This window comes from Mesoplodon bidens (genome assembly GCF_964165515.1).
Source record: "Mesoplodon bidens genome assembly, chromosome: 8".
Lineage (NCBI taxonomy): Eukaryota > Metazoa > Chordata > Mammalia > Artiodactyla > Ziphiidae > Mesoplodon > Mesoplodon bidens.
In genome coordinates, this window is record NC_138165.1 from 69,250,382 (window position 1) to 69,357,906 (window position 107,525).

At 40.5% G+C, this 107,525-nt stretch overlaps 2 protein-coding genes across 2 annotated transcripts in view; both read left to right on the forward strand.

Moving 5' to 3' along the window:
* INPP1 (inositol polyphosphate-1-phosphatase) overlaps positions 1-3,368 on the forward strand; it is a 33,992-nt gene extending 30,624 nt beyond the window's left edge. The window contains exons 5-6 of the mRNA XM_081243261.1: positions 512-686; positions 2,606-3,368. Of these exons, the coding sequence (XP_081099387.1) occupies positions 512-686; positions 2,606-3,173 (743 nt within the window). The 3' untranslated portion in view covers positions 3,174-3,368. The remainder of the gene's footprint in view (positions 1-511; positions 687-2,605) is intronic.
* Positions 3,369-33,286: 29,918 nt separating this feature from the next.
* Positions 33,287-103,633, forward strand: MFSD6 (major facilitator superfamily domain containing 6). Its single transcript, XM_081242319.1, has 7 exons — positions 33,287-33,559; positions 53,707-55,318; positions 80,384-80,481; positions 95,826-95,987; positions 96,912-97,010; positions 98,331-98,611; positions 100,468-103,633. Exons 2-7 carry the CDS (start codon positions 53,760-53,762, stop codon positions 100,669-100,671), a joined length of 2,403 nt encoding a protein of 800 aa, XP_081098445.1. The 5' UTR covers positions 33,287-33,559; positions 53,707-53,759; the 3' UTR covers positions 100,672-103,633.
* The last annotated feature ends 3,892 nt before the right edge of the window (positions 103,634-107,525 follow it).

A 107,525-nucleotide genomic window follows, 5' to 3' on the forward strand; every position in this document is an offset into this window, starting at 1 on the left:
TCAAAAAATAATTCAATATAAGTGGCACCCAAAGGTAAAAACTGATGGGTTACTATCTTAGTCAAGTTTGGGCTGCTATAACAAGATACCATGGACTAGGTAGCTTTTAAACAACAAATTTATTTCTCACAGTTCCAGAGGCTGGGAAGTCCAATATCGAGGTGCCAGCATGATTAGGTGAGGTCCTTCTTCCTGATTCATAATTGGTACCTTTTCACTGTGTCCTCACATTCTGGAAGAGACTAAAGATCTCTCTGGAGCCTCTTTTGTAAGACACTAATTCCATTCATAAGGGTTCCACACTGAGGACTTAAGTACCTCCCAAAGGCCCCACTTACTAATACCATCAACTTTTGGGGGTAAGAATTTTGGGGGGACATAAACATTCAGACAATAGCAGTTACCAAATTAGAAGAGAGAAACGATATAGTACAGGGTTTGCAGATGTATTCATCATCGTCTTCTAAATAATCATTTCAAATAATCCTAACAAATTGGCTTCATTTTTCAGATTCAACTTATCAGTATATAAAAGGTTCTGCTGACATTAAATCCAACCAAGGAATCTTCCCCAGTGGACTTCAGTGTGTCACTATTTTAATTGGTGTCTATGACATACAGACAGGAGTGCCCCTGATGGGAGTCATCAACCAACCTTTTGTATCACAAGACCTAAACACCCTCAGGTAAAAGACGAAAATTTGGGGTATATTATGGTTTTTGGAATTTACAACCTCAGCTTTGCTTATTGTCAAGATGATCTCTCCGCGTGACATTCCCATGACTCAGTAGATTTGGTATTCCTACTAAAAATCTGCATGTTTGAATTAACATTCTTTTTACTCTCAGCCCTGGGTCTCGCAGCAAAATGTGACAACGATCTAATGAAAAGCTGAGTAGGTACGGCCAGGGTTAGGACCTGGCTCTGGGGTGCTCTCCCGGTAGGGCTGCCAGCATCACTTCCTTTTCTGCCTCCTCCCTCTTCAGGCTCCCCTGGACTCCTGTGCAGGGCACAGTTGCTCTGATCCATGGCCCATGCTTTCAGGGCTCCAGGGCATGGCAGAAGCCAAGAAGAAGCAGCTTTTCTCCTGTGATGTCAGTTTTGTATTGAAATAGATAATATTTTTTTCTACTTGTATAGAACTGCATATTTTTTTTGATAAATTTATTTGTTTATTATTATTCTTTTTTTGGCTGCGTTGGGTCTTCGTTGCTAGGCGCGGGCTTTCTCTGGTTGCAGTGAGCGGGCTTCTCATTGCGGTGGCTTCTCTTGTTGCGGAGCATGGGCTCTAGGCGCACGGGCTCTAGGTGCACAGGATTCGGTAGTTGCAGCACGCGGGCTCAGTAGTTGTGGCACGTGGGCTCAGTAGTTGTGGCGTGCAGGCTCAGTAGTTGTGGCGCACAGGCTTAGTTGCTCCGTGGCATATGTGATCTTCCTGGACCAGGGTTCAAACCCGTGTCCCCTGCACTGGCAGGCGGATTCTTAACCACTGTGCCACCCGGGAAGTCCTAGAACTACATATTTGTATTAAACTTTGACTTGCTTTAAGCAACTAAGAATTGTTTGTTCTTTAATAGTTATAAACTACACCTATGGAATTTTGATAGTTTTCTTCTAACCCTGCCTTCTTCCAAACTGAAAGTGTTTGTTGTCTTTAAAGGGTCGTTAAGAAGTTAAAAATAAGTGGGACTGGATGCTGGCATAATCATGACCTAGAAATGGTTGACAAAGTAGCTAGTGGCATAGATCCTAGAGTGAGACTTCCTGGGTTTGAATGCAGATTCTATCACTGATTTACATTCTTTCACTTACATTCTCTAAGCCTCAGTTTCCATCTCTGTAAATAAACTATCCAGCATATATAGTAAGTTAAACATTGAGAGATGATAGGTGCTATTTTTGTTGTTGCCAAAAATACTGAGTCCATCTTTCATGGTGTCAAAACCAAAGTGGAGCTTGTGAATTAAAGAATGAAAAGGCGTTACCAACTGAAGAAGAACTTAAGGATTGTGAAAGATTTGCAGATTGAAAAGATTATCTGTTCATCTTTCCCCCCATTAAACTTCAAATGCCAAAAGTGGCAATGAAACTTTGCGGGATTTCTGGCCTCCAGGACAGAGCAAATATTTTAGCATTGTCCTAGATGGGTGTGATAATACAGAGAAACTGAAAGCATTCCTAACCTGCAACAGCACAGGCAGCAACACGCACAGGGAGTAACTTTTTTTTTTTTTTTTTTTTTGTGGTACGCGGGCCTCTCACTGTTGTGGCCTCTCCCGTTGCGGAACACAGGCTCCGGACGCGCAGGCTCAGCGGCCGTGGCTCACGGGCCCAGCCGCTCCGCGGCATGTGGGACCTTCCTGGACCGGGGCATGAACCCATGTCCCCTGCATCGACAGGTGGACTCTCAACCACTGCGCCACCAGGGAAGCCCGGGAGTAACTTTTAGAAATGAATTAGCTACTTGGTATCCATTTCTAAGCTTAAGGACGTTGAGACCCATTATGTTATATATTTTTCATGTCATCAAGTTGGGAAGCCATATGAGCAATGAAAATCGAATGGGATAACCTACGGCCACAACCTGAATGTTCTCTTCCACAGGTGGAAAGGACAGTGCTACTGGGGCCTTTCTTACATGGGGACCAACATCCATTCATTTCTGCCTCCCGTCTCTACAAGAAACAGCAGTGAGACGCAGAGCCAAGTGACTCAAAACCCCAGCTCTGAGGCGGAATGCTCCCACTCGTTCTCCGCTGTCATTAGTACAAGTGAAAAGGAGACCGTCAAGGCCGCACTGTCACGTGTGTGTGGCGAGCGCGTATTCCGGGCGGCCGGGGCTGGTTACAAGAGCCTCTGTGTTGTCCTCGGCCTTGTTGACATTTACATCTTCTCAGAAGATACCACGTTCAAGTGGGACTCTTGTGCTGCTCACGCCATCCTCAGGGCCATGGGTGGGGGAATGGTGGACTTAAAAGAGTGCTTGGAAAGAAACCCCAGCTCGGGGCTTGACTTGCCACAGTTGGTGTACCACGTGGGAAACAGAGGCGCCGCTGGAGTGGACCAGTGGGCCAACAAGGGGGGACTAATCGCTTACAGATCAAAGAAGCGGCTGGAGACATTCCTGAGCCTCCTCCTCCGACACCTTGCCCCTGTGGATGCACATACATAGACGGGCTCCATCCTCACGGACTCGAAACCCAACTGTGAACCTAGTTTCCACCTCTCTGTCTTTTGAAGACAGCTTTGTCCTGTTGACAGTCAAAGTTCACCTTCTCTTTTGAGGAAGTGTGTTCATAATGTTAATGTCAATAAATGACTGATATTCGTGCCGCAGTTAAATGTGCGAGATTCTTTTTTTTTTCTTGCGGTACGCGGGCCTCGCACTGTTGTGGCCTCTCCTGTTGCGGAGCACAGGCTCCGGATGCGCAGGCTCAGCGGCCATGGCTCACGGGCCCAGCCGCTCCGCGGCATGTGGGATCTTCCCAGACTGGGACACGAACCCTCATCCCCTGCATCGGCAGGCGGACTCTCAACCACTGCGCCACCAGGGAAACCCCTGTGCGAGATTCTTAATAGTGGATTTTGTGCTATTAATGTTGCTTGAAACACTTCAATAAAATATTGAAGACAGGAAAAATTCCTGCTCAATTAGTAAACCACTTCTAAATATCTAAGGGATAAGTTAATGTCACTGAAGTATTAGGGAGAGCAAAGAGGGGGTTGAGCTTAGTTTTGTTTCCCTTCTGGAGGAAAAATCTGCAGCTTTAGCCTTTGGCAAAACATTTAGAACTGTGAATTTAGCCATGTTCGTGTACTTTCAACAGTATTATGTTTCTTAGAAGAATTAAAGCCTGGAGCACTGTGGTCTCCTTCCTACTCACCGTCTGATACTCACACACACATTCTAATATTCTCTCTCAAATTCATAATCTCATGTGCCATCTCATTCAAATTCTAATCCTGTCCCTAATAATTCTCTCTAATACTCTCACATACACACTCCATTTCTGTTGGTAAGACAGAAGGGGATAGGGTAAGAGGTTTCTGTAATTTTTGCATATTTACTGCACTTCAAAAACCAGAGGTAGAGTTAAATATATACAGTCCTTGGACTACTAGAATCCCATGTTGAAGGTCCTCTGAGGTGGGTGGGACCACTTTTCCCATCCTGTTTAGCAGCCCTGGTGAGGAGGTAGCGCCACCATCTGGAGGGATTAAACTCTCACCTCTGCCTTCTTTCGGCCTTGCGCCCTCTGGGGGCCAAAGGATATGTTCTGGAGCATCCTGTTTTTCTACAATTACAAACAAATGAAAGTAAATCAAACTTTTTAATCGTATTTCATTGCACACAGCAGATTCAATGACTTATTTAGTGACAGGGTTATAGTTTTTAAAGTCCTCACGTGCTTTGTGATTGTGGGTCCCCAAGCAGTTCATTCCTACCACTAACAGTCTAATTTTAAAGGTTGATTTTTAAGTCAAAGTGAGTTCACTCTTCACAAAACACATTAAAAATCAAAACCCAGAAACTAGTCCTGCTGCCCGATAGTCATCAGAATGGAGAAATAGAATATGGTTCAAGAAAAAGCATTTGTTGTCCACACAAACATCTTTAGAATGTAACTGATCAATAACATGCAGTGAAAAGTCATCTTCAATGTGATCTGAACAAGAAGTTTGTCAATTTATTGGGGTGAAAATTGGATAGAACAGAGAATCCAATATATTCTGTGAACATCTATTATACACATCCATTGTCAATCTTTGCCGGAAAGCTAAGGCCCTTCCTTAAGCATGTGTGTGCTGATTGGTCTGCACTGTTTTTCTTGCATAAACCACACCCATGGGAGTATGATCTCTGTTTCTGATTTCTTTAGAGGAAGAATTTTTAAATATTTGCCATGTAATCTGAGAACATAATCGTTCTGGATTTAAATTTTTTCTCTCCATTTCTACAATTGTCTCATACTCAGTAAATTTTTAAGACTCATCATTAGTTTCTGAAGTCTTCAGTTCTCTGTTTTAAAACTCATTTTACATTGTATTTAATCTGTTATTAAAAGTACAATTGGAATATACAGTTTTGGAAAGAAGCCAACCACTCCAAGTAAACATACACCTCAGTTCATGGGAATGGGAGTTGGGATTGTGATGGAGGGGTGTTCCAGAGAGTAGCCTGTTGGTCATGAAGATCAAGTGTCTTGTACATCAGCCAGTGTGTTTTGCAGGAGACTGGCAGAGAGGTGAATCTGCCAGGTCGCTTAGATGGAGGTGATAAAAAGAGAGCCCCCCCCCACCGGCACATCAGTAAGAGCAGTCTCTGGGAAGCCAAGTCAACGTTGGTTCCTCTCTTGCTCCTACAATCCACATCCAATCACTCAGGAAGCCCTCTTGGCTCCACCTTTGAAATATATCCAGAATTCAACCATTCCTCATCACTCTGCTACCCTTACCCTGTGTCAAGCCCTCTTTATGTCTCACCTGGATTATTGCAATAAACTAACTTGCCTCCATACCGTCTATTCACAACACAGAAGCCAGAGTGATCCTTTTCCAACATCTATCAAATCATGTCTCTGTTCAAAACCCTCCAATGTGTAAAGCAATTATACTCCAATAAAGATGTTAAAAAAGAAAAAACCCTCCAATAGTTTTTCTTTTTGTTTTTAACATCTTTATTGGAGTAAAACTGCTTTACAATGGTGTGTTAGTTTCTGCTGTATAACAAAGTGAATCAGCTATAGGTATACATATATCCCCATATCCCCTCCCTCTTGCATCTCCCTCCCACTCTCCCTATCCCACGCCTCTAGGTGGACATAAAGCACCAAGCTGATCTCCCTTTGCTTTGTGGCTGCTTCCCACTAGCTATCTATTTTACATTTGTTAGTGTATATAAGTCCATGCCACTCTCTCACTTCGTCCCAGCTTACCCTTCCCCTTCCCTGTGTCCTCAGGTCCATTCTCTATGTCTGTGTCTTTATTCCTGTCCTGCCCCTAGGTTCTTCAGAACCATTTTCTTTTTTTTTTTAGATTCCATATATATGTGTTAGCATAAGGTATTTGTTTTCCTCTTTCTGACTTACTTCACTCTGTATGACAGTCTCTAGGTCCATCCACCTCACTACAAATAACTCAATTTTGTTTTTTTATGGCTGAGTAATATTCCATTGTATATATGTGCCATATCTTCTTTACCAATTCATCTGTCAATGGACACTTAGGTTGCTTCTGTGTCCTGGCTATTGTAAATAGCACTGCAGTGAACATTGTGGTACATGTCTCTCTTTGAGTTATGGTTTTCTCAGTTCTATGGTAGTTCTATTTTTAGTTTTTAAAGGAACCTCCTCCAATGGTTTTTCAACTCTCTCAGGGTAAAAGCCAAAGTCCTTGCACAGCCTATGTGAGATAATAGAAAAAAAAAAAGAAAAAAATATATATGGATTTGGCACAGAGCTCCTAAAGCCCTTGTAATCTCCTAAGCGATAAGAGCGCTAGGAGCATCTTTTGTTCTAATGGGTAGCCTCCTGGATGGCTTCTGGGTGGGGACGTCACCAGAAGGATCAAGCTGTAATCAGGAGCTTGGAATTTTCGGCCCTGATTCCCCCACCTCCCTGCCCCCAACTTTTCTGGAGAGGCTAGAGGGACTAGAAATGCAGTTAATAATTGATCATGCCTATGTGAGGAAGCCTCCATAAAATCCCAATAGTGGGAGGTTTGGAGAGCTTCCAGGTGGGTGAACACATCCACCTACTAGGAGGGTGATGCACCACAACTCCACGGGGACAGAAGCTCCTGAGCTCAGTACCCTCCCAGACATTGCCCTATGTATCGCTTCATCTGGCTGTTCTCTTGTATCCTTTATCATATCCTTTAATAAACTGGTAAACTATGAGCTTCCCTGAGTTCTGTGAGCCACTCTAGCAAATTAATCAAACCTGAAAAGGGGCTGTGCGAACCTCTGATTTATGGTCAACTGGTCAGAGCACTGGTGACAACCTGACGTGTGACTGGCATCTGCAGTGGAGCAGCAGTCTTGTGGGACTGAGCCACTAACTCAGGTAGACAGTGTCAGAACTGAGTTTCTAGGTCCTATCTATGTTACTAATTTACATTTTGTTTTCTTTCTCATATTTCCCATGTTATAACTGCTGATTTATTCCTCCTCTCATGCAATCATATAGTACTGTATCTTCACTGATTTAAAATCTGTTAAAAATAACATGACTATGGAAAAATTCTGATCCACCATTTTGTTTCAATAGTCCAAAGTGAACCATAAGTGAAACTTGACACATACCTTACTACCAAGGAAAGAGTAAGAATTGGTATTAGGGAAAGAGCATGCGTTTTGGATTAACACACCTGGGTTCAATGCCACCTACAATGTGATCTTAAGTTAGGTACTAAGCCATGTAACCTCTTTGAATCCCAGTTTCTTCATCTGGTAAATGACTTATGTCATCTCTCAGGACTACTGTAAGAAGGAAATGAAATAGTGTGTGTAAAACATCTCTTACATAGTAGATGCTCAATGAAACATAGCTACTAATACTTTTATTATTCATGTATAACGTAGTCAACCTAAACATTATCGGGGAACAAAACCATGACAAAATAAGTTAAAAGAGAGACTTCACTTTATTCAGTCAGTCATTCAGACAATTTGTTAATAGGCTTAATTCTTATACTGTAATATAATAACATAATATCATGTAACAGCTAACATATACTGAGCACGGTACTCCAAGCACTGTGTTAGATACTTACTTGCATTAATTTATTTAATGAGTAAAATTTGTGTATTCCCAGCTGCCATGGCATAACACTGTCTTTTCCTCCTGACTACATGTTTTGCTTGCATTAAAAAAAATCTAAATTAATTAATAAAATAATTTTTCAAGATCTGTTTTTTAAAACATTTTCTACAGATTCCTTTTACCTGATACTCTGTACGCCAGCCACGTGCTTCCACTTACCATCACCTCAGTCTCAATCCAACTGTTCCTAAAGATTGGGACCCATGTTGAGTAGGGTCCTGCCTTTTAATGCCCTTTGTTTGTTGCCAATCTTTTGTCCTGGCTTCTGACTCCCTAGTTATAGGCTCCCTGCATGAGATTTTGACGTGCCAAGGGATAAGTATTCTATAAAGGGCTTTCTGCTATGTTATAATGATGGGAATATGAAAAAACAGAACTTTGCACCTGTGTGTAAAGTCCATAAGATAGCCCTTCTGTCTGGAGGAAGTGCAGCCAGGATAACTTTGCAGTAATACTTTGTATCAGTAGCATTAGGTTTAACCCTGATTGGCAAAATGCCAAAATAACAATGGCTTAAATAAGATAAAAGCTGTTTGGTGTGCAGTCCAGAGCTGAAAGGAGGCTCGACCCCAAAGGCCTCAAGGAGTCACACTCCCTCCATCTCGCTGCTCCCCCAGCCCCAGACCACGGCCCTTCTTCTCAGGTCTAGGACAACAGGATCTGCATTTTGGGCAGCAAGATAGAGGAGAAGGCAAAAGGAGAAGGGAAGGGTAGGTGATTTTTCACATCATTGACCAGAACCTAGTCACATGACTACACGTATAGTCTCCATTTTGGGCAACCGTGTACGCAGCTGAAGAACAGGCATTTTATCACCCTGGAAGATGGGAAACAGGTATTAGAGGATATCTAGCAATCTCTATCGCCCAGTCCAAATGAGCTGTCCAGGCTTCTGCCATCATCTGACCTCTGATCACACATCTCTTGTTCTATTTACTAAGGTCTCATGACATTTATAGCCAGATTTTTCCAACCCTTAGCTACACTCACTTATCTACTTACGATGTACTTATCTACTTCATCCCCCAAAGAATGAAAAGTGCCATAAATACATACATTCATCAAGATGATAAAGAAAGGGAACTTTCTGCCAGTAAAAGCACGGATGAAAATATAAGACAAACATAAACACAGTTATTCTTGTCTTAAGACCTGTGAGAAATCTCTGGGATTCTTGATCCTGGCACTTTGCCTAGAAGCCTACAGCCCCCTCTTATCAGACCACACCTTCTGCCTCTGTTGAGTGCTCAGCATGCAGACAAGCTTTGTCAGGTCTCTGCTTTCAACTTTCAGTACGTTGCTTAGCCATCCACTGAAAGAGTCTGCTCAGCCCAGTACACAGCAGCTGCTCGTAACCCCTCTTCCCGTATCCATAGCCCAGAGCATGTTACCGTCATCAGCCTTAAACACAGCTACCGGACAAGAGCAGCCCTGCCCACTCCACACATTTGCACACATCTGCTGTTTTCCCAAAAGGGGGAAAAAGCAAACAAAATTTTCCAACAGTTTCCTTCTTGTCCCCCAGTTTTGTTTTTCTTCGTATTTTTATTTTTTCTGTAAGTGCTAAATGCAAAGACAGAGTAGAAACAGTAAGTTATAACCTTTCACATCCATAGTTAACACTTTAATTGTACCTGGCTTGGTACTTAGGTTGTAACACACGTTCATAAAGCAAGCCTAAAGAACTGTGAATGTCCCCTCCGTGGCAGGGGACTCAATTAAAGGCTGGTATGTACACAAAAAGATCTTTGAAACTCGACCAGGGGAAGTAGCTGTTTTTAGCATTGACATCTTTCTTAAAATGTTTTATATTCTGACTCTGTACAAAATGCCTGCAATTCTAAATATGATCTTTCTTTTCTAAGCTGTATTTTCAATGCTCCTGATCCTGAAGGAGCCATGATCATATAGGATTAAGAGCTTTCTTAATTTCTAACCTATTAAAAAGAAAAAGAGAAAAGAACCATTCTTAGGCTGGCTTCATGGGCTTGTGACTTCTGCAGGTGCGGAAGCCTTCTCACTCAGAAGGGCACCATGCTTGGTTCTGCTATTGACATCTTGAAATTCTCAAAAATTTTATCTTTGAACTTGTAAGTTAAGTTGAAAGGACAGTGAAGCACACGTGTGAACAGAGGTGCGACGCACAACATGTATTCACCCTCTTTCCCTGCAGCGCCATTCCACTCACATAGTGTTCACGGTGCCCAGTGAGCACAGAATTCCTGTGGACTCATGATGTATGGGGGTTCAATGAGACGTAAAGCAAGCACAAGGTAAGTGTATTACATTTATGACTAACTGGGAGGGGGATGACAGCCCCCAAGAACCAGGATTTCCTTGGAATGCCAATAGATGACAATGGCATTCAAAGAAACATAAAGGTCCAACGAAATCTATTAGGCCCTTTCTTATTTGTGTTTGTTTGGCTTTTTTCCTGTATAATTACAGCAAATCGCATAGGCTGAAAATGATGGCATGGAAAGAAAGGGAAAGATAGGGCCACCCATAGTTCCTTCTCTTCCTGTCCTTCCTTGCCAGAAAGCTGAAGGTAAAGAGGATTGGCAGGATGTGTGCATGTCGAGAAGTGAAATATAAGTGTTAGCAATACTGTAAGCTAACACTTATATATGGAAGCTTAAAAAAAAAATCGTTCTGATGAACCTAGGAGCAGGATAGGAATAAAGATGCAGACGTAGAGAATGGACTTGAGGACACGGGGACGGGGAAGGGTAAGCTGGGACGAAGTGAGAGAGTAGCATTGACATATATACACTGCCAAATGTGAAGTAGATAGCTAGTGGGAAGCAGCTGCACAGCACAGGGAGATCAGCTTGGTGCTTTGTGACCACCTAGAGGGGTGGGATAGGGAGGGTGGAAGGGAGGCTCAAGAGGGAGGGAATATGGGGATATATGTATACATATAGCTGATTCACTTTGTTATACAGCAGAAATTAACACAACATTGTAAAGCAATTATACTCCAATAAGGATGTTAAAAAAAAAGAACACCTGTGACTAACCTGTAAGAAATCCTACTTAAAATCCTGTTTGACTACTTCATAGACAGTTATTTTAATATTTCATTTATGTATCTAGAATTATAGGGGCAAAAAGGCATTCCACGTACATTTTCCTTAGAACTGAAGGAGAGAATGTGTTTAGCAGAGAACCGTGGCAAAAGCTGTAAACCATGGCGAACACTGTAAAGCAATTATACTCCAATAAAGATGTTTAAAAAAAAACCCAGTTGAGTTACTTTTGTGCACTCTTTCTACTCTTCTGGTAAGAGTAAGATATGTATCTGTGTATGAGCTATAAAAAATGAATTGTGTAATTTGGTGATTCCACATATGAGTTAAATACTCTTATACTTACACTGAAACCTGGCATTGTGCAATATAAATATGAATGGTAAAATTCACAGTAATAATTTAAATTAAAATTTTTTCTTTATCCAGAATGACATTAAATAGCAAATAAACAATATCACAACAGGTTGAGAGAGAGAGAAGGAAGGAACATCTTTTTACTTTAGTATCTTTTTTTTTTTTTTTTTTTCGGTACGCAGGCCTCTCACTGTTGTGGCCTCTCCCCTTGTGGAGCACAGGCTCCGGACGCACAGGCTCAGCGGCCATGGCTCACGGGCCCAGCCGCTCCACGGCACGCGGGATCCTCCCGGACCGGGGCACGAACCCGTGTCCCCGGCATCGGCAGGCGGACTCCCAACCACTGCGCCACCAGGGAAGCCCTACTTTAGTATCTTTAATGGAAGCCTTTCTCCTGTTTTCTGTACAGGGGGCTACATATTTTCATCTTGCCCAGGTGCTACCAACTATGTAGCCAGCCCTGCATTGGTCCCATTTCTACTCCTAACCTCACTGTCTTTTGTTCTCTCTGAATTTTTGTCATGTTTGCTGGTCAAGGTCAAACCCAGCCCACTGGTGAACTAGGTCTACCCCCATCTGGGAGTTGAAGGGTCTTTCCAGTTATTTGGAAACTAAGGTGATAAGAGAACCAGAGTGTGTTTTACGTACATTTCTCACCTGGTAAGTAAGCTGGCCTTTTATGCTATAACATTCTAAGCACATTACAGCATATTCGAACATTTGCTGTAAACTTCTCAACACTCTCCACCAGCTGTCTCTAGCAGATTTGTGCAGGCACATAGGTAACAGTGAAGGAAAATTGTAGCAAAGTTCTTGTCTTTGCTAACCATTTCCAATGGGTCGCCTTTAAGCTACATCATCATGTTTTAAATATGCCATTTTTCTTAGGCAACTCATTCCTTTTACTGTGTTTTAAATTATCTCCTCATTACATGCTTCTTAAAAGAACTAGAAAATATGAAAAAGTAAAAAGAAGGAAAAAACAACGTCCAGACAAGACTACTGTTGACATCTTAGTCAACTTTCCTAGAGTTGTTTTCCTTCTGTGCATAAAAGAATGAAAACATGAGCCACAGAGCGGGAGAGATATTTGTAATATATATCAAGCAAAGGACCTGTATCCCAAGGATATAAAGGACTCCTATAAATCAGCAAGAAAAAGACAGAAAGCCCAATTTAAAAAATGGCCACAAGACCCCTTTACAAAAGAGAGTATTTAGGGCTTCCCTGGTGGCGCAGAGGTTGAGAGTCCACCTGCCGATGCAGGGGACACGGGTTCGTGCCCCGGTCTGGGAGGATCCCACATGCCGCGGAGCGGCTGGGCCCGTGAGCCATGGCCGCGGAGCCTGCACATCTGGAGCCTGTGCTCGGCAGCGGGAGAGGCCACAACAGTGAGAGGCCCGCGTAGAGCAAGAAAAAAAAAAAAAAAGTATTTAAATGGCCAATAAGCATGTGAAAAATTGTAAACATAACTAATCATCAGGAAAATGCATTACAACACCATAGAGCCACTACACGCGCCAGAATAACTAAAACTTAATAATCAGTGTTAAGTATTAGTGAGAATTTGGAACAACGAAATCTCTTACATATACTCATTGGTGGGAGTATAATTTGTATGACTACTTTAGAAAATATTTGGCAATACTTAATAAAGCTAAACATATACTTATTCTATGACCCTTTTCTAGGTACATACCCAACAGAAAGGCATGCAAATATACATCAAAAGACATGTGCAAGAATATCCATATCAACAGTATTCATAATAGCCAAGACCTGAAAACTAAGCAAATTCTCAACTACAGTAGAATGAGTCAATATTTTATGGTACAAAGAAATGGAATGAAACAACATGTATTAATCTCACATACATAATATTGAATGAAAGAAGCAACACCCAAAAAGTATATACTATATGATAACATTTATATAATATTCAAAACCAAGCAGAACTCATGGAATGTGCCATCAAGATCCCCCTTCAGGAATGGTCTTAGGAAGTGCCTCAGCTGAAGAGGACTGCCTGGACTGAGATTATATCTCTAACTGTTGGGCTGGGTATAAAGGCCCTCACCCCAATTTCGGAGCACTCTGTAGAGCTATGCCAGCTTCAGAGCTCTCTGCAGAGTTAGCTGAAGACTTTGTTGAGATTACAGTTTAGCCCAACTTCTACCTCTGCCCAATCATGTTTCCTTCCCTCGCCTCCTTTTCCTCTCTACCCCCCCCAACCCCTTTTCTTCTCTTCCCTCCCACAAGTATTGGTTCCAACTTATGGATATCTCAGAGTCTGCTTCCCTGGGAACCTAATCTTCGAAAAGAGGGTAACAGCTACCTTTGGGAATGTCCTTCATTAGCATGATCCTGCATAAACAGTCCAAACTTATGCTGTTCAAGGGTCAACTGTGACATATACTCTTGAAATATGCTGTAAATAGATTTTCTTCTCTGTTGAGACTGCCAGATTCTTAATATCATGGCCTGTTCTTTCTATGATCTGTATCATTCCATTTCAATAAGGACTTTACCAGAACTTTGAGTGCCTAATAAATATTACTTGAATAATTGCTAAATTATTGATCTTTAATTACTTACATATCATCAATGATAAAAATAATAACCTGGTATTTAAGGATATAAACATCATCCCTATTTTATTTTGGCAATATTAATTTACTAGAGACTCAACTTTGAATCTAGTTGAGTGAAGATAGATAGAATTATGGTTCTTTTTACATTCTCTGTGTGCCGTGTAATAACATTTTAAAAATAGGTTACATAGAAGAATATTGATATTACAAACAAATTTTCAACAATACCAACACACAGGAAAAGCACAGGGCTTTTGGCTTTAAAGGGAAACATTTACTGCATACTATTTAAAAGGAAGAAGAAGATGAAAACACTTGAGATGTACAGATTACATGCAATTACAAAAATTTTTAGCTAAAGAGGCCTTAAAGATAACCAATTCTCAGTTCATTAATTTTATAAAAGAGACTCTCATATCTAGAAAGTTTCAGTAATCTACACACAGTGAGGGAACTCAGTGCCCTCAGGACTCAGGGTCCCACAGTAAACAGTTGTGATGTTTATAATAATAAACAGTATTTGGTTTTAAATAATCAAAAATATTTTAATTGTTTCATACTTTTATTTTGAGATATATTTAAAAATACCATACAGCAAGTTTTAAATTCTATTTGTACAAGTTGCTGAGTACACAAATATTTGCTTTCTTGTTTATTTAACTTAAATCTATAATTACAAATATGTTGTTTTACCTACACAGCTCTCCTGAATTAAATGAGTCTATCATCATATAGAAAAATATCCAGTATAAAAAATATCCAGTATTTACACTTTGTGTAAATCAACTCATTAGTAAATTCCCAGACAACAAAATGGTAAGATGGATCCTGCCATGGCTTGTGGAGGGCAGAACACTGAATGAAGTGGAAACCAAGGCATTACACTGAATCAAGGGGAAATGATGACACTTTGGATACCACAGTGGTAGCTTCTCCCGAAAGGCATAATGACCATAAATACATTTTAGTTGATTCCCAAGATAACACTTTAAAAAGGATACAGAAGAATTAGAAAATATTCAGAGGAAGTGACCAGGATAGTGAAGACTTTCTTGTCTGAATGGAGTCATTTTTTTCCCCATCCTACATTGCTGGTATTTTAAGTGATATTTGGGAAATACTGAATTCTGTATATTAATTTTGTACCTTGTCATATTACATAAACCTGTTATTAATTCTAATAATTCTTCAGTTTGATTCTCCCAAACTTTCCAGGTATACAATCAAATGGCATAAACATTATGATTTTATTTCTTCCTTTCTAACATGTATAACCAACCTTTTATTTTCTTATTGCATTGATTATAAGTTCTGGAAGAATGCTTCAGCAAGCATGTGGAAGATGGGTGTAAGTGGGTGTACTTTTCGGGCTCCTTAACATGCATGGGTTTTCCTTAGTAATGAGAGTTTATTATAAAAATAAACAGTAACTTTACATAGCAAGGGAGGGAAATTTACTAATTTGCTATACAATATCTTGCATCCTTTGGTAGCATCCAATAAAGGGGAACTCCTACTAGGCAGAGTTTTAAGGCAAGAATACTCTGAGTTACTGACTGCCTTTCAGTCCAGTACTGCAGAGCTGTGTTTGGCTTATGAATAAGATGTGGTCCGGGAGGGAAGGGGTGATTTCACTCACTGACACACAACATGAGCTGCAACCTCCATGCCTCCCCAGCTTTGCTGAGTGATAATTGACATACAATAAGCTGCACATATTTAAAGTGTATAATTTGATAAGTTTTTATAAACTACTCTTGAAACCATCACGACAATCAAGGTAATAAACATATCCATCATCTGCCAAAATTTCCTTACACTCCTTTATAATTATCCCGTCTCTCCTCTTCCTTCCCCAGCCACCTCCATTCCCACGCAGCCAGCCATCTGCTTTCAGTTCCTATGAATCTGTTTGCATTTTTAAGAGTTTTGTAAATGGAATTATACTGGACTCTTTTTTTGCAGGAGGGTGTCTGGCTTCTTTCACTCAAGATAATTATTTTTGATATTCATCCATGTGTGTTTATATATTCGTTAATGTATGTATTAGTAGTTTGTTTCTTTTAATTGCTGAGTAGTATTGCATTGGATGCAAAAACCACAATTTGTTTATCCATTCACAATTCGATGGACATTTAGGTTGTTTCCAGTTCTTGGCTATTACAAATAAAGCTGCTGTGTATACTCATGTATAAGACTTTATGTGAACATGCACCTTAATTTCTCTTGGTGAAATACCTAGGAGTGGAATAGCTGGGGGTAAGTTTATGATTGACTTTTTAAGAAACTGCCAAATTATTTTCCAAAGTATTATAATGATTTTATAATCCCACCAGCTTTGTATGAGGTTCCAGTTGCTCCACATTCTCTACAACAGTTGGTATGCTCGTTTTTGTTTTTGTTTGTTGTTGTTGTTACTTACTTGTTTACCTATTCAACTACATGTGTACTGGTGTTTTTTATTTGCATTTCTCTAATGCAGGATTTTTCAACCTTATTACTAATGACATTTTGGACCAAATAATTCTTTATGTGTGGGGCTGTTCTATTCTTTGTAGGAAGTTTATGTGCATCCCTGGCCTCTACTCACTACATGCCAGTAGTACTCTCCACCGCAGTTGTGGCAATCAAAAATGTCTCCAGATATTACCAAATGTCTCTGGGGTATAGGAGCAAAATTGCACCCAGTTGAAAACATTGCTATAATGACTAATGATGCTGGCCATCTTTTCATGGGCTTATTTGCCATTGATATACTTTCTTTGGTAAAGTGTCTTTTGAAATCTTTTGTCCATTTTTTAAAAATAAATTTATTTATGTTATTTATTTATTATTTGGCTGAGTTGGATCTTCATTGCTGAGCGCAGGCTTTCTCTAGTTGCAGCGAGCAGGGGCTACTCTTCGTTGTGGTGCGTGGGCTTCTCATTGCGGTGTCTTCTCTTGTTGTGGAGCACGTGTTCTAGGCACGTGGGCTTCAGTAGTTGTGTCGTGTGGGCTCAGTAGTTGTGGCGCATGTGCTCAGTAGTTGTGGCACATGGGCTTAGTTGCTCCACGGCATGTGGGATCTTCCCGGACCAGGGCTCAAACCTGTGTCCCCTGCATTGGCAGGCGGATTCTTAACTACTGGTCCACCAGTGAATTCCATTTTGTCCATTTTTTTTTTTTTTTTTTTTTTTTTTTTTTTTTTGCGGTATGCGGGCCTCTCACTGTTGTGGCCTCTCCCGTTGCGGAGCACAGGCTCCGGATGCGCAGGCCCAGCGGCCATGGCTCACGGGCCCAGCCGCTCCGCGGCATATGGGATCCTCCCAGACCGGGGCACGAACCCGTATCCCCTGCATCGGCAGGCGGACTCTCAACCACTGCGCCACCAGGGAGGCCCCATTTTGTCCATTTTTAAATTGGGTTGTTTGTCTTATTTTGAGTTGTGAGGGTTCTTATATATTCTAGATACAAGTCATTTGTTGGATATATGTTTGAAAATAATTTCTCTCATTCTATGCCTTGCCTTTACATTTGTATAGTATTGTGTTTTGAAGAGCAAAAGTTCCTAATTTTTTTTTTTTTTTTTTTTTTTTTTCTTTTTGCGGTATGCGGGCCTCTCACTGTTGTGGCCTCTCCCGTTGCGGAGCACAGGCTCCGGATGCGCAGGCCCAGCGGCCATGGCTCACGGGCCCAGCCACTCCGCGGCATATGGGATCCTCCCAGACCGGGGCACGAACCCGTATCCCCTGCATCGGCAGGCGGACTCTCAACCACTGCGCCACCAGGGAGGCCCTAAAAGTTCCTAATTTTGATGAAGTCCAATTTATTGATTATTTTCTTTTATAGTCTGTATTTTTTATATTCTGTTTAAGAAAACTTGCCAAATTAAATGTAACTAAAGTTTTCTCCTGTTTTCTTCTGGAAGTTTTATAGTTTTATCTATTATATTTAGGTCTATGACTAACTTTGAGTTAATTTTTGTGTGTGGTATGAGGTAAGGTCAAGGTCCACTTTTTATTTATTTATTTTATAAATTTATTTATTTATTTATTTAGGGCTGCGTTGGGTCTTCGTTGCTGCACGTGGGCTTTCTCTAGTTGCGGCAAGCGGGGGCTGCTCTTCCATGTGGAGCGAGGGCTCTAGGCGCGTGGGCTTCAGTAGTTGTGGCATGTGGGCTCAGTAGTTGTGGCTCACAGCCTTTAGAGCGCAGGCTCAGTAGTTATGGCACACAGGCTTAGTTGCTCCGCGGCATGTGGGATCTTCCCAGACCAGGGCTCAAACCCATGTCCCCTTCATTGGCAAGCAGATTCTCAACCACTGTGCCACCAGGGAAGCCCCAAGTTTCACTTTTTAAATATGGAGATCCAGTTGTTCCAGCACCTATGTTGAAAAGATTATTCTTTCTCTACTGATTTGCCTTGGTAGCTTTGTTGAAAATCAGTTGTATAGGTGTGTGAGTTTATTTCTGGACTCTCCATTCTGTTCAGTTGGTCTCTATATCTGTCTTTATACCAATACCACAGTGTCTTGATTACCATAGGCTTATATAAGTGTTGCAATTGGATGGTGTACACCCTTTTGTTCTTTTTCAACGTTGGTCTGCATGCTAGATCCTTTGCATTTCTATGTAAGTTTTAGAATCTGTTTGTCAATTCCTACAAAAAACCTCCTGAGATTTTTTGACTGGGATTGTGTTTAATCTGTAGATTAGGGGAGAATTGACATTTTAACAATACTGAGCCTTGTAGTCCAGTATTATGGTGGATCACTTCCATTTATTTAGGCTTTCTTTAATATCTCTCAGTAATGTTTTGTAATTTTTAACATGAAAGAGTTTTTTAACTAAAAGTTTTTAATAGGTCAAAAATAAGTATTTTATATTTTTGATGTCATGTAAATGGTAATGTCTTATAAATTTGAATTGCTTGCTTTTCACTGCTTGTTCAGAGAAATACAGTTGATTTTTAAATTGATTTCTGTATCCTGCAAACTTGATAGTTCACTTATTAGTTCTATTTTTTCTAGCAGCTTTTATCATAAATTGTTTAGAATTTTCCACATAGACAACCATGTAATCTGTGAATAAAGGCAGTTTTACTTTGTTCCTTTTCCAATCTGGATGCTTTTTATTTATTTATTTATTTGCCTTATTGCATTAAATAGAACTTCTAGTACAATGTTGAATAGACATTGGATTTTGTCAAATATTTGTTCTGTAGCTATTGAGATAATCATGTTTCCTTTTTATTATGTTGGTATAATGAATTATATTGGTTAAATTTTAAGTATTGAACCAACCTTACCTTTCTGACATAAATTCCAGTGGGTCATAGTGTACTACAGTTTTTAATATATTGCTGGATTCAGTTTGCTAAAATTTCATTAAGAATTTTTGCACCCATGTTAGGGATATTGGTCTGTAGTTTTCTTTTCTTTTAATATCTTTGTCTGGTTTTGGGATCAGAGTAATGCTGGCCTCATAAATTGAGCTGGGAAGAGTTCCCTCCTCTTCAGTCTCTGGAAGTGTTTGTATAGAAGTGGTGTTATTGAATGTTTGGTAGAACTTACCAATGAAGACACCTAGGTCTAGAGTTTTCACTGTGGAAAAGTCTTAAACTACAAATTCAGTTTCTTTAATAGATACTTGGCTATTCATGTTATCTATTTCTATTGAAGTAGCTTCCATAGTTTATGTTCAAAGGAATTTGTGTATTTCATCAAAGTTGACAAATTATTAGCATATAATTATTCATAACATTTTCTTCTTATCCTTTTAATAGGATTGGTAGTGATTCTCTCTCTCTCTGTCTCTCTTTTTCCCTCCTTCCCTCCTGCCCTCTCTCTCTCTCTTTGTACTGGTAATTTGTATATTCTCTCTTTCTCTCTCTCTCTCTTTTTTTTTTTTTTTTTTTTTTCTGGCTGGGCCACCCACCTTGTGGGGTCTTAGTTCCCTGACCAGGGATTGAACCCAGGCCACAGCAGTGAAAGCGCCAAGTCCTAACCACTGGACTGCCAGGGAACTCCTATATTCTCTCTTTATAACCTGCTCAATCTGGCTAGAAGTTTAACAATTTTATTGATCTTTTCAAAGAACCAACCTTTAATTTTATCGATTTGGCAAAGGTTTTTAGATATGACATCAAAAATATAACCTATAAAATAAAAAAGTTGATAAGTTTGATTTTATGAAAATGAAACATCTTTGCCCTGCAAAAACGCGTTGTTAAGAGAATGAAAGACAAGCCATGAACCTGGAGTAACATTTGCAATTCACATATCTTGTAGGCAACTTGTATCCAGAATATATAAGGAACCCTCAAAAGCCAACAATAAGAATACAAACAACCCAATAAAAATGGGCAAAGGATCTAAACAGACACTTTACCAAAGAAGAGATACATGTCAAATAAGCATATATAAAGATGCTAAATATTTTTAGTTATTAGGGAAAGGCAAATGAAAACCACAATGATCTACCACTGAATACAGTACCTTTAGAGGGGCTGAAATTAAAACACAGTAAATAGCAAGTGTTGACAAAGTGTTGCCATATATTGCTGGTGGGAATGCAAAATGTTATAGCTACACTGAAAACAGTTTGGCTGTTTCTTATAAAGTTAAACATACATTTACCATGTGCCCCAGCAATCCCACGGTATTTACACAAGTAAATTAAAAATTTTGCCACTCGAAACCTGTATACAAATGTTTATAGAAGCTTTATTAATAATAACCAATAACCAGAAATAACCCAGACACCTTTCAATCAGTGAATGGATAAAAAATTGTGCTATGTCCCTACAATGGAATACTGTTCAGCAATAAAAAGGAATGAACTATTGATTCATACAACAATGTCAGTGGACCTTACATAGATATTGCTAAGTGAAAGAAGTCAGATCTAAGAGGCTATATTTTGTATGATTCCATTTTTATGACATTCTGGAAAAGGCAAACTATAGGTACAGATAACTGATAAGTAGTTGCCAGGAGTTGGGGATGGTGAGAGTTAACTACAAAGGGGCATAGCACAAGAGAATTTTTTAGGTGATAGAACAGGTCTTCATGTTACTGTGATGGTAGAAACATGACTATGAATTTTTTAAAACCCACAGAACAATATATGAAATCCACTGTTTTTTATTGTGTGCAAATTAAAAACAGACAGGATATAGGAGGGGGACTCAAGATAAAATGCAGAGTTTTGGCAAATGACTCTAATTGCATTACAAATTACTGCATTACACATCAGTGACCACATTAAAGGGTTGGGTAAGAAAGGAGCTTGACCTAAGTAGCTTTGGAAAACAGTGTTTTCACTGGATAGAGTAGGGCTAAAAAAAAAATTTCCAAAACACTGCAGTCCAGTTGGTAAATTTATTTCTCGTAGGGGCATTAGTGAGCAACTCTGAAACTACTTTGAGATGTATACTGAGTTTGAACAAATAAGTAAATATATTGTAGACAATGAAAATCAGATTTCTCACTGGTAGAAAAAAGTTATAAATAAGCAAAGGGGGAATGCTAGAATGCATCCCATGATGCTGGATTGGAGTTGGAGGTATCAGTATGAATTCACATTTTATTTTATTTTTAAGCATATATACAGTTAGATAGGTACAGAAATATAGATATGTGTGTTTATTTTATTTTATTATTTTATTTTTGGGGGCTGTGCCACTCAGCTTGTGGGATCCTAGTTTCCTGACCAGGGATTGAACCCGGGCCCATGGCATTGAAAGCACCAAGTCCTAACCACTGACTTCCAGGGAATTCCTTAGATATATATGTTTAAATGGGTTAGTATACATACATACATTTCCTATTCTGTCCACTGATAGGGCCTAGAAGCAGTGATATCCTAATTATAATGAATGCAGTCACGTGGTTTCTCAATACCATCATCCAATGAAAAGAACCAGAGCTCCTTGGAGAAGGAGTTGATCCTAGTGTTGGGGCAGGCAATATATAAGATACACCTGGAGCAACCTGTGATGCCAAAGCTCCTAAATGAATAAATAAATAAAGCATGTCAAAGAGACACTGAAATTTTTTTTAATGTGGTATATACATACAATGAAACGTTATTCAGCCTTAAAAAAATTCTGACACATGCTACAACATGGATGAACCCTGAAGACATCATGCTAAGTGAACTAAGCCAGACACAAAAGGACAAATACTGTATGATTCCACTTATATGAGGTATATAGAGTAGTTGCATTCATGGAGAAAGTAGAATGATGGTTCCCAGGGGCTGCGGGGAGGGGAAAGATGGGAGTTATTGTTTAATGTGTACGTAGTTTGGGAAGATAAAATTGTCCTAGAGGTGGATGGTGGTGATGGTTGTACAAAAAGTGTGAATGTACTCATGCTATGGAATTATACAATTAAAACGGCTAAAATCGTAAATTGTATATTTTTTACCACAATTAAAAAAAGAGTTTATGAAGCAACTAATGAGAGAATTGATTTTAGCAGATATGTTGGCAAAGTTCATGGCAAAATTATCCTGTTTATACATTTTAAATTCTTCTGAAATTAATAAATTATACACAAATTCCACCCTGAAAGAAAAAAAACACAGAAGTCAACCTGAAAGAACACTCAATGGCAAAATATAGAACAATTTGAGAAAGAAAATAAATAATAATATTGACTTTTAAGTGAAAGAAAAAAATTAGTATCTGTGAGTCAATACTGTTATAAATAAATGATCAAATAAGTAAATAAGTGGGGAAGAAGGGAGAACTTTTCTGTACAAAAGAATTCCAATTAATAAATGTAGAAGTGATAAGGAAAATAAAAAATCTCCATTAGAACATCACAGTAATAACAGCTGCTAGCAATGAATGCTAAAGTGAATGAATCAAGGTTTAAGGGAAAATGGCATATTTGCATAGCATAAAAGTGTCTCTTCCCAAATATTGTTGCTTATAAAGGGAAGACAGTGACTTTACAGTGGAGAAACCTAGTAGACACCACCTTTCTCAGGGGATCAAGATTAACATGGCAGGTAATGGGATATATGATGTGTGTGCCTCCTGATATGATCTGAGAAGGGCACATCAACTCAGTGACATTCTTCCCCCAGTATATGACCTCCTTCTAACCATGAGAAAGTATAAGTAAAACTAAATTAAGAGTCATTCTACAAAGTACCTGACCAGTATTAAGGGCACAAAAAACAGAGGAATTGTCACAGATTGGAGGAGACGAAGGAGACATAACTGTTATATGGAATCCTGGATTAGATCCTGGAACAGAAAAAGGATGTTGGTAGAAAGACTGGTGAGGTCCAAATAGGATCTGTATTGGGGTTTAGTAAGGGTATTGGAAGCAATGCCAACTTCTCCATTTTGATCATTGTACTATAGTTACATAGGATCTCTCCTCTATCTTTGCAACGTCTCTGTAAGTATTAAATTATTTCAAAATAAAAGACTAAAAGGAGACAGAGGGAAAAGACTGAAAATACCAAATGAAGGTAAGGAGATGAAATCAGAAAACTGCCAGTAGGAGTATAAATTCTCACAACCACTTTGAGGAACTGTTTGCTATTCATTAATTAGAGTGAGAACCTACATATCCTATGATTTAGCAGTTACACTCCTACGCATATACCATAAAAATTCGTATATATACGTATCAAAAAACAAGTACAAGAATGTTCATAACGGCATTATTCATAATTGCCAAAGAATGTAAATAATCCAAATGTCCATCAACAGAATGGAAAAAAATAATGTGGTATCTTTGTATATTGGAAATAAAATAGCTACACACAGCAATGTAGTTTTGAGCAAAAGAAATCAAACACAAAAGATTACATGCTGAACCATATCTTTTCAGTGCCTAAGATTTTTAGTTAGGCATGTTTAAAGCGGCATTGATTTTCCACAGTCATCAGAAATATTATTAATGAATAATATTAGAGTTGTTTTGTCTGACTTCCTAGTGGAATATGGCAGGTACAAGAGGGATCAGTGAGGAAGAGGAGTGAGGCCTATTATAATCATTGGTCAGTCAAGCATATAGCTCAGTAACAATGTTTAACTATTTTTATTAGAAGGGCTTTGAATATAATAAGTAGAATTGGCGTCAATTAAAAAAAAAAAACATGGACATAATACACTACCAAACGTAAAATACATAGCTAGTGGGAAGCAGCCGCATAGCACAGGGAGATCAGCTCAGTGCTTTGTGACCACCTAGAGGGGTGGGATAGGGAGGGTGGGAGGGAGGGAGACGCAAGAGGGAGGAGATATGGGAACATATGTATATGTATAACTGATTCACTTTGTTATAAAGCAGAAACTAACACACCATTGTAAAGCAATTATACTCCAATGAAGATGTAAAAAAAAAAAAAAAAACAGATCTTCGTTTAAGACCTTAAAAAAAAAAAGATTACATGCTGTTTGATTCCATTTATACAAAGTTTAAAAACTGGCAAAACTTATCTGTGGGGTTAGAAATTAGAATGATGGCTCCCTTTGGGGAGAAGGGAGAGGTAGTCATTTGTAAGGGTCACAACGGGACCTTTTGGGGTGCTGGTAGTATTCAATTTCTTGCTATTGGTGGTGATTACACAAGTTTTAATCATATTTATTATAACTCATTGAATTTTACCCTTGTGACTTATGCACTTTTCTGTACATGTCATACTCTAAGAAAAAGTTTGAAAATTAAAATATATATTTATATATATATATATATATATATATATATATTGGCCACGCTGCACGGCTTGCGGGATATCAGTTCCCTGAACAGGGAGTGAACCCGGGCCATGGCAGTGAAAGCCCGGAATCCAAACCACTAGGCCACCAGGGAACTCCCCCAAAATAAGTATATTTTTAAAAATCACATAACTGAGATCCATTTTAGGTGCTTTGATTTGTATTGGATCGATGTGCAAGGCTGGAAACAGGAAAGTCATTATGGAGATTGTTGTGTTAGAGCCTTAGAGTACTGTGCGTAGAGATGGATAAGATGAAACATATTAATGAAATACCAAGGAGATAAAGTTGGCAAGACTTAGCATTTGACTGAAGGTAGTTAAAGGTTGGAACTTTACGCAATAGGCCAGAAATTATGAAAGTGATATTTTTGAAAACTTAATCTGTGTACCACTCATAGCATATGCTATCTTTTTTTTTTTTTTTTTTGCTATCTTCTATTATAATCAATCTATTTATAGCCAGGTCTTTGCTAGTGAATCACAAGCCTCTTGATGGAAGGGACTGGATTTTATACTTCCTTTTATCTCCAGGGTTTAACTCTCTGCTCCACTACAGTAGGTTTATTATCATTTAAGTTATCATAATTAGAAGACCAAAAAACAATATATGATGTGTAACTGGATTGGAATGGACAAGAAAACATCTTAGGAAATACATGAAGGAAATTATATTAAAACATCTATTGTTAATTTTTAAAACTCTTATCAAATCGTATATAGAAGGCTACTTTAGTAACCTAATGAAGAATGATCTATCTCAAAGCAATAGCCAGCCTCATACTCAGTGGTAAAGCATGAAAGACACTCATAGTAAAGAAGGTAGTAAGAGACGGGGACATCTACTGATCATCATGAATATTTATCATTGTTTTTTCAGTGTAATAAAATTTTAAAAGTAGGTATAAATATTAGAAAGGAGACCACAGTATCATTATTTGTAGGTTGGTATGATCGTCCATCTCTGGAAAACTCAAGAGAATTAAGCAAAAAGATATCAGAATAAAAGATTTCTGGACTTTCCTGGTGGTGCAGTGGTTAAGAATCCACCTGCCAATGCAGGGGACATGGGTTCGAGCCCTGGTCCGGGAAGATCCCTCATGCCGCAGAGCAGCTAAGCCCGTGCACCACAACTACTGAGCCTGAGCCCTAGAGCTGGCGAGAGCCACAACTACTGAAGCCTGTGCACCTAGAGCCTGTTCTCTGCGATGAAGAGTAGTCCCCACTCTCCACAACTAGAGAAAGCCCGCGTGCAGCAACAAAGACCCAACACAGCCAAAAATAAATGGATAAATTTATTTTTAAAAAAATTTCTGTAGGTTAACCTTCTTTCCTCCTATTTACACTTTAAGTCATTTTTTAAGTCCAGTATCAGTCCCACTTTCTCCATGAAGCCAGTGCCAAGGAAAGAAAGGGGATGGTAGGGGGAACTAAAAAGAACCAACCTCATTAATGTTGCCACCACTGAGTTTATCCACTTACTATCATTGATTTATTCAACAAATATTTATCACATCTTCCTCCCTTCCATTTCCTCCCATGTGAGGTAATCACTGTCAAGAGCTTGATGTTTATACTTCTCCACCTACTATCATCGATTTATTCAACAAATATTTATCACCTCTTCCTCCCTTCCATTTCCTTCCATGTGAGGTAATCACTGTCAAGAGCTTGATGTTTATTCTTCTCCACCTTTCTCTATGCTCATTCAAGCATATTCCCATAGTCAGGTTGTGTGACACAGTTACAATGGCCTGTCAGGGCTGCTAGCTGCATCTATTATCTGTTCTCTCCTTCTTTCATAATAATAGAATTTTTATCTGTGCACATGGCTACCAGTGAAAGACTATATTTGTCAGCCTTCCTTTCAGCTGGATGCGACCATGCAACCAAGTTCTGCCACTGGAATTGAAATATGTGTTAATATGTACAATTTATTAATCTGAACATCTGGTGATGTCTTAAAAGGAAAGAACATGCCTTCCCCTTTACTTTTTCTCTTTCCTAATGACTGGAATGTGAACACAATGGGAAGAGTTGGAGCAGCCATGCTGGACCTTGAGATGGAAGCTTTATGTTGAAAACGACAGAAAAATAAGATCAAAAGAACACAAATCCCCTGGTCCCCAACACCACTGAGACACCTATTTACGTGAACTTTTATATGAGGGAGAAACATTTATCTTGTTTAAACCACTGTATGTGGACTGTTACATGCTAACTGATACAAATAATACAAAATAATACAAATAATACAAATCTTGAATAAGACAAGTTCCTTTTTTTTCAATTTAATTTTTATTTTATATTGGAGTATAGTTGATTTACCATGTTGTGTTAGTTTCAGGTGTACACCAAAGTGATTCAGTTATACATATACATATATCCATTTTTTTCAGATTCTTTTCCCATATAAGTTATTACAGAATATTGAGTAGAGTTCACTGTGCTATACAGTAGGTCCTTGCTGATTATCTATTTTGTGTATAGTAGTGTGTATATGTTAATCCCAAACTCCTAATGTATCCCTCCCCCTAACGTTTCCCCTTTGGTAACCATATGTTTGTTTTCGAAGCCTGTGAGGCTGTTTCTGTTTTGTAAATAAATTCATTTGTATCATCTTTTTAGATTCCACATATAAGCAATATCATATGATATTTGTCTTTCTCTGTCTGACTTACTTCACTTAGTATGATAGTCTCTAGGTCCATCCATACTGCTGCAAATGGCACTTTTTCATTGTTTTTTATGGCTGAGAAATATTCCATTGTATAAATGTACCACACCTTCTTTATCCATTCCTCTGTCGATGGACATCTAAGTTGCTTCCATGTCTTGGCTATTGTAAATAGTGCTGCAATGAACACTGGGGTGCATATATCTTTTTGAATTATGGCTTTCTCCAGATATATGCCCAGGAGTGGGATTGCTGGACCATATGGTAGTTCTGTTTTTAGTTTTTTAAGGAACCTCCATACTGTTCTCCATAGTGGCTATATGTTCCTTTCTTTAAGGAGCTCACAGTCCAGCACGGAAGACAAATCATTATAACAGTATTTGATATGTGCCGTGATAGAGAAGGCACCAGGTACGTGAGGCCATTGAGGGGTAGCAAGCCTAGTCTGTGGAGGACATATGTTTTATCTGGGATCTGAAGGAGGGGTAGAGTGTTATCCATTCACTCCTGCTTGAAAAAACACTTCGTAGGCTTCAGTGACAACACCCTCCTGAGTTCCCTCCTACATCTATGGCTGATCCTTCTTGGTTCCTCTTCCTATGCCAGCTGGTAAATGTTGGCCTTTCTCAGCATTCTCTCAGTATATTCTGTCTTGTGGTGACCCCTTCATTCCCATGATTGTAAATAGCACCTCACTGTTGATGACTGCCAAGTCCAGCCCTCTCTTCTGAGTTTTGGACTCATAGACTTAATTGACTACTTCACAGCTCCACTGGCAAGTCTCACAGGCACCTCCAACTTATTATGCCAGAATGTGAACTCTTCCTTTCTCCCCTCCAACCTGCTCCTCCCACGGTCTTCTCCCTCTCACTGAAGTTTGTCACAATCCACCCAGTTGCTCGAGCCAGAAACTTGTGAGTCATTCTTACACCTGCTTTCCCTTGCCTCCCACACACAATACATCACCGAGTGTGCTGATGCACTTCCAAAAACGCTGTCTCAAATCCATCCACTTCTTCTATCCCCACTGCTCACCACTCTAGTCCCAGCCACTGCTAGTCTCTCTCCTCAACACTGGTTACTTTCCAACTGAGCCTCACTTCCACTTCTGCCCTCTCCATACCATTCTCCACACAGCAGCCACAGTGACCTTTTACAGGCACAGGTCAGATCTCCTAAACATTCTTCAATGGATCTCACTGAATGTAAGTTAAAATTCAAAATGCTTCACAGGGTACCCAGGCTGCTGCCTGACCTGGCTTTTGCCTCTTTCTCCCACCTCATCTCTTGACATTTCCCCTTAGGCCACTACTCACTCTGCTCCAGCCACCAAAGCTTAGCTCTTTGCTGCCTCAAGGCAGCTCCTTCTGTGGGGAAAGGTCTTTCCAGAACTCTTTTCCTGGTCATCTCCTACTTATGCCTCAGGTCCAGTTTACTGTGACTTCCTCAAAGGGGCCTTCCCTGTCTTCCAATGTAAAGTACATTCTTCATCTTTCTCTTGCCTAACACTTTGTCTTCTTCCCTGTGGAAGAGTGCTAGTTGACTCCCGGAATCCATTCTCCCTTTCTTTTGTAGCAATGGAATTTAGCTTGGTCTTTGGCCACTTGGCTAAAGACTACGCTTCCCTCCTTTGCACTCAGATGTGGGCACGGGACTGTTTCAGCCAAGGCGATATGTATGGACACGATGTGTGCAAATGTGAGGGCTTCCATTTAAGGGACAGGGCTTATACTCTCCCTGGCCCATGTGCTGGAAATGGTGAGAACTGAACCAGTCACCCTGGACCAGACATGGAATCCATGTGTTGTGCAGATGGTGAGGTCACACCATCAGCCTTGGACTGCCTACCTGTGGACTGTTATATGAGAAAAAAAATTCTAATTCTATTTGACTACTGGACTTTTGAATCTCTTTGTTACGGTAAAGGGGGCCTTGGTTTTTTGTTTTTTGTTTTGTTTTGGCGGTACCACACAGCTTGCGGGATCTCTAGTTCCCCGACCAGGGTTCCTGGGCCCTGGCAGTGAAAGTGCCAAGTCCTAACCAATGGATCACCAGGGAATTCCTTTGGATGGGTTTTAAGTAGAGAATTAAGGTCTGCTGGTAGCACATCCAGGAGGCACAACACAATGTGAAAGGTGCCCCAGGATGTTGTGCAGCCCTGTGGGACTGCAAAGAAATCACACTGTCAGATGTTCTTAAGGGTTACTTCGGTTGCAATAGGGAAAATTGATTGGATGAGAAAACGCATTGAGGCAGAGAGGCCAGAGAAGTGATTGTCATAAGGCAGAGGAGAGAGAACCTCTTGGATTAGCAGCACAGAATACAGAGAAGAGGTCAAATTCCAGGAATATTGGGAAAGGAGGACTCCGCAGGGCTTGGTGATTACTGGGTGTGGTAGGCAAAATCGTTGCCCTCTAGAGATGTCCATGTCCTAATCCCAGGAACCTGTGACTATATTACCTTACATGGCAAAATGACTTTGCAGATATGATTAAGTTAGGGCTCTTGAGAGGAGGAGATTATCCTGGACCATCAAGTGTAATCACAAGGGATCTTAGAAGAGGGAGGCAGAAGGGTCAGAGTCAGAAAAGGCAACGTGGTTGCTGAAGCAGAGGTTAGAGTGAGGTACTATGAAGATGGAGAAAGGGGCCATGAGCCAAGCAGCCTCTAGAAGCTGGAAAAGTCCAAAACGTGGATTCTCCTCTAAAGCCTACAGATGGAATGCAGCCCTGCAGACACATTGATTGTAGCCTGGTAAAACTCATTTCGGACTTCTGACTTACAGACACGTAAGATAGTAAATTTGTCATGTTTTAATTCACTACATTTGTGGTAACATTATAACAGCATAGAAAACTAATAAGCTGGGTGTGGGCGTAAGGGTGGAGGGAGCGGTGAGTATAGGACCTTGTACAACTAGGAGGATGACGTTTGGGAACCCAGAAGTAAAAGCCGGGGTGGGGGGGGCGGAAGATGGGTGCCTGTGAAACAACCTACTGGAATTAGCCATACAGATCTGGCACTCAGGGGAGAAGCTGTCCCAGAGAGAGGGGTTTGGGGACATCCTCAAATATTCCATGATTAAAGCCAAGGGAGGGGGTAAGAGCAATCACAGAAAAAGGGAAGAAAGCCCTAGAACAAAACCAAAATGGAGTATCCAAAGGGGAGTGGCTTGAGAGGAAGAACAAAACCCAAGTCTGTGGGTCACAGAAGTCTGAGGAAGGGAGAGTTTCAAGGTGGGGGACACTCAGTAGTGTCTAGTGTTGCTGAGAAAAGTAGATGATACCATTTGCCTAAAATAAAATCCCCAATCTGCCATATGTGAATATACATGTTTGTAAGAGTTTGCATGAGCTAGGAAGAGGGATTGGTTAAGAGCCAGGGCCCTGAAGCTAGACTACCTAGGTTCAAACGCAGATTCTATCACTTACAAGTGGTGTGAGCTTGGTAAATTTACTTCACGTTTATATGCACCAATTTCCTCATTTGTAAAATGGGGTGATAGTACCTACATGTACGTGACTGTTGTGAGGCTTAAATTAATAAATACATAAAAAGGGCTTTGAACAGTACCTGGCACAGGTAAGTCCTGTATAAGTGTTAGCTGTTTGTCCTCATTATTACCTACTGTAATATGTTTGCTTTATTTAAGAATAATCAATTCTGCCAAAGGAAATAAGAGAAACAAACATTATAAGAGAAGAAATGAAATTAAATGAAAGCAAGTAGTTTGTGAGACAAAGTAAGTAGTGCATATATGAGCTGAACATAGAGAGGAAGGGTTGGAAGGTCCAAATAGGCAGCAAATATTCTTGATACAGTAAATATTCAGGAGGCATATTAGCACTCAATATTTAGGCAGGCTTCAAATGACCACCCACTGGTGACAGCTACACAGTCTCCATTTGTTCTCTGCCTGAGAAATGCAGATAAAATCCACAGCTGCTCATCGGGCTAATTGGTGAGCTGGAACTGGCCAGCCATCCTTGCTCCTGTGTCTCTCAACAGAGAAAGTGTGTGCTGGCTCTGGCCCCAGGTACCCTCTGACTGCCAGTATCAACCTCAACTCTGGTCCTTGTAATCACACCATCAGCACCAGAAGGCTGACTCAGGAGAGGGAGGCACAGATTCTACACATGTTTCATAAAATATACCACCTGCTTGTACCCTAGCCTAAGTGTGTTAATCTACTCTATCTCCTGACTTCTTACTCTGCATTTTAAATTGATTCAATTAGCCACGTGATTTCAACACCCTATTTTTGTCTTTGAGCCTTTCTGTACAATGACCTCTGGGATAGCTTGCCTCCTGGTATACTTGGAAGCTAACTTCCCACACCACACCCACTAGTTACCTCACAGCGGGTAGGGAGATGTGGGAGGAGTGGCAGTCACTTTTTCTTCATGCATATTTGCATCTTCTCCTTAGTTATACTGAAAAGGGAAGGGGCTACCAGGAAAAAATAATCCTCCCTAATAAGGCCAATTAAAACAACATTTTCTGCTGTGATGACCCTGGAGGCTACCCTGTCCTATTTGAAACCAGCTTTAACCTCTAGGATGATTTGGCTTCACTTTTCAACATGGAGCCATTTCTGAGCAGCTGTAGGTTAAGAACAAACCCCCCGCCCCCTCCTGCCCTCCTTCTGTATACAGGAGAGAACCTGAATCATATTAGACCTGGAGTCTGTTCACTTTTCTTTTTCCTTCTTTTTCAAAAGGTTGCTTCTTTAATATCTGGACAGATAAGAATGTCTCCAGGCCACACCAGACCAAAATCTGTCAATCTCAGAGTCCAACAACCACTTTAATCTCTTTCATATGAAACTTGAGCACTCACTGCTTTTCATTGGTTTGCTTTTATCAGTATTGCAAGTGGATTTATCATGAGGCTAATGGAGCATAAACTTCAGGGTCCCTTTGTAGGTTCCAGGAGGGGCCACAGTGACTTTGTAATTTTGTTTTATTCTTCCTAAAGAGGGACCTCAAATCCTAAAGCTTCAGGGCCTATAAAATTCTCATCGGTATGATTTCGTGGTTAAGAGCTTCAACGCTGGAGATAAAAGACTTCTCACCCTTTTACTATTTAGTCATTTTAGGTTAGTCACATTAAATTTCAGCCTTGGTTTCCTCAGTTGTAAAATGGGGATAATAGTACTTATACGTTTAGGATTACGGTAAAGCTTAAATAGTACTTAAACAGTGTTTCATGTATGAGAAATGTTCCTCGATGCTAGCTGCCATTATTATTGTTGTTATTCCCAGAACAAGATGATAAGCTCCCTGAGGACAGGATCTGGCACCCCAAAGGCCCATCACAGGCACCCAAAAAATACTTGCTGAAGGAATGATACCTTTTACAGCCAACCCCACTCTCCCCACCCTCTCTGCGTGTCTAACCAGAAATACAACTACAATTGCGTTACGGATGCGACACACATGGTTACCTCTTCAGCAAGCTGCCAGATACTCCGTAGCACTTTCTCAGTTTGAAAGCGTGCTTTAGTCTCAGCCCTTACCCGGTGAGTCCTGAAACCCTGGTTGTTTGCCTCCTGTCTCTTGCCAAGCTCCTCTCTCCCGGGTCAATTGAGGACAGTCGGCCGCAGCCACCGCAGGCCGAGAGGCGCTGAGGCAACGCATTAATAGTGTTAGCATTCTGCTTGGCACTGAATAAATGCCCTATAAACGATACCTATTATTGTTGCTGCTACTGTTGTTATTATTATTATTATTATTATTATTATTATTATTATTATTATTACAATTCCCAACCAGCCGGCCATCTACTCTCCGCCCCCTCCCCCGGGAGCTAGGCCTGCATCTTTTGCCTGGGGTCGGGGTGGGGGGCTCTTAGCCGGGAGCCGGGGTGCGGGGACCTGGGGATAGACCCTCGCGTCTGCTCTCCCCCTTCGCGGCGCGCCTCCCCGGCAGGGCTGGGGCGGCGGGTCCCCCGGGGCCTCCAGGGCTGGCGGGAGGCCGGGAGGAGCAGCCGCCGACGCATCCGCCGCCGCCGCAGGAGGCGGAGCGCCGCACCTGGCGGCGGGTCCTCGGCGCTCAGCCCTGAAACGGGTCCAGCCGGTAGCGAGCGGCGGAGGCCGGGCCGGAGGAGGAGGAGAGAAGGTCGCGCCGACCGGTGCGCTCGGCTCGCCGCTCCCGGTTCCCCCACCGGCCCGCATCCCTCCGCTGCGCCCCGCCCCGCCCCGCCGCAGCCTCCGAGGAACCAGTGACCCGTCCGAGATGGTGAGCGCCGTCGCGACAGCCGCCGCCCCGGCGCCCGGAGCCGCCGCCCCGTGCCCGGGGGAGATGGCTCCCCGCGCCCCGCGCAGCTGAGCTCCCGCCGCCGCCGCCGCCCGCCGCAGGTGAGTGGGAGCCCGGCGCGCGGGGGAAAGGGGCGCGCTCGGCGGGGCGGCGGGGTAGCCCCACCCTGGGCTCCCCTGCAGGGGCCGGGCTCGGCCGGAGGGCGAGGAGCCCCCTGCGGCGCGCACACCTGCAGTCGCGGAAAGGCTTCCGAGGAGGGGCCCGGCGCCAGGGCGTGGGGGGGTGTCTCCGCTCCCAGTCCCGCTCGCCCGCTACTGCCTCCCTCCCCTTGGATCGGTTGTCATCTTTTGGGGCGCTGAGGGTAGCTACAGCCTGCACCCCCGGTGCGCCCGGCGCGGGCAGCACTTCCGCAAACGTAACTGCAGTCGGGAAAACAAAGGCGCTGCCCAAGGAAGCCGTCGCCGGGCGCCGGCAGCAGCCAGGGTGCCGGGTGAGGGCTGCGCCCCAGCGTCCAGGCCCTTGTCGGCCAGGCCGCACTCGCGCCCTTGCCATAACCGTCTTCGGGAGGAAGAGGGAGGCGAGAACACCAGGCAGTCCGAGTGCAGGGACGTAGCCCCTTGGTTGGCAAGAGGAGGAAATTGACAGCGTCCGCTTACCCAGGTGAATAAATACGCAAAAAAATACCTCTTTCCTTGCCTGCTATCATCCTGGGAGAAATTCCCCGCCTCCGTGCTGCTTTACTTCAGCCTGGCCTAACATGTCCCTAGAGCCATTTTGAGATAACAGTCGGGGTTTTTAGTCCTTTTGGGTCCTTTGTGTCCCCTACACGGCTCCCTGTAAATTTAAGTAGGATGGTGAAAAATTCCAAATGCGACTTTCGCCTTCATTTATCCCATCTGCACGTGGACAGGCAGGTGGATTCATTACCCTTAAGGCCAGCACACGGTGCGTTTCGCCTCTCCCACATACATTCGCAACCACAGACATTTCCTTTCATCCGAAAATCTTTAATAATTAAACATTTTACAGAGCTACTGGGACAGATAAAATCTTGCCTATTACTAGTAGAAAAGAACCTTGAAGAGTTGAGGTTTTAATCCCAACTGGTGTCTAAATATTTTTATGCTGTTGGGCATGTCACATCTTCCTGAGCCTCAGTTTTCTCACCTGTAAAAGGAGATGGTTGGATAGTACAGTGGTCAAGCTTCCCCCTAATTGTTCTAGGAGTTTAGGATTTTCTGGAAATCTAACCTCTTCAAAGTAAATGAATGTAAAGGGTGGGTGGATGTACAGTTGACCAACGACATGTGATAAAAGCAGATGTGTTTTTGGTAGGCCTCTGGTGTCTGCAGAGCATCTCTTCCCCAAGACGTGGCCGCTAGTCTGCTAAAGGTGTATGCATCATTGATGGCCTTGTTAAGTAAAAGGAGAGGATAGGAAGTCGCCTCACTGGGAAGTTCGGCTTTTGACACTTAAAGCTGATGGTCATCAGCAGACATATTTTCAGTTATTTTGTGGTAGTCAGATGGCTTGTGTTTACCACAAGTTGTAAGTAAAACTTAAGATTGCTTTTAGGAGGAAGCTGGGACATTGCTGCTGAGCCCAGGGCAAGACACCCTGGGGGAGTAGGAGGAGAAAGGATCATATTTCAATAATGCATTAAAGCTACTAAGCATGTTTACAGTAATTTATTTCTAAGGTACTTTCTGTATCTGTATGAATAAGGTAAATGTAAAAACATGAAGGCAAACCAAAACACAAAGATAAAACGAAACAGCAGGGTTTGCAGGTATTTGGTGATATGAGGTATTGGATCACCAAGTCTAGCATACATAGTTTCTGGATTATTAACAGTAATAAGGCACTTTTTGAGCACTTAGTATGTTCAAGACACCATCTTAAACATTTAATTTCTATATCTCTGTAAGATAAGTCTTGTCGCATTTTATGGATGATGAAAAGGAAGCTCGAATGGTTAAGGAACTTAACACAAACCACATAATCAGTAAGAGGTGGAGTTAGGTTTGACCCCGTGTCTCTGGCTCCAAAGCCCAGGAAATTTCCACACGGTGTCCCTCCCTATTCAGGACCCATTAAGTCTCACCACCTACACAGGTGCCTTCCTTTGCTTCTTGCCTTTGAAAATTAATTTCATTTCAACATACATACATTACATATGTTAACATTTATCTAAGATAATCTATAGAGTGCATATATATTTATGCATGTATGTTTACCCATTTGTTCTCACTATTTTTAGGTTGAAGGCAAGTGTAAAAATGAATATAACCAGATATATTTAGTATTAGGCTGACAGGTTTTTTGTTTGACTTCTTTTGATATTCAGTAAATCTTGATTTAGCAGTCTCATTGTAGGGAAAGGGAGAAATGCAATAGATGTAAATGTATTTGTTAGCTGCTTTGGCACATTGTCTTGGGAAAAAATCATGATACGGTAAGTGAAAAAAGGAAGAGATTTATATACAAACCATCATACAAGCACACATATACCTTGTTGTCTCCAAACTGTTGACAGTGGCTTCCTGAAGGAAGTGGGTTCAGATGGTAAAGAGAAGAGGGTACTTTTACTTTTTACCTTATAAAGTTATGTTTGGGCTTAAAAAGCTTTTTTTTTTTTTGCAACAAGCATTTGTTCTTTTATTATAGAAACTAAAAAGAGAAACAAAAGGAATAGAATTGATTCACTTAATAAAAATCAAAAATAAGAAAATAATTGAATGTGCCTAAACTCTATAATGTTAGAGAAGTGAAATATGAGACTCAGGAGACCAAAGAGGAAGGTGGTATTCTGGGAATTGCATGTGTAGGAGCAAAGGCTGATGAGTCTTGGATGACTAAGTTTTACCTTTTCTAACAGTATCTATAGGGTGTTCTGTAGCACCCCCAATTTCCCTCCCCAATAAGGATGCTTTGGTGCACATACCCCAAGTTACCTGCTGGATAGGGTGATAAGAATTTCTTCCTGCTCTTGCTAGTGGTGGCTGTCTTTGGAAGCATAATTGTTCTTTATTTAGAAGGTAGGAGTAGGAGAAATAAATTTACCTGCTGTGTCATTTCCTGAAATTACGGCATTCTGGATAACTTCAGGTGTAATTATTTTTAGTAACATAATTTCAGGAGCAGGAAGTTGTCAAGTTAATCAGGTCTGATGCATATATAAACATATATATGTATAGATACATATACATATGCATATATGTACATAATCTTGTCTGATGTGTATATATACATACCGATGTATATATACAAATCCCACAATTCTGTTTTATGTAATACTAATAAAAATCATTGCTTAGAATCCTTAAAAATTAATACATTTCCCTGCTCAGACTTAGAAATCCAGAATCAAATACATTCAGACTTTTCAGAATCAAGAAAACACATTCTTCCTTGTGTTTTGTACCCAAAGGAAAAGTGAATAAGGTTGGTTCATTATAAACGTAATAGGCAATAACGAGAAAAACATAATTGTAAAATTATTTTGCAGAAGAGATATTCTGACAATTTTAGGTGTCATCCAACGTTTCATTTAAGGTTCTAATTATGTTTTGGGCTGAGGGAAATCTCAGTCTTTTGATTTAGGAAAATTTGTTGCTTAGTAGGTTCTCTTTAAACCCAGAAATCAAGTGCAAAATCCTACCCTAGTACAAAGCCAGTTTTGGTAAAACCTTTTCCTCAAAGCAAAATGAATGTGTCATTTCCCAGGGCACAGCATTTTGGATTCCTGGGAAATGCAGACGTGCACATCTGCTGTGAATTCTGTGTGGGGCAAAGAAAACACCCTTAATGTCTCCATCAGGAACATTCCATTTGGATATGATTCCTCCACATTTAATTACCCAACATTAGCTGTCTTTGGCCATTTATTCTACTTTACTGGCATTTTGATGGGTGAGAATGCCTGTGTCAGCCTGATTTGTTGTCCTAAATCCTGAATGACATGTTATCCAGTACTTAGCCCTATTGTTGGGTTTCAGTAACTTTGCTTTGTAGCTGGTTTTCCTTCTCTGTATTTATAAGACACTTATTTACTACTTTAAAAAATGGCATTGTTTAAATTAAGTTACTTGGCTGGGTAGCTTTTGGAAACTATCAGAGCCATTTGCTAAGATATTGATTTGTTTGGCGCTGAGCCCAATAGAAAACTAAACCAAACCAAAACAAATAAAAAATGTGGAACACCTAAACTTTGAACCTATATATTAATATGTGTCTGCTATAGCTATTGCAACTCTGGTTGCTAGTTTGTGGCTCTAAATAGCACGCAAACACACACACACACACACACACACACACACACCCCTACCCCAGCACCGACAAAAAATACCCCAAATGTTGTGTATTAAAAGTAGCTTTCATCTGCTTTTGTCCACTGTAATGTGAATATGGCTGAGCCATAGATGTGCTGATGATTGTGTTGAAGAGATGTTAAGGTTTGGAAATGTGAATGACTGGCCTGTATTACCTTGTGACCTGGTGGTCCTGCTGTATTTAGGAATGGGGGAGAATGGGGCAAAGATGGGAAGAAATCTAGGCTCTTACAAAAACCGTATTCCAGAGATATAAAAGAGGATTGAGTAAAGGATGGCTGAGACATCTTTTTTGACATTTGTTCTGGCCTGTGTTTGAGTACGGGAGACAAATTCAGGGAATGACGTGCAAGTAGAAAACAGGGAAGTCCAGCTTTGAATGACTCTGAGGAAATGTTTTGATGTGAGACCAAGAGTGGAACTTGGGGGAGAGGGAGACGGGACGTTATGAGTTAGCAGTGGCCGAGGGAGCTCTGATGTGGATTTGTTGGGGATAAAAGGGGAACTGGAAAGAGGAACTGGTGATGTCTCAACAAACCTGATTTGTGGGTTAGTTTTGCCCGGTGAAAGTGCGCGAGAAGCCTAGGCTAGTAGTAACTCCCCGCGTGGTTCTGTAGAGAGACCTGGGTGCCCCCCACTCCACTTTCCCCGCGTGGCCACTGTGGGGTGAAGAGCGGAAATGGAGCAGCAGAGTCCAGGACTCCCAGGGGAACTCTGAGCCCCAGAACAGAGGAGGAGTGAGTCCCTGTGAGCCATGTGGCGAATTCTTCTCTTATAACTGCTCTGGGCTTTTTTAGGACCAAGGTTAAGTTAGAACACACTTGGCCCAACGTAAATAAGGCCTTTCTCAACAGAGCCAAGCCCCAAAGCCCCACACTGAACACTTAAAGCAGAACCATACAGAGCGATGTGGACACTATCTATGACTTTTAAAGAAGTGCACTGATATGATCCACCATAGCCATGCTTCTGTAGCGATTGTGGGGTGCCTTCTTTCTTCTATTTCAAAATGCTTTCTGTGGAATTGTGTTTAACTAATGAACAGGTGGACGCCACACTCACCTTTATGAGGGAGTTTGAATAAAAGAGTATCAAAGGGGTAAAAATGATACACTTTAAAATTTTATTTCCCATTAATGAGGTTCCCTGTGTTTTGAAGGTGTAATATCTCTAAGAGTATCTCAAAGCTCTTGTAACTGGCCCTTTCGCTTGTTCCTACCAGTAAGCAGGATCAGCACAAGGATAGACGGACTTCAACTGAGCAACTCCAGGTGACCTTTCAGGAACTACTGGGTCAAGGGTGTCCCAGTTATCACTCAGATACCTTGTATTTCAAATAATGCCTTTAAGATATGTATTTTATTTATTTATTTTATTATTTTTTCAAAAGCATTTATTTTTTGGCTGCGTTGGGTCTTCGTTGCTGCGCACGGGCTTTCTCTAGTTGCGGCGAGCAGGGCCTACTTTTTTTTTTTTTTTTTTTCTTTTTTTGCTGTACGTGGGCCTCTCCTTGTTGTGGCCTCTCCCGTTGCGGAGCACAGGCTCCAGACGCGCAGGCCCAGCGGCCATGGCTCACGGGCCCAGCCGCTCCGCGGTATGTGGGATCCTCCCGGACCAGGGCACGAACCCGTGTCCCCTGCATCGGCAGGTGGACTCTCAACCACTGCGCCACCAGGGAAGCCCAGGGCCTACTCTTCATTGTGGTGCGCGGGCTTCTCATTGCAGTGGCTTTTCTTCGTTGTGGCACGTGGGCTCTAGGTGCGCGGGCTCAGTAGTTGTGGCCCACGGGCTTAGTTGCTCCGCAGCATGTGTGATCTTCCCGGACCAGGGCTCGATCCTGTGTTCCCTGCATTGGCAGGCAGATTCTTAACCACTGTGCCACCAAGGAAGTCCCAAATATATATTTTAAAAGTGATATATGCTCATTGGAGAAAAATCCAGTCAAGTCTAAGAAAAAATTAAAGTAACTCCTAATTTTACTTCTGAGAGATAACCCCTAGTAATATTTTGGTATTGTTTTCATATCTTTTTCTAAAGTATATTTTGTATGAAGTATATAGATTTACAAATATAAACTCTTACAATACATACAGGTTTGTGTCTTGCTTTTTTTCACTTAATGCAGTGCACAGATCATGAGCATTTCCCCATATTCCATTAATTCTATTTAAGTTCTGTTAATTAACTTCAGTTTTTCCATCCTGTGGATGTAAGTTTCTGTTTGTCTCTCATGTGGACATACCATAATTTATTTAACTGTTTCTATTACTGGTTGCTCACTTTGTTTCAGTTTTGATCATTATGATAAACATCCACCCGCTTAAACCCTTGCCTTCTAGAAAGACTATACTTCTACTCTCAGTTAATGAGTGACTATTGATCTTCATCTTTACCAGCCTTGAATATTTTCATTTTCAAAAATATTAGTATGGCATGTTTATTGAAGTATCTCGTTTCTTTAATGGGCGAGGTAATACATCTTTTTCTGAAAGAAACTGATAGCACTTGGTACCCCTCAATTTATCAGAGTCCTAACAGCATAAGAAACAAGATAATTTTAGATTACATATGCTGGAATGTGCTTAGGATATAAATGATTATTTTAGACTATAGTGTGCTTAGGGGATATAAAGAAAAGTCATTGACAGTAGCTACATGTCTATAGAAGAATGTATCCTAAACTTTGAGGTCTGTATTTTCATCTAGATTGTAAACTCGTAAAAGCTATGTCTGAGAAAGAAACACCTATACATTTCTGTTTAGAATGCCTTGTCTTATAGATAGACTGTATACTCTTCAAGCCTCTTAAGTTTTTCAGTGTCTAATAGTGCCAGAATAGCCACATAATAATACCAGTCTTTTATTGAATAAGCATTTATCAAGCACCCATTATAAATATAGCATTATTTTACATACATAATACGTGTACTGGTGCTCTAACCCAGTGTTACAGTACCAATACCTGGAGCTGTATTTTTATTTCTCATTATAATTCTTATTTTTCCACAGTCTACTTTTCCTGTGTTCCTAGTATTTTTAGGTTTTGGACCCATAGTCCTATACTAGTTGTATTTGCCCAAGTCCTTTTCTGAAAGGATTTGAAAAAAAAAATTGAATATGTGTCTGTGTGTATAGAACAAGCATTCACATAACTAGGTTTAAAAATAAACCAAAAAGCATTTTAATAGAATTTAAATTTCTTTTTTACTCATATATATTCTGTATAAATTGCTTCTCAAGTATAGCTCGCAATAATTTATAGAGGAAAATCTGAAACTTTAAGTAAATAACATAGCTTTCAATATCAATCTTTAAAAAAGTTTGTTTTATACTTCAAAAAGATAAGAAAAGAAAAAGAAAAGCTAAGATTTTTCTGTGTTAGCTTCTTGGCAAAGAAACAAAAATTGTGTTTATAATCATTAAAATAGTAAATAATTTGATAATAGAGACAGTTTTCAAATGACAAGAGTTGACTTGCTGTGGCTTCTGCTTTCACTGTGGCCTGTGCCCATGCTGACCAGGTTCCAGCCTTCCCTCTTTCTCTCCTCTTCTAACGTGGTACCTGTTCTATTACCCAGAAGGTGTTTGAAGACACCGTTGCAATGCTGGCATAGTTCTCAGGCTCCCACATGAAAATAATTGCACTTGTAGGGTTCCCAATCTAAGAAACTGCATAATGTTGGAAAGCTAATAGGAATTGCATAAACATTTATTAGAGAAATAGATGTATGATGGTAGCATCAGCATACATTTGAAAATGAGTGGAACATGTATGTATGACACATTTATTCAGTGCTTTCAAAGACCACTGGCGGTAACTCCACGGCTCCCACAGGCTAGAACTGTTGCCCTGGAGGAAGCCAGTGGCCGGTGAGTCCATGCCCACTTCTGTGGCTCACGGCTGGAGGGGAGTGGGTAGGGAAGCTCTGGGTGGGCTTGTCTTTCGAGACCTGTTGCCGGCATTCCAGATTGAAAAGTAGAAAGAATTTTCCCCAATTTAAAAGTTATGAGCTTTGTAACACTGAGGTTAGCATTCTTGGTTCAGTAATCTGAGTACCACCCCTATTTGTAAGATTATTTCAATGGGGAAATGGTTTCTAAGCTTCAGCAATTGAAGTACAGTGAATATTGGAAACCCGGCTGTTCAGGAGTTCGGTGATTTTAAACAATTTCATTGCCGTGTCTGGCTATTGATTTTGGTTTAGAGAGAGATGACTATGCACTGGTTCTATTTTTACAAAGTTTCTGTGGCCCCCTTAAATCCTTACATGGTTTATCTTTTTTTTTTTTTTTTTGCGGTACGCGGGCCTCTCACCGTTGTGGCCTCTCCCGTTGCGGAGCACAGGCTCCGGACGCGCAGGCTCAGCGGCCAAGGCTCACGGGCCCAGCCGCTCCGCGGCATGTGGGATCCTCCCGGACCGGGGCACGAACCCGTATCCCCTGCATCGGCAGGCGGACTCTCAACCACTGCGCCACCAGGGAAGCCCTGGTTTTCCTTCTTGACAAATAAATGCAGAGTGTCAGCAGCAGCATATTCAATTATTCTACTTCCTATTTTCAACACCTATTGGATTTTTTTTTAGTTGGATAAACAAGATATAAATATATTTAAAAAAACCTTTTTCTTCCATGCTGTACTATGAACTGTTACTTGTTCCTCACACTGGGCTTGTTTTATTTATTTATTTTTAAACATCCTTATTGGAGTATAATTGCTTTACAATGGTGTGTTACTTTCTGCTTTATAACAAAGTGAATCAGCTATACATATACATATATCCCCTTATCTCCTCCTTCTTGCGTCTCCCTCCCACCCTCCCTATCCCACCCCTCTGCGGCTGCTTCCCACTAGCTATCTATTTGACATTTGGTAGTATTAGGAAGTTTATTTGAGAGGTAGAAGGAAGTGAGGTTCGGGGGCCTGCTTCAAATTTATACTATAAGCTCTTGGCACAATATTTAATCAAAAGCCTAAAACGAATAAATAGAAATCTGCTTCCATGATGGTTGATAAGGTCTAAGGACCTACATTACAAATTTTTTATTGACATTTAAGTGTGTCTTCCACAAAGTGAAAGTGAAAACCCCCTTGGCTTTTATTACTAAAACCACATTTAGGGTTAAAGTCTATGCCACGCCCCTGTGCTCCCACCCCACCCCCCACGAAAATAATTTGTTCTTTTTACCATCTTAGTAGGTGAAGGGAAATATATTAGAGTGGGCTTCGTCTCCTTTCTTTCACATTCATTATGTTACAGATATAATTAAAGTGTTCCTAAGGGGGCTATATTTTTTAAAATTTTAAATATTTATTTACTTGGTGGTGCCAGGTCTTAGTTGCGGCACAGGCACGTGGGATCTAGTTCCCTGACCAGGGATGGAACCCGGGCCCCCTGCATTGGGAGCGCAGAGTCTTAACCACTGGACCACCAGGGAAGTCCCAGGGGGCTATATTTTACTTTTTAATTTTTTTCTTAAAGTTACCATTTATTAAGAGCTTACCATGTACCAGCCCTATTAACCTGTCACATGCATTTTTTTCATCTATTCCTTACAGCAATCCTAAGGGTTTAGTGCGGACGAGATTTACAGATTTATAAATGTAAAACCTAAGAGGTGAAGAGGTTAGAAACCTGGCCAAAGCCGTGGCTAGTAATTGCTTCAAAACTGACCTTTCAGCCTCTAGTGCTCACTCTCTTAGTTATGACATGACACCCTTTCTAAGCACAGTCAATCCTCTTAATCACCCAGTAAAATAGGCTGGGCTTGTGCCCCTGTTCCCACTTTATAGGTGCGGACACTGACCTGAGTGGTAACATAACTTGCCCAAAGACACCTGATTGTTTTTTTATTTTTATTTTTTCACACACACACACACACACACACACACACACACACACACACTCACTGTATTTTATTTTTACAAGAGATAAATAAACTGACACCAAGCCTTGTAAATGGATGACCACAACAAAAGCAACAATGATTGCAATTACCAAACAGGAAACACACTCACACTATGTCATAATATTGACATTCAGTCCAGTAATCCTCCACTGTAGCAGCTCCTTTACTTTGCAGTGAAAATTGATTTGTATATTTTTTGCCTCTGAGTCCTTGTGGGATTTTTTTTATTATTATTCAAACAGAAAGTCACAAAAATTATAATCATCCTCATCAGTTCACTCAGTCCCAGGGGGCTATATTTTAAATGAATAGTTATTTCTTGCCATGGATACTTAATTATCATTCTAGTCCATAATCCAACAATGTGTTCTCTAATAAGCCTGTGCACCCATCCCACCTCCCAGCTAGGCTGTAGTCATGGAAATATGGATGTAAATTCATGAGCCGTGATGGATGAAAGGCTAGCTGGGTTCCGGGGTTCAAGGGTGGTGCCAGGGATTACGAGAACACTTGGGAAGAATGCTTTTGGAGTGATTGCAAAATAAGGCCCAGCATTGTAACGAAATATCATACCCTGGAATGAAATCACAGCCACCACAACCACCGAATGTTGCAATGTTGCTTTCGAGTTAGAAAAATGCTTTTTCTAACATTATTTCATTTAAGCCCTAGAACCCCTCTGAGAGTTAATTGACTCTGGTTTGTGTTTTTATTTATTTTTTTTTTCTTTTTTTGGTTTGTGTTTTTAATCTCCATTTTACAATGAGGAAAGGGAGGCTCAAAGTGGCAGTGCTTTGTCAAAGCCAGGAGAGCAACTGAGACTTCTCTCTGCACTTCCTAAAATTAATGTCTGTCACCTTAAGCTTTAGTAAAATCTTATGTGTATTTTGCCATCAGATATTTGTCAAAAATAGCCAATATTTATTGAGAGCTTACAAGAGTAAAGGGCAGTATGCTAAGTACTGGATTCCTCCCTCAAAGAGTTTATAATCTAGTTGGGCAAACAGGAAATATCTATAAAAAGAGCAATAAAATTACCCTTACATCATGCAACAGCTCAGGTGTGGGAGTAATCTTCAGAAGTAGAGGAAGGAGTTAGGAAAATACTGCAAGTTTATTCTATTTCCAGATGTTATAAAAAAATTGCCTTAGATTCAGTTCATAAATTACTGTCTAAAATGATTCCATCACAGGATATCAGTATTTGCAATTAGTGTTACACTAAAATAGAAGGTCAGATGTTAGGGAATCCTTAGTAGAGGTTGCAGTGGCAGAACCCTGCCAATCTGTTTTCCACACTGAAGCTATAATGATCTTTGTAAAATACAGATGTGGCCCTTCTACTCTCCCGTTCAGTTCTCTTTGGAGGCTCCCCATTATACTCAAAATACATAATACGCACAAGTTCTTACGTATCAGGCACTGTGCTAAGAGCTCAACACACATTATCCTTTTGCATCCTCACGGCTACCCTAACGGAGAAATATTATTATGTTCCTTATTTTGTATATGAGAAAGAGTAAGACTTAGAGAAGTTAAAAGCTTTCCCAAGGCCACAGAACTCGACAGTGGCCGAGCTAGGATCCCAATCTCGGCCAGTCTCTCACTCCCGACTCAGGAACCCCTTGGCATCGTGCAGAAGGCCTTTCTTGATCAGCACCTCCTGTGGTCCTCCTTTGTGGGTTACGCTTACTCATCTGCTAAGGCTCCCCTTAAGGCCCCACCCCAGAGACGCCTGTGTCACCCGTGCTTGCGCATATTTTAACATTTGGCACAGCAGGTTATGGTTGTGGAGAGACCCCTGCCTCTCTCTCTCCACTGGATTTGATAGCAGGGACTGCGTCTTTACACCATTTGAATTATTGATCACCAAGCATGCATCCCATCTAATGGTTGGTGTTAAATTCATGCCTGTGGGATTCAAAAAAAAAAAGCATGTCTTTAGCTTCACTATAAGTCTCTAATGTAGTATTTTGTGTTCTACCCAGTCATCCCTCAGCTTGATACTTGAGGGCATCTGTAATCTATTGCTGTTTGCCAGCCTCGTTTGCCCTTCAGCTCCAGTATTAACCTTGTAAGGATCTCTTGCTGTCTTTTCTTTCCCGCATCCTGGAGTAGGTTTTCCATCCTTTGTCTAAGGCAAATCGTACACATCGTTCAAGGTTCAAGTTAAGTCCCTCATTCTCTTTTTTTGTTTGTTTGTTTTTGTTTTTGTTTTTGCGGTACGCGGGCCTCTCACTGTTGTGGCCTCTCCCGTTGCGAAGCACAGGCTCCGGACGCGCAGGCTCAGCGGCTGTGGCTCACGGGCCCAGCCGCTCCGCGGCATGAGGGATCTTCCCAGACTGGGGCACGAACCCTTGTGCCCTGCGTCGGCAGGCGGACTCTCAACCACTGCGCCACCAGGGGAGCCCCCCCTCATTCTCTTGACAACTCCCATCTGGAGTTTGGACTCTCTACTCTGAGCTCCAGAAGCACCGCTGTTATCAGTAACATTTTTGGTTAATTATGCAGTGTTCTGTGACTTCTCTTGTATTATTCCTCTGACTTGTCATTTAAATCTTCCTTGTGTTTTGGGCTCACCTTGTCAACTATAAAGTCTTCGAGGCCCAAGACCTCTTTGTCTAGTAGCGGCACAGTGGGTTGACAGGCAGTACCTGCTAAGAGCACAGAGTGTCTGGATTTGAATCCCAGCTCTGCTGCGTATTCCCTATGTGACGTTGGGGTAATTATTTACCTTCTTTGTGCCTCAGTTTCCTCATCTGTAAAGTGAGGAAAGTAATCATGTTTACCCCAGAGAACTGTTGTGAGGAATAATGAGTTAGTACATTTTAAGCCCATAGCAAGCGTTGTTTAAGTGTTGAGGTGGTGTAGTTAGTAATAATAGTGAGAATAATATAGCCCACTGAAAACTCTTATTAAAATACAAAAATGTCCAAGCGGGACAACCACAGGCTGTGAATTAACCACTGTATGGATCAGTTTGTCACCTAGCAGACAAGTTTTGCTGTGAGCCTGGGAAAGGTCCATCAAGAATGACAGGGAGGGCTTCCCTGGTGGCGCAGTGCCGTGAGCCATGGCCACTGAGCCTGCGCATCCGGAGCCTGTGCTCCGCAACGGGAGAGGCCACAAAGTGAGAGGCCCGCGTACTGCAAAAAAAAAAAAAAAAAAGAAAAAAGAATGACAAGGACAGCAGGTTCTGGGTTCTGGGAAGAGTCTCAGTCCAAGTGGAATGCTGTCGCTAGCAGCTGTGGGGAGCCTGTGGGTGTAGCACGGAGTGTCTGCAGGGCTCACACTGGACTCTGGAGAATCGGGGCTGGCAAAACTAGAGCTAGTTTGATTCTTTCACAGTTTGATGTAGCCATAAAGGAGCCACGTCAGAATGCTCCAAAAGGAAGAGGAAGATTCCAAAATAGTCATTCACCTTTGCACACCTTAATGGCCTTGTAGCATGTGTAACTGTTGTAAAACCAACCTTATATTTCTTTTTCATGACATTGGCTAAATGTGTAGCGGATGCTAAAGCAATCCTTATTGAGAAAATATCTGTTGGAATTGAAATTGAGCACTGTGCTTCTGAGGAAAGCTCTATTCTGGAAAATGCTGGGGGTTGAACTGAATGTTCACAGTACAGTATGTAAATACCAGGATGCGAAGGCTCATTTAGAGGAGCTTCTGTATGTCTATGTTGGGAATACATCGCAGCAGTGATTAGAGTTCTGCTCTGGGATTCACATTGCTCAGAGGCATAGAGAGTGGTCAGTAAGAGTTGACAGGGTAGAGCTAGCTCTGAGGGTTCAGGAAGTGGAGTTCCCCATTTTGCAGCTTCAGTCCTGGTCTCTGGGCAACATCGTGTTGATAGCTGTGGTGCCAGGAAGAATGTCCCTTCTGTGTAATCCAGGGATTGTTTCCTCTCCATCACTGTCAGTTATGTCACTGATACATTAGAGCACACATTATCATAGCGTTGGCAGATCTGACCTTTGGCAATTATTATTCCAAGTAATATATTCAGGTTTAAGATTTTCTTTCTTCAAAAGTTGAATCCATTTCCATACTCATGTATTTATGGATAACTCAATGTATTTTTGAGCAGCTTTAATTTAAATATTTAATGAAGAAAGCTATCAATTTTAACAAGAATGATTTCATCACCCCTCATCAATAATTCAGAAATACCTGCTATTTTTTTTAAATTTTTTTTTTTTTTTTGCACGGTACGCGGGCCTCTCACTGTTGTGGCCTCTCCTGTTGCGGAGCACAGGTTCCGGACGCGCAGGCCCAGCGGTCATGGCCCACGGGCCCAGCCGCTCCACGGCATGTGGGATCTTCCTGGACCGGGGCACGAACCCGTATCCCCTGCATCGGCAGGCGGACTCCCAACCACTGCGCCACCAGGGAAGCCCTACCTGCTATTTTTTAATGACTCAGTGTAGGTACCAGTAGAATGAATGCCCTTCCAGGTTTTAAAAGGCTGTGTTATATATGTTCACAGTAATGATGTTTATTACTATCATTAGAGAGTACCAAGTGAGAAAGCTTTTCTAAAAAACAGACAAAAGCCCTTCTTATCCAAGTAGGATTAACTGCAAACCTGTAATATAGATTTTTCTAGAGCAATTCATAGATTTATTTCTGTTTATAATTTGAAATGTCTTCTCTGTTTTTTAAAGTTTCTTTAAAAAAATCTTTAAGATTCAGAAGTTTAAAACAAAATATTAGCTTAATGGGTTCATGTTGGTGGACTATTAAATAAAAAAAGTTTCCCCTAGATTTGTAAACAGGTTAAGTACTTCATACAGCATGTAAATACTCTAACTTCTCCTTATACTTACTCTATCAATCCTTATGGCAAATTAAATGTAATCTAAGTCATCCAAAGCATGCCCTGCTTTGGGACATATTTTAATTTTATTAAAATGCAGAGGTTTTTTGGGGGTTCATTTGTTTCTTTTTTGTCTCTGATCCTTTGATTACACAGATGACTGTAGTTACACTTTATTTTGTTTCTATGTTCACAATGTGCTTACTTCAGTTCCTTTTTATCAGTATCTAAATATGACCTGAAAATATTGAGTCTAAACACTAATGTCCAGAGGTGAAACTAAAAGTTTTTGTTTGTTTGTATTTTTAGATTTGAAATTCATATAGAAGTTACTGAATGTGACATTCATATAAAAGGTACTGAATGCCATATTACAGGAACATTTTCTTCACTACTTTGCATTTGTTGATATTTTGACAACTACTTAACCTCTGGACTCATGTTAACAAGAGAAACTTTGCGTAACCTCTGATAATTAAAAATCATTTGAATCATTTGGAGAGGAAAGAATGGTTTAGGGGAAGTCACTCATCAAGGTTTAAATCAACCTCCTAATGTAATATATTTTGCAGCTTTGAATCAGCATTTGGAGGTTGATTCAGTTCTTCATCATCACTTGAACAATTTGGGAATTATGCTTTTTAAAGGTAACTTTGTGTCCTTCTCTGACCTACTTGTTATAGAAGCAGCAGTTGATTTATGGAGGATAATTAAATAAAAGCCACCTGACAAGAATTCATGCAGTCAGCATTCCTTCTGTACAATTCTGAAAACTATTTTTAGTCTGATAGAAAGATACTAGCAGCTGCTTTTGATTATCTTGTACCAAGACAAAGCCCATGTGACTGCATATTTCTTTTTTAGCTTTGATTTTTATTTTTGAGGTGAGTTATGCATGTACAAAGCTTTTTTAAAAAAAAAATTAGCAAGTTTACAAGACTTGTTTCTTTTTTTTTTAAATCAGACTTCTTTGACATCCCTCCTCATTTTCCCTCCCAGAGGCAACTACATTCTCTGTCTTTAAGGTGATTATTTTGATATTCACCAGTGCATTTTGAAATTAAAAGCTTGTATTCTTAATTCATGATTTTTAAATGTAGGCATTATCTGTTGTCTTCCCACTATGGAAGATACAGAGTTACTCCCATGCTGCCCCGGCTCTCTGTGCCCCTTCAGCCTTCTCATTTCCCTATCTTCCCCATATAGTTACGTGGCAATTTTGGTTAGTTCAGTAGCCCTTACTTACATTAGTATGACTATGTGATCGAAGCTGAGACATGTAGTAAACTATGACTATTTTTCTTTTCTTGTGCAACTTTTTGTTTTCTTGTAGTGTTTTGTTTACCTTTCTCTAAACTTACCAGTAATTCATCCCTAAGCTCTTCACCAGTGGTCTAAGTTTCCTCTTAGGACATTCAGATGTATTGGCATTCTGCCGGTGTCACTTTGCTGACAAAGCCTCTCCTGGAGCCTGCACACCTGACCCAGCTGCAGTGGCCGCCTTTTGTGTCATCCTGGGATCTCCAGTCACCAGCATGCCATATTCCCTTTGCCTCTCTCCTATGTTAGTTCTCTTATTTTCTAAATTCCATGTCTTACTCTCTCTTGTTTTATTCCCTTGTTTTGGCAGTGCACAACCTGAGAAAGGGCATATGAGAGGTACATTTTTTTTGAGAAATTGTATATGTGAAATGTCTTTCTTTTACCTATAAACTTGAATGATAATTGGGTTGAGTACAGCTTCCAGTGTTGCTGTTGACATATCTGAAGTCATTGTGGTCCCTGATCCTTAGTATGTGACACATTTTATTCTCTGAAAGTTTGTAGGGCTGTCTGTTTGTTCTAATGTTCTCTGAAAGCTTGATGATGTACTTTGGCTTGGATGTATTTTGTCCACTGTGTTAAGTACTCTGTGGTCATTTCAGACAACTCATATATCTTTCAGTTCTGAGAAATTTTCTTGAATCAAAAAGATTCCCATCTCTCAATTTTCTCTATTTTTCTCTTGGAGTTCCTGTTTTTTAGGTACTTGACTTTCTGGGTGATCCTATATTTGTCTTGTCTTTTCTCTCCTAGTTTCATCTCTTTTCTTTTTCGCTTCGTATTTTAAGTTCTTTTTTTGTTGTTGAAAAATGATATAATTCACTGACTTCTTATAACGTGAATACTTCCATTTAATAAAGATCCAGATAAAAACAAAAACCCCAAAACCCCCAAATTATCAGGACCCCAGAACTCCTTGCTACTCCCTCACCCAAGGGTAATTACTATCTTGAATTTTTTTAATTAATCTTTTTTATTCTGAGATAATTATAGATTCACATACAGTTGTAAGAAATAATACAGAGATAGCCCATTTATCCAGTACCCACTTTCCCCCAGTGGTAACATCTTGCAAAACTTTAGTATAATAGCACAACTAGGATACTGATATTGATACAGTCAAGATACAGAACATTTTTATCACCACCAGATCCCTCACGTTGCCCTTTTGTAGCCGCCTCCACTTTCCTCCCACCCTCTACTCCCTACTGAACCCTCGACAATCACTTATATGTTCTCCATTTAAATAATTTTGTCAGTCTGAGAATGATATATGAATGGAATCATACAGTGGATAATCTTTTGAGATTGGCTTTTTTCACTCTTTATAATTCTCTGGAAATTCAATCAGGTTATTGTATGTGTCAGTCATTTATCCCTTTTGATTGCTGAACAATTTCCCATGGTACGGAGGTACCAGTTTGTTTAACCATTCATCCATGAAGGACATCTGAGTTACTTCCAATTTTTGGCTATTACAGATAAAGATGCTGTAAACATTTGTGTACAGGTTTTTGTGTGAAAATAAGTTTTCAGTTCTCTGGGATAACTGCCCAGAAGTGCAGTTGCTGGGTCACGTGATAGTCACGTGTTTGGATTTATAAGAAACTGCTGAACTGCTTAGCAGAGTGGCTGTACCATTTTACATCCCCAGAAGCAGTGTATGAGGGATTTAGTTTCTCTTTATCCTTGTCAGAATTCGGTGGTGTTACTATTTTTACTTTAGCTATTCTTATAGGTGTATAGTGATGTATCATGTTTTTAATTTACATTTTCCTAACGGTTAATGACGATGAACATCTTTTCGTGTGTTTATTTGCATCTGTATATCCTGTATATTCTCTTTGGTGAAATGTCTCTTCATGTCTTGTCTGTTTTCTAATTGGATTGTTTGGTATATTTTCTGTTGAGTTTTGAGAATTCTTTACATACTCTAGATACTAGCCCTTTGTTGAATATGTGGCTTGCAAATATTTTCTCCCAGTTTATAGCTTGTTTTTTCATTCTTTTAATAGAGCCTTTCACAGAGCAAAAGTTTTAAATTTTGATAAAGTCTAATTGTTCATTTTTTCCTTTTTTGAGTCATGCTTTTGGTGGTAAGTCTAAGAACCGTTTGCCTAGCACTAGAACCTGAAGATTTTCTCCTAGGTTTTTTTTTCCTAAAAGTTTTACAGTTTTACATTTAAATCCATGAATCCATTTTGAGTGAGTATTCATATAAGGTATGAGACTTAGGTTGACATTCATTTTTTGCCTATTGATGACTAATTGCACCAGCACTATTTGTTGAAAAGTTTTTTATCTTTCTCCCATCGAATTGTTTTTGCATCTTTGTCAAATATCGCTTGGACATATTTGTGTGGATTTATTCTTGGGCTCTCTGTTCTGTTTCATTGATCTATGTGTCTGTTCTTCCACCAGTACCACATAGTGGTGATTAGTATGTGGCTAAGTAATAAATCTTCTTTTTCAAAATTGCTTCAGCTATTCTAGTTCCCTTTCCTTTTCAGATAAATTTTAGAGTAATCTCACTTATATCCACAAAAAAATCTTGTTGGGATTTTGATAGGGACTGTGTTAAAACTGTATATAAATTTGAGGATAATTGAAGTCTTTACTGTGTTGAGTGTTCCACCCCATGAACATGGTATGGTTCTCCATTTATTTAAATTTTTAATTTCTTTTATCAGCATTTTGTAGTTTTCAGCATACAGTCCTGTACATGTTTTGTTAATTTATACTGAAATATTTCTTCTTTTTAGAAGCTTTTGTAGCTTTTTTGGGATTTCCTACATATTCAGTCATGCCAACTGCAAATAGAGACAGTTTCTTCCTTTTTGATCTGTATGTCTTTTGTTTCCTTTTCTTTCCTTATTGCACCGGCTAGAACTTCCAACACAAAGTTGCATAAGAATGATGAGACCAGACAGTCTTCCCTTCTTCCTTATCTTAGAGAAAAAGCATTCAGTCTTTCACCATTAAGTGTAATGTTACCTGTGGGTTTTTTTTTTTTTTTTTGCGGTATGCGGGCCTCTCACTGTTGTGGCCTCTCCCGTTGTGGAGCACAGGCTCCGGACGTGCAGGCTCAGCGGCCATGGCTCACGGGCCCAGCTGCTCCGCGGCATGTGGGATCTTCCCGGACCGGGGCACGAACCCGTGTCCTCTGCATCGCTAGGCGGACTCTCAACCACTGCGCCACCAGGGAAGCCCACTATCTGCTATTTTTTTTTCTGACATTTTCTTAAACTGTAATCTATAAAAGCACATCCGGAAAATGTATGTGTAAGCAGCATAAGGACTACTTCCTTACCAGGATTTCGTTGGCATGGCTGTAGTGACCAACTACAGATGCAAACGTGCAATTGGCTCCCTCTTTCTCATCACATTTGCGGTTGTGGTTAAGAGCTTATTTCTGTTTTTCTCTAAAAACTGAACGGTTTTAGCTACCTTTATTTTCTAAGAATTCTGGACTTCATAGTGCAGTGGATTTATTTTAAAAGTAAAACCAAGAAACTATAAATACTGTTTACTTTCAATTCCCTCTATTTGGTTTGGACATAATCCCTATCATTTGTACATTTTCCCTAGGAATCAATGAAAAGATTGAGAATGAACGTGAGCTATACACCTGTCATTAGAAGATGTAATTAGTCAGTCAGTGGCCACAAAGCGAGTACTTGATTTTTTGAAAGCTATTTTTCTTTAGCATTACTGTATGGCTGCAAGTGATAAGTGGTGATGGTTCTCTCTCACAATTACTATTTTTAATTGTAGTTCGAAACTCCTCAGTTTCCGGCAAGATGAAGCTCTATGTCTAAATGTTATCATTTTCATACTAAGCCTTCTTTTAAATTTTACTTTACAGATCAACAACCAAAATTTTGAAGGTCATCAACTTTCTGATGGTGGTGATAAGCCATGGCGACAGATGATAAAGTTGCCATCTTAACCGATGATGAAGAGGAACAGAAGAGAAAGTATGTGCTTGCCGATCCTTTTAATGGTATTTCCAGGGAACCAGAACCACCTTCAAATGAAACACCCTCCCCCTCTGAAACAGCTGCTATTCCTGAGGAGGAAATAGACTGGATAGAGAAACACTGCGTTAAAATAAACAATGATCTTCTAATTTCCAAGGTCTTCTATTTTTTCTTTTACTCTGCATATGGCTCTCTTTACCCCCTTTTGCCTGTGTATTATAAGCAGCTGGGAATGTCACCAAGCCAGAGTGGGCTGCTGGTAGGTATTCGATACTTCATTGAATTCTGCAGTGCCCCCTTTTGGGGTGTAGTTGCAGATCGCTTTAAAAAAGGCAAAATTGTCCTCCTCTTTTCCCTTTTGTGTTGGGTTTTATTCAACTTGGGCATCGGATTTGTCAAACCTGCTACCTTGCGGTGTGTACCAAAGATTCCTCCAACAGCTCATCCCACCAGTTCAGGTCACCTGTTCACTCTCCTGCCAGCGAATTCCTCCATTGTCTCTTCCATTACCACATCACCAGGAATTCGTGAGAAAAGGAACCTGCCTTCTTACAATGGGTCAGAGATGTTAGAAGCAGGGCACAGTGTCACAGAAACTGTCATCTTCTCGACAGCTCCAAACAAGACCAGTGCGCCCACTCTGCAGCCTCAGACTGATGAAATTACTGACCATGTTATGAACTTGACCATGAACCCAAGCACTGCAACCTCCGCTCCCCCAGGAAATGCAACCTGGGAGACAACCACTTCTGTTGTCACTACCGCCAAATCTTTACCTTCCGACCAAGTCACTCTTGTTTATGATCAACAAGAAGTAGAAGCTATATTCTTGGTGATCTTGGTAGTTGTCATAATAGGAGAATTTTTCAGTGCGTCCTCTGTCACGATTGTGGACACGGTAACACTCCAGTATCTGGGAAAGCACAGAGACCGCTATGGACTGCAACGCATGTGGGGCTCCCTGGGCTGGGGCCTGGCAATGCTGTCCGTGGGCATTGGCATTGACTACACCCACGTGGACGTGCTCATCAATGGGAAGGGGTGTAAGCCCCCTGAATACCGGAACTACCAGATTGTCTTCATCGTCTTTGGGGTTCTCATGACCATGGCCTTGATCGTCGCTACTCAGTTCCGGTTCCGCTACAACCACTTCAAAAACAGTGAAAATAAAGGGAAAGAGGTGGAGATCCCTCCAGTAGAGAGGAACAGCTCCACAGAATCCTCTGAGGAGACACCAACCACCAGCAGCCACTCGCAGGCCTTCAACTTCTGGGACTTAATCAGGCTGCTTTGCAGTGTGCAGTATGGCTCCGTGTTGTTCGTGGCTTGGTTTATGGGTTTCGGATACGGCTTCGTGTTCACCTTTCTCTACTGGCATTTGGAGGACCTGAATGGAACGACAACCCTCTTTGGCGTCTGTTCAGTCCTGAGCCATGTGTCTGAGCTGACAGCTTATTTTTTTAGTCACAAACTTATTGAATTGATTGGCCACATCAGGTAAGAACGTGTGTACTGTTGCTGCCTCTCAGCAATTGAACTTTATCTTTTCATAGTTTATAGCTCCTTTGCGCACATTTAAGGATATTATCATTTGTGTTGGGGGTAGGGTTGGGGTGGGAATGGGGATTTCTGTTTCTCTTTAAAATAGAAACAAAAGGAAGGAAGTGATGAACCTAGTTGGATTATCTCAGATAAACAAAATATGCTGTTTCTGCTCTGTATGCTAAGAGAATCTTACAGTAAATGTTTTCAGGTATAGGAACACCAATTTAGTCAACTGTATTGTTCCATGGACCTTGAAGGGTCCGACCACCTGTCTCGGGCATTTATGAAGAGGGGCTTAAGTGGATAAAGAGGATTATGTTTTTTCAGCTTTCAGTTATTCTCAGCCACTTGCTGACACCGAAAGACCTTGAATATATGGTGTATGAAGATGTCCATTATATTTAGTAAAGCTGTGATGTGACCCACCATCATCCCTTATCCATGATATTATGTGGAAGAGAATCTTACATAATTTTTTCTGATTATTACATAAGTCTGTGTTTTTATCTGCCATGAAGACATGGGATATTTAAAAATCTTGCTTCTACCTAAAATTTCCCGTGTAATCCTTTTAAGCAAAAAATCTATAAATGCCCAGTGTTTCTTGTGTAATGTTTCTCACCATTAATGTTTGTCTGAAGTTGTTTGAACAGTACCTTGCTCTTTATAAGTCTTTCTGCTTTGCTGTTGGCTCTAAAATGTAGAGCCAGGTACACTTAAGCATTCTTACCTCATAGAAAAGTATGGCATGTCTGTCCCTAAAATTTGAAGTTGCCATAACTAAAAGAAAGCAACTGTGTGTGTTTGTGTGTATGTGGTAATCTTTTAATCTGCTGTTTCCATGAGAAATTACAAAGGAGAAATAGATACAAGCTTTGAGAAACATGGATCTTTTTTCCTTTAGTTTCCCTTTGACTAACTGAAGAAAGTATTTTCTAATGTGAAGTTTCAACCTAGAATCATTCTTTTCCCCATACAGTTGTGAGTGTTTTTCCTTGTTTGGTTTGGTTTTGCTTTGGGAGGCTGTGTGCTGTTTCTTCTGTTTCTCAAATCTTTGACCCCTTTGTTGTCACAAACAAAGTCAGGCACTGTATGGGCAGTTCCCAGAGACACAGAGTCCCCGAGGCACACTCATTGGGACCAATCAGAAAAGAGCCTTGTAATATTAAGGGCTGGGGATGTCCTTTAACCTTGTCCAGGTCATGTTTACATTCTCTGAGCTGTGTGGATTGACCGTGATGAATCCAACTCACAGTGATGAATTTCTTCAGCTTGGTTGTTGGTATGAGCAGGATCTCACCTCAGCTAATAGTGTGTTTAAAAACCACAGCCATTTATCATGATTTATCATGATTTAATCATTAAATAGTGTTAATTGAATGTTGACTCAGTACAGAGTACGTATATAGGTTTTATTTTCAAAGAAATTGTTAGGTTCTTCTTACATGCTAAGAAAAGTAGTTTCTTTTCTGTCTTTGCTTTTTGTCTGAGGTATATACCTTCATGATAACATCCTAGTGGGTTTACTATTAATTTTGGTAATTACATGAACTTGCACTTGTGTTTTCTTTCCTAAGTATTACAAGTTACTCATTACGTAAAAACCAGTGGCTCACTTAACCTTAATTTTCTAGTTTTACGTACAAAAACATCTTTTTTTTCTTCTCTAATGATGTGATGGAAGAAAAAAGCTCTTGTTGCATTGTTGCTCCCGAAAGCCTACTGGGATTCCGTCAGTTTGTGGTCATTTACCTCTTTGGGATTTTTATTCTGTCCATTAAAATGTATTAACTGCGTTTAGAAGATTCTGATAGTTGTAGTGAGATTATGCCCACGTATTCAGGTAGAATGGATATGTTTCTTTTGGTGAGAGTTTTTGGAGCCCAGTTAGTGGTGGTTGAGATTTGGGGGTTTAAAAATGTAGTGATGGAAGTTTGAACTTTTCACTGGAAGAATATTATGCATTAGTTGATGAACAGAAATCATCTTTGTACGAATTCAGTCTCTATGTTTTCCTTGTAGGATCATAAGGAGATATCTGTCTGGCCCTTATGTATGCACGCATGTTTTTCAGTATTCTGTGACTGTCTTATGGGAGTTTGTTTCCAGGAGTCAGCACTACCACAAAGATTGTAACTATTCTGATAGAGTCAAAAGTGGATTGTCACAAATTTTTATATAGATTCATAATGAAGACACAATTTTTAAAACAGCATGTCCAATTTTGAACCATTTACTATTATAACATTTTTGCAGTTTGGGCTCAGTTTTTCAGGGAAAAACCTATCAGTCTAAACACATGTGCACACACACACACACACACACACAGTAAATGATTTCTGATTTTGACCTCGGGTTTTGTCCTCTTTGGAAAGTGGCTTTCTCAGGCAAATAAGATAATGTTTGCTATTTCCACTAAAAAAAGTAAATGTCTTTTGATTTGAAACCTCAAGACTTTGGAATTTACAACAAGCATATTTCTAGGCTAATTTATGTAATGACGATGACTAGATTTCTTTAACTAGAGATATAAATGTATTTTTAGGCTATATTCACCTTGCTGAATGTTTCAGCAGCCATGAGTAGGGTTGTGATCAAAATACTTTGCAATTAATCATTTGTAAATTTGTAAATCATTACTATTCAATATTAGGCCATCATCTATGTTATGTGATTCAAATTTATTTACATTTTAAGGGACACACAAAAATCTACTCAAGCAACTCTGACTGCCCTGAAATTCTTAAAGTCAGTTTTGTCGTGCAAATGCTATCTGGAAGGGGTAATATATTAACCATTATTAGCCATTAATTACTACTTAATAGTAGCTAAGTATCCAAATGAGCTAGCCAGTCAGTTAGGGAAAGAAGGCAGTGCATGATGCAATTAGCAAGTGGAGGAACATACGGACTTTCCTGGTGGGCACTGCAGGAAGACCCAGAGCAGATAGCAAGACACTGGCTACCAGCTGAGAACACTTGGGAGGTGGTACATGTTAACATTTTGTCATTGGAGGAATAGCAATCAGCGTTATAAGAGGGAGGAAACTGCAGCTGGGGTGATCAGGGAAGCTGAATTTCTGATCTCTGGCATCTCTGATAGCTGCTATGGCTCTGCCTGCTGTGGAGGACCTTGAGCTCTGGTAACATGGCCCTCACCCTTCATCCTTCGGACCTGGACCTTGTGGGGTCTGTCTGTGGCTTTCTCACCGTACTCTGGCTTCTGGGCTCTTCCACCACCTATCTAACCAAGCCCCCGAATTAAGATTGGTGCCTGTTTCCCTGATTATATCCTAACTTATACACAATCCTTAACTGCTTAGAACTTCTGATGACAATCGCCGCAGTGAAGGAATAGAATGGAAATAGAATAACTCAATTCTTGATTTAAAAAAAAACAAGATGGTGGACCTTAAACTTTTTTCCCTTCTCATGTCCTAATGGAGTGTTACTTCTTATTTAAAAATCGACTTTCACCACAATAGAAAAAATGTTAAGGCTTATTTCTCATAGTAAATTTGAACTCATAGTAAATTTGAAATTATAATTTACACATAATCTAAAGGAGTATTACTCTGTGTTGTTTAAAAATCAAAACCCTGAATATTTGTTAAGTTTAGTTGAACAAACAGTTTATTTAGGCCTGGGGAGCCCCAGATTAATAGGATGCAAGGATGAGCACTAAAAGGATGGGAGTTGGGAAAGACAGGGAGATTGAAGGCCAGATGAGTGCTGGGATTAGGAAAAGGAGCCTTATTCTGGGTGCAGTAGGGAATTATAGCAAGGTTCAGAGCAGGGGAGGGCCACAGATTTTCATTTATTTGCAATGCAGTGGGTAACTTTGAAGCAGGGAGCCCACTGAGAAGGTTCTCAAAATAGTCCAAGTGAGAGGTGTTACAGTCCTGGTATGCAGCAGTAGCAACAGAAATTAAGGGAGGTAAAATCAGCGGAATGGTTTGATGTGGGAAGTGATGTAGAGACTCCCATGTTTCAGCTTGGGTACAGTGGTTCCACTAAATCCCGTAGGAAATTCAAGAAGGAGATGCACAATTGGGGAGAGGGTGGTAAGGCAATTAGAATCCAGTGTTGGGTGTGTTTAGCTTAAAATTGGAACATCTAGACGGGAATGTCTAGATGACAGTTGACTATTATAAAACTTAAAGCTCAACAAAGAAGTTAGGATTGGGGATACAGATTTGGGACAGTTAAAACCAGAAATATGGATAAGATCAACAAGGAAATCTTGTGGTGAAAGAAGAGACGTGGGCTAAGGAAAATCAATTATGATTGTCTCCAAGATTTTATTCTGAGTTTCTCATCTTATTGAAATGTTAGCTTATGTTTTATTGCTTAAGGTAAGTATCCTAATGCTTATGAGGAATTGTGTTGTATGATACTTGCTGTACCTGTTTCCACATCTTGCTTCAGGAGCAAATGACTTTCTGAGCACCCCTCCAATGCCATTACCTGATCCAGGCGCCCTCTAGGAGTGTTTTATAAATGGACCTGAGACATAAGCAAGGGAGAGGGAAAAGTAAAGGGAGAAGGAATATAAGGAACAGAGATCGAAAGTAAGAAAATAGCGAGAGGAATAGCTGCTGTCTCCAGGGGAAGGTTTCTTCCTGTCCTTATTCATGAAAGGCAGTGTTACATAGTGGTTACAAGCATGGGCTGGGAGTCACGTTGCCTGGTTCAGAGCTTGGCTCTGCCACTTGGAACCATGTGGTTTTGGACAAGTTATATTACTTTTTGTATCTCTGTTTTGTTACCTGTAAATAGGAATATCATTAGTACTAACCTCTTTTTTTTTTTATGAAGACTAAATGAGTTAAAAACACAGCAATTGCTTAGAACAGTGACTTGCATATATTCGGAGTTCAGTGGATTTTTTTATTATTACTTTGCCAATCTTCTGATACATTATGTTGCTTATAAGTACAAGACCCATTGGATCTGAGAAAAATACAGTGACTTAGTATATTATCAGTTGTGTACAGATCATTAAGGCTGCAAAGTTGTTTGTGGGTTTCAAAATAAGTAATTCCTCCTCAAAAACATTTTGGTCAAATTGAGATCTTCTCCCACCGATTTATGATGACTGTAGATTGTTTATATTCTCTGTGCTATTTTTTAGGGCTTGGTGACTAACTCCGTAATAGCTGGCATACAGAATGATTGTAATTGTAGCCATTATTATTTATATGTGGGTAGGTTTCTATTTTTTTCTACACCTTTCCCACTTTACCTTCAAAGATGTTGGTGTTCATTTTTATAGGAAAAGTCTTTTAGAGCTATTTCAAGTATAGATTCTCATTATTAATCTGTAAGAGGTAGAGTCTCAAAAGTAGAAGAATTTATGATCAAGAGCCGAAAGGGCATAATTTGGTTTTTATAGCCCCCTGAAAAGAACATCTTTGCTAAGAAATATATTACTGTATTATATCATAGCCACCAGGCTGACTTGTTAATAACAGCGTTCCTGATAATTGAGCTATTCATAGTTCAGAATAAAAGGCCATTGTTGCAAGGTAGTGTAAGTGAATCCAGGGCTTTTAGCTATTGGTGTCATATTTGGTTTTTTTCTCTTCCACCTTTGGTGGCTGCATTGAATGAGATACTCACTGAGTTAAAGAGAGCAGGACTAACTCCGAATGAGCTGTAGCTGTTGTGGTTGCAGGTGGCCCCCCTCACCATCTCACGGGGCAAGGCGGGTAGTCCTTGAAGTGTGCACCAAACAAGAGTAAAGACAGCTCCTACAAATTTTCATGACCTAGATAACCACTGCGGAGACAAATTCAGTAGTCCGTGGTAATGTGCAAGTTGGACATTTCCTATGGCTTGAAAATTGCATATTAAGATATATACCTGCCTATCGGCTTCCCTGGTGGCACAGTGGTTGAGAGTCCGCCTGCCGATGCAGGGGACACGGGTTCATGCCCCGGTTCGGGAAGATCCCACATGCCGCAGAGCGGCTGGGCCCGTGAGCCATGGCCGCTGAGCCTGCGCGTCCGGAGCCTGTGCTCCGCAACGGGAGAGGCCACAACAGTGAGAGGCCTGCGTACCGCAAAAAAAAAAAAAAAAAGATATATACCTGCCTAGAGAAACCTTTATACACACACAGAAAGAGATGTACAAGGATGCTTACTTGCTTACTGCAGCTTTCTAACAGTGAGAAAGAGAATTAGGCTAAATATCCATCTATTGGGGAGTGGATACATTCAATATGGTATAGTCATAAGATGGAATATTATGGAGAAGTTAAAAGGAATGGATTAGATCAATATGTCAACATGGAAAGCTCTCAAAAATATGCTGAATGGGAAAAAAAGTTTCAGGATGATACACAGTTTGGTACACTTATGCAGATTTTAACAATCCATTTCAAAAGTTATACATATTTTTATGGATATACCTAATTGTATAGAAAAACATTTACATTTATAGAGGGAAAATGCATTCTGAATTCATATTAGCCTTAGCTTTCTGGACAGGACATAAAAAGAAGGGACTGGGATGGGGAGCAAAGAGGACAAGGAAGGCCCCCACTTTGTAACATTTTGTTTCTTTAAGGAAATATAGCAAAATATTCATAATTTCCATTCTTGGTGCTACATATATGTATTCCCTACCTTTTTTGGTATTTTATATTGGAAAATAGCTTGAAGCTTAGGTCTCCTTACAGTGGATCAATATAATTATCCTCCCATAAAAAGACCAACTGTGTGTGTGTGTGTGTGTGTGTGTGTAGCTGTATATGTTTTAAAGAGACATACTGTATCCATATATATCAGGTAAACACTGAGATTTTGTGCCACTAATATGTATAGTGCCCATATATTTTTCCCTAAGTAGCATAAATTTAAGTGATTAAAAGCCTACTTTACATAGTTATCATGGCCTCAGGTCTTATTTCTTTCTCTTTAAAATGAAATCAGGTGCAAATGTATACTATCTCATTAGGAATTAGTGTCAAAATGTATCCAACAACCCTGATTTGGGTCATAATCATAATATTGATACTTCTTTATATATAAAAAGAAATCGGGGTACCAAAAAGCCAAGTGATATCCCAAAGATCATGAAGTTTACTGCTGACAGTGAGTCCAGGTATGAGAGTTCGCACCAGCTGTTTAATTATCTCGAGTCATACAGTGTCAATTTACTGCCTTTTTTGTTTTTTTTTTTTTGGTTGGTTTTTTTGCGGTACGCGGGTCTCTCACTGTTGCGGCCTCTCCCGTTGCGGAGCACAGGCTCCGGAGGTGCAGGCTCAGCGGCCATGGCTCACGGGCCCAGCCACTCCGCGGCATGTGGGATCTTCCCGGACCGGGGCACGAACCCGTGTCCCCTGCATCGGCAGGCGGACTCTCAACCACTGTGCCACCAGGGAAGCCCATTACTGCCTTTTTTGTACAAGTCAAAAACCTAAGCAATCTGGCTAACTATATTTCTACTTATCCTTGGAATATTTGGTAGACTGTAATTATATAATTTCATTAGGATGCTTTGAAGAGTAGATAAGAAAAGAAGTATTCTTAGAGCTTACTTCATAGCATACCCCTCCAAAGCCTTTCCAACTGGAAGGAAGAATACCACCCCATTCTTATTTCTCAAGTATTAATCATCTTTTCTCTGCCTTTTCTCTGCTGACAACAACATCTTTGAATAGTAATCTGTAGGCTGACAAACAGTAACTTGTTAACTTTTTCTTTCCTTTAGAAAGATAACATGTAGATGGAAGCTCAGACATTTTTGGAAAGTATCAACGTTACGTTACGTTTGTCTGGGGACTGGATCTTTGGACCATGGTACTGTGTGTTGTGGACTGCTGAGTGCAGTGAGGATTCCTCAGCGATGGAGGGTTGGCATGGTCCTGGGTGACAACTGTGGATGTTGGCCAAGCATTTCACTCCTTTTAGGAGAATGAACAAGAGCAGGAAGCAAATTGGTCCAGTTTTGACTCCAGTCATCTTCCCAAGCCCTGGTAGGAGTGTTGGGTAGTCTAGTAGCTCTCCTGTTTCCTTATATTCTTCTTTTTGCCAGTTCACCTGTAAAGAGTGCACACGTGTTTGTGTGTGCATGTCTGTGTGTATATGTGTGCATTTGACCTAGGTTCAAATCCCACACTTACTGTATGTCTGACCTTGGGTAAGTCAGCAGTTTAGCTTTGTTAAGCCTCAGATTTCTCATTTGTAAAGTGGTGGTAATAATTGTATCTAACTTCATAGCATTGTTAAGATGAATGAGGTAATGCATAGCACATAGTAAGTGCTCAACTGTAAACAACAGGTAGTGTTATCAATATTCTTGTTATTATTAATTCATTCCTTCAGCAAGTACTTATTAAGCACACACTAGGCAACAGACACTTTTCTAGGCCCTGGGGATATATGGAGTGTGTGATAAGATAGACAAAGGCTGGTCCTCTTGGAACTAACCTATTGGGGTAGACAGTAAACAGTAAACAGATTATTTCATTGCTGATAATGATGAGTGATCCATGGCAAAATTAATGCAGGATGAGGGTCCCCAGAGCAACTGAGGAGATGCAGCTGTTTCGGCTTGAGTCAGCTGGGTGGCGGCTTTCTCCGAGGAAGAGACACCTGAGCAGATTGACATTTGAATAGAAGCCACCCAGTGAAGATGAGGAAGCCACAGGTGTGAATGGCCTGAGGAGAGAGTGAAGAATAATAGAAGTCAGCGAGGTGGGCAGGGCTTGGGCGAGGCCTCCAGGTCACACTGAGAGAGAGAATGTTTTTCTAAGAGAAGTGGGCAGCCATTGGTGACTGTGAGCAAGAGGTGACATGAACAGATTTCTACTCTGATATTTCTTTAAACACTTACATGGGTGGAGCATTTATTATTGTTTATCCTACCCTATTTTAGAAAAGTCCCATTTTACTTCATCCTCTGAGTTTCAGAGAAATTATGAGTTGTTCTATGAGTCATAAGCTGGTGACTCATGCACGACCTTTGTTCATTTAGTGCTTTCAATCCCAGATGAAGGTTTTAGACTCTAGAGGATAAATAAAAAATAAAAAATTTAAATTAAAAACCCTCCAACCTTAACAAAAAATATAATTACAGTATATTGATAATTTATATTATTATTAATAAAAATAATAATAGTTATTACACTGCCGTTTCAGCACTTATACGTACAAGTGCTTACCAAGGCACAGTGCTAAACGCTTCATCTTCAAGCCCTCATTTCATCCTTGTAACAGCCTTGTGAGTTAGGCATTGCTGTGTCTGTTTTAGAGAGGGGAAGTTCAGAATGGTAGAATAGGTTTTCCACGGTGACACAGCTAGTAAATAGCAGAGGTAGGATTCAAACCAAGCCACTCAGACTCCAAAGCCTATAATCTCAGCTACCTTATAGACTCATAGGCACATAGACTTAGGTTGGCCAGTATTTTGTCCCTTTATGCAACCCAGTCTCACCTCTTCATCTTACTCTTTTCTGCTCTGAGTGATCAGTGCCTGGTACAACTTTTTCATTTGTCACAAACACCCTCCTGGTAAGATCTCCATTCCTCTAAAATGCCCCATTCTCTCAAATTATCCCTTTTACCCCAGTGAAACTCTCATTCCTCCAGATTAGCCACCCTCAAGCAGTGTTAGGAAGAGAGTAATGTGATTAAACCAACTCACACCGAATCTAAGTGGCAAAAACTGTTTTTTAATGATGACTAGGTATCATATAGAAAGAGTTACTTCACAATTAAGTATTGTGTTCAATTCAATATTTCTTTAAAGAAGCCTTTATTAAATGACCAGGTTCTGTTCCAGGGATACAGTGTTGAACAAGACAGACAAGGTCCCTCTTTCATGGAGTTCGCTTTCTGGTAGGGGGCGGATGACCATAAAACAAAAAAAAATGCTGGGTGCTACAGAAGTGTTAACTTAGGCACCTAAGACGTTGGGAGTTGGAATAGAGTAAAGCAAATAAAATGGAGAGTTCTTTTGGGCAGGACCTGGTGTAGGTGGAATGAGAAAGAGTTATCTTATGAACTGGACATCAGATGGGTGGTGGTGCCACTCACCAAGCAAGGGAACCCAGGGAAGGGCTATCAGTCCTGGAGTATGGGACTTGCGGAAATCCTATGAGATGATGCCCATTGGGAAGTTGCATGTATACGTCTAGATCTTGGGAGAGAAGATGAGGCTAGAGACATCTGTGCAAACCATTGGCCTGTGGGTAGAACAGCTAGCTCCCTCCCAGGGACGTGAGGCTTCTGTAATCCTCTTCCTCCTGTACTCCTCTCCCTTCCCTTCCCTTCGGCTAGTAAATCGACTTTGGGAAATCGTCTACCTCAAGCAAGAAACATGTTGCTGTCAGTGTGACTTCTGGAAGCAGTGCCCTAGAACAGGACTGTCGGGAAGCAACAAGTTCAGTGCTTCTAAGATGGGGATGAGAATTATATTCTAAAGTCAGAACATGAAGTCTTGATGGCTATGTCTTTAATGTTCTCTTGATGTTATTCACTCATAACTCAAGACCTTCATCCTTCAGTGAGCCTCCATTCACCCTTAGAACTGTGGCCCCTGCATTTCTGTGGGCCTGGAGAACCCCAGTACCAGAGGGAATATGATGCCCAAAATAGCCTAATGGCTTAGGTGTGATTTTCTGTGCCTAGTGCTTATCTGTTAAGTACAGTGTAAACTGAGAAAGAAATCAAGCCAAGACTATAACAGCAAAGAAATCATTGTTATTGTATTTAACACAAATGCCCGAGTGTAGGATTGTTTTTATTGCCTTACCTTAGGAATGCTACTAACAGGTGGAATATACTTTATTCCACAGAGAAGATTCTTGTGTCTTTAATAGGGAACAATTTTATGCTCAGTTTCCTGATTAGGCTAAATCAGAAAATCATTGTTTCCATTTCCAATTTCTAGATCACCAATAAAAATAAATGGAAATAATATTATTGTAGGCTTTACAATTTATACAGTTTTCATAAATATTTTTATTGTTACAACCACCTTGCAAAACTGTTGTTTTCTTATATTCATTTTACAGTGGTTTGATGAGAGCCGGATATCCTCCATTGGTGGAAACACCATGTTGACTCCCAGGGGGCCTGGGGTGGAGCCCCTGAGAACCTGCAGTCAGGGTTCATGGAGCCCCAGGGTCTGTTCCTAATTGAGTTAGAGAGTGTGGGTATTAGGGTAGAGAACTGTGTTGCTTTGGACTGAATTGTGTCCCCCCAAATTCATATGTTGAAGCCCCGACCCCCAATGTAATGGTATTTGGAGTTGGGACCTTTGGGAGATAATTAAGGTTAGATGAGGCCATGAGCATGGGGTCCTCATGATGGGATTAGTACCCTTATAAGAAATCACACTGGAGAGCTGGCTCTAGCTCTTTCTCTGAGCCATGTGAGGACAGAGTGAGAAGGTAGCCATCTGCAAGCTAGGAAGAGGGTCCTCACCAGAAACGGACAGTGCTGGCACCCTGGTCTCAGACTTCCAGCCCCCAGAACTGTGAGAAAATAAATTTCTGTTGTTTAAGCCACCCAGAGCAGGCTGTGGCAGCCTGAGACTTAAGACACGTGCCTAAACAGATAGAGCGAGGAGAGCCTGAGGAGGGTATAGATGGCTGGGATTCCCAAAGATCCTAAGAGTCAGAGGACACTAGAGTAGGAGGGACCTGTGGCCCAACATGGGGATGACAGTTAGAGTGGGTCTGGCAGTGGCAAACTTATTCTTCTGCTTGTATACACATTCCTGGTAGCAGGTATACTGGTTGGTTGGTCAGAGCTACCATGAAAGCCTAGGAAGGAACAGATTGGCTATGATTTGCCTAAGGTCCACCCTTCTGAGTGAGGGAGTAGGGACTCAGCCCAGGGTCTCTGGCTTATAATTCCCATGCTCTTTTCAGTTTATCAAGAGCAATGTTGGTATTCATCAAAGTTGATGAAGACCAGTATCATTACTATTTCATTACTCAATCAAGTTACTATTAATTACTATTACTCTTTCATTACTATTAAGTAATTACTAATAATTGAGTTATTCTTAGTTCTGTTAATGAGATTTTGTTAGAAACCTAACAATTTGTTTCAAGTACAGAGAGAATATTACAGCAAGTCTCTATGAAACAAGATGTTTAAGGTAGGGTGGCCATTAATATTTTTGTGTGTGAAAACGAGCACCTTTTAAATTTCCCTGAGTTCCTGTCAAAGTCTCAAAGTCTTACACTCATGATGGAGGGGCTCTGCTGACCAAGGAAAGGGCCTGAGATTTGACAGCAGAAGACCTAGAGTTGAGTCTTGGTTCTGCAATTTATTTAGACCTTGCAACTTGGTTATTAACCTTTCAGGGCCTTGATTTCTTCAGCCGTAAAATAGAATGAACGATAACTCTTGCCTTTCCTATTTCAGAAGATTATTGGCAGGAATAAATGAGACACTAAGTGGGGAAAATGCGAAAGAATTGGAGAATATTACAAAAATGTTAGTATGGGGGGATGGGCATGGGGAGGGGCCTGCAGCAAACAGAAGTCTCAAGACCACTGATGTTGATGCTTTTTCTTCCCGAATGTCACAAAAAGAGGGGACAGACGTGGCTTGAACAAAATCTACTATTCAGTTAAGTTCCCTGTTTTAAAAAAGAAGAGCACAAAATCCCTAGTCACAAAAATTTATTAGTTGACAAGTTTGGGGCAGGAGTTTATTGTAATTGTATTTGCATTATTTTTTCCATACTTGAAAGATCCAGAAGTTAATTGTCACTTCCGGGAAGATGTTTAGCATTATGACTTGGGATCCCATTGAATTAAGTCTGGAAATGAAAGTTCAAGAAAGGGAGGGAAGTGGCCCCAAACCCAGTGATGCTGGAGCAGTTGAGACTCCTTCCAGTGGGTTCTGTGGAGCCACCTCAGGGGTCGAGGAATGGAGAAGATCGGGGCGCCGTTCAGCTCCCGTGGTGGGTGAGCCCATCTCAGAGACTTCCCAGGCTCATCTAGAGACCTGCAGGCGTGGTGAGCAGAGCCTGTGCCTGTGGTCGGATCTACCCAAGATGCAGCCTCCTGAACAGCCCCTGTCTTTGTTCTCCTCTCACAGTCCTGCTCTCTGTGTGGGGTCGGGGATGAGGGTGGGGCTGTGCCCCTGCGTAGTTTCTGCTCCTTACGCAACCCAAACCCTACAGTCGACTTCTGATTATTTGGTTTCAAAGTCGGCTTGCTCGAGGCAGCCCTTGTCCAGCCCACAGGCGGAGGCAGAAATCCTGGCTCATCCTGTGTCCTGCCTCAGTGTTGATACCTGAGGTCTCTGGGGCTACATCCGTAGAAATGGTCTTTTGGTCCATTTCATCTCAGAACACAAAATTTTGCTGGGTAAGTTCTTCTTTTGTGATCCAGGATATTGGGCAGCCGTTGAGTGGCATTTGTTTTTCTACTTTTCTCTTACCTCATTCCTACTAATCATTCGTCAAAGTTTAAAATATTAACCATCTTCTAAAGTCAACTCAAACATACACCCAACTTTCTTAATCCAAGTGCACAGCTGCTACCAGAAGCATAACTAGGCCAACACAACCAGTCCCTGTCTCCACTGGTCCAATCCAGAGGCGTTTCTTCAAGTCCGTGTCTAGGTTTGACTTCACGCAGGGGCCTTGGTGTAGGAACACAGGACGTTGTTATTACCTGCCGAAAGAGCCCTAGGGCAAGGGGGCAGGGACCTTGACCTTCCACTGGCCCACTAACGGTGGCCCCATTCTACCTCTCTGGACGTCGATTTCCTTGGCTCTCTAAAATAAGAGGATTGGACTTGATGTTGTGTCTTTGTTTAGTTCTACCTCTAATGATCTAAGTTTTTACTTTGCTTGGTTTCAGTATGTGAAAAACCACACATCAGATCTCACCCCTCCCTGCCCACCCTGCCAAGGACTCAGGCTTTGAATGGTTTTTGCTGATAAGTCAGAAATGTACACGCAGCCATTCATGCCAGCTCATCCAGGCCATGCCATGACAACAGACTGTCTAGCCAGTGATTGGGGATGTGGTTTATGATAGCAGTCTGTTGGGATCTGTGTGTAGAGAATTTTGTTTCTCCAACGCCAGCTGACTTGAATGGAAGTTAGAATCCTAAACCTTAGACATTTCTCCATGTGCCGGCTCAGACATAATTTGTAAAAGACTTGGCTGCCCTTGGTGAAATATGTGCATTGTATTTAATGGTAGTTTACACATTTGCAAGATGTTTGCAGTTTTTCTTGACGTGCTTATTTGATCTTTTCAAAACCCCTGTAGTGTAGCCCGGGCAGTTAGGACCATTCCTGAGAAAAGTCCACTTCCAGGATGCCTGTGCCCTGGATTCCACCACTTCAGCCCAGGTGCAGCATACGTCCCACTGTGCTGCCCCTTGTGAAAACACATTTATTAGCACTGTTTGTCAAACAAAGCCTTTCATTTTACACCAGCCTCTGGAAAAGTAAATAGCAATCCCCTAGATAACGTAAATGAATAAATATAGTCAGATTGGGTTGTACAAAATGCTAACAATCCTCTGCTAAGGGTGCAGACTAACTCTCTGACTTCAGAGGCCAGAGAAGCGGCCACTGGTGTCACAGGCTCTACTTCTGGTCCACAGAGTTCACGGCTCTTGAGTAAAGCAACAACAACAACAAAAAACTGGCACTCTTTACTAAATTTTGTTTCATGTTGGAGTTGTAAGTAGCCTTGGAGGTCATTTTTGTGAGCTGAATTGTGTTCCCTGAAGATGCGTATATGTTAAAGTCCTATTCCCCAGTACCTCAGAATGTGACCGCATTGGAGATAGGGTCTTTAAAGAGATAAATTAAAATGAGGCTGTTAGGGTAGATCCCAATCCAATATGACTGATGTCCTTATGAGAAGAAGAGATTGGGACACAGACACATGCAGAGGGAAGACCATGTGAGGACTCAGGGAGAAGTTAGCCACCTACAAGCCAAAGAGAGAGGCCTCAGAAGAAACCAATCCTGCCAACACCTTGATCTCAGACTTAGAGCCTCCAGAATGATAAGAAAATAAATTCTGTTGCTTAAGCCACCCCGTCTGTGGTATTTGTTGCAGTAGCCCTAGCAAAATAATACAGCCAGGTAGGCCTAGCTTCATCCCAGTTTGGTTCACTTCCCCCTAATCCTTGGCAGATTGTTACTAAGCCTTTGTTTGGCCCCTTCTAGTGATATGGAACTTGCTATCTCACAAGGTGGCTAAGATCTTTTGTCACATAGGACTCTTTCACTTGAGGTGGCAGAAAACCTTACCCAAAGTGGCTTAAGCAAAACAAGGGGTGTATTGTCTAACTTAAAAGTCTAGCAGATGGCCTTAGGTGTGGCTTTAATCAGGTCTCAAATGACGTGATCAGAGCCTGGTCTCTCCATCTGCTAGCTCCGCCTCCTGTTGAGCAGGCTTCATTTCTAGGCTTACACCGGAGGTCCCAGGCAGGTCCTCGTCTTCCCAGGATCAAGTCCACTTGAAAAGAGAGAATGCCGCATTCCCTTAGTTTCTGCTTAGCAGCTAAAACAACAATATTGTACTGACTGCTCTCAGGTATGGGCTAACACAGCCCACACCCTGTTCAGCAGTAAAGCCCTTCACATATTTGAATGTCCCTCCTGCCGCTTTGCTTCTCCAACTCCCTCAGGAATTTTCCCCAGAACATCTTATCCCAGACTCTCCCCTTTTTAATCTTCCCCCTCATTCAGACTTCTTTCTTTTTCTTTTTTTTTTGTCAGCGATCTCCTAATTGTACCCACTTCCTGCTGTGGTCTGGCCAAAGTCAAGAACAGTAGGATTATTATGTCCTTTTGGTTTGGTCATGATATTCCTTCAGCCTGAATTTTGATGAACTTGTTTAGTTCCCTCAAATTTAGCTTAGGGTCAACTAAAACTCTTGAGGCCTTTTTCAAATTAATTGCTATGACAAATGTCAATGATTCTTGTTTGGAAATTATAGAATTTGTATTTTATGTATACCTCAGGCCATCCCATGGAAAATTTTTAAACAAAATCATGGTGTATGTGGGTGTGTGCTGTATATGTATGTGTGTTTGGTCATTTGACTTTTACCCTAATGGAAGGTATAACAACAAAACAGCGTATTGTATCTTTTAAGTGGTTGGGTTCCATTGATAAAGGTTCTACTTTGTTTTAAGCATCCTTATTTTTCTACCTAGAGATATACACAAGCTAAGAAAAAGTGGGCAGATAAACTAAAAAAGCAATGCAAAGATGTAAATATGGCCAGGAACCAGCACGTGACCCGGCTGATGGTTCCTAGTATTATACTCTTAGCTTAGCTTATCTGTCATTTGAAGAGGAAAGATTCAAAGGCAGCAAAATAAAGAATGACTTAAGACCAGCAGAGACTGAGACTTGACTTTTATCTTCTCTTTTTCTAGCAGAAAAAAATAGAAGGAAGTATTAGTAGCTGCAGAAAACATACATAGCTAGATGAATGTTCTTTTTCCCCTGTTTACTCTTCTGATACACAGTGTGGTTCTTATTCTCTGTTCTACAAAGATGGGTCAGTGGTCAGCTACATACACCTGTTTGGCGATAGAAGCTTGGTGGCTTCCAGGGTCTCTATTGGTGATCCCTTTGGCTATGCTGTGGTTGGTATGGCAGTGCCACTGACTCTTTGAGCTTTGTGGCTTACATGCTAACTCTTATTCTGGTGAGATAGGCTTGTGGGTACCCGAGATCCTTGTTATCTGCTTGTGCACATGTGTTGAGGATCCATTGCATGGTGCTTCAGGATGCCCTGCAAAAGCAAACTATAGTCAGCTATTCATTGAACTATTCCTTGTCCACATAAATGACTGAATATTTATCTTCGAGCATAGCCTGTTAACATTAATCAAAAATATTGCCAAATGTGGACATCCACTTCTTTAATCATTCTATTTCTAGGCCTCTTATAAGTCAATTCATTCTTTCACATACCCATCACTTATTCCTATACCATGATCAAGTATCTTATTATACATATATATATAATTACAAGTATGCATATATAATTACCAATATAATAGGTGCCTATATACACATATAATTACAAGTATAGTATATGCATAGTTTACATTTATATCGTGTTCACTACTATATGCCTGGCACTTAACACAGAGTATGTTCATTCAATAAATATTTGTTGTGTGATGTTCTGTTTAAAGTATTTATATTTTCCCTCTAGGCCATGAGTATTTATTGAGTGCTTGCTATGTGTCAAGCACACGAGATAAATCTGAGCCAACATGATATGAAATAGACATCACTCTGCATGGAGCATACAGTCAAGTGGTCCATGTCCAGTTACAATGGAGCTAAGGGTTATGAGGAGAGGCACGTGATGCTGTGATCTTGTGTAAGGAGCTGAGTGAGATCTGAAGGACGAGTAGGAATCAGGTCACAGGTAGGGATGGGTGGGGACAGTGGCCCAGTGGGTCCACTGGGAATTCACGTGGCTAGAGGACAGAAGCGAGGTGGCGCGCTGTGCCAGGTAATCTACCAAAAAAGGTGTTTTATAAGAGAATCTTTTTTTTGGTTGTTCTTAGCGGTTTTGATTCAAAGGTTCCCATTGTATTACATATAATGCTTTCTGATGAACCAAGTGGCTCTTGAACCAAATGAATACTTTTCTTAAGTTTATCTCTATAGACTGCCAATTTCCTTTGTCCAGAAAGAACACAATCATGGCAATGCTGAATAGTTCATGTGCCTTTCTTAACTATTTGTATGAAACTTTGACTTACACCCAATCTCATAACAGATTCAAAAGATAGAAATAATATTGAATATTAATTAAGCTAGAATGTTGTATTATTTTTAAACCAAAGTAGAAACCCAGATAATGATCCCTTCAGGTTGGAAAACCATGGGTCAAGCATCATACATCCTTTACTGTGCCTGTTTATAGCCACATGAAGCACAGTGACTAATCTCTATTCTTTGAGAAAGTAGATATACACATGGGAAGAAATTCAAGAGTTCTAAAGGATATTCAGTAAAGTCTCTCTCCCACCTTTGGGACAGTCCCCCAGCTCCAGCCCCCACCCAGAGCCCATCAGTGATATGAGGTTCTAGTGTCTTCTTCCAGAGATAGTCTCTTCACATGTAAGTGCACACATGTGTATGTAACTCTCCTTCCCTGACGTGAGCATTACAGTGCTGTACTTACTGTTCTGCAGTGACTTTAGCTCGCTTTAGGTGACGGTATCAAATCGTTAGTGGTTGGTGGATTAATGATAAGATGTAATGTATTCACAGCTTAAACATTTTGAAACACAAAAATATAAAAACATTTGCTAATCTTTGGTTGTAGGGCCAGACCTTTTCTTTGAAAGTGATTCTGTTATTGGGGTTATGATTTCCATCAGTTTTGGTTTCTTTTGTGTGGAACACAGACATAAAGATACTTTAAAAACAATTTGGGTGCAGAATTCTATTAGTTTTTTTATTATTTTAACCTAAGTTTTTAATGGCTGCCTTCCCATGCCTAATTTGATAGTTTTTTCCCCATCTTTTAAATGTTTATTTTTACATGATTTTCAAAAAGTACATAACTCACTATGCAAACTCAAAATCTACAGAAATACCCTCCTTAGACAATGAATGGTCTATAATCACAAATCTCCAAGGTAACCATTGATCATGGTTTGGTGTCTGTCTCCTTCTAGATTTGTTTAGGTACTAATATAACTTGAATATGGAGACACACACACACACAGGACATTTTATGATACAGTGACCAGGAAGCCTTTGTTTTAAGGGACTTTATCTAGTGCTTCCCCATAGGAGGTGTTCAGAAATGTGTGAGGGGGCATTTTAGTTTTTTCAGAGACTGTCACTTAGCGCCCAAGGGCCAGGATCCTAAACATCTCCCGGTGAATGGGTGGGTCCCATATGATAAAGAATGATAGCATCCAAAATGATAGTGGCCCCTCAAGAAACACTGTTTTCATGAGAATAGTGCTTCTTTTTGTCCTCATGTTTTATCCATTTACATAAGATTATATTACATTACTTTACTATAATTCACTGAGCGCTTGAGCAAGGCAGGCTCCTTTTGAGTACAAGAAGAAAAAGACACAGTCCCTGCCTCCCAGGAACTCACGGTCTTCTGTGTATAGCACTTGTAGATTGTGACAAGTACTCTAATGGAAACAAAGAGTATAACAGAGGAAGAGTTATACCTGGGGACATTTGAGATGGTGAGATAGGATCAGTTATACCTGGGGACATTTGAGATGGTTTCTTAGAAGAGATGAGCACTTTCAAGGGTAGGACTCTCACAATCAGAGATACTAGTGCCCAAAGTCATGTCTTGGAAGAAGGAACAGGTGTGTCATCAGCTCTGCCACTGCTAGGTAAGCACCGGGCATGAGGTATGACAGCTCCTGCCACATGTTGCCCAGGTCATTGACTCTTGGCCATCTTGTCTGGTTGCTTTTGCTACCACTGTGGCGTGAGAAGTGTCCCGTGGTGGTAGCTCGGGCCCTCTGCTTAGGGTGGGAATTCCAAGGAATGCCAGCTAGGATCCGCTCAAGCCAGCCAGCCCTGGGTATGGGACACAGGGTAGAGAGGACAAGAAAGGGGAGGCAGGACAAGAGATTCCAGACAGTGACAGTAAAACCCTATTCTGCTACATAGAGGCAGAGAAATCCTGGGAGGACACCCACAGTGACATTACATCATGCAGGTTGGTTGGGAGGAGGGGGATGAATATGAAAAAACAGTAATTTTTGAGACTAAAATTTAACTCTTCAAGGCTTAAACCTTCTATTTTAGTTATCTTCTAAAGAGTTTGGATTTATATTTTCCTACCTTTCAAAGCTGACAATCGGGAACATCATCTTACTATAAGGTTGTCAGTGTTAGGTGATTATGCTGGAAGTAAGCTTCATTCTTGGGGAGGAGGGCACTGCTTACACTGAATGCTTGCATTAAGCACCAGAATCCTGACCTTAATTAGCAGCTGATGTCTGTCTGCTCTAGAAAGACATCTGTAGCAATATCTGAAAGAACTTTTTTTTTTTTTTTACTGACAAGTTCATATAAACCATAAAAGGATGACCTGGGAATGATGGGACCCAGCCTAAGGGTGAGTCCATATACTGTTTACCATACGGAAAACCTAAGCTGATTCATCCATGAGGCAAAGAGTAGACTGTGCTCCAAGTACCTAGTACTAATGACCACTTCTTCCCCATTAGGACCTGGTGTTCCTAATGAAACTCTAGCTAGGTGACATTGTCCTCTAGCTGAGGACATTGTCCCAATGGCCTGTAACCTGTCAAAATATTACTTTCTGAATCCTTGTTCGTTGCTCGTCTGTCTGCATCTCCACCCAGCCCTGGAGCAACACTTCTGTGCGTTGGAACACGGTGTCTTTGTGAGAGGGCTTGTACCACAGGCTGAGCGCATGTTCAGACTCCATCTGCAAATGCTCCCTGTCTGGTTGATAAGAACCATCCTTATCCAGGGCATTTTGTTTTCATCCAGTGTTTTTTCTTTTTTGAGGAACTTTTCTGTTTCTCCGTTAGAGGCTTTGCAACATGCTTGCTGCCAATTACTCATTGGGCTGAGAATGGGATCTCTTTGCGTGGTGTTGCCCTTTCATCTCATACATCTGAGAGCATTGTAGGATAATCCTACTTAAATCTTTCTCTGCTGCTCATAACCTGTATTGTCTCTGGAACAGAGATTAATTTCCAGATTGGATCTGGGCTGGAAAAGTTCACTCATCTCTTCATAAATCCTTAGACTTTGATCCTTCTTATATCGTTCAAATACCCTCTCTGCCTGCAAATGCTTGAGATTTTATGGTTAACCTTTCTATTCCCTCTGCCTGTGATGCTCATCCCTCCTCCTTTGTCCGTTTGCTTCTAACCCAAGTGTCCTGGGACCCCCAGGGGTAGCTAAGAACCTCTCCTTTGTGCAGCCATAGCACTTCGTGCAGACCTTTTAGGGTATTGTATTTAACTTATTTGCTTCTGTGCCTGTCTCCCCACTAGACTAAGTTCCTTGCAGGCAAGGAGGATTTCTCTTCATTTTTATTCCCTTTCATCCAGCACAGTGTATGTTACATAGTGGTATCTCAGTTAATGTTTATTGAGCAAAATTCATGTTCTTTGTAATTTAGAAATGTTCTCAGGGGTTATTCAGCCATGTTATAGATGGTTTAAATTAGAAAAGTAGGGCATCATAATTAATTCACACTCTGTTAGGAATTGCAGGATGACTCACAATTAATTGCTTCTGTATCTTGAATACTGTCTTTCTGAAAAACAAAACAAAACAAGTACCAGTTTCATTATAAGATAATCACCAATCAACTTATCCTGTCAACACTGTGGGTTGTGGTTTTGTAAGAAATTAGAAACTCATAAGTACTTTTCTCCTACCATTATATTTTGCTCAAATAAAGAATCAAGGAGTTTGACCAGTGATTTGGGTTTTCCATGGTGTAGTGTTTTCTGCTGAATCATCTGCTCTTTACCAGTTGTGTTCTTTATAGATCAGTTATCTATAACACCTGTTCTAAAATTGTCTTTATTTCTTGTCTACTTTTATACTTACTGACTTCTTGTTGTGAAATAGGAAAGCAATGATGTTGTTTCTGAGCTATTTCACTGTAGGTGTTCAATGGGTCTCTGTATTGAACATTTTTTGAGAGGCATTTTTCAGACTATTTTTCTGTATTTCCAGACCTCTTAATGCTCAGGCAAATTCTAGGACTCCAAACATATGCTCTATATTCAGCATAAAGAATTTGTCCAGAAGATGATCTAGTAAAACATATTATAAATTCCTTTTTATTAGCAAATCCTTAATTTCATGAGTGTGAATGTATTCATTTCCTAGGGCTACCATAACAAAGCACCACAGATTGGCTTTAAAAAACAGAAATTTTATTTCCTTACAGTTCTGGAAGCTAAAAGTCCAAGGTCAAGGTGTTGGCAGGATGTATGTCTTCTGAGGACTTCTCTCCTTGGCTTGTCTTCCAGTGTCTTCACCTGGTCTTCCCTCTGTGTCTGTCGCTGTCCTAATCTCTTCTCACCAGGACACTAGTCATGTTGGATTAGGGCCCACCCATATTACATCATTTCACCTTCATCACCTCTTTAAAGGCCCTATCGCCATATCTAGCCACACTCTGAGATACTGGGGGTTAGGACTTAGACCTTCAACATATGAATTTTGGAGGGGACACAGTTCAGCCCATAACAGTGAATACTACGGCAGTTTAAATATCCCATTCAGACATTAAAGAGATTCTCAGGTTGCTGCAATACTTTTCAGTGATTATTCAATAAATATGTTGTCTACTTCTTTCCCTTTTCATAGATCAAAATGCTGCCTTCCTTTCTGCTCATCATTTTACACTTGCCGATTTTTTTAAGCCACTGGCTTTGCCAGAATGGTTGGTGAGGGAGGAATGCTAGTGTCCTCTCTTTTGGAATTTTGGGATAAAAGTTTTATCAGAAAAAAGAAGGATACTTGGACACTTTTCTTTAAAATAATAATAAGAATAGTAATAATAATACCTTTCATTGAGTGCTTATTATGGGCAACTCACTGTGTTGTAATTATTACAAGCCTGCTGAGTTGATGTTGTTGTCTACTTGATATATGAGGAAATTGAGGCTCTAAGAGATGAAGTAATTTGCGCTGGATACTTCTGATTTTGTGTTTTCACCTTTACGGCCCCTGTTTGGTCCCAAGGAACTATCAGTTGTGAGATTAGAAACATGGAAAAGAACTGAAAGGTATATCAAGCTCGGAGTCACTGGGCTGGTTGGTGGCAATCCGAGACCTAAGGGTCCGAGAAATTACAGACTCCAGTGGCTGAATTCCACGTGGGTAGAGAGAGGTTTGAAGGCATAGCGCAGCCTACCTCTTATGGGTTACTTAGGGCCAGGCCCTGTGGACTGTGGCATGGATAGAATAGCGGTTGTCATGGTAACCCTGATTCAGAAGTGGGCTCAAAAGCAAGGTATCAGATAGGCAATATGAACACAAGGAAGATGTAGTACCACATCTTTTTATGGTGGGATTATGGGCAAGAATTACCTGGAGCTGCTTAGAATGAGCTAGATCAGTTGTTCTCCACCTTTGGCTCAGTATGTGAATAACCTGGGGAGCTTTCAAAAGCACAGAGCCTGAGTTCCAATCCTAAAGAGCCTTAGCTGAGGGTGCCATGGGCCTCGACACTGTAGTTTTTAACAGTTGCCCGAGTAAATCTGATGTACAGGCAGAGTTAATAAGAACTAATGAGCTGGGTCAGAGGTTGGCAAGCTATGGCCAGGGGCCAAATCTGGCCTGCTGCCTGTTTTGTAGGACCCAGGAACTAAGAAAGGTTTCTATACTTTCAAGTGGTTGAAAAAAAATCACAAGAATACTATTTTGTGATACATGAAAATTACATGAAATTTAAATTTCACTGTTCATAATTCGAATTTTATTGGAATGCAGCCATCCATGCTTATCCATTTACATGTCGTCTGTGGTTGCTTTCATGCTACAGCAGCAGAGTTGAGAATTTGCAAAAGACCTACAAGACCTATTTACTATATGGCCCTTTATAGAAAATGTTTGCTGACCATGAGTTAGGCTAAGTTGATGTTATCAGCAGGGCTGCTTTAGAACCTGGAAGGAAACATATTTGTGTAACTTGTGTGTTTGTATAGTGTATTTTGCATTTTAATCTCCTTTGGGTTTTTCATTGCTGTTTCCTAGCATTGGGACCCTGGCTGATGGATTTATAGCAAGTTTGTTCAGCAAACTTTTTATCAAAGAGTTTTGAAACATACTTTTTTCTTCAAAACATACAAGTAAAAAGCATAAAGTCCAAAGAATATGACAACCCAGACCTTTTCCTTATTGAAGAGCTCCTAAATCCATTCTAATATCCATTTCCTATCCCATCCCCACTCCCTCAACCCTTCTGTTGTCTTTGCCCATATTTCTTTCTGCTCCATATTTGCAGTTAATACCAGCTGGATGCCCTAGAGCATTTCATTTCCTTGATCCGGTGTTGGAAAAAGAAGACACTGTTTATAAGAATGATTTTAATATATAAATACAGTTGAGTAAGATTAGGAAAATACCACTGATTGTCAAATTGGTTTATTTCTTTTACCTTCTAGTTTTCATCCACTTGGATTTAGAACACAAGGAAAGCATTAAGGTTGGGAAAATTAACAGAAAATGGAAAACAACCAAGAAAAAGAAATCCCCTGGGTTGTGTTTTTGTAAAGAGAAGTAGCCACCATTTGCTTCCAAACCAGCCTGTCTAGTTCAGAATGAGAGAGATGGTAACCTTATGCTTGCATTCACCATTTTAGGCCTTTGTTTATTTTGTTTTTACTCATAATTTTGGTGGTGGTGATTGTGAGAGTGAAAGCTAGAGGCTGAGATATATTTATCAATTTTGTAAGCATGTGATATCATGGATTTTTAAAAAAATAATGAACTTGTATCAATTGAACTGATACAAAAAAGTGTTTGATTTCCAAATAGTTATTATTCATCACTGGATGACAGTTTTCAATGACCTTGAGTCTCTTTGTGAAACTGCTTGGTATCTTGTGTATTGCAAGCGGGACCACATATTCACATGTTCTCATTTTTAGCCTGTCCTTCCCCCATCATAGTGAAGTGGGTACAATCCCAGGCATATTTACCCTACAGCCACCTGGAAGGAAGCCAGCAATGTCATTAGAGATGGCAGTATGCCCAGACTATCTTAAAAAAGCATCATCTCTGCTACTAATTAAGTTTCAGGAAGGGTGATGTTTGCTTTTATATTAACAAGCATTTTGAAAAGGCTGAGAGCAGATATGTTAGAAGCAGTTTTCTTATTCCTAAGAGTTTATGGTTAAATTTAATTGTCCTTTAGCTTCCCCACTTCTGAGTTTGGAACACTGTCTGCTGGATGATGGATGTTTTGGGCAGGGGAAAAACTAGGTGCTATGTGCATGTTTTGTATCTCTACCAGAGCCTCAACTTATTTTCCTTTGCTTTTTTTAGGGTTCTGTACATTGGCCTGGCCTGCAATACGGCTCGCTATATTTATATTTCCTACCTGGAAAATGCCTGGACTGTTCTCCCCATGGAAGTTCTTCAAGGCAAGTTAACAGTTGGAATTAGAATTATTTTTCTACCTGAGTTATGCCTACATGAAAGTTCAGTGGCCCTCAGCATCTGACTCTACAAAGGAAGGGCAGAGGCACTGTTTTATATGAGTTTGAAGTGGTTGTGAAGGAACAGGTTACGTCAGGGGGCTGGTTCCTCAGTTCCTCTGAGTGTTCTGTGTTTGTTGAGCCAAACAAAGCTGGATTATTTCCCACACCCTTGTGTTGAAACAAAGAAAGAGGAACTCTGCAATAAACTCTCATGTACAGTTGTTAGGTGTACACATCCAAAGGTGGTTTTAAATATAAAAGGATTTATATTTTAAAGATTTTGGTATTTTTGTAGGTTAACTATACTTACTGCAAAAAAAAACAGCTTGTCATAATTATTATATTTCTTCAGTTACTTTGATCACCTCTAGTGATTTGTAACTCAAGCTTTATACATTGATTTCTATTCATTAGCTCATATAATCCAGACTGTATCCTGAGAAGTTCTATTAGCAGCTTGGCTAAACCATTTTGTGATTGGCATTATGATTAAAATAAAGGTTCAGGATAACATCATTGGAGTTGAGGTCTTCCGGGGCTGCCCAGGCTCCTAAATCATTAATTGTACCAAACAGTCTATGACTATATACAATTTTATTAGCTTTATAGATTGCCATTGTCATTTTCCCTAACCCTGAGGATGCAAATGCTGTATAATCAACATAATTCTTTATCATAATATCTAAGATGAAAGACTCACAATTATATATCTAAACAAAATGTATAAAATGCAAAAGCTCATTCACCAAATCCCATCGTGGCAATGAAAAAATAAAAACCTATCCTAATTGAAAGGAGACATAATTTATAGTCACATTAAAATTATAAAATTCAAATATGTACACACTTTAAAGCTGCTTTTCTCAGGTCTGATGCAGTGGTATAAATGATGAAAAGAGATTTTGTTTATAAATATATAGAAAATGGAAATTTGGTCTTATAATAAGAAATTATTGTTTGTAATAATTAGAACTCTTGAATAGTCTTCTTGAGGTGTGGCATATATCTCAGTATTGTGTCATGTAAGAAAAACAAAGCACAGAATATGAACTGCAGGAAAGAAATGTGCAACAACAAGGTATAAGCAACACAGCCTTAGGGGTTCCCACCTCTAATTCTGACTCTATTCTATGAGGCAGGGTGCTCGCCTGACTTAACTGCTTTATTTATTGGTATGATACCATGTGCAGACTCTTACTTAAAAAGCACAACAAAAAACAAAAAAGCTGGTATACCTGTTATAATAATACATGAATAATACATGCATATACCTTTTTCTCTCCTTTTAATTTAATATGAATTAGATAAAAAAGGATGGTTTGCATTAGTGACTTAAGAAAATAGAGCAGGGACTTCCCTGGTGGTCCAGTGGCTAAGACTCTGCGCTTCCCAGTGCAAGGGGCCTGGGTTCGATCCCCGGTCAGGGAACTAGATCCCACATGCCGCAACTGAAGATCCTGTGTGCCGCAACTAAGACCCGGTGCAGCCATATAAATAAATAAATATATATATATTAAAAAAAAGAAAAGAGAGCAAAAGAGAGAAGCTTTTTTAAAACAGTGGTTAAAGAACACATTTATAACAAGAGAATAATTTTATAAGAGGAAAAAAACAAATGCTGTTGTGAATCCAAAACGTCTTTTTTCCTGTTAATTTATTAAAGATATGTTAAATAGCCACCAAGAGTCACGCAGCATGCTGAGGGCTGGGAATATAGTTAAAAAACAATATATTAACTTAGGCCTCAAGGTCTCACTGTCTGTTCTGGAAGCCAGATGTATAAATACATAATTGCTACCCAGTGTGTTAGATGGAATCAGAAAAATGTGCCAGGTAACAGAGAAGGAGCTCCATGGAGGGAATGATTAGCTTTGTGAAGCAGAGAGTGGGAGGATGATATTATTAAAAGATTCCCCAAGGAAATCACAGATAAGCTGGATTTTGAAGGGTGACCAGGACCCCACCCAGTGGCCTAAAGAGAAGCAGACATTTTGGCACAGAGAAGAGCCACGTGCCAAAGCACAGCCGTGGAGAGCGGAATGGCATCTCAGGAAACCTGAGTGGGAGGCTTTGGCTAGGGCTCGATGGGTTTGTCATCCTAAGCTGCTGACCCAGGACATATTTTTATAATACGTATTTATGTGCACCTTAGGGCAGTTATCCCTGCTTCCCGGGGCAGGCTACAGTTTATACCTCTGTGTTTCATTTTCTTTCCCCCGTGCCAGCAGAAACCTAGTTACTGATCTGAAGCAAGTAAAAAGGGGGAATCTGTAAATACGGGGAGTCTCTGCATCTAACACAGGGCCCTGTGACCAGTTCCACGGAGCTGTTTGCGTCTAAAACTGGAGGAGACGGTTTCGTTCCCTGGCAGAAGTGAGTGCCGAGTGTTTTGGCTGTACAACAAAAAAATCCCTTGCCTTTGTTTGACCAATGCCCACCCTACGGAAACCAGTGGATTATCTAGGTGGAATAAATCCTGTTTCACAGGAACACACTTCTGAGTGAACAGGTTTGTTTTTCCAGTCTGAATTCTTCCAAATCTACAAGGCTCATCCAAATGACTTTAAAGTCCCTGTGCTTAAGGCAGCTCTACTTAGGATGCAGTAAAACAAGAAATGATGACAAAACACCGAATGATTTAAGTACAGGACAAGCCCACTGTCATGATAGATGCCCCTTAATCCCTTGACTGGAACTGCTACCTGACGATTTCCAAAGACCCAGCCTTAGGAGGTGGGGGGCGGGAAGCAGGACATTGGCTGTCATCACTGATGGTCGTGACACTGAACAGTCAGCACTTCCACTCTTTGATTCCAGCCCCAGCGCCACACAGAGGGTCTTCTTAAAAATAGAGGTGAGGTCTAGCTCTTCAACCTTTCACCCGGGGCCTCATCCCCAAAACACCATGAGAACTAGTACCACCTAGTGGAGCAACGGAAGGGGAGGAGATAAGGGATGTGCTTTATTCCATCTCTGGCTACTCACCTCTTCCTCTTCGGGGTTACCTGTAGCTGATGGAGTTAGATTCCTTGTTCTCCTTCATTCCCTGAAGCTCTTGATCATCATCTCAGCGTGTGTCTCCTCAGGCTATGTTGGTAATAATTAGCTGATGGGATGGGGATAAAGCAAATCTCCTCCTCTCTAGACCCCTAGGAAGGAGGCTATGTGGGTATCTATTCTGGGGTCAAGGTAAGGCTGTTGGGGATTATGAGGATGTTTCTTTCCTATGATCTTTCTCACATCTAGTAGCCAGTGTCTCTCACAGCCTTTTAGCCGTTCACTTGTCTTTTGCAGCAAACGTGTTATTCAGTAGGCAATGAGTGCCACCATGTAAAGAAGCAGAAGGTGTATTTCCTACTCATAAGGAGCCTGTAGTTTATTTTAAAAAGAGACACAGTGGGTCTAAGTGCCTAAAAGCATTGCTGGGTGCAGTGGAGGGATTAGGATGGTTTATATTTATTGATAAGATCTCATTTTAAGAACCCACATGTTTTTCTCCTTTACTTCTGTACGAGAAGCATTTAAACGTATTCTTGATTGTGATCCGGAGTACACACTTCTGATAAAAATCAAAGTCAAATTTGTTATGCTCATTTTTTTTAATTTTTTTTATTTTTATTTTTTTTGCGGTACGTGGGCCTCTCACTGTTGTGGCCTCTCCCGTTGCGGAGCACAGGCTCCGGACGCGCAGGCTCAGCGGCCATGGCTCACGGGCCCAGCCGCTCCGCGGCATATGGGATCCTCCCAGACCGGGGCACGAACCCGTATCCCCTGCATCGACAGGCGGACTCTCAACCACTGCGCCACCAGGGAGGCCCTGTTATGCTCATTTTTATGCCGGTGTTTGTTGTGAATCCTTGCAAGACTTTGAGATGAATGTGATTCAAATTATTTTTGCTATTAAAATGTATTTAAGGAGAGTAAGGCCAGACCAGGGCTGCTGTAACTAAAGAGGTCCTTTTGTGATACTCAAATTAATGGCTCAAGCACTGAAGGGTGAAAATGAGGTCTGTGTTGCGTCCTTCTCTGCAGATTGCTTGATCAGTAGGATCTGGGTTAAGATTATGATGAAAGATAGTTTTGTTTTGTTTTTTTGTGGTACACGGGCCTCTCACTGTTGTGGCCTCTCCCGTTGCGGAGCACAGGCTCCGGATGCACAGGCTCAGCGGCCATGGCTCACGGGCCCAGCCGCTCCACGGCATGTGGGACCCCCCCAGACTGGGGCACGAACCGTGTCCCCTACATCGGCAGGCGGACTCTCAACCACTGCACCACCAGGGAAGCCCCCAAAAGATAGTTTTTTAATGTCACCAGTAGGAAGGCTTGAACTGACATTTATGAAGCTTTACTCTCTTATTTAGTATGCCTACTCAGCTGAGTGAGAATCATGTTTTCCTTCCTCTCATGTTCTGGAAGAACATGGAGAAATTATGACAGCATTACAATGAAGCCATTATCTGACAGTGGAAATTCTAGCCGTGATTCCAGGCCGTTATCATCCATATTGGAAATTTTCTGTCTGACTTAACCCTTAAAACACAAGTAGCTTGTCACATGAATATATAAGATAGACAAAATGCTCTAAGTTTAGTATTTCAGTGAATAAATTGGCATACGGATGTCATTGATGTTACTGCTAAAGTTAATTTTTAATCAGAATAGTCATAAATTGTAATAGAGCAGTTTCATTCTTTATCATTCCCATGCTTTACAGTTACTAAAAGTTCTTATACAATCTCTTAAAAATAGACATTATTTTGTCCCTTCAGAATTCATTTTAAATATCTTCTGCTGCAAGAATCCTTTTCTGGCAAACTGCATCTGACACTTAGCTCTTCCTTTTCTGAATTGGTCTCAGAGTTATGGACTGTATTACACAGTTTAGCACTTGATTGTTACCCAATTATTTTATTTAACAAATACTAGTTTTACTTTCTGACTTAGTTTTAACCCTTAAGTGCAAAGACCACACCTTACAGTTTTTGAATTCTCCAAAGAAGCATGCACACAGGAAGATATACTGTAAATGCTTGTTGTTTGACTTCACAGTCCCCTGCAAAATGTACTATAGTTGATATTTTCTAATTATTAAAGCTTTTGAATAATAGAGGAAGTTCTATCTCAGAAGCTTATAAATATGTGAAGGAAAGCTGAAAACTAAATTTAAAAGTTAAATCTTTAATATGTTAGCTTTTTCCTTAGGATACCATCCTGCCATCCATTGCACATTTGTAAAAACAGCAGTGTGTTTTAATCATTTACTTAACTTATGTCCCCACCTCATTCTACAAATTATTTGAGACAGCTTACCAAAATATGCAGTAAGCTGGAAACCATAAAGTGCTCAGGCTTGAATTAGACTATCTTGTATTCCAGCTCCCCTACCTATAAGCTCTGTGTCCTTTAGGCAAGCTGCTTAATCACTTTAAGCCTCTGAGACTTTTGTGCTACAGAATAGGCTAATATGAGTATTAAATAAACTATTCTATGCAAAGTATATAGCATATTACCTGGCACATAGTTAGCCTTCAATAAATGTTAAATAACATGCAATAAAAGTAAAATAAAAAGTTATAATAAAAATCAGGACCAGGGGAAATGTAACTTAGAAGATTCTACCCTAAGAGGTTACATTGCAATTATGCATGAAAGCCTGGCCATAAATGACTAGTCAGTGTACAGTGTTTTGAAAGTTATCTTTGGGGAAGTGAAATTTTTACTGGCTTTGCTGTAAAAGCAGTTCTCATGTGTGGCTTGCTATGAGGAGACATTGGGCATATAGTATATAGTGTTGTTAAGTCTTGACCTTAAACACAGGCAGTTTGGGGTGGCAGTCTCCTAAGACCTGTTTTAAGGTATGCCAAGGGTATAACGCCAGCATGTAAAATTCACGAAGGCCCCCAAAACATTGTTGTATCAGTTATAGACATTTTTTTCTTAAAGCAACTTACATGTCTTTCTTTTTTTACCTTGCAAAGTGAAGCTTATAGAAACTTCATTTCTTCTTTCCATTTTTACTCATATGTGGGAGTTGGAAGTTTTCTCCATTGTTACCCAGGGTACCTGTTATCCACAAGTGCTTTCTTCCCCATATCCCAGCCCGCAGGCCACTGCCTGCTCAGTTTCATTTCAGCTCTCTTTTGCTCAGCGGCTGTTACGTGTCAAGCCCTGTGCCAGGTCCTAGTATGTTTGTTCTCCTCAAGGAGCTCAGTCTGCTCCTCCTTCAGGTAAATCCTGCCCGCTTCCACCCACCAGACTATAAGCTCTGTGGTGGTTAAACACGTGTTCTGTATATTGTCACAGTCTCAGTGCAGAGCAAGGGCTCCGGCACGTGGTCTGGGTGCTCAGTGAGGACTGTTGAGTGAATGAATGCAGGAGATTCTTTGCAGTGCTGCACATGGGCGGGCGTGGAAGTGCTGATTGTTGCGTGTCATATATAAAGTCTCTTTCATGCGACACAGGAAGGTTCATGAAGCTTCTGCCAGGTCCCCTGCTCTTTGTGGGGTCCTCTACTCTTTTTGGAAGGTCCACCGCTGTTGGTGGCCCTGACTTTGGCAGAGATACCGGCGTGTTGTTCACCTGCTATTTCCTTTTCTTCATGGACACACACTGGACTCCACTTCCTAGCCTTCCTTGCAGTTAGGTATGAGCATATGACTGATTCTGCCCAGTGGAATGTAAGCAGGAATGACGTGTCACTTCTAAACCCAGCCCATAAACTTTTCCATGTGCCATCCTCTCCTCCGTCCTCTGCTGGATATCGGTGCCCAGGGTAACCATGTGAGGAAGAAGACAGAGTCCCTGCAGCCTGGGTCCCTGAATGACTATGTGAAGCAGAGCTGCTACTCTTCCTGTCCCTTGACCATTGGACTTTATATGGGCAAGAAAAGAAAACATCTCATGGGTGAAACCACTAAGATTCTGAGGTTTCTCTCTTACAGCAGGAGCATTACCTTAACCAATACTGACTCCTTTTATTGCCTGCCCAGTGGAGGGTTTGTTTTTGCTTTGGTTTGGTTTTTGTTTTCTTGTGTTGTTTTTTGAAGAGTAGTCTCTTACTGGTTTTTACCAGGTTGATCTTTCAGAAACTTTTTTTAATCTCAGCATTTGAGAGGTACACTGAGCTAATTGAAATGTATGCTTTGGTCAATGGAAAAGGTTTGTCACAACTGATTTAGTGTGCCACTGCTAAAGGGATATGTATGTTTCGTTCAGTAAGCACAAGTCAGCGGCAGAGCAAGAAAAACAAAACAAAACAAGACTAGTTCCCCGATACCGCATCAGTTCTCACCCCTCCCAGACATTATGATGTGATTTCCCCAAGCCAAGCAGCACTGTACAAAAAGCAGCTGTCTTCTTGGGAAGAAAGGATATTTTCTTGTTCATATCAATACATGCCATGTATTGCAATAGAGCATTCTTGTGGGCCAAGACTGAACAATCTTGAAATTCATGTTGCAGGATCAGGTATGGAGGTTCCTTAAAAAACTAACAATAGAACTACCATATGACCCAGCAGTCCCAATACTAGGCATATACCCTGAGAAAACCATAATTCAAAAAGAGACATGTACCAAAATGTTCATTGCAGCTCTATTCACAATAGCCCGGAGATGGAAACAACCTAAGTGTCCATCATCGGATGAATGGATAAAGAAGATGTGGCACATATATACAATGGAATATTACACAGCCATAAAAAGAAACGAAACTGAGCTATTTGTAATGAGGTGGATAGACCTAGAGTCTGTCATACAGAGTGAAGTAAGTCAGAAAGAGAAAGACAAATAGCATATGCTAACATATATATGGAATTTAAGAAAAAAAAATGTCATGAAGAACCTAGGGGTAAAACAGGAATAAAGACACATACCTACTGGAGAATGGACTTGAGGATATGGGGAGGGGGAAGGGTAAGCTGTGACAAAGTGAGAGAGAGGCATGGACATATATACACTACCAAACGTAAGGTAGATAGCTAGTGGGAAGCAGCCGCATAGCACAGGGAGATCAGCTTGGTGCTTTGTGACCACCTAGAGGGGTGGGATAGGGAGGGTGGGAGGGAGGGAGATGCAAGAGGGAAGGGATGTGGGAACAGATGTATATGTATGACTGATTCACTTTGTTATAAAGCAGAAACTAATAAAAATAAATAAATAAATAAAAAGAATGTTGAATATTATAAGATAAAGAGTTACTTGGGGCATATAAAAAACTTGATATTATGTGTGATGTGAACTCTTTTAGGAGGGAGGGGAAGAAGGTAGTAAGAATGTACATTTTAAAAAAATTGATAGATTATTGGGCATGTTTGATATTATCAAGAAAACCTCTCAAATTAGATGATTACATTTATTATAGAATACTTTTAACAGTGGTTATGAGGATGTATAGTATAGTACTTAAGCACTGAAGTTCCGAGCTTAGACACCCTGGGTTCAAATCCTGTTCCACTACCCTGTTGTCTGTGTCACTTTGAACAAGGCACTTTTAATCTCTCTGTACCTTTTTGGAAAATGAAGAAAAAAATGGTACCTATTACTAGGAAGAATAAAGGAGATAATCTTTGTAAAATACGTAGCACAGCTCCTGGTAGAGTAAGCTGCTATAATAACGTTATTAATGAGAGAAATTAAATGTTAATCATAATTATTTCTAATGGTTCTAGGTTATTCAAATGTAGTGTATTCACAGACAGTTAAGGTCTTGGCAGTAGGTGGTGTGAAAATATCTCTGAGTTTCTGTTAGCCTGGAAGGTAATCCCGAGGGACTCCAGTAAAGGTAAGAAAGGACTGAGAAGCTCAGTTTCCATGACCTACGAGGTCTTCCAGCGTTATTTGTTGTCAGTTAACATATGGTGTTGAATTGCCACTCAAAATTATCAGTAGTTTTGTAACAAGTAGCCAAGGAAGAGTTAATAACATATTGCAAGGAGAGTCAAATCATGTGCCTTTGTTACAAGTGTCAGTCACGGGGTTAACATCCTTTTATTCTTACTGTTTGATCCACCAACTTAGTTACCTCATACTAAAAGGTTTAAAAAGGTATAGCTCTAGGGCTTCCCTGGTGGCGCAGTGGTTGAGAGTCCGCCTGCTGATGCAGGGGACACGGGTTCGTGCCCCGGGAAAATCCCACACGCCGCGGAGCAGCTGGGCTCCTGAGCCATGGCCGCTGAGCCTGCGTGTCCGGAGCCTGTGCGCCTCAACGGGAGAGGCCACAACAGTGAAAGGCCTGCGTACCGCAAAAAAAAATTAAAAAAAGGTATAGCTCTAGGGTAAACACATTTCCCAGTGACACAATACATTTGCTTATTTATTTCATCATGTAGAGAATAATCACCTACTCCTTTTTCACGGTTCTCTAATAAAAGGGAAAGAAGTAGAAACATTTTCTTTTTTCTGCTTATGATATCTTTTACCCTCTAAATTTTAAAGGAAAGTTGTTTAATACCTAAAATACAATTTTACAAATACGGAAAATGGTGGAATTTTTTTTTTTAGATTTCTAGATTGCTTTATTATAGAGGACCAGAACACAAGTGTAGTAAAAATATTGGCAAGAGCTTCAGATTATTAACATGATTACTAGGTTGCATTTTCAAGTTTAAGAACAAGAACCAAAACTCCACAATTGTCATTTGTATACAAGGTATTGTTATCAACCCAATCCCTTCTTGTGGATTTACATTTGCTAATTCTTTTCTAGGAAGTAATATGGATTCTTCTATTTACATGATATTTTGAAATAAAGGTTTCAGAGAAACCAATTTTAATTCTACATCTACCTTGGAAAATGTTGGAACATACAAGCCAAATGGCTTTCATTCGTCTGCTTTTAGTACCAGAGAAAAAATTTTTTACTGAATGCTTTACTATTTTTCCCTTCAGTTAATGCCCTGAGTTGCTTTAAAGAATGTTGTTTCCAATGATCTAATCAGTCCCAAAAAAGCAACGAGGAAACTCTGGAATTCTAACTACAGAGAATCTTTTATAACTGCCACTTAATACCAGCCAACAAATTTTAACAATAGTTTAAAAGTATCCTAATTTAAGTCATCCTGCTGGAAAATGCTTTAATTATCTTAGAAGACTCAAAGGTTTAGAAAACCCTTAGAATTAAAAAAAAAAAAAAGAAACCCTATTATTGGAAGATTTTGTGTGTGTCCAAGCCTTCACATTTAAGAGAATAACTGCTAGAATTATATTTGATCTAGAATTATAGCAAAAATATATTTGTTACTGTTTTGGTCACATAAATACATAGACCCATCTTTGTCTACTTGTAAATCCTGTAATTCATTGGTCAAACATACACATAACAATAGACTTGGCATCACCATTAAAGTTAATTGACAACCATTTGATGTGGTTTCAGGTCTTTGATGATTCATCTTTAAGAAATAATTTCCAAAATCTATGCTGGATGTTACTATTGAATCTAATTAATGTTGAATAAATTTCATTTTATTTCTCATAATATTTTTGAGTTTTTTCCTTAGTGTTAATGAAAAACTATGCATATCTGAAAAGAAATGGAGTTAGCATCTTTAATAATCTATTCTCTAAAATATATAATATTTTAATTGTGTACTACTGTGTCAGCATTTACAGTTAAGACTCTATCCAGGCATTATTCAATTCTGAGAAGGCTGGCATTATCTAAGGTACTGCAATTGTTTTGTCAGATAAAGTAAATACTTCATTTGAATTCTGTGGAACTTAAGTGTGCATACTTCCTCTTCCATCTTTCTAGTTAAAAAACAGCCTACTTGAAATTATTACTGAAACATATAAGAAAAATTATTTTGATATTTCTCAGTTTACTATAGGGCATATAATCTAATATACCCAGTGAAAATAGTGTTTATTCTATTATGGATCTACTTAAGTAAAATCATCCTGGTAATTTGATTATATGTCTGACATTGTGAATTTTACCTTGTTAGGTGCTGGATAGTTTTGTATTCCTACAAATATTCTTGAGCTTTGTTCTGGGACACACCTAGATTACTTGGAACTAGTGTGATCCTTTTGAGTCTTACTTTTAATTAACATTACTTAGATGGTACCAGAGCAGTGTTTAAACTAGGGCTAACTTTCATAATACTAACACAAGACCCTTTTGAGTACTGTACCAATCCCAGGAATCACGAGTTTTTCCAGTTTGGCTGGTGGAAACAGGTATTATTCCCAGCCCTGGATGGGTTCTGAGGAATGCTTTCTGTAATGCTTTTGGGCGGTTCTTTCCCTGGCTTTGGGTAGTTTCTATACACGCTCTTGCTCATCAGTACTCTGCTGAATATTGGGGGAAACCATCTGCACATCTCTGGAGTTTCTGTGAAACTCTCTCCTCTCTGGTACTCTGACCTGGAGCTCCAGCTGCCTTGGTCTCCCCAGACTGTCAGCTGCATCTCTTCAACTCACTGGTTCCCCCTCTGTGCCCTGCAGCTTTCAAACTCTGACCAGACAGTAAGCCGGAGCGCCTCATTGTTTCCCGTATCTCTGAGATCACTGTCCTTGTTGGTGATGTCCAGTGTCTTGGGAACTATTGTTTCATATATTTTGTCCAGTTGTTTGTTGTTTCAAGAAGGAAGTAAATCCAGTCCCTGTTATTCCATTTGGGCCAGAAGCAGACTAATGTCAGATTAAATCTTAAATGAATATTAATCTTTCAGTTTAATTTTCCAAAACATAGGTTAAGAGTTTCTGAGATTATCTCCAAATGAGATTATTTTTCAGGAAGCAAGTCCAAGACTTAATCTAGGCAGAACCAGATGATCTCTTAATCCTTTCCAGCTATCTATAAAACCTGTTGTGACAATATCTTCCTATTACATTTATTTTCCTTATTAGTTTTTTGGCTGCATTGGGTCTGAGTTGTGGCATACAGGATCTTTGTTGAGGCATGTGGGATCTTTTTCGTTATGGCATGCAGTCTCCTCGGGTTTCTCTCTAGTTGTGGCATGCAGGTTTTCTCTCTCTAGTTGTGGCACGCGGGCTCCAGGGCATGTGGGCTCTGCAGTTTGTGGCACGTGGGCTCTCTCATTGGGGTGTGCGAGTTCAATAGTTGTGGCACATGGGCTCAGTTGCCCCGCAGCATGTGGGATCTTCGTTCCCCAACCAGGGATCGAACCCACGTCCCCTGCATTGGAAGGTGGATTCTTTACCACTGGACCACCAAGGAAGTCCCTCTTCCTATTACACTTAAAGCAGTGCTCTAGTAAAGATTTAAATTCATACAATGCACAGTTGCTGTACATTAAAATAATGATCAAATTTTCTTTCACCTGTTATCTTTACCCTCCCCTCCCTGCCAACAAATGGTGCAGATGTAATGAAACTGGTAATGAGGCATTGTAAATAGTCTGTACACCCTTGGAAAATAAATTGGAGCTGTATATTAAAAGGCAAAAAAAATTATATTCTTTGAATCATTAACCCCACTTGTAGAATTATAGCCAATGTAAATAAGATATGTAAAAAGCTGTATCTCCAGGGCTTCCCTGGTGGTGCAGTGGTTAAGAGTCCGCCTGCCGATGCAGGTGACACGGGTTCCTGCCCCGGTCCGGGAGGATCCCGCATGCCGCGGAGCGGCTGGGCCCGTGAGCCATGGCCGCTGAGCCTGCGTGTCCGGAGCCTGTGCTCCGCAACGGGAGAGGCCACAACAGTGAGAGGCCCGCGTACCGCAAAAAAAAAAAAAAAAAAAAAAAAAAAAAAGCTGTATCTCCAAAAATGTTAATCATAGCGCTAATTATAATGGAAAAAATTGGAAATAATCTTTTAAAAGTGAAGTACAGTTGATTTACAATACTGTGTTAGTTTCAGATTACAGCAAAGTGATTCAGTTATATTTTTTTCAGATTATATTCCATTATGTTGTTATAAGATACTGAATATAATTTCCTATGCTATAAGTAAATCCTTGTTGCTTATCTACTTATGTATAGTAGTTAGTATCTGTTAATCCCATACTCCTAATTTGTCACCCCTCCTGCCCTCCCTCTCGCTTATGGTAACCATGTTTGTTTTCCATGTAGTCTGTTTCTGGTTTGTATATAGATTCATTTGTATTATTTTTTAGATTCCACATATAAGTGACACTGTATAGTATTTGTCTTTGTCTGATTTACTTCACTAAGTATAATATTTCTAGGTCCATACATGTTGCTGCAAATGGTAATATTTCATTCTTTTTTATGGCTGAGTAGTATTCCACTGTGTGTATGTGTGTGTGTGTGTGTATATATATATATATATATATATACCACATCTTCTTAAGCCAATCATCTGTTGATGGGCACTTGGGTTGCTTTCGTGTCTTGGCTATTGTAAATAGTGCTGCTATGAACATTGGGGTGCACGTACCTTTTCAAATTAGAATTTTTTCCGGATATATACCCAGGAGTGAGATTGGTACCTCTATTTTTAGCTTTTAAAGGAAACGCCATACTGTTCTCCATAGTGGCTGCATCAATTTACATTCCCACCAACAGTGTAGGAGGGTTCCCTCTACTCCACACCCTCTCCAGACTTTTTCACGATGGCCATTCTGACCCATGTGAGGTGATACTTCATTGTGGTTTTGATTTGCATTTCTCTGATAATTAGCAGTGATGAGCATCTTTTCATGTGCATGTTGGCCATCTGTATGTCTTCTTTGGAGAAATTTCTATTTAGGTCTTCTGCCCGTATTTTGATTGGCTTGTTTTTATGATATTGAGTTGTATGAGCTGTTTATATATTTTGGATATTAACTCCTTGTTGGCTGCCTCATTTACAAATATTTTCTCCCATTTCTTAGATTGTCTTATCATTTTGTTGATGGTTTCCTTTGCTGTGCAAAACCTTTTAAGTTTGATCAAGTCCCATTTGTTTATTTTTGCTTTTTCTTTTGCCTTGGGAGACTGATCTAAGAAAATATTGCTATGATTTATGTCTGAGAATGTTTTGCCTATATTCTCTTATAGGAACTTTATGGTATCATGTCTTACATTTAGGTCTTTAAACCATTTTGAGTTTATTTTTTGTATATGACATGAGGGAGTGTTCTAGTTTCACTGATTTACACGTAGCTGTCCAGCTTTCCCAATACCACTTGTTGAAGAGACTGTCTTCTCTCCACTGTATATTCTTGCCTCCTTTGTTGTAGATTGATTGACTGTACATGCATGGGTTTATTTCTGGGGTCTATTCTGTTCCGTTGATCTATATAACTGTTCTTAATGTCAAAATAGGTACCCAGTAAGAGGTCAATATCCAAAATATATAAGGAACTCTGACAACTCAACAGCAAAAAACCCAAACAACCCAATTTGAAAATGGACAAAAGACTTTCTCTAAAGAAGATTTACAAATGGCCAAAAAACACATAAAAAGATGATCAATATCACTAGCCATTAGGGAATGCAAATCAAAAGCACAATGAGATACCACTTCATACCCATTAGGATTGCTATTATAAAAAAACACAAAATAACATCTGGTGAGATGTGGAAAAATGGGAACTCTTGTGCATTTCTAGTAGTAATGTAAAATGGTGCAGCTACTGTGGAAAACAGTCCCTCCAAGTATTAAATATATTATTACCATATGACCTAGTAATTCCACTTTTAGGTATATACCCAAAAGAACTGACAGCGGGGACTCAGATACTTGCACATTAGTGTTCACAGCAGCAGCATTCACAATAGCCAAAAGGTGGAAACCGCCCAAATGTCCATTAACAGATGAATGGCTAAACAAAGTTACAAGGCTACATATCCTTTAGCCTTAAAAAGGAAATTCTGGCACGTGCTACAACATGGATGAACTCTGAAGACATTGTGCTAAGTGAAATAAGCCAGACACCAAAGGACAAATACTGCATGATTCCACTTATATGAGGTACCCAGAGCAGTCATGTTCATAGAGACAGAAGGTAAATGGTGTTTCTCAGGGCCTGGAGATAGTATTGTTTAATGGGTGCTGAATTCCAGTTTGGGATGATAAAAAAATTCTGGAGATGGATGGTAGTGATGGTTGCACAACACTGTGAATGTACTTAAAGACACTGAACCATACACTTAAAAATGTTTAAAGGATAAATTTTGTTATGTATATTTTACCACAAAATCTTTATTAGGTATGTATGTATGTATGTATGTATGTATGTATGTATGTGTGTGTGTGTATATATATATATATATATATATATGTATATATCTAGTTAAGTCAATAACTCATGTTCCATAAGAGTAGTAATGTAAGCAGTGCTGATCCGTCGCCCTGCCCACTTCTCCTCCTCTCCAGGGGTGACACACGCGGCCATCTGGGCAGCCTGCATTTCTTATCTCAGCGCTGCGGTTCCCCCAGAGCTGAGGACGTCTGCTCAGGGCATCCTGCAGGGCCTTCATCTGGGTCTGGGGAGAGGTTGTGGAGCCATGATCGGAGGCGTGTTAGTCAATTATTTTGGTAAGAATGGTTTTCTCTTTTTCCCTTTCTTCTTTGATGAAAACTTACAAGTTTTTTTAGCAACCCCTCAATAAACACTCAAATTATTACTGACGATTGCCAGAAGCTAAACTCCATTGTTCATATATTCTCTTTCTAGCTTTCATGGTAGTCAGAATTGAAGAGCAGCATGCTTCAGTAGTTAAGATGATTAGAGCCAGCTTGTAACCATGCACTCTTCTCTGACAGCTTAATGCGATGCTACTCAGATACCTCAAAGGAGCCAAACAAATGAATAATCACATGTGCTTTGGGTTTGAAGTAAAGTACCCTAAACCTGCTGATAATAATGCCAGAGGAAAGAGAGTTCAGCATTGTTATTCCATCAGGAGATTTTGAACCAAAAAAATCTAACTATATGCTGGCTTCAGTAATGTCGCTGCATCTGTGATAACAGTCTGTCTGCCCTGTCAGATCTCCCTTATTGGAAATCCAAGGGCGGGGCTGAGATGGAGATGGCATGATTCTGCTCTAGGAATCGTGATTATTCAGGTCCCTAGAAGGTGGGCTCAGAGATGTCTGAACTTATAGCACTACTTGAGCTCGGCTGTTCTAATTACAGATCAATAAGGTTGTTTAATATATAGTTAGGTAAATGGTCTTTATGAAGAGAGCACCGCTGAATTTTAAAAAGGCACTCGGAGACAGTCCTTTATTTTATAAATGCAGTTTTAAAATTTGATCAATGACAGATATCCAGCACCAGCCCTTGGATCTCTTGACACCTGCCCAGACCTGTGCTTTTCCTACTATATGAAGCTAATGGCCATTTGCCATTCTTTGCTCTGCTGCCTTTGCCCTGAACGTTAGAACATTGACAGTTTTGGATGAGGGCTACCTGTCTTTCCGGGAATTACCCCTACAGAGTGCTGTTTGTTTCCACAGGGGCTGCTGCAACCTTCCGAGGAATTGGCATGGCCTGCCTGGTGATCCTCCTGCTCTTTGCCCTGATCCAGTGGCTGGCAGTGCCAGATGAGCAAGAAGGTAAGCATGTTCATTGTTCCTTAACGGTTCTAAAGGTTGAAGCCATGGGGAATTCTACACGTACCCCTCAGAAACCCAGAGGTGGAATCAGAGTGTACCACAGACCTGCATGGCTAGATTTTCTCAGGGGTATATCAGTGAACTCGTGCACCATTGCTGGAGAGAAGCCACTTGCTATGTTGAAAAAAATACTGGTTGTTTTAGGCAGCTTGCTTTTGTTTTGTTTTATGGTACAAGGTACTGGGGAAAGTACTGGTTTTAAATTTCTCTGGTATTCTAAAGAGATTTAAAATTTAAATCAAATATATATAGGATTATACAGTAATTTTACTATTAGGGGTAGGAAGTGGTATTAATCTCTGTGCTTTTACCTTCATTTGATAAAAATGTCTAAACCTTAAATTTGAAGTTCTCCCTTAATTAGGCATGGCCTTCTTAAAAGTATTATACAGAAGGAAGGTTATATCCAATATAATGTGTTGATGAGAACAAGCTTTCAACTTTTGGGGGGAATCAACTTTTTTTTTTTTCAATGAAGAAGGCCAGCCATTAAAACGAATATTCTTGGGTGGGAGGGAGATGCAAAAGGGAGGGGATATGGGAACATATGTATATGTATAACTGATTAAATTTGTTATAAAGCAGAAAAAAAAAATTCTTTCTCAGCTCTTGGGTCCTGGAACAGGGCTCATCTTCTATGGTGTCCTGTCCTTTGAGGAGCATTTGCCTCAAGTACCCGAAGTGCTTCTGTTAAGAGAAAAACTAACTTGTTACAGAAACCCCCGAGACAGATTTTAATTCCAACAAGTTACTCAGAAAGAAAGACCAGTACTGACTTTTTTATTCTTGTTCTTTTATAATCCTAACTAGATCGTATCTCTTATGCAGCTTAGTCCATGCCTTCAGTAAAAGGCCAATAAAGGCAGCTACTGTGTGATTTTTCCTATTTTGATGTTTATCTTTAAAATCTCAATCCCGTAAATGGGCCTAAGGCAACATTCACTATAATCTATACCCCACAGATGTTATATACGTTAACTGAACCAATACATTTCATAAATAAATATAAGTTAATGTCTATTAAGCCCTGTAAGGAGACCCTGGAATGTAAACATCACATTCATTTGCTCAGTACTTGCGCCAAGTAGAGAAGCCGCCCTTGGTACACGGCAACTTATCAACATTCCCAAGCATACTAGAACGGGCTTATGGAGGTTGTCCATTTGTTCAGTTTTTATTATTTATTTATACATACATACATACATCTGTTTAAATATGTAAAAACTCTGAAAAATGATTTAAACATGGCTTTCTCTCCAGACAAGACAATGCTGGCAGAAAGGATTCCTGTTCCTTCTAGTCCTGTTCCCATAGCAACCATCGACTTGGTCCAGCAACAGACAGAAGATGTTCTGCCACGCGTTGAGCCCAGACTTCCACCCAAGAAAACCAAGCACCAGGAAGAACAGGAGGATGTGAACAAGCCAGCCTGGGGTGTCAGTTCCTCTCCCTGGGTGACCTTTGTTTACGCACTCTACCAAATTAAAGAGATGATGCAGCTGACAAGAGACAACCGTGCTTCTGAGATACAGCCTTTACAGGTAAAAAGTTCCTCTGCTGCCTTGCCTTAAGCAGGCTCAGTTGTTTCAGCTATTCAGTTAGTCATTCAAGAAGATTTATGGGAGGTGTGGTGGGGGACACGGACATGCAGACAAATAACTTCAGTGCTTTGTGACAAGTATATTATAGAGGTGTATACAAGGTTCCATAGAGGGAAAATTCTGTCTTATGCGGTTCTGGAAGGCCTCACAGAGAAGACAGTACCTCTTGAAAGAAAGAAAATGAATCCATTCTGATTTTATATATTTCTTTGAAATGTCTGTTTTGGTGGACATTAGTTACAGTATGGATATATGGTTCTTGCCTTGGTGAATTATATATTAATCTGTAATTTAAAAATTCTAATGGGGACATTCTATATAATAGGACCTCAATAAATATCTGATCAATTAAGTAATACTCTGAGCCACTAAATGGGTCTGACAGGATACCTAACGCAGTGGAAATGTGGTTTTGCTAGCGGGCTCACCTGAAAGATAAAAAGTGGTTTTTCTCATCCCTAGAGGTGTGGTCTCTCCTGAGTAGCATCGAATCGCATGGATAAAAACACTGTAGGTAATTGTAACTGAAGCTATATAATACTTTTGGAAAATGTTTAAGCGTGACTTCTGTGAACAGTTTGGCCAAAGTAATGAGGCTACTTCCCTGTGTTTTTATTAATCACTCCCTTTCACTTGATGAATCATGTCAGCTCCATATCTAGAGTAGCTTCAGAGGACCCAGGAGGAAAAAAAATAAAGGGGAAAGACTTTAAGAGTAGTTTGAGTAATTTCCTTAATTTGAACTACCGTAATTAAATTTATCACAATTTTGTAAACTGACGTAATATTTCTCTAATTTAAACCAAATCTGATTCTTCGCTGATAACCATAATGCATTCTAGTCCATGTATGATCCTATTGGCTTATCAAGATAATAAACTCACACAAATCCTCTGCTCACAAGTCAAGGAAGATATCAGGGTAGGAGGAGCATATAAAGGATGTGAAGCAAGGAGGTGATGCAGGAGGAAAGATGAGTTCTGCCTGAATGGCAGTGTTTTCATTACTTTGGATACTCACCCTTGTTTTCACAGAAGCCTATTAGGCTTAAGTATCATTAACATTTTTTCTGGTATATTAAGATTAATAAAAACTGGCTGGTATGGCTTAGCTACTCTTATGAAGAAGTCATTATACTAATATTTTTTCTTTTACAGTTTAGAATTAATTATAGAAATAGAACTTTTTTTTTTTCTTTTTTGGTGCTCAGCTCTTTGAAGTGATGGGTACTAATTTAGAGAAAAATCCATTAAAAAAGAAATGTTTGTTTCCTGATTTTTAGAAATCAACTTTTAGTGTGTACTTTAAAATCCCAACTATACATCAGGACTCAATTTCAGGACCTTCTTTTCCTGGCCCTGTCTCCGAGGCTGAGGATGCCTTCCTCACTTCCTGTTGGACAAGGTGCCTTCCAGCCTTGAATTCTCTGGTCTTAGCAAGTGGACTGAGTTCCCGTTCTGTGCCGCTTGCCCAGTGACTTGCCACAGTGGCTGGTGGGGGCCCAGTAAATATGTGCTGATGTAAATTGTTCTCCTAGGAGTAACAGGCATGTTGGTAGTAACGTTCCTTTATCCACAAGATACGTCTGCTTATAGTGTCTGTGTTTTTCATGCGGCTTGGACAGTTGCACGTAGGAAAGGAGATGAAAGGTAAGACATTCTATCCTTATTCCTGTTACTTGTTTCCTGAAGTGGTTACTTCAGGATGATCTCCCCATGTTTCGTATATCTTACTTGAAAGCATATAAAAAGTTTGCTAGCATTGACCATGGGGCACCTCCTATTTTTTCCTTCCAGGGGACCAGTGAGGATCGGGAAACTTCTCCCACTGGTGGAGCCCGGCCTGGACCATGTGAGGCTCCCTCTGACCCATTGAGAAGCCAGCCGTCCCCTCAAGCAGCAGCATCTCAGACGCAGAGCAGCCCCACTCACCCCGGTGTAGACCCGCGCAGGGAGGAGACTGAGGACCAGGAGGCTCAGCCTGCCTCTGGGGGACACTGAGGGGTCCTGCTCATCTCACACCCTGCATGGAACTGGGCTCCTCTGCCAGCACAGAGGGGGCACCTTGAGGAGCACAGCACCACATACGCTGCTGAACACCTGAACTCATCAACGCAGAAATACACACACACACTCACACGTATAGAAGCTACAGTACATATTGGCAGAAATAGGTCAACTTCCGTAGTCCCACTGGAGTCACAGAAGGAAAAGGGATTTCAGTGAGGACTTTCAGTTCTTGGATTGGTAGGTTAAGGACTACAGGACTTCTCTGCCAGGGCAGCAAGAGTCGAAACCAGCAGTTACACTAAATGAGTGGAGGGAAAGAAAGTGTTTCAAGGTGAATGCTGATATAATTTCCCTCTTCTGATTATTTATCCTAATTATTTGGTTCTTAATGCAAACTGGGAAGAAACAGAATACATCTATAATTTTGTTTCTCTTAAAGAGAACAATTTAAAAAAATTTAAGAGATATTTTAAAAGTAACCAGATAAAAGTTAGTGGCATCTATGCTTTTGTTTAAAAAAAAAAGGAAAAAGTTTCATCAGAAACTTGGCATATCTCTAAGCAAATATATTTTTATATGGGTATGGTGTATAATGAAAATAGTCAATTCTTTGAGTGGCAAAAGCTGTTACTGACTACTGCAAGCTAGGCCGAGCTTTAAAATGCCTTTTGTTTTAAATGGGCTTTAAGACCAGAGGAGGGAATATTTATTTGAAATAAATCAACCAACTTAGTATCCTGTGGCTTGATAGACAAGGGTTTACTAAATATATTGATACTGTAAATAGCCTCTATCACTATTTACAACTTTATAGTGATTTGGGCTTTAATTAGCTGATGGACTAAAACAAACACACAAAATCACTGAATTCCTAAGGGTTTCTTTAATTAAGAAGTACTACTTACAAATAACAGTATAAGATTTAAGTGCCTGGGGAAGGGATACAATTTTAAAAATTACATACTGGTTCAGTTTTTTTGTTTTGTTTTTGGTGAGGGGAAAAGGTGGTGAATAGGAAACCAGGAATGGAAAAGACAGAAATAAGAAGTAAGTACACTTTCCAATGACTAAAGAAACAGATCTCAGTATATTCTTTCCCATGAAGACATAGTCAGACACTGGACAGTTCAGATACGGGCATGCTACTGTAAATATTACAGCTACAGTCGACAATGGCCGGGTGACTCATGCATAAAGCTTGCTGCTAAAAATGAAAGCTGAGGTTATAGGAAGCCTTGGGGGAGGGCTGTGGACAAGGGAACATTGCTTTAGCTGAAGGAAGGTCAATTACATAGTGTGTACAATACTGTGGATGAGTACAGGAGAGAGGAAAGAAAAGAACAGAGTTAAAAAATGAGCAACTCACCTTACTCTCTGACTCTGATTAGGCAGGACCAATTATAAAGTGAGGGCTTCTCCACGATACAATACTTCTGCCCACCACTGCATCTAGAAGAAGAGAGTCTACACTGGGATATCTAGCTTCACCACAGAACACAGCTTAAAAACAAAATAACGGGAAGAAATAGAATTAAGCAAATAGTTATTTTTGCACTTGAACTGAAATGTACTGTACTGTAAATTATCATGACTCATTTTAAGTGACCTTTAAAAATCAGATGTATTTATTATGCTTATGTAATTATAGAAGTAAAGAAATGGGTGACGGGCTGAACCTCACCTATGAATGTACAGTATGTGGATTTGTGAAACTGACTGTAAGAAGTCAAAAAACTTCTACTGTGTCTTGTGTTTACAGTTCTGATTTATTCCCCTGAAAAGCCTGCTGTTTTGGAAATGCACAGTTGACATGTTGAAATAAAAATAAATACCATTTTTAAGTATTTCTTAAATGATAAAGATGTGACCAAACAAATAAAAGTCCTTCACTCTGTAATGAATGAGATCAAACTCTGCAGGCCTTTGTTATGAGACATTTACTGTGAGAGGTGATTAAACAGTGCAGTAATTTCCAGCCTTTTAGAGCAGACACTTCATGGGTTTGTGGACTTTGTGACTTCCTCCTGTCCTCAAAGTGCCATTTAAAAAAAAAATTAAAGTGAATGAAAATTAAATTTTGATTTGAGAATTTTCTAATCCCTTTTGAGATCCCCTGGAAATACCCAGGGAGGTCACAAAGTCCAGGTTGGTAATCACGACCTTAATGACTTGTTTCATATGCTTTTCCCCAAATTGTAGAAAAAGTGAATTACGCAAAGCGCTGAGCTCATGTGGATCCAAAGAGGTTACTAATTATTAAGCTATTACTCAAGGCCTTAAGTAGAATAATAGATGACAATAACACATATACCTCCACCAGCCAATAAACCTCATGAAAAGCCTAAGGAATTCATAGGAAGAATATTGCTGCCTTACTGGCTTATTAATCTTGTCATGGGCCACACGAAGCAGACAGTTGGCTAAGTGCTCCCCTCTGATTTGCCGTTCCTCCAAGACTGCTGGGCGTGGAGGCTACTGATGGTGCTGAGACCATTATTTAAGTGGTATTCCTTGCAGCCAATCTGGAGATAAGCAATGATTCCAGCAAACGGAGCCACACCCACTGTTACTGGGTGCTTGGTGTGTGCTGATGACATTATCGTTTTGTCCTAACAACAAGGCACTGTAATACATATCACTATCCCCTCTTTAAATAGGATTTTGGAGCTGAACTCGGCTTACATTATGGGAACAAGGTCACAGTGCCAGGCTTCAAACTCAGACCCGCCTGATGCCCAAGTGCAGGTCCACCCAGGACCTTCTCCAACCCCAGGAGGCGGGGAGGCCACCCTCTGCTGCTGTTGCGGTAGAACAAGCCTGAAAGCAGCCCCGGCCATTCTGAACCCTTACCTTGTGTGCCTGATACTCACCCTGTGGGTCTGCAGTTCCATTTAGGATCGCTAGCTATTCCCAGATACACAGAAATCCAGCGCCTTCAAACTCCTGCTGCTCTGTTAGTCATAAGTGCCATTCTGGAGATAACTCGGAAGGTCTGGCAACCCTGCAGAGAAAACTTGGAGGCTGCAGGGACTCTGCAGACCAGTGCCACGGGAGCTGGGAAGGGCCGGCAGACACACCCACCGCTCAGTATCCTGAGGCAACAGCTTCGTAGAGCAGCACTGTCAGGTGTGGTAGCCATTAGCCACAGGTGGCTATTAAGTGCTTACAGTGTGGCTAGTACATCTGAGGAATTAGATTTCTCATGTTTATTTTTTTAACTAATTAATTTTTGGCTGCGTTGGGTCTTCGTTGCTGTGCGCCGGCTTTCTCTAGTTGTGGTGACTGGGGACTACTTTTCATTGCGGTGCACGGGCTTCTTGTTGCGGTGGCTTCTCGTTGCAGAGCATGGGCTTTAGGCACGCGGGCTCAGTAGTTGTGGCTCGTGGGCTCAGTAGTTGCGGTTCGCGGGCTCTAGAGCACAGGCTCAGTAGTTCTGTTGCACGGGCTTAGTTGCTCTGCAGCATGTGGGATCTTCCCGGACAAGGGCTCGAACCCGTGTCCCCTGCATTGACAGGTGGATTCTTAACCACTGCACCAACAGGGAAGTCTCTCATGTTATTTAAATTTAAACAGCCATCTGTGGCTCATGGCTACCATACTAGACAGTGCAGGAACAGAGGAAGAAATTACCTTTGGGAGATCTCTGGGTCTTAGTTTTCTCATCTTCATTGTGAAAGGCTGGACCCTAAAATTAACGTTATTCTGTGAAGATGAGGGCATGCTGCGACAGAGCTGACTGTAGGGAAATAAAAGATGATTTTCCCTTCAGAAATTTTTCTCTCCTTGGGTGCAGTGGGACAAGACAAAGCGACTTCTGAAGCCCCAAACCACTCCTGTGTCATTTCAGCAAAGCTCTAAGAATTCCTGGCTCAAAAATTCCAAACCATCAGGCAGATGGGAGAGAGGTCAGTGCCTGGATGGGAACAGAATAAAGGAGTGAGAGAACGGGGGAGTGGGTTCTCAAATCACTAAGTAATTTACCTTATGAGAGGACAAACTGTGGTTTAAGATAAGAGAGTAACTGGAAACTTGGTGATGTCCAGAACGGGGAAGAAATGAGCCAGTCCAGGTGGGCACCTCACACTCAACTCCCATCTGCTTCAGGCGGCTAATACAGGACGACTTGCCCCACTGTGGCTCCAGGGAGGTCCCGGTTTTTAGATGGCAACTCAAGGACCTTACAGTGCTGGGGTGAGGACTGCCGGCTCTGGAGCCCCATTGTCTGGATTGGAGTCTTAGTTCTGCCAGTGAGAACTCACATTAAGTAACCGCTCTGGGTCTCACAGCCCTCCTCTGTAAAATTAAGATGATTACAGTATCTGCCTTACAGGTTCTTCTGATGGTTAAATGACATACCCGACACACAGTAAACACTCCATAAATGTTGCCATTATTTTTGTGTGACAAATAGCCCATGGCAAGGGGAGTGCTGTCTTGTTTCCCCATCCAGGCCCCAGCTCTTAGTACTTTGTCAACATTAATCTATAACCATACTGCATGCTCCCAAACTACAGTGCTATGTTAAACGTTTACCTATACCTAATAAGCTGTCTAGTAAGACATTCAGTTCCAACATGCATTGTAAACATTAAGTGGTTGGAGATATGAATTAGTTAAGGGACAAAATTAATCAAAACATAAGTTGAAGAGAATGGGAAAAAATGACAAGTAATGTTATATGGCAACAAATTGGACAACCCAGAAGAAATGGACAAATTTCTAGAAATATTCAGCCTGCCAAGACTGAGTCAAGAAGAAACCAACAATTTGAACAGACCAATCACTAGAAGTGAAATAGAATCTGTAATGATAAAAACTCCCTGCAATGGGCTTCCCTGGTGGCGCAGTGGTTGAGAATCTGCCTGCTAGTGCAGGGGACATGGGTTCAAGCCCTGGTCTGGGAGGATCCCACATGCTGCAGAGCGGCTGGGCCCGTGAGCCATGGCTGCTGAGCCTGCGCGTCTGGAGCCTGTGCTCTGCAACAAGAGAGGCTGCGATAGTGAGAGGCCTGCACACCGCGATGAAGAGTGGCCCCCGCTTGCCACAACTAGAGAAAGCCCTCACACAGAAACGAAGACCCAACACAGCAAAAATAAATTAATTAATTAATGTCAGATGCAGGCTTGTGACATCCTCTGTCACATAGGGGAGGACGTAAGTCAGGCACCAGCAGATAAGCAAAGCTTTAAAACAAACACACAAACAAAAAAACGTCCCTGCAAAAGTCCAGGACCAGACGGCTTCACTGGGGAATTCTACCAAGCATATAAAGAACTTATACCTATCCTTCTCAAACTATTCCAAAAAACTGAAGAGAAAGGAACACTCTCAAACTCATTCTACAAGGCCACCATTACCCTGAAACCAAAACCAGACAAAGACACTACAAAAAAAAAGAAAATCAGAAGCCAATATCTTTGATGAATACAGATGCAAAAATCCTCAGCAGAATATTAGCAAACTTCAGTGGAACAGGATAGAAAGCCCAGAGATAAACCCACGCACATATGGTCACCTTATCTTTGTTAAAGGAGGAAAGAATATACAGTGAAGAAAAGACAGCCTCTTCAATAAGTGGTGCTGGGAAAACTGGACAGCTACATGTAAAAGAATGAAATTAGAACACTCCCTAACACCATCCACAAAAATAAGCTCAAAATGGATTAAAGACCTAAATGTAAGGGCAGACACTATCAAACTCTTAGAGGAAAACATAGGCAGAATACTCTATGACATAAATCACAGCAAGATCCTTTTTGACCCACCTCCTAGAGAAATGGAAATAAAAATAAACAAATGGGACCTAATGAAACTTAAAAGCTTTTTGCACAGCAAAGGAAACCATAAACAAGACCAAAAGACAACCCTCAGAATGGGAGAAAATATTTGCAAATGAAGCAACTGACAAAGGATTAATCTCCAAAATTTATAAGCAGCTCATGCAGCTCAATAACAAAAAAACAAACAACCCAATCCAAAAATGGGCAGAAGACCTAAATAGACATTTCTCCACAGAAGATATACAGACTGCCAACAAACACATGAAACAATGCTCAACATCATTAATCATTAGAGAAATGCAACTCAAAACTACAATGAGGTATCATCTCACACTGGTCAGAATGGCCATCATCAAAAAATCTAGAAACAATAAATGCTGGAGAGGGTGTGGAGAAAAGGAGCCCTCTTGCACTGTTGGTGGGAATGTAAATTGATACAGCCACTATGGAGAACAGTATGAAGGTTCCTTAAAAAACTAAAAATAGAACTATCATACGACCCAGCAATCCCACTACTGGGCATATACCCTGAGAAAACCATAATTCAAAAAGAGTCATGTACCAAAATGTTCATTTCAGCACTATTTACAATAGCCAGGACATGGAAGCAACCTAAGTGTCCATCAACAGATGAATTGATAAAGAAGATGTGGCACATATATACAGTGGAATATTGCTCAGCCATAAAAAGGAACGAAACTGAGTTATCTGTAGTGAGGTGGATGGACCTAGAGACTGTCATACAGAGTGAAGTAAGTCAGAAAGAGAAAAACAAATACCATATGCTAACACATATATATGGAATCTAAGAAAAAAAGAAAAAAAATTGGTCATGAAGAACCTAGGGGCAAGACAGGAATAAAGATGCAGACCTACTAGAGAATGAACTTGAGGATATGGGGAGGGGGAAGGGTAAGCTGGGACAAAGTGAGAGAGTGGCATGGACATATATACACTACCAAACATAAAATAGATAGCTAGTGGGAAGCAGCCGCATAGCACAGGGAGATCAGTTCGGTGCCTTGTGACCACGTAGAGGGGTGGGATAGGGAGGGTGGGAGGGAG

Coding starts and splice junctions, on each gene's coding strand:
- MFSD6 (XM_081242319.1), top strand. CDS start 53,760: ATGGCGACAGATGATAAAGTTGCCATCTTAACCGATGATGAAGAGGAA. Junction 55,319..80,383: donor GAATTGATTGGCCACATCAG/GTAAGAACGTGT, acceptor TGCTTTTTTTAG/GGTTCTGTACATTGGCCTGG. Junction 97,011..98,330: donor AGTGCCAGATGAGCAAGAAG/GTAAGCATGTTC, acceptor CTTTCTCTCCAG/ACAAGACAATGCTGGCAGAA.